Source organism: Diadema antillarum, unplaced genomic scaffold (genome assembly GCF_040938485.1).
Source record: "Diadema antillarum isolate AM-2024a unplaced genomic scaffold, OU_Dant_1.0 scf00000122, whole genome shotgun sequence".
NCBI lineage: Eukaryota > Metazoa > Echinodermata > Echinoidea > Diadematoida > Diadematidae > Diadema > Diadema antillarum.
Window position 1 is genome coordinate 416068 of NW_027271011.1, and position 135804 is coordinate 551871.

The following is a 135804-nucleotide window of genomic DNA, read 5'->3' on the forward strand; positions in this document are numbered from 1 at the left end:
TCGACCAGAGTTAGGTCGACGAACGACGCAAACAATTTATGTATTGTTGTCGTATGAGGGCGACACTGCAAGTTTACTTCTGACCGCATTTATTTGATAATGCAGTCCCAATACTTTAAAGTGTAAATTTAGTTAAACGGGCAGTCAACAAGTTTCAAGATTATCATATTGATTTGCCATGTTACATCTAGACGGAAGGAAAAAAAAAGCCAAAGAAAACTGAGGATTTACCAGGCCGCGGTAAATAAATTTAAAAAAAAATCATTGTTACCTTCATGAGAATTAAGCTATGGCCACATTTACATACATACATACATCTACATTCACATTTGCTGCATGGTAAACAAGGAAATGCTTAAGTCCATATATAACTCAAATTATTTCGATTTTCAAAGTCCCTAAAACCTCTAATGCGGTGGCATGAACAATTGACTGTGCCTCAGTTATTTCTGTCATGTAGTACTAAAATTGGTCTGCAATCAAACTGAATTATTTGTGTATCTACCGAAACAAACCAAAAGTTGGTATAAGCACTTTTACCCCCCATCCCCCCCCCCCCCCAACACTCCTTATGTAGACAGGTAATAAGAGTTCCTATGTTTGCTCGAGGGAAGCCGACGCTGGCAAAGACATGACGTAGATGGGGCTATTTCAGTTATGCAGTAAGAGCATAAAAATGATCGAGCCATGTTCTTTCGTGGCAAGGACCGCATTGGGGATTCTCTTTCAGATAATGCACGGACATTTTTTTTCGACTATTGCAGATGTGATGTGACAGTGTGATAGACTATATCACTTGCGAAACTTAGGTAAGCGCTACACCTTATGGGTTTCTTGCAAGGCCGGTGGAACATTTTAGTGATAATACATAGGAATAAGATCTAACCACTTGGGGCCCCCTCCCACCTTTTTTTTTAACCCTGGAAGTGGAACCAGAAAAAAAAAATATATATAAGACGTAGTTAAGCTTTTTTTTTTTTTTTTTTTTTAGTATCAGAAGCCTTAGAGGTGCGGGTAATTGGCTTTTTTTGTTTGTTTGTTTGTTTGTTTGTTTATTTGTTTGTTTGTTTTTGCATGTCAGCTGGAGAAACCCGGAGGTGGCACCAAAAATTAATATAAACTGCCCCCAAAACACACACACACACACACACACTTTTAAAAGTGTGGCATCGGCCATGTCTTGTTATTTGGGTTTGTTTGTTTGTTTTTTGTTTGTTTGTTTGTTTGTTTGTTTGTTTGCTTGCTTGTTTGTTTGTTTGTTTGTTTGTTTGTTTGTTTGTTTGTTTGTTTGTTTGTTTGTTTGTTTGTTTGTTTGTTTGTTTGTTCGGTTGGTTGGTTGGTTGGTTGGTTGGTTGGTTGGTTGGTAGGTTGGTTAGTTGTTTTGTCTTTTCTGAGATATTTCATAAAGGTTGGATTACTGTAGTCTTTGCTTAATTGTGGCACTGCTTATTGGGAAATAGAGGTGTTAGCATTATCAGTTTCAGAGACTGTCAGATGTCAACCTTTGTCTACGTAGCTACTGTTCTGAACATAACCCCCCAAAAGTGTTTCCATTATATTTAAAGTTTTCTTCCTGTTTGTTTTACTCCGATCAGGAGATTCGCTTAGAATTTAACTTGTTCATAGGGACGAGATTATAATAGACTAGCAGTCAGTTCCATTTAATATATCATTGATTTGTCGGTGTATGTCACACTGTAAATATGTCGTCAACAAAAAGTTACGTAAGCAATGGATGATCTAATTCGATACATATCTTTTCATGGGCATCAACCAAATTCTTAACCCTCAGGCATTGAATGAAGGTTTACCACCCTGTCGAGGAGTAACGTTCGATTTTTATTTCGATGTTGTCTTTGACGTTGTGTACGCGGTAAGAGACCTGAACAGCTCTCATTTCATTTCATTTCATTTCATTTCATTTCATTTCATTTCAGCTTTCATCTTTCTCTTTTTCCCCATTGCATTGTTATGAACATGGAAGTTTTAATTGCACACACCAATGATACCATGAAAGAAGTGGGGTGCTGCATAGAAAGGGAATTCCAAAACATATTGAAATAATCTACGATATAAAAAAAAATAGATTTGAAAACAAAATCAATGCATGACTTATTTACGTCTATGTTCATTATTGATGTATTTTAAGACAGTGAATAGTAAAGGAATTGGACCTGAGGCTACCTAAGTAATTTTCAAGAATGAGCACAAGAGAGAACAAAGATACATTTATCTAATGAATAAAAAAGAACCAAACAAACAAACAAACAAACGAAGAACTGTAAATCCCCACTAGAAGGGAAGAGAAATGGGTGGACAGGTCCCTGCAGCGATGATATAGTTTGGGACATGCAAAAAATCTTATTTGTGTTTTTCACAATGAATGTTTTCTTCATACGTTCAAACCAATGGTTTATACATATATCATATATGTATATATATTGAAACAAGAAAGGGAAAACTGACCAGAAACAAATAATGATAAATAGTGAGAACTTTCTTTGCTCAAAGTTCTCACTATATATATACATATATACATATATAAAGTATATGACCATGCACATCACAAAACGAACAAAAAGTCGCACCCCTTGATTTTATGTGAGGACTTAAAAAAAAAAAGGAGAAACGGGTCAACTAGGTCATCAATATTGGGTTTTTCATATTTTCAGATAAAGCGACCCTTCTTCTACATTATTCTGAAGTTTAGGATCATAAAATGAATGGGAAATTGAATTTTTAGTAGTTTTCTACGACCCTTCTCTTGTAGAGTTGTGGGATAAGGTATGTCTTAGAGGCTTCTTTTCATTTCTTGGTAACCTTTTGCACACTCTTGACTTTCAAGTCTAGTAATTTTTGAAGGAATAATGCTACTGCTTTCAAAGTTGGTATTAATCATGGAGAGAATGTGTTAATAGAGCATATTTAATTTCAGCCTAATCTGATAATCTCTTCACTATTGTTGCTCCGGTGGTTTACGCCCTGATTTTGTCCCACGTTTGGTGAAGATTAAGCGCTTTAATACACCTTGCACTTCAGAACCTCTTTTCTCGGTTCACACTTTCCCCGAGTGTGTGCTTTCTTTCCAATATTCAAATAGGTTAGGAGATTCCACTTCAATTGAGTAATACATCATTTTAAAGCTTAGAGTCTGCTCTTTTAGAATCTGCCCATGATCAAATATCTGTGTCTGGCGACTTTTTGTTGGTTTTGTGATGCAGGGTCATATATATATATATATATATATATATATATATATATACATATAAGATTTTAAACAAGCCTTTTTTTCTGCACTCAAACTTTCAAGCGATCTGCTCTTTCTCAAGTCAAAGAATGTCTTAAAAGTCTTGAGACATATACACGTATATATATATATATATATAATATATATATATATCTGTAGTGTATACAGTATGTGTGTATATATATAGTATATACATATATACATATATATCTATGCAGTGTATACAGTGTGTGTATATATATATATGCATACACGTGTATATATATATATATATATATATATATATATATATATATGAATGAATGAAATGAATATATATATATACATATATATATATATACATATATATATATATATATATATATATATATATATATATATATATTCTCATATCTTACATATTCTCATATCTTACATGTGCAAAATTATTCACGAGAAGCCAAAAAGCTGTTGTAGTGGTGACTTCTTTCGCAAAAACATTATCCCAATTCACCGCTACGTGAATCTCATTGCAGATCCAGCTGAGGCACGCGGCTGGTTGTTATTCATAACTCTCTGCTCCAAAAAGGAGCGTGCGCATAAAGAGTTGAAAGGTTGGTCCGTCGGGTATTCGAGCTTGGGTCTGCCTGAATCGCTATGACGTCTCCGTGGCCGAGCGGTTAAGGCGTTGGTGTTCCATGCCAAAGACCTGGGTTTGATCCCCGGCGGAGACCAATTTTTCAACTCTTGCGCTTTTCCAAAAAAGGAGGAACAGTAAGAGGAATAATGATGTCAAAGCTACGCACCGATTTCTCCTTCCTTTCTCATATCTTATATATATATATATATATATATATATATATATATATATATATATATAAATATTATATATATATAGAGAGAGATATTTCAACATCTTTAAAAGCAACTATAAATACATGAATGATTCTGCTGGGCATTGCCTATAAGTATATTCAAGATTATTTCACGTACAGCGTACAAACATTACACAAGCAAGCACATATGCACAGACCAACTTTGCTTACTTCCATCTTTTTATTCATATTTTTGTCATGTGAAAAAATATAGATTTTTTTTTTACAGATGTCACTTAACAACATTTCTGTAAAACATTCAAACACTAGTACTGATGAAATGATAAGATTACATTGAGTTTAGATATTCAAGCTTAGTAAGTCACTAAACATCTAAAGTATCTTAAACATTTACAGACAAAATGACTGATAACTTGATGTGATAGCAGCATTATCAAAAACTCTGGGTGTCTATTCCCCTTTTTATAAGATATAAGAAGACACTGCATAAGAAACTGTATTACACTAGCCACACTTTGTCTCTGCTGTGTAAAATGATTATACTGATAAAATACAGTTAGAGCACATAATAAGGTACAGCGTACTGTATAAGCTGTTATTTTCGCGAGGGTTTAATTTTTGCAAATTTCTCCAATCACAGTTGGATCGCGAATTTAACAACACGCAAAAATGTCTCCATGCGCCCTGTTGATAGTGCATTAACGTAAACGTTGGCATCAATTCGCGAAAACAACATCTCGCGAAAATGTCTATGGCCTCGTCATTAGCGAAAATATCTGTACGCGAAAAATAACAGCGTATACAGTAATTGATCATTGCTAAAAGCTATATAGGAATAGAGTTCAAAATAAGCTTCCCAACAAATGGTACGATATTTTTTTCAATTTGTCTTCCTTTTTCTGACATGTTTGTTATATTACATATTAGTAGTTGTGATCTTAAAAATTTTATTTGTTAGAGGGAAACAAATTGAAGAAAATCCACACTTCCGCTTTCACCCCCCTACTTAATACTCTCTTGCTTATATTATATATTGATCAAAATATCTATACACTGTCTTTGAATGATTCCTGATACAGGGGCGGATCCAGGGAGGACCGCAACCGGCGCACGCCCCCCTTTATTTTTTGTTGAAACAAAAGAAACAAAAAGAAAAAATGGGGGGAGGGGTGCGTGCGCCCCCCATTTAATTTTGTAAACGCGCCCCCTCTTTACGGAATTCCTGGATCCGCCCCTGTGATAAGTATCACATAAAAAAAGATGCAGGGATCATAGTGAATGCATTGTAATAACTACTTATGATCTACTGGAAATGTTAACAAATATTTCCGAAATGCATAAGCAAAACATTTCATAACAATGTTGCATCTTTTGATGTGCACCTAATCAGTCAATAAACTCTGATTTTACAATCCAAAGTCTTATTTTCCATGCGAATACTGTATACACCATACATTTAGCGAGTCTTAATCTTTTTGCGATTTGGGACTTACTGACAATTTTGCAAGACATTAAATTCGCAACTAAGCAATACAGTATGGAACTCAGAAATGCATGCGTGCACTTTACATTAAACATGTCGGGATCTGAGATGATATTTTTGTATATCTTTAAATTAATGAATAGCAACTGACTTGCAAAAATTTGCAAAAATGAAACCTTGCCAACTATTCGGCACATGCAGTAACTGATATCAACTTACTCACGACTTATGACCTGGCACACTACTTGTTAAAGACCAATTCAGTTTGGGTTCTGTTTTTTTTTTCCAATATCTACCTGGGGACTTCAAGAATACCTAACAAGTGATAATTTATTCACTGACATAGCAATGGACATGGCTCATTGCATAACCCATTGAAAGTGATTTTGTTCTTTGGAAGCTCCCCAGTTATGGCCCCAATAAGTTACAATGCCCTGTAGATGGATTCATCGATACTAACACTGAAGAGTTTGTGGTATTATCTTGCTCAAATTACATACAAGCTCTTCCTTTTATGACCTAGGGAAAAGATGCCTTTGCTGTAAAAGAGATCCCTGAGCTTTTGAACACAAATTACAGGCACATGGTCTGTCAGAGAATGCTGTCTTCATGACAGATCTTGATACATGAAATATGGGGGGAAAGGACATCTGAAGAACTGTGAAACAAAAAAAATGGGATTTAAGATTATATATCTCTATCAATATTCCATAATGAACTAGAGCCAAAGAAAGAAAAAAAAATGCAACAAGATGATCGTACAAACATCTGGCAACTACATACCAGTATTCACTTTCCTAACTTTCATTAACAGAAACATTTGAATCTAAACTGAAAGCTTGCTTTCACAATCTCTCACAACTACAGCATTTTTGCAGGTTTGTTTTCTTTTCTTGTTGAGAGAAGTTGCAAGCTACACTGATAGTTTACAGTAGAAGTAGCAACTTCTCATTCTGAAAGGAGTACATTTCTGAACAGTCAACAATATGTGTATTATCCAGTCAACCTTGCCCAAGTCGAATTCATCTGAAATGAAGAAATAGCTTCGACTTGGAGAAAATTTGACTTATGAGGAATTATTAAAATCAATAGAATATAAAGAAAGGAGACCTTGCAAAGACCTTCAACTTTGTGATTATTCAACTTATGTGAGGTTGACTTAAGCAAGGTTGACTGTACTTTTTATGTAAACACATTAGAGAGATGTTGCCTTTCGTGAATTCCACACTATATACATTTAATGTCTTCAAGTTTATACAAGTTAATATTTGCAAGTCAAAATAAAAAAGAACAATCAAAGCAAGTAAATGGTAAACACATGCATAGCTCTAAATGTAAATGTATCGTACAGTCAAAACAATAATTAGGCAATCTTATCCAAGATTATTGCAATTTTGCAGAGCACATTTTGCAGTATTTCAGATTATTCTTAAGATTGTAACTAAGACTATATACAACCAAAGAGGCATCATAACTCCTTTTGTAACTATTGCCTATTCATGATTGAAGAAAGCACTTTGCAAAAGAATTGGCAGTAACAAGACCCAATTATCACTGGATTATTTAGGTCTTGGATGATTAAGTTTAACTATGTCATAAAAAAAGCTAATGTGGTGCAGACATGGTTTATCAATATTGATGATATATGTATGTATATACAGCAAGACTTGACTTAAATGGCAGCCAGGTGGTGCGGGGCCACCAGAAATAGATCCTGGGCCACCATTTTAAATAATGTATTGGTGGCCCAGACAGGGCTACCAAACAATGTTTGAGTGTGTACATTATATCATTCCATTTGTTCTTCTCATCCTTAAAAAGAGAAGAATAACTTGCAGCTTGGTGCTTGATAACTGCATGCATTTCAGCTGACTGACTTCACAAGCGTTGCAAAAGTGTCACCATTCCAGCCAAACTAACTTCCAATCTGCCAAGTTATTTTATCTCTCTGCCAAATTTCACAACCATTTTTTTTCAACCTAAACATGGAAGTAGATACACCCTAATGTAAAACATACTTATATGAATATGATATGTTTATTATATTATTACCTGACACCACATTTTGGTGTCAGGTAAAGAGTAATATTCATGGCTTAATTTACCTTCAAATATGTTAGACTTGGTGGACTTAGAACAGTCCATGGTTTTTGCAGCCCTTCATCATTTTTGTCAATTTCATACAGTTGTCATCGTGGTTTATGATTGATTTAGTGTTTTATTAAAATAACTTTATTGTCACATGTTTTACTTTCTTACTCCTTGGTAACAGTGTGTTGTATTTGAACCACTTTATTGTACCTGCCAATTCTCACATAATCACTATAGTGGTTTAATTTATCATTTCAACATCTAATCAAATTATTTATTTTCATGTTTGTCATTATCTTTTCTGGTCAATGAATTCATTGTCAGGCCACCCAAACATTAAATTTGATGATTTTGATGCCCAATTTGGGCCACCACATACAGAATTTAATGTTGCGCCTTGTTTACAATACATATACAGCTTCAGAGAATGCACATAAGACTGTTCTATTCATCTCTAAAATGGGCATTCCTTGAGCCCTAGATTCAGAAAGATTTCCTTTAAGAATTGCACCTTTATCTTTGAGGTTAAACAGTCAGGGTGAGGAACACACCACACAACAGCTAGACCGGCACAAATTTCTGACACGTTTGGGAGCCCAGCTCGCCGACGTAGAAAGCCCCACTCTGCTGGCTGACTGCCACAAGATGAGGTTTGGTGTCGTTCCCCGTGGGGATGGTGTCCAGTCTCAGGCATTCACCAATGGGGCCTGCCTTAGGTGGGGCCTTGACCAGGGCGATCTGATTGGACTGTAGCTGGGTCACTATGAAATGACCCTTGTCCTTACTAAGCCTGTAGAGACAGTGAGAACACAACAATCAGTGCAGAGAAGTCTCGGTCATTGTGAGCATCTGCACCCGCATGTTTTACTCTATGTGTATGTAACATTATTCACTTGCCTAAGGGCTGTCAAACTCTGCAGATCAAAAAACATATTGATGCACAGTAAAAAACAAAACAAACAAAACAAAAACAAAAAAATAGAACAACAACATATCTTCAAGGTACAGATCACGTTCTGGTATAAGAATAGAAATATTGCAAACAATAAAGTTTAATATATCAAATTAAAAAAAAATAAAAAAGAACACTTTTCATTCAAAAAATATTTTCTTCACATTTTCATAAAGAAGAAACATTTAAAGCATAACAGATATCAGCTCTGCTATGTGTCGTTATTGATTTAAAATACAGAAAACATAATACATTGTACCTCCAGTGTCCAGCAGAACAATGGACTGGAGTACCAGATTTCTGGGCCAACACTTGAGGACTTCTTTGTAATATTCTGCAGTGTTGCCCCCAGTCGCCCCCCCCCCCAAAAAAAAAAAAATATATATATACATATATATATATATATATATATATATACATACATATATATATATATATATATATATATATATATATATATATATATATATATATATACATATATATATATATATATATATATATATATATATATATATATATATATATAAGAAGAGCAATCGTGGACGTAGCTAGATTGCCCTTCAGAGGACTGAATATAAATAATGAAGGAGCTACACTGGTGCTGTAAATGGTCAAGACCCCTTCTCGCTCTCTCTCTCTCTATATATATATATATATATATATTAAAAAAAGCAGAAGAAAACCCAAATGAAAACTTGGAAGATAACAATTAAAAAGACACTTATCATCCTGGTAAAAGGTGGGCAGAAAAAAAAAATGAACCAATGGTATTACGAGTATTAAACAGGTATAACATAAGGATTTCAAAGCCTCATACTTTGTATTGCGGTTTGAGGGTCACTTGTGCAGTCTCACCTTACTGAGTAGGGTTGACCATCTTTGAAACAGGAAGACCATTCCCCCAGAAGTTCCCCCGTCTTCGAGTCAAATGCCTGCAGCCGGCCGTTCATGCGGTCGGCCACCCACATGCGTCCTCCTTCATCAAGCTCCACACTGTGTGGGATGCGGAACTGGCCGGGGTTTGTTCCGTTTCTACCAACACTCCAGATCGCCATGCCACCAGAATTCCCTATCATCAGATATCACACTTTATTATGAAAAGGTGTTCACTCTGAGTAGTCATGTCAATAAGATATAGGCCTATACAATACAAATGTATACGAACTTGAATGCATCTTCCAAGGAGTGAATATGCATGACATGATCATTATTTTGTTTTTAAAAAGCAAAGTTTTAGTTTACCATAGCCAACATACTGCATGTGGGTTTAATACTCAATTAGAGCATACAGCCCTAATCATCACAGAACATACACCTTCTGGGATATATGTAAAGGGTGTTCATAAATAACATTAATTCCACTTTCATGAATTTGTCGTTTAATCACATGACCATGTAATGAAATGAAAGCAAAGAATATTACATGTTTCTAATTTCAAAATCATACTATGAATACAGTTATTGTAACATTATGATACTGAACCATGCAAATAAATACTTGTAGGTCATCACATCAGAAGTGATGAATCAGTGTATAAAGGGTGAATTTCTTTTCCAGACAGGTTTTGGCACTTCCATTATTTCACTCTCTAAGCACTGAATGAGACCACCCGCCCCCAATCAGTCTACCAGTAACTAATAATTGCATACATGTGTAGATGGAAAAACAAAACATATATTTCACATCACCTGTATGCATTGCTTCTTTGTGCCTATGACCATATCAATAATAAAAAAACACTGCGCATAAGGTTTATCCTCCACATCATGAGCAATTCACATAATTGCCAATCCCGAAATCCACAAATAATAGGGATACATGAGAAAATGAATTGCAAAGATAGCAATTTCCATCTATATCTCATACATCACTATTAGCAAGTTTTTGACACACACACACACCAAAAAAAAACCAAAAAAAAAACATACCTTTGAACAAAAGTTTCATTCTTGTTGAAAAATCAAGAAAATTCCTATCAAGTAAGAGAAGTTGGTAGGTATGCATCAATGTCCTCTATAGTTATTCTCAATTTACGATGCAACACTTTTCAAATGTGGGGGTGGAGAAGGTGGGAGTGCAAAAGCCCCAAGCATATTCAAGTACTGTAAAAACAGAAATACAGTCTATATTTGTATTTGTGAAAGTTACAACCGAGTGCCAATTTCTCAAGGAGCCAAGATTCACAAAAATAAAATACAAATGAAAGTTTTTGTCTATAAGACGCATTGAATGCCTGAAGCAATTTGCGAGACTTTCATGAAATGAAAAAGGTTGTCAGCTTCAAAAGCCTCATGACACCAATATTTCTGGTTTTACAGCAATGCATCAAAAGAAATGGTGGCTGCCTCCTGAAACATACTCAGCGCCACTTTGACCACTCTGTTGTTGACTCCGCCGTCCCCATCAGCGATGTACAGTGTGCCTTCCTCATTGAATGCTAGGTCAGCAACATTGCCAAACTGGAGTGGTTGAAGGGACGTCCCTGCCTTCCCAGCCACACCAAGCATCATGTCCAGGGCACCGTCTGTGCGCAGACGCTTCACAGTGTAGCCATAGGGACCTGACAAGTAAACAACAAAAATAATAATTTCTTAATGTTTGGTTATTGTGGTGTAATAATTTTCTGACTGAGACATGTTCCCCAGGTTTACAGTAAATGTCTCATCCCAAACTGCTCTATGTTAACATTTAATGATTTATAAGGCATGAATTTGTGCAAACTTTACAATGTACTTTTCTTATCAAACAAATCTAAACAGGGTATGAAACTAAACAGCACAATTAAGAAAAGAAAAATCCATCCTTACTGCATCACTGCACTTTGAAGAGCCAACATGCTACATACAGCATATATTGGCAAGAACAAGTGTTACTGTAAGTACCACAAAATAGCACAAACACACAGAACATACTTGTGCCCCCCCCCCCAAAAAAAAACAACAACAAACAAACAAACAAAACAAAACAAAACAAATAAATAAAATTGTTAGGAACTAGTCATGTTTCTTTCTAGAAGCAATGTCTTTGTTTTGTTTTGAGGATAATTTCTGATCATATATCATAATGGCATTAATATGTCCTAATGCACGAGGGATACAGGGTGGACATCAAACTGAATATTGCAACAATATCTACAGGATTTAAATTTTGATATTTCACTTTACGTGATGGATGCATCTCCATGAGATGATTTTTGGTGCAAAATCTAAGGATGCAGTTAAATACCTATAATAAAGGCAAAACTACTAATCAAAAAATAAGCTGAAATGTGATGTAAGCACATGTGAAACTTGATGTCCAAAGAAATCTAGGCAATTTGTACTTGGATGACAACGAAGAAAACAGGATAAGTTTAAGCCCAATTTTACGTATACTTTCCATTCCACATATGAAAGACTTCATGAAAATAATACCACATCCCTGTTATGAAACAATCAAAAGATGACACTTTCAATCTTCTGTGCTAAAATATCTCCAGTATGAAAATAAAAAGTATCCACAAAATATGTTATTTGTCACATAGACCACCTACTATGACACACCTTGAGACTTTAGTTTAGTAAACACACACAATCACCTTGGCTTGATGACCACTTTTGTGGTAAAATGGATCCTATGTAATCATAAAGGATATCGTCGCTGGGGCGACAAGACCTCGTATCTATAAATGTCAAATGTTCAGGAGAGCCAAACAACATGGCGGCCAAAGCACTATGGCGAATGGGATAGCCTTTCCTTTGACATACCATGGTGGCTCCATTTTGGGGGAAAGACAGTTGGGAGTTGGACAGGACATCACTTAAAGGGGATGGCTAGTAACTGATCAGTGGAAATCAGTGGGAATGCTGGGGGATGGTTGTTCCAATCATTGTGGGATTCATCCCCTTTCACTAATTATTTGACCATTAATCCAAAAAAAAAAAGTCATTTTCACCTAATTTGCAGATACAAGGTCTTGTCACCCCAGTGACGATATGTAATTGTAACTTTAATAAACATGCAGTGAACACAAAAAGTATGGATTTGGGTGAAGTTATCACACTACCTTTTAACAGCTCAGCCCTTATTGTAATCCTTACCATCACCAACATCCGTCACCCACACGTATCCTATCTGGTTTGTCTGGTTGTATTGATATCTCATGCCGTGAAGGTCCTGTAGAACGCTGCTGTTACTGTACGTGAAGTTTCTGAGGAGTTTGCCAGTCTCCTCTTCAAATACCAGGATGTGTGGAATCCCATCTCCTCTCTGTGTAGAAATAATATTAAAACAAATTTTCAGTACTCTGTAAAGAAAAAAAAAAGACACTGCATTTTTAACTACAATCCATTTTCCAAATTAAGCATAATGCCTTAAGTCACGTTCACAAAAGCTCAAACTCTACGAAAATGGACAAATAGAAATGACTTAACTGTAACATTAGACATCATTTTTACTTTATCAATAAAAGCAAAATTGACAAATGTAAATAAAATTCAAGATGCATAGAAGGCATAGCTAAAGTTATCATTACCTCTGCAAAGGAAGGAGATTACATTTCATTGGCATTGGTTTGCGTTTTTCTGTGTGTGTGTGTGTGTGTGTGTGTGTGTGCAAAATAACTCAAAAAGCTGTGAACAAATTAGAATGAAACTTGCAGGAAAACAGAAAACACAAGGAACAGATGAGTATACTCTGGTAGAGATCCCTGAATTGTTATGGATTTTTATCTTTTTGCAGATAGGCCTAATGACGTAATATAATGAACTTGGGAGTTCAAGATGCGTGCATTTGAGGTTTGCAAACGTGCTCTAAAGCGTGTGCTCAGGTAGGATGATGCGCCGCTGTGCCGCGCAGCTGTAAGCTGACAAAAAAAGGCTTCTAATTGGGAAATTGGACAATTTTCAGCATGTGAGTATGGGTGGAAATCAGCTGCTTGGCGGAGGTCTCTGCACACTCTGAGTAATTTTCTACTAGTTTATGATTAAAGAGTCAGGACTTCTAGATCTATTCATTTATTTATTGTTTCATGTATTGGAATTTTTCCCCCTTTTTTTTTGGGGGGGGGGTACTTTTAGGTCTAGTTTCTGCTTCATTCATCTCCTGTCTCGTCTCTTGCTATTGAAGTCTCAAATGAATAGCATTTGAATGCAGTTCCAAAAAAATGTTTTTTCATGATCATCATCACACACATAATTTTAAAGAATCGTGTGATAGTAAACACAATGTCATCTCATTATATGTCAGGGTCGTCACCACTGGTCAAAGAATTGCACAATGCGTTCGTCAGAAGTACCTCACAGAACTAGTAGTAGCAGTCTAGAGTGTAGTAGCTTCGCGTTTGGGCTGTTGTGCGCAGTAAGCAAATCCGAGTTTACAAACAAGAAACGCGTATAATATAGCATACACAAACCACAATAGGTGGGACGGTGACTAATACGAAAACTTAACCCTACCTGAGAGACGAAGACTTCGCCATTTCTGTCATCTACAGCAGCGCTGTAAACTGGTCCCTGGAATGCATCAGAATCTACTGGCCACTGTGGGTCAAGTTTATAGTAAGTACTGCCGTCAGTATGTAGGCAAAGGAAGAATAAAAGCGCCAAATGCTTCATTGTAAAGTTCCACTGGCAACGAGTATCCAGAGTGCCAGGAAGGTGTGAGCAGTCACGTGTGTAGTCAGGTGAGCTCGAAGTCACATGATCTGTCAACTTGAGTCTATGCATTTGTTTTGATTTTCAGCACTTGGTCTCGGAACACTTGACATCGTGCACGATCTCAGTCCAAGTGAGATGATCGGACGAATTAATCACACTGATAATCAAACTTTCAATCACACATCTCAAATACTAGTAAGTGTTTCTTCAGGTTTTTCTTATAGGCGCTACTCATAAAAAAAAAGTGTAATTATGAAGAGAATTCTACACCTATTTATATTTCATTTTGAAAACTCATTTTTGCAATATTAAAACACACAACTTTGGAACTGATTTTCCAATTTTCCTCAAAATTCACTGATTTTTTTTACCACAAAAATGCTGCATTCAGTTTATCCACGTGTATATGTGAACGTGGTTTCATTCTCTTTGGCAACGGTCACGAAATTTTGCATGGTTGAAGGATAACGTCTCCCAACATGGTGTATGAAATCATACCGTAATACACCTCGTATCATGCAGCGTTAAACAAAAAAAAAGTAAAACTAACCCCGAGTCACTTGAGAACACACTGGAACCGTCTTGTACAGAGAATAACGAATTAAATTTTCGGAGTTCGAATGAATTCACAGGAAAATTAAAGTGGGTTAACCCTCAATCATTTTTGGGGTTTTGTTTATTTCATGTTTTTAGTTTCAAGCTTTAGCATTCTGAGCAAAGATCTGAATTACTCACTTGTACAATTATTATGAACCAGCTTTTAAGAAAAAATAATAATTTTCAGGGTTGCAAAAGGGTGGCATGAACTTAACTTTGGATTGCAATGTATGATACCAGCTAAGATTCACCCTTGGTGGTAGGGGGAGGAGAAGAAAGAGATGGAGGAGGAGGGTGATGGGTACATTGCCGTACCTTACAGTGAAGCAACACGTAGAGCATAGATGAGTTTTTAGAGATCATCTTGGGTGTCAGATCTTCAAGACAAGTATGGAGTTGTACATTTACAAGTTCGTATAAAATTTTACTCTTATACCTAAGCGTTTCAGAGCATGGGTAATGTGCTGGAAATCACAAATTGTCCATCGCCATAATAAGGAAACGGCCTTTTCGCGACATGATTTATATAGAAATTATGGTCAGGTATGTCGTATGGCACAGAGATATGGACAATTAACAATCGACGAAACACATGATATTATTGAGTTGAGCTATTATATATATATATATATATATATATATATATATATATATATATATATATATATATATATATATTGTAGCCTTCTCTCCTTCTGTCGCTAGTGTATAATGTTGTTATACGCTGTGTGCCATCCGGCCCCGGCAACTAGCTGGAGAAGGGTCAGGATGGTCCGAGCTAGGCTGGGGTCCGTTTGGTTGAAATATACAACCAGGCGTGGAGAACGGCGTTGAAATGTACCCTATTGCTTGGTTACTTACTACCAGTCTATTCCCATTACTTGCTTACTACCAGAATACTACCAGTCACAATTCATCCAACGAAGATACCAGTACCAGAGCAGCTCATCCAATCGCAGATACCAATACCAGTGCAGCTCATCCAATCGCAGATACCAATACCAGTTCACTCGCATATCATTTCATCAGTTCCGTAATTGCACTGCACTACTCACCAATACTTGTGTTATACTGCAGCAGACTTCAAATGAAACGGTCCAGGCAGTAGTATCCACTTCAATCAACGCTTTATTGACACTACTCATCCACACTTTGGCCTGTATCCAGGCCCACCCAGCTCTCTCGGCCTGTATCCAGGCTCACCCAGCTGGCTTATCCACACTTTGGCCCGTATCTAGGCCCACCCAGCTGGCTTATCCACACTTTGGCCCGTATCTAGGCCCATCCAGCTCTATCGGCCTGTATTTAGGCCCACCCAGCTGTTTGGAAACATATTCAACCTCTTATTATTCTCCAACCGCTATATTTTCGAAACGGTTACGCATTTTACTTACTGACCTTTTCCTCACATACTAACGCTTATTAACCTTCCTCATCATACGGAAATGATTAGATAACAAAGCAATAATTATATGAAAAATTATTACTGAACATAATCGCATCTCCAACAATTATTACCCCTCTAAAATTCCTAACAAAACAATCCATAAACGTCAGTTTCCTTGAAACTGATCGATTCATGATCGATTGTTAAAATAATCGATCGATTATATATTCGACCACGGAACTCTCAATATTTGACTAATTTTCACCGTTTTCTTACTAATACACTAATCTACCAATTCTTCATTGGTTACAATATATATAATATATATATATATATATATATATATATATATATATATATATATATATATATAGAAGAATAATGAGCATACCATGGACTCAAAGAAAATCTAACGCAGAAGTAGTGATGGCTAGAGATGGTATCGGCGGAACGTGAGCTGCTCTCAACAGTCAGGAAACGACAGCTGATGCAGGCTTGATGGGGTCATGTCACGCGGATGAGGCAATAGTCCTGACGGAATTTGTAAACTGCAAATGAACAGTACGCAGCCAAGAACAGTTCACTTCCCTTTCCATAATGTCTGGGATAACTGGCGAAAGAATCACATCGCTATTCGTTCTTTCTGAGACCACTATAAGAAGCTGAAATTCCCTGTCCTCGGAAAGTGCTGCAGGGCCATCTGTGTGAGCATTCTGTAACCGACTAACGGTTGATCACAGTGGCCAGTCTTTGTTCTTCATAATTATTTGTTATGTGCTTGTAAATATCTGTAAATAAAATGTATTATAATGTAAATGACATAGTCTGCAAGAAACTTCAGCTTGTTGAAGAAGGCAGACTTAACCAGGGGACCGTTTCATGAAACTTTTTGTCAGTGATTTACACTGACAACTGTTAAAATCTACTGAAATCCTTGCGTCTGATTGGCTGATAGCGAATTTGTCGGTGAAAATCACTGACAAGTTGCTTCATGAAAAGCTCCCAAGAAGAAGAAGAAGACCATCCACATTGTTGCACTCGTCACCTCTACTTTGAGTCTCGTTCTACTCCAGGGGGGCATTTCATGAAGCATTTTGTCCGACAAAGTTGTCGGACAAATTTGCTCTCAGCCAATCAGATGCACGGATTTCTGTAGATTGTAACAGTTTGTCAGAAAAATACCCGACCAAAACGCTTCATGAGATGCCCTCCAGTAATAAAAATATGACGTCATAATCAAAGCGCATCTAAAAACATGACCTGCGCGCCTCATGCAAGAAATTTTGCGTGGTAACCAAAGTTACTAGAACGCGCGCTTGCTCATCTTTGGCACTTGGGGGATGGTAATAAACAGAGAGGGATTTCTCAAGATTGCTCCAAAACAATAATTCATCAGTAGGCCATCATAATCCCTTCAAGCACAATTTGAAGAGATTCCAATGTATCATTTCCCGACTCTGTGGGAAGAGGATCCTCTTCTGTTCGATGATTCATCGGAAAGAGCCATGTTGATTCGAGAGTTCGATGAAATGTTTGTGAGTATTGATATTTCACTTCAGTTAGCTAATGTTGACAGTTTGGCATGCCGACAGTTGTGTATCTCTTACACACTGACTTCGTTCAGTTTGTCGTTTGTGTTTGGAATTATTGTATTTTTGTTTTTGATGATGCTGGTGCATTGGTTCCCCTTCAAGAACACCTCAAACTCATACGTGTCATACACGTATATGGGCATCTGACATACAATTTACCATTATATACCGTCCACGTGATCCCTAGTCATGGAAGAACATGAAGCACAAGATTGGATACGGGGCTCTTGAGTGCGTGGAAGTGTGTTTGTATGTGCGAGTGATCGAAAGAATACACGTCGTACGGGTAAAGATCGATAAGTTATTTATTGGAAAGATAATGTTATCAAAAGCTATTTGAATGTCATCATGACAACTCAGAGGCTGTGGCCGGGAAGGGGGAAGTAAGAAGACTATAGACCCACAAAAAAAAAAAATAGACCTCTAGATCGAGAACAACGCACGGAAATTCTGCCCGTCAAAGCGCTGGGGAAAGGGAGGAATTCTTGAATTAAATTAGATTCGTATTATTGAATTAAGTTACCCAGAATAAGGTTTCCCATTAATCCTTGACCCCCGCATCTATCATGGAGGCCTGAATTGCTTGTAAAATATAACGTTTTATTCAGTATTTACTCGCATCCATCACCATTTCAATTGCTTTTCTTTTTATTTCAAGTGGAGGTCTTCATGGTCATTCTTTGGTTATTGTGATAGTTATTGTGTTATTTCGTCAGCAGGGGAAACAACAACCAAACCTCTCGATAGACATCGCTCATCCAAGCGGCCGAAATGAAAGCAACTCTTTTGCAAACATTTTCACCTGTGACATGGCTGGTAAGTGAGTAGGAAACAAAATGCACTTGAATTTTTAGACAAAATACTTATCCCTTTTCCAAATTTTGCTTTTGCTTGAAGTCACTCTACCGAATAGTTACGTCAAATCACATACTGAGACAATCGTCCATAAGTACAGTATTGCTCATCCATTATTCGCGGTTAGTTTGAGCTTTGGGGAAAGTTGTGGTTTATTCATCAAAATAACATGTTTCAGGTTAAATGTTAACAAAGTTTAGATTGTAAATTCTTTCAACATACAGCTTTTGACTTTTGATGATTGCAGCCATACTGGAGATCAAAAAAAGTTCCCCAGATTTAACAATATAGAAGAAGTTCGCCAAAAACGTGTAAAAGATGTAGCACCCTTCTTTATGGGTATAAGTTTTAGCCTATGGTATGATGGTGGTGATCAGTCAAGTTCTGTGAACGTCGAACACGCATACCCAGTTCCATTCGGTCAAAATTTCTTTATGAATGGAGTGTGCTATTGGTTTTTTTTTAAATCCTTTTAAACATTGATTTACACCAGGATACCACGGGGAGGATGGAAACAAGATGACCCAGACAAATCCAAACTTGTTCCTGTCCATTGGGGACACAGTCTCTGCTTCGTCTCTAACCAGCGGATGGTGTGACAGAAAGCCATCCAATGATGACAGTAGTTGCATCTCCTCGAGGTTCACGCCGCATCAGAAAGAACCCCCTCTACAAAACCACCTGCCGGTAAATTCCAGTTCAAAGGTCATAACGATCATCAAGCTGCCGGATGGAAATCTCTACATGTCGCCAGGGCCGGAGGATTTGAACGAGCATCAGTCAGTCGGGGAGGATTCCACGACTCTTCAGCCACCTCGAGAGCCATCTTCTAGCAGGAAACTACCCTGCAATATTGGCACCTGTGCTCCCTCAAATACCTCATCCTCGTCTGTACAACAATCTCCAGAAAGAAAGATGAACCAGCGACGCGGAGGTCTGACTCCTAGGCGACTCTTTCCTCCGGACGAGCCGAGTACGTGGCAACAAACAAATTCTACAACACCCTCGAAAGTAGGATACATAATTCAAACACCTCGTGGTAAACCGGATTTGAGCAATCTACCAGCGAATATCTTCAAAAATCTGGAAGTCATACGAACCCATCGTCGAAGCTCGTATGCCGATGGCGATTCGCTTGTCGAGGTCCAACCGACAACTCTTCCTGGATCTCCAACAATGTTCGCATACCAAGACGCTGAGGGCGCCATCCGTGTGCCCATGGACATACAGAGCAATCAGAAAGCGCTTGCTGTCTACCGTAGCATGACCCCAACGACAACGCCCCTAAAGAAGTGCGTTCGGACTTCGATCGGCAGTCCATGTGTTGTCAGTAAGCCAGCTGGTGTCATCCCAAATGGCACATTCCCGCCTAAGTATTCCTACACGAAGTCGACCGAAGATGGCACGAAATCACATTCGCCAAAAGCCAGCAAGAACACAATTTGTGAATTGCGAGAAAATCATGTCAAAACTGAGAAGGCCAACGATCGCATCAAAGCGATTATCGACGAGTGGAAACGACTGCAAGAGACTCTGTGAAGTATCAACGTTAATTACAGGAGAGGATTGTTTCATCAATTGCACTTTGCCAAAACACTATCAGATTAAACAATGTCATGTAAGGACATTTGCGAAGAAGGAATCTCAGCCAGCTTCCATGAAATGGAAAAAACTACATCCTGTAGTACCGAAATGTGTTCAGCAAGTGTGAAATGAGACATCCCTGCTTTTCGAGCCCTGTGCAGGCTGGCTCCTCCTATACCCTGGGTTGCGTGCACATCCAATTCATATCATGAAATGTGATTATTTCCCACTTTCTGACAGACGCAGCTATACGGGAAAATCCGCGAAATTCCCTTGCAAATTCAGCTCACCTGAGCCAAGAGCTCAAGTTAGTAAGCTATTGCAATCATTCATCGTTCGGCGCCCGCCGTCCGTCACGCGTCGTGCGTCGTGTGTCGTATGTTGCTCGTAGTGCGTAAACATTTCTACATTTTCAGCTTTTTTTTTTTTTTTTTTTTTTTTTGGGGGGGGGGGGGGGGGGCAAATCTCATCAGCCCATGGCTGATTCTCACCAATCTTATCAAGTGTCAATCCCAGGGTGATAGGAACTGAATCCCTCTCCTGAGGGAGGGGGTGGAGGAAGGAGCTTCCCAAAGGCTTTAAAAATCTCCTTTTCTATAGACACAGAAGTTAGCATGGTTAGTGCCATGAGTAAGTTCATTGATGAGTACAGTTTCGGGTTTGTTAAAGGGGGAGGGGAGGGCGGATCACAGCCAGGACCAATTTCAACATTTCAGCTTCTTGATTTTTTTTTTCAATTTGCAATGGGAGGTATGATTGCCATAGGGTGATAAAATGTATTGCACAATGGACACCCTATACCTTACTCGGGGACACCAATAGATTGTCAACAACCCAAGTATGAGAAAATCTTTAAAAAGAAATCTTGTACTATAAAAGTCGAAATCATAGAACTAAATTGTATAAGTATAAAACGTTTGTGAGTGCAGTTTCATTTGTGTTGAATGTCAGATCTAGGGGTATCAATATATCATTTGTATCAATATTCATTTTACATCTTCACCTGATAACGCATGATCAAATTTGTCAGCAAACCTCGCATGCATTATCGCTACCGTCATAACATAGGCCTACCATGCACCCCTCTGGTAGTCCCCGTAGGACCTCAGAGCCCCCCCGAATAAAGAAGAAGAAGAAGAAAAAAAGAAATCTTCAACTTAAAAGCAGAAGCGTTCACAGTAAATCATATTTGTGATTTTACTTTCACGTTTGCTTCTGGTAGATCCAGGATGCCCTCCCATCGAGGGGCGAGACTAAATTGGAGGCCAGTATACGGCCAGTTTACACATTTTTATTTATTTTATTTTGGAAAAAGCATAGCCATTTTTTTCTAAAAACAAACTTTGCAGGTACTATGGCTATTGTGGTAGAAAATGCAAACAAGGCAAATGGACACCACCCCCGCCCTAATCTCCCCCCTCCCCCGAGCTTCCAGGTGTGCTCTGTTCTCCTTAGGCAGAATTCTGTAGGAATGCGTGGAAGGTGAAACTTGCGATTCTCAGAAGAGATGATGATCTGTATCTGGCTCTGTAATTTTGTCTATGTCATACCATTTCTATGTCGGTTGCAAAATCATCAAAGCCTGTAAACTGCTAATCTATGATTTATTTCATAATGGCAACACAATCTCAGAAGATGGATTTCCCCCTAATTTTGTACATTTGATGTAATTAATCATAATTTATCCCAATCTTTCTCTATAATACAGAGTCCGCAGTAAACTTTAGAGCTGCCAATTTACAGATTGAATTACATGATTATAATACCTGCAGCAAATTTTTTCCCGGACTTCGAGGGTTAAGGCCTCGGCACACTGAGCACCGTAACGGGAACGGTCCGGTTTTTTGCTATGGTGCGCCAAAAGGAACCATGTCTGGTTCTGGTCCTATTGCAATGTCACTTCCACGCTAATAATTTTGTTACAAAATGTTCAACTGATGATTATGTTGCTCTTGATTTTGACATATGAATTGAAGTTTGTGTGGTTTTATACCGAATTATTGATTCTTTTAAACAGAATCATGGACATGGCTCCTTTTGGCGCACCATAGCAAAAACCCCGGACAGTTGCCGTTATCGTGTACGGTGTGCCGAGGCAATTATAAATACATCGCAGCCCTTACTAGTATTGTCTCGAAACGTGAAATAAAATCTGAACTTGCAATGATTATTAGAACCCTTATAGCCCAAGTCGAAATAGAAGGTAGAAATCACCATCAGGCAGTTCATAAGACATGTTTTCGGATACACTGTATTGACACACTCACAGTTCAATCATATAGTATAGTTTGCACTGCATGGATGTAGCGACATTTCGTCCGCGGAAACATTTCTGTGGTATCGTCTCCCTTCCTATAGGAAATGTTAATCATGATACTGATTTTATTGAAAGCTGACTATGTATTTTAATCAGCTGTTGATCGTGCAATGAATAATGTGGTTTGATCGACAATTGAGTGCAATCATGTTAAACAAACACCTTATGCAATTATGAATAACAACTGAAATAGAGCCCACAATCAGGGAAAGTGACGATTATGTCCATTGAAACTGGAATGAAAACTTCATTAAAGAGAATGCGAATAAGTTATGACTCATCGCGTGGTTAATCATACGTGCTGATTTACTACGTACACCTATTTGCCATCCCAACAATAACATTGTTATGAAATATGGTAACTATGGAATTAGGCCTAAAGCCACTCTGCTTCGCCTCGTGGGTTTAGCATTCCATATAGTTACCTTATGCACACAATTCCTACTGACACTCAGACCAGTGCATCATGGTATACTGATGCACAAAAATATTGTATTCACCCCCTGCAAAAAGTACTGCTTTATCATTATATTCACTATCGAAGCAGGGGCTGGTAATATATGCTTTACAATATTATATGCTTCCACTATACCGCTGCGTTTGCTTGAATTGTCATAATATAACACTAACTTTTTTTTTTCATGCGAAAAATTATTACCAGTTACTAGACTCCATACAGTCATCGACTGCACATCACTATTCTAGACCATATACAATCACCATGCATCAAGTATGCTATAAATGCTACAGTCGAGAGTAAGACGTTGCAACAGTTCTGTAACATATAACCCATAGTTGTAGTAGTAGTAGTAGTAGTAGTAGTAGTAGTAGTGTAGTAGTAATAGTGTAGTAGTTGTATAGTAGTAGTAGTAGTAGTAGTAGTAGTAGTAGCAGCAGTATAGAAGTAGTAGTAGTAGTATAGTGGTAGTAGTAGTAGTAGTAGTATAGTAGTAGTAGTAGTAGTAGTATAGTAATGATAGTAATAGTAGTAGTATAATAGTATCTATAGTAATAAATAAGCGTACTACTACAATACTACTATGATAATACTATACTACTACTATGATTACTGCCACTATTACTTCTATACTACTACTATTACAACTGTGTGGATTGTTATATACCACTTTTGCAACTTCTTACTCTCGACTCTTACTTTCTTGCTTTTACACTCACCTGCACAGTTCCCATTTTCAGAGATGCCAAGTTCAAAAAACTTTTATGAGTGAGATTTTCATGACTCGGCGTCTCGGCGCTCGCGCGCATGCGCGCGCGAACGAGGGGGGTGTCCCCCCTCCCATGGTAGGGAGCTTTTTAAAATTATTAGCTCTTCATGATGCGATCTGGTGCATACTCAAGTGACTATTTTTTACTAATTTTGAAAGACAAAAGGGAAATATACCTTCAATTGCAACTATCACTTAATCTTTTGAGCTATGCTCCTTATTTTTGGCCCACATTGCAGACTTCACCCGATGCGTGAGATCGTGAGACAGACCCTAAATGCTTGAGTCTCACGCAGAATGCGTGAGACTTGGTAGCTCTGCATTTTATCTCTTCAAGAACGTTGCGTTAGCTCGTAATTTTGTCACATGAGTGAAATTTAAAGGGATCGTATAGTTTTGGTTGAGCCTTAACTTCAGGTTTTTATCATTTTTGGTGAGATAGTGAGAAACGTCTTATGAAATACGAAAGAGGATGTAATTCCAAGAGGGATTTAATGTTTATTTGATGAATATTATGGCAGAGATATCCAAAACGGAGCAATCCTAATAAAGTGTGGGACCCACATTTTATAACGATCGTTTTGTTTTACTTTGTTTTTGGATGTTTCAGCTCTTCCACACCTGATTTTTATCAAATAAACTTTGAATTCCTCTTAAAATGGTATGCTCTGTACTATTTCATAAGTGTTTTCTTGGTATCTTGCAAAAACGTTAAAGCCCAATTTTCATCTCCACCAATACTGTATCATCCCTTTAACTTTTTCTTTCATCATTAATCTCTCAAGGAGCGCTTTTGATTTTGTTCTTGAGGTCTCTTATATTTACGTCGGGGTTAGGATTCTTTTCAACTTTTAAACCAACACAATCCTCATGTTTCTTTCTCTTTAAAAAGAAAAAAAAATAATAATGTTCCTTGCATCCCATCTGAATGCTTGTTTGCTTATTCATATTTACGGGCAGAACTGATCTCATTCTCATAAGAGAAGAAGATCCATTTCATCTGTAGTAGGTCATATTTATCATTACACGATATCTTCACACTATACACTCGCAAATTGCATAACCCGAAATTTTTCATGAGAGAAATTAACCAGATTGCATTTTGTGGAAATATTAGATGCAGCATCCGTCGGATACATTAATCTTAAGCATTTACACATGGACACTTTGCTATGGCATGTTTATCGCCTATACCCGTGTGCATAAATTATGGACGCGTTAGCTCTGATAAGAAATGTAGGAGGTTAGAAAAAAAATAAGTAGAAAAGGACAAACAATGCATAGTAGTGAGTAGTCGATAGCGAGAGGTTTTCATAGCCAGGGGAAAAGAATGCAAGTACATAAAGCAAGAGATGCGATTAAGTATACAGAGAGTGGAAGCAAAATTGGTAGAATCTAACAATGACCTATGAGTCTAAACTACAGAGACAAGTGTGCAACGGGATGAGCAAGAGAAACCTCGACATTTCGAACCGGTGAAAAACAGCTGTAGTTATGAATATAGTTGCCAGTGCCCGGAAATAAACCATAACAAAACCCAACGCGGACTTTGGATTGTGCAACCGTGCTGATGAATAACATAATTCAAGTATCCTAATGTTTGTGAAGTGCACCCCTGATGCGTAATGCGTACAACGTGCGTTTTTGTTTGTGAGGTGCGTCTACGTTTACCTATACTACACACGAAATTCATTGTTTACTTTTTGGGGGTCAGTCTTTCCAAAGTACAAGAACAGAGCAAAACGAACCTCGGTTAGCAGCTGAACACATTACTTTGCCTCTATTGGAGCTGGTATTAAGCGTGCACATTAGTTATAGCATACGTTTGTAGCCTTCTTCCAGCAAGCTTTGTTCCCAAGCTGAAATTGCGCACACCTCTCCAAGCTTTTGGCTTCATTTTCGTCTATACGGACCAAAGAGTGACATTTCAAAGGGACAAACTGGGGGAGTTTATGGGCCTGTAGCCCTGGCTGTGACGCCTATCTGGCAGAACTGTCAGGAGATATACACTATCAAAACCGTTGGGTAGTAATGTGTATACCCGTGGTAAGTCTGAATAGTAGGTTCCCCTGTATTTTATTTAACAGAGTTTAAGCGTGAATTCGATCTACAGTTCGTCCAATTTACTCTAGACTGATACGGTCCAGGCAACTTAAAAACAAGATACAGTGCTCTGTATGTATAAGATTTAGAATTATTTCATCGTTGTCCTTCCACTTCTTCAACTCTAATATACATAATTTCGTATTTAGGTAACTTGACATGTTGGACGTTGACTTATTACAGTGAGACATCTGGATAGAAACATACAGGGAAGAGTATTATATGATTACACTATACATAGATTTACACAACTCATATATAAATACACTGATATATAGCATTATGCAGATACAGAAAAACAGAGAGAGAGAGAGAGAGAGAGAGAAAGAAAGAGAAAGAGAGAGAGGACAGTTACAATAATGACCATGGCCGTTGTTTCAAACGCCGGTTAGAATAGAGCAACTATATAACGTCATTACATTCTATTTAGTATGCACCCATGTATCAAACACTGTAAGGAGTTGCCACATCTGAATTGTAATCAAATTTGTCCATATTAGTAATCAGTGGGAAATGTGTAATCCCATAATCCCATAGTTGTAATGCAACCATTTTAAGAGCTCTCGCCAGAAACAACCAATTAGATTCAGGCAGAAGCATAAATTCGAATTGATTATAACGAGCAGATATATCAGACTTAAAAAATATAATGATAATGTTTTGTTATCATTACCTCTCTAAGAAAAATCGAGTGAAATTATTCACTCCTAAAAGAGTGAATGCAAAAAAGAATGGATTTAGAGTGAAATTGGAGTGAATTTTGAGTGGAAATGTTCATTTTCACTCGTTTTAGGGTGACCTCAGGGATCACTCCAAAATCTTCGAGTGATCCCTGAGGTCACTCCAAAATGAGTATTTCGATTAAACTTATTTCAACTTTGCACTCTTGTCTTCTCTGTACACCTTCTAATATCATTTGTTGTCCGCAGGATAAGATATCAAAATGTCAGGGAAACAGCTTATCAACATTGACGTAATAAGTGACATCATCTGTCCTTTCTGCTACATCGGGAAGCGTAAACTTGAAGAAGCGATGAGGCGTATGTCTGGTAAAGAATCGGATGATTTCGAAATACAGAAATAGCAGTAACAATGTTACGTTCTTAAAGCGTATACAATAGAAATACTTCAAGAGTTCTTGGTGTACTTGGGGTTCTACACCTCAAACAATTTCAAAGATATCATGCCTTTGATCTCAATTTAGAAGTGTTTTAAATTTAAAAGCGTTCTAGCAATATTTCATTTCCGATTCAGAATGTGATTTGCTCCACTTTTTTAATGACGCTTCGTATTACGCAAGAATGGATATCCTTTTGTAAAATTTAATGATTACAGTGTATTTGTTTGCTCCATGCAACTGCCATGTGCTGGGATTTGTGGGGGTAGTGTACGCGTAACTTAAATTGGGAGATATAAGAAGGTGGCATGTATACGTTTATTATCCCCAAATTCAAGCTTAAGCCTATACTTAAGGTCTCTATAATGCCACCATATTGGAAATGAGACTTTTATAGGCTCAATATTGGTCGATGTGATAGGTAGGGAATTTGTAAATCAGTTGCATGAAACCTCTCGACGGTCCACGAATTTCATGAATTTGAACATTAATCCTGTTGAGGGAAATATTATATACGCACGCATGTCACTATTTCTTACAGAAAAATACTCGTTTACCGTGCGGTGGGAGCCCTTTCTTCTTCGCCCAAACACACCGGAAGACGGAACACCTCTACCGGTCGAAGCCGGCAAAATCATGTAACTACCTTCCTATTTTAGATGGTGATTACATCTAAAATCTATAGCTTCAATGGTGGACTCACGCTGTCTAAATTATTATGAGAATGGCTGACAAGACAAGACCGTCCAGGATCCACATGGTAATACACGGCGATTGGGTCAATAGCGACATGAACAAGGACTGATTAAAGAATGACTGTAACTTTCTAAAATATCCTGTGAGAGAAATGTTACAACTTACATGAATTACCAAAGTACTCTTTCCTGTTTTTTTTCTGATTTAGACAATATCAAATGTGTATATAGCAGGTTGTATTCAAGTATAAATTAGATAATATCTTTAATGTCTGCTAAGTGCTGACGTGTCAAATGTTCCTCCAATAATAAAAACAATACATGTATGTATGTCAGATTGTATAAAAAAAGTGAAGACAAGTTTGGTGAAATTTGATTCATCTAGTCTTGAGTTATCGCGTAAACAGAGAAATTTTAGGATTTGACCGTGACCTTTGACCTTTGACCGCCGGCCGATTTTACTCAAAAACTAATCAAGTAATTGCCTCATCTTACGTCATCCTTGCACAAAGTTTGGTGAAATTTGCTTAATCCAGTCTGGAGTTATAACGTAAACGGATACAATTTCATGATTTGACCTTGACCTTTGACCTGTGACCTCTGGCCGATTTCACCCGAAATCTAATCAAGTGATTACCCTATCGTACTTTATACTTAGACCAAGTTTGCTAAATTTCACTCAATATTACTCAAGTTATCGCGGAAACGAATGGGGACGGACGGACGAACTGACGGACGGACAGACGACCTGAAAACATAATGCCTCCGGCACCCTTCGGGTGGAGACATAAAAATGGAGATTAAACTTTGGAAGTGACTCTTTACAGTTTACCCCCGCATATCGTGACGGCGGCGAAGTCTGTGGGGATCGATGTTGGAGGAGGCCGTAGCGTCGCATCGGTCATTCCGAACACTGTCAAGGCACACACTCTTCTAGAGTACGCTAAGAGTCTGGAGACAGCTCCTGGGAGAGAAGATGTGCAGAGCGAAATCCAGGAGAGATTGTTCCACGTGAGTGCCGCAGGTGTTTTTTTTTTCAGCACTTCATTTACTACCGTTCATTTCGTCACCTTAAGTGATGAATGCATAGTAACATTACATCCCCCTGGTTCCATTGACCCTATGATACCAGCATGGTTAGGAAGATGGAGAGACGGGTGTGGAAAGACGAGATCCGGAGGTGAATGACGTGTTTATTATTCCCTCTAAAACAGGCAAGGGGACTGAGGTGGGAACGCGTTCGATGTCCTCTTACGCCATGGAAGTATAGAGAATAAAACGATTGCCATAGTCCTGCGTGCCTATGTATACGGCACTGCTGATGGAGAGGATCCCCATTCCTCTGCTACTGTATATAAAGAGGAAAACAGTCTCTTAATGTGTGAATCTGAATGGTTTCGGCAAAATTGGTATTCTATTATTCGATTACATGTATTAATAAATTGCCAGTCAGATTTTTAGGTAAGTAGAGAGGGGAAAAGAGAAGAGAAGAAATAATCTTTATTTCTAACCTATCACAAACCATTCTCGGTCTTGTTGAAAACACTTACAAATTTTCGTGATTTGACCCTGAACCAAAAAACACGCCATTTATATATTTGCGAGAAAAGTTTAGTGGTGTGTGTGTGTGTGTGTGTGTGTGTAGGTATTAGTATGTAGGCCTATATGTTTTGAAACCCTAGCTGTAGACTTTGCAAACTATGCCAGGCGAAGAATGCAATCCTGACGAATTTGTCTCTCTCGATCATTCTCCCCACGTTTGTGAACAGGCTCTATTCGTCGATGGCCTCCCCCTAACTCTGGATGAGGTTGTTGCCATAGCAACAGATGCTGGTCTTGACGGGGAGGCAGCCCGTGCCTTCATCCAGGACTCCACAAACATCGAGAAAACCAAAGCCACCGCCAAGAAGTGGGTCGAGAGCGGGGTAACAGGTGAAGAGAATAAAATGCATATATACGAGTGTGACATTGATTGTGCTCTAATGTGCAGATGGAAAGCTAAATAACGGTCATGACGGCAGACCTAATGGAATTATGAACATGGTGGGCAAAATATCTCGTCCAAGGGTGAACCATGCAAGGAGGTATTGGGTGAACACACAGGGCTGACTCGAACCCCCTGACCATGGGTCTATTATGTGTGATTAATGTATGTATGCATGTACGTTTGTCTGGTTTGTGCGTACGTATGTTTGTATGTAAGTATGTAGGGCGTATTGTATAGGCCAATTTATGTAGGTCCTATGACTGTATATTCATCTATCTATCTATCTATCTATCTATCTATCTATCTATCTTTATATCTATCTATCTAGGTATCTATTCAATTATTCATCTATATCCTGTAGGGTTGGCCTATTCAGCTGTACAAACTGCTTTCAAAGAGGGCTGTGCAGTTTTACAAGAATTTATATGTCATTAAAATACATGGAACATAATTATGTAACGACAGTGAATTACATAAACATCATATCCAGTTATCTTAAGCATCAACCGTGCTGAAGTACAAGTTATTATTCAAAGCTTGACAGCAAACGCGTTTGTTTTGTACAATGAACGGGCGAATAACTTTTATCAATTGGGCTGGTCTGGTGCTTCACGGAGAAATTGCATTGTAAATATTGCGGCCTTATCGCTTGACTATTATTTCTATCAGAAGAATATACTGTACAGACATCGTATACTTTCGCCAAGATTTGAGCTGTACGGGACAGTATTTACAATGCCTCAGATTAAAAGGCTGAGAAGAAATGCAAGAATTAACTAAATTAATGACTGACGAGGGCATGTTTTCTCAACAAATCGAAGACGTTTATTATCTTACTTACGAGCTTGTTGGGTACCGCAAGGCCCATTTCTCAAAAAACAAAACAGAACAAGACAAATAAATGAAATAGACGGTTGATGATAGCATTATGAGGACCATGATTCTGAGTTACCATGTGTATATCCCAATAATTTCACATCTTCTATACAGGCGTGCCAACTTTCTATATGAATGGAAGATTCGCCTTTTCCGGCGCGCAGGAACCCGAGATCTTCATCGACGCTTTCCGATGGGCAGCCGAAAAGCATCCGAATGGCCGACTCGACAAACCGAAATTATAGCATGTTGGATCCAAAATCCACCGCCCATTTATGGCACCAAGAAGCTTATCTGACACTACGCAGATAAGGACAGTTGCCGGGCAGGCAAGAGGATGGAAAATCTACCTGGACGAATCCATACTACGTGACATCACGCTGGAACGAAGTTTATCTTTAAGTTTAATTTCTTTTGGGTACTAAGGGCGCTGTAACCACTGCCACAAAATAAAACTTTCAGCTTTCCGGGAGAATTGAAACCATATCATATCGACATCAGTGCCATCTTTCGTCAAGGCAATGGTTTATTTATCATGAATAAGCATAATAATAATTTATTATGATGTCCATGATCCATTCGCGTCTTTTTTTCCTTGTGCCAGACAAGGTAAAAGATCCTGCAATCCTTAAATCGGACTGTGAGGTGTTAACTTAGGGCCTCTACGATAGTATTTTGTTCATGTTCGGATGATATTCATAGGTGTATTATGGTTGATTATTGTGCACACACGCACACACGCACTTACCATGCTTACACACACACAATGAACGAGCACATATTCACAAATAGTCACGCATCCATGCCCAGTGTAAATCATGTTAATACTAGAAGGGTCTTTGTGTCCACTTCCTTTCATTATGTTAATTGTTAATGTAATGTATACTTGAATAATAAAACCCCATGGGTTTCAGGCAGAAACCCAGAGGCAGTCGGTGTAAAGATGTGTTCTATCCTGTCAACCTCTTGAATCTTACACGAACCTCGCCCTTAGAATAATGTATACAGAGTCAACTTATAACTACTATACAGGCCTATACATTGTGTATAGGCCTATCAGAAGCAGAATATCACGGAACAGATGTGTGGTGCAACCCTAACATTTCTGCATAGTATGTTGATGTAATGTTAATACTTTCTTTCTCTTTTTCAGCAGGGCCATTTTTCATGACATCCACAAAAAGAGAAAAAGAATAAGCTTGTTATCATCAAATTCACGCAGTCACATCCATTCACAGTCAACTCCGATTCATTATATGTGCCAGACAAATAACATTTTGCGACACTTGAAAAAAAAATCATTTTATTACGAAGGTAATAATCAACAATTGATCAAAAAGAGAGAAAAAAAGATGATTAATAAAATCCTGGAGCCAATGAAATATTCACGAATTCAATATCAAATATCATTAACCCTTTTGGTGGTATAGAAGAAAACGAAACATGGAAAAGGGGTCGGTAAAGTACGTACAAAAGAATAGTACATTGTATGCATATATACTCCCAAAATACATACCCCGTTCAAAGAGCTTAAATCGACATGATTAAACTATGTGGAAGACGTTTCTATGTATGGTATTTAGTTTAAGCTGAGGTACGTTCACATACCCTGAGAATCACGTTGATTTTTGGTTTTCCTCTATACCAAGGCGACCCAGCCGCGTGTATAGCAGAATAACACGAATGTGAAAAAAATCTGACAATCTTTGCATATTTTGGCGTGGAAGTAAATGTATCCTAAATCATATTTTGGAGGCATGGGAAGTGCACACCACGAGTATAGAGCAAAAACATGATTTTGAACCCATCTTCAGACCTGAATCTAGCAAATCAAGATTCTAGAATCGCGCAAACAATAATTTGCTTTGAAACGAGAGAAATATCTTCATTAGAATCATGATTCTTGAGAGAGAGATCAAATAATGATTAGAAGAGAGATTTTCAACATCTGAGAGAAACTTCATGAAAGCATTACAGTAATGCTCTCATTATTGTGATGGATCGTTATTCCACCTGCAACTAAAATACCAGCAAATATATTCAAACATTTTGAATAGTTTAGCTGTTTTGGTCACAAACACATTCTTGCATTTCATAATCCTTCCTGGATCATTTCAGGAACTCATATGAAAAGCTTTTCAACTACCCTCCAAACGCATAGCATCCTTTAACACGTGTCGTGATCAAGTCTATCATTATTATCATGGACTTTAACGTTTACTCATATTGTATAAAAGCAATTTACTGCGATTTTAATTACTAAAACACTATCAGTATCGGATAAATAAAATACTACTAGAGAAGACATGAAACGTTCGGTCAGCAGCTTGTTCATCAAGTGCAATTTAAAACGTAATTTGATTCTGTAGTAAATTGTCATCAATCTCTGGCCATATGTTGTGTAATTTGGATATCAATCCCTATTTGGCCACCTTGGTAAAACAATGTTTACACAAATATGCGTCTTGCACCGATCTTAACATCATTATTTTCAAAGTTAAAATACATGCTGCATGTAGCAAGTATTTATTTCATTAAAAAGAACGAGTTTTTAATAGAAAATGGAGAGAGAGAAAAAAAATGATATCAATAATCTGTTGAGGCGCAGCCACAGGTCATTCAGTTATATTCTCCACTTCATAGACCGCGTGAAAACCTTGTCCCTTGACAGTGGCGTCGGACCTGAAGATCAGCCAGAGCTCTCCCGTCGCGGGCTTGATCTCCCTCGGAGGAGGCGCCGACCCGCAGAACCTGGATGTTTTTGTTGTTTGCAAAAGAAGGTCCAAATATCATCAAGATTATAGAGTGATCTCAATGAACAGGGATTCACTACATTTGAGCATGTATAGCACTGATATGATTATTCTTCATTATTAGGAAATATGACAATTACTGATAATGGCGGGCATTTTGTCAAAGGGCGGAGGGAACATGTCTAATTATTGTATTAAATACTCTTTGTCCTTTGTTTACTCTACATAATGCATCAATTATGTCAATGCACTGATTGGTTGCAACAGCTCAAACGACGATCAAAACAAGCGCTTTCCGAAGTATCCGTGTTGGAGTAGACCTATGATATCTTGCCCTTTTCATGAATTTGTTAGTGGACGAAAATATGTTTAATGTCTTCTTTTGGCGGCAATTTTCTGCACTTTGACTTGGACATCCAGCTGGCTAAATACCTACCTTCCTATATGCTTGCTTTCCACATCGTTCTCCGGTCCGTCATGAAGTTCGAGGTAATCGAAGAGACAGCTTGACTCCTGCTCCACATCGAACTTTTGGTAGTGGAAGCGGATAACCGAACCGTTAATCCGCCACACACATTCCAGACTATTCGGATAGGGGTGGGGGAAATCCGGCGTCTCGATTATTCCTGTGCCTGCAACGATATGATGCCATACGAGAATTATGCGAAAGAATTACGTATTTCAACTCAACTCAAAGCGATATTTAGTTCACTGGAAGAAGAAGAAGAAGAAGAAGAAGAAGAAGAAGAAGAAGAAGAAGAAGAAGACTGGCTAATGTAAGTTTAAGGATGAACGAAGAAAGCACACATACTATAATGTATTAACGGAATAATGAAACCACAAGTTCGTCTTCAAAATTAACAAAAGTGTATTTTCGGGTTTGTGTTTATTTTTTCATAAGGCCACTCATGGCAAAAAAAAATGCAAGATGTAGTAAGTTGCAGTGCTGTAATTCATCTTCTGTAATGCTTTTCGTACAGACATGTTTTACTTATATATTCTGGTATTTCTGGAGGGTTATGCAGTCTTGAAATGTTCATGCCATGCGCACTCATGATGGGACATAATTTGCGTTTGACAAAACAGATTTAGTTTACCCGAAGGAATTCATGGATAAGCCTACATACATGTAATAACAAAACTATGTAAACTAATTATTAAGTTTATTCTCATATGCCAAGTTGTACATGTACATCATTCAAATGCAATTAATTTTGTACTGCGTATCACCAGTATCAATTTTTTTTCAGCTGATTTGGAACTTTATTTTGCAGGGGAATACAGTTCTTTCTTCTCTTGCAATGTTGTGTGTGGATATGGTATGCGAAGTTTCTTTTCTGAGGTGATACAATCACACTTTTGAATTATATAGGTAAGTTTGACTTTGAGACAGTTGACTAACAACCCATTACTGGATGTCACCATTTAACATTTCATTTTTATCATTTCCTATTGCTTCCTTTCATATATGATATTCGTTCTTGAAAAAAAGAAAATGTATGTAAGATCCAAACGTTACGAATATTAGATGTGTAAATGACTATGTAAGTATTTTGTTGATTTGTTGATTTGTATTGATTTTGAAATGCAGAAATAAAAACTGAACTGAACTGAACTGAACAATCAATCATCCAGACTTTAAATTCATTGTAGTAAACAAGAATACTGGATAAACTGCATGTGCTCCATAGATTTTCATGTAACACATCCAACAAATTGGCATATATATTCCTCTTCAGAGGAATATGTATCTCTCATATTTTGAGATAAATGAGCATTACGTACCATTTAGGACACCACCACACTTTTTGCCTGTACCGCGCGACGTCTCCGCCGCGCGGTACTCGATGACGAAACCGCCCTCATGCGGCCAATCCGAGTTGTAATGAATCATCATGCGATTGGACGTTGTGTTATAGACGCGTTCATTTTCGCCCTCCCCGCATATCCGAGAGAGGTGTCCGGATACAGCGTTCTCTCCTCGGATAGCCAGATAATCCGGGCAGTCACTGTTGGCCGGCCAGTCATAAATGTCAAGTCTGAGTCAAAATGATAGAAAAAATAATTTCATATACTCATCCATATCACAGATTCATAATAACGCACTATATAATGGGGTCGGCTTGATTGTAGCATGCATTGTTTATGTCTTTGTTTCTTACTTTTTCTTTTCGTTTGGTGTTCATCTCAAACGTGGCCCCAACTTGTAAACTGCAAACGGTTATTAATCATGTTACATAATAAGTGACATAACAACCGAATATACAACAGAACATAACAACTGCCTGGTCGATATAAATCTAGAAACAAAAAGTCGACATTCAAGCTTTTGAGTGAATTTCTAATAGACTGCTTATTCATGATTTGAAGTGTGGATGTGCTTTGCTAACTATTGACATACCAGCTGATCCCAGTGGCATACAGTAGAAGGCAAAATATCTCATTCTTTTGGATGAACTGGAAGTCAAGTGACTCTGAGATGTTCTTTGCAAAGGGAGCCGATTATTTCTGTCAAATTAAACTAATATGGTATCATCTTGAAGTATAGTTCTTTATAAACAATGTCAGATTTGTGTACAGACAAAGGCCTATACATAATAGCCGAGTAATTCTGACTTCTATTTCATCAATTTGGGGGCAATTTTTATTTGCATATCCCTGTGTCTGTACCTGTATGTGCCGCTCATGTTTTATAAGAAGTGACGGCAAAAAATAATTACCATCATAAAGACATATAGACCTATCTTAATTAGATAGTGACTAGTCATAATGCAATGACACATGAATCAATTGTCTTCCTATCTGTGGGGCAGCTCCAGTTTAGCACATAATTTCTTCAAATATTTTTAAGTTGCGGCATTAAACATGGGATCAAAGGTAATAAGGCTGTTGTTACTCCATCTCTTGACTTCCATCGTATTATACACGAATACACAATATGTACACACCATCATACCATAACCAGTGGCGGATCCAGGGGGAGCGCACCTGGCGCCCCCCCCCCCCCCTTTGTTTGTTAAAACAAAAGAAATAGAAAGAAAAAATGGGGGCGCGTGAGCCCGCCCCCCCCCCCCCTTTTTTTAATTTTGTAAAGGCGCCCCGTCTGTATACGGAATTCTGGATCTGCCCTCGATAACACTATACACTGTGCACACACACACACACAGCACTTGCCTGAACGTGATCCCTGAAGTGCTTTGCAGGTTGATGAACCAGATGCAGTCTACAGAGTGTGTATTGTTGGCGGGAATATCTGGTCTGGTTATGACACCCTCTTCGTCGTGCAGGTGACCCCCACATCCGGGTATTTCTGCCAACGCGCGGAAGTGTCAAAAGTAATCAATGAAACACTAAATCTAAAGATACAGTTCAGCTTGTTAATGCACCTTTCTTCTCTGTCATTTCCTCTCTTTCTCTCACTCTCCTTCTCTCCCACCATCTTCCCTTAAATTTCTGACTAAATACGTTTTAAGTATATTATACAGAGTGTTTTGCTGTTCTCTATGTGACAGAGGCTGATTTACATTATTGGTTCTGCATGTTTGTTTTCTTTACAACAGAGAGTTGCGAGCAGATTAAGTTGTAGCCTTGGTTTCTATACTCCCCTTCTGGTTACATATTCGGATAATAACTTTTCAGTCAGTCATCAGTAGAATGTAAAGTAAACTCTTGCACTTATACGTTTTGATGGAAACAGGAATAATTGTACGATTTCAAATATCAGATGTTAACTATCAACCAAATTTATCATAAAAAGCGAGGGACCTATCCAATCTCGATTCTTTTACTACGAAGTAAGCAAATAAATTCTGAATGGGATTAACTCTATAAAAAGATAGCAATGGGCATTGGTACATTCGTCATCATATAAAAAGGGAAAATCTAGAATTCTATCAAGTGGTTCTTTTATCGGTAATGTCAACTTTTCGAAGATAAACAATGAGAAACAGCGAGAGACTTAACCGAGAGACCAATATCCAATCAAACAAAATGGCATATTGTTTTATTATGATCTACAATAGTGCAATCAATTAGAATATCTAAAGTGACATGTTTTAATAGATAAGGGGGTGCGGAAACAAAGTATGACGCTATGTATAGAGGAATATGAAGCGATATTCAACTAATACATGTAGACATGTCGCTTATCATGATGTTGGCGGGAAAACGATCCCCTACCCTTATAACCCACATGACACAGACCCGAGTGAAGATTCTTACCTTGACAGTGTTGCCCGTCTTCGTGGAGAACATACCCGGGTTCGCAGGAACACATGAACGACCCCACGATATTATGACAGTGTTGCTCACAAACGTCCATGCCTCGATACTCGCATTCGTTTGTGTCTGCAAGGTAATAAAAAGGGTTAGCGATTTGAGGAGAAAAGTACGGCGGCCTATCTTTAATTTCAAGTATTAAAGATAAAACATAGTCCTCAAAAGGATTAGAAATATATCTTCCAGCATTTGGAATTTGCTTGCATTATATCTGTATTATCGAAAGGGTCTAGAGAAACTTTTCTGGCTGACGCGATTTACCAGACATAACCTGAGTTGCTTTTTTGTCATTCTGAGATGAAAATTTTAAAATAATTTCGATTGTATAATACACACCCTTTATTCCACAGCAACCCTTCCCATTCAGTATTGTGGGTATATAGGTAGAACGTTACGTGACAACCGATTGTACCCTTGCAATCGTATTTTTTCCAACAAGATCCATGAGTTTCAATCATGATAATTGTTCCTACAACCAAACACGCAGGATACGGACCAAGAAATACGTGCTTGGCCATATGAATTATTAACGGCAGTTTAATGAGAGTCTGACCTGAACGTATTCTAGGATTCCCGAGAGAAAACAGCTGCACATTATAAATGAGGCAACTGCCCGTTTCCTTTTCGTATTTTTAATCTTATTTTCTTTTATGTGCACCCTTTGTGTATTGTGTGATGTGATTCGGAAAATACCAACTCACAAAATAACATAGTATCAAACAAACAAAGCATAGAGATTCTTCCCACATAAAATATCTTTTCATAGTCCGAAAAAAAATTGCCAAAGTTTATCTTGTGCAAATTCGTCATAATACTATAGTTTCAATAGTACCGATTTCAAACTTACAACAGGTTTGAACCAGCGGACACCTATGGCATAACATCGAGGTTTAAAAAATAAAAATTTTATACTTGAATGTTATCTTAAAAGCAATATAAAAAGAAACTAAGCAAGAAAAGGGAGAATAATACTCAACATAGGATAACATCGTTATGGAATACGCAGATTTTAATTGAGACTACGATGATATATTTTCTTTTACAAAGCCATTAGGAACACTATTTTGTTAAGCTTACACACAAAAAAAGAAAGATAGCGGCTTGATTTAAGGCTGGCAGTCAAGAGAGATTTTGTCTTTTGTCAGGGTTGTGTACAATGGAGTCAATTTCAAGAGCAGGGTGGGGCAGAAGCTTGCGCGATTGTGATGTCATCCCCTTCCTGGCTAATGAGAACATGTTATTGATTGCATGTGCGCGCGGCGTCCCGTACGCATGGCAACCAAAACGGCATTATAATATCCGGAAGCCTAAATCATCAATACCAGTAACCTTATATACGTGAAAATAATATTAGTGGTGTATACTACCAACGATACACTCCCAGCAAACGTGTTACCTGTGTGCAACTTGATCTGCAGTAACATTTCACGTCCATTTTTAGTACGTGGACGTTTCCATAGACAAGAAAGCGAATTCAATGGGATCCAACCTGTGGCGTAGGCAGTGAGTTTTATTTGGTATTTAATGCGTATATTAATTGATAACAATGATTGGAGTTTCTTATAAGCTTTGAATTACCTTTCAAATTAACGTCGTTCACTACTCATAACACTAGGTAAAATGCTACGTAAGTTATGTCAGGGATATTTCCTATAGATCAAAACCCAACCCAAAGCAATTTGAAGGAAAGATAGGTGAGGTCCACAATGGCACTGTAAACTGGAATTGATATATGACATATGCAACAACGCATGTGGAATGATATAGGAAGGGATTTAAAAAGACGGTTGCGTTGACTGGATAATCCGTCGATGATAATTTATGTAATGATTATTATGTTCAACTTCAAAGAAGTGTGCTCATGTGGCAACAAGATGGGCCTAAAAGACAACAATCCTAGCTGGTAGTTCATAACTTCTGAAGGGTATTGATAAATAACATGATTATATAGAATATGAGTCATTGCTATTCACATCAGTCACAGTTGACATTGTGGTTGTGTACAGTTACTGTCCCATTCGTGAGAATGTAGAAGTTGTAGGTTGATGTATGTTATCATTGCTCGACCCTCATTGTTTGGCTTTCGTTATGTACTCTAACCGGCTATCTACAGTAGATATGAAAGTGGCAACATGCCGTTTGCCATCATAACGCAATATAATCATGCTATAGCGAGCAACTACATTGATAGAAACGTCTAAAATCACTATGACTGATTATATATTGTGCTGTCTGCTTTTCACGCGTTCAATCCAAACAGTATTGCATGATGAAGTTCACCGACTTGACTCAGCGTGCACTGAAAGACCTGGAAGACCGCTCCAAAGAGAGGGAGGCAAAGTTCAACAACGTCCAGGCAGAGTTTGACCAAGTGCAAGATCAAATCCACGAGCAGTTCAATTATATGAACACTCGTCTCTTGAGGGTAAGAGCTTGAGCTTCTGGAAATTTTTAAATCCATTATAATTATTTCAACCCTAACGCGGCCGGGGAGGGGTTGTATCAACCCCCCTCCCCCCGACATTTTCCACAACCATTCCGCCACACGACAATTTTTGACCGCGCGCTCGCTGACTTTTTACATTCAATTCTCGCACATCTTGTGACACCCGGTTTCGCGAAAATCGGGCATACCGTTACGACGCTGCACGACCTTTTATACATGCCCGTCAGACTGAGAATGGCTCAAAAACGTGATTTTGTATACAAAGTCTAGCAACTGGAGTTTTCTCACCTTACTCAGAAAGATATGATTATTTTCATTTTCATTGGTTGAAGTCAATTCATTTTAGCGTAAATGGAAGCCTATACTTGAAAAGGGGAAATTTTGGCATAAAAACAACAACAAAAATATAAGGTTGAAAAAATACATAATAAATTCATAAAACAGTAAAATATATAAGAAATTAATTTTGCCGGCAGTTTTTTTTTTTCTTTTCAAATTCATTGTTAGGAATACTACAGCCTGTACAAAGAATATTTACTTTACTTTTTTTCAGTAATTTGGTAGATGACGCGACAGGTAACGTCGAATTGCGCAATCGACGGCCGAGATGTTTGATTCAACCCACTTCCCAACGCCCCCACCCCCCCCCCCCCACCCCGGCCACTGAACAGCCCGGCCTGGTTAAGGTTAATATATTTATCAATAAGTTGGGCTATTTCATTTTTTTAACCATAAAGATAATAGGGGTTATCAACATCATCCTTGTCATACTGATAATTCTCGTTTTTGCATCTTTTGGCAAGCACTTTCGGTGTTTACACCGCTTTTCACTTCTACCATTTCCTGATTCAGTTGGTTACCACGGAGCTCCAGCTGGACGTCATGCGGCACAAGGCAGAAGAGATCAAAGCAAGACTGGATGAACTGAAGGAGGAGGCAAGGAAACCCGTCAAACCTCTGGAGAGGGACCTCTTCTACCCCAAGAGCTGGATTACGATGTAGCTATGGCAACGACCAGCTTGCCACACCAACGTCGATCAATGATACGTCATCATTACCTTTTACGGACTTGACCCTCATTGTGACGTTCTTATGACAAAGTGCAATTCATATTATTGGCGGAACATCACTGAACCAATGAAATGATGTATTCTTAGCCATTCATCATAGTTCTTCTATTTGCTTCTATGCAGTGTACAGTACGTAGTGACAGTAAAGTGCTGACCCCATAGACAGACGAAAACTTAATTATTCTTTCCTTTTCGTTTTTTCTTCCATTATGAATATGATTTTAAAGAAGATAAGTCAAGATAAAGAATTGATAGTAAATAAGGTGAAATTTGACTGGTAGATTTAAATACGATGGGACAGACTTTGCTACATCCCTTCCTCAATGCGATGTAAAGAATTGGCAAAAAAAAAATGCTTTGGAACAGAAATCTCAATTTTGCAAACAACAGTGTTCCTATGTTTGCCCCCCACCTTTCTGCATTTCGAATCATAATGAATGACGCCATTCATGCATTAGTTTTCTCCTTAAAAACAGAAATCAAGAAATTCCTTATAAGTGTACCTTGCTTACTGTCGATTACTATAGGGCGCCTTGTATAATGGGAACAAAAGAACGTGTTTTTATTCTACATGCAACGTTGGGTTCTCCTGTGAAGGAGAAACACCTACATTTTTTAAAATATTTGTTTTTAAAAAGAGAAGAGCTAAAGCTATGATCAAATATTCGCCTTTGATTGTGTCCCTCATAGCTTTAGCTCTTCTCTTTTTTAAAACAAATATTTTTAAAAATGTAGGTGTTTCTCCTTCACAGGAGAACCCAACGTTGCATGTAGAATAAAAACGTCAATAAAATCCCGCATGCAATTGTATACAATTGTCTGTTGCTTTGTGGTTTATACAAAGTGAAGAGATGAGAGACAATCTCCTTCCCCGCATTTTCCAAAATTCTAATGCCTATTTACATCATATCACTGTATTTTCACACAAACTTGGATGATGTGCGGCTTTGGCAATGATTTGAAGGCATCCCGGCAAGTGTGCCTATTTTTTCTTTCTTCTGGTTAAGTCTACCTCCTGCAATATTAGCTGAAGATTCTTGCCGACTGTGTGTGTTTACCGTCATTACGTCTATTCGAATGTTATTTAGTCTACATTATGATGCAATTTATTTACAGATATTTACACGCACATATTTCATGTATTCCATATTTAATATGAAGTAAGGAAGAAAGAGTGAGAAAGAAAAAAAAAAGGGCAAGAGCAAAGCAACCAAGGGAAAAAAACAGGAGGGGTGTAATAGCAGAGAGAAGAGGGGAAAAACATTAAGAGATAGACAGGTGGAAAAGAATGAGGACAAAGGGGAATATATAGGAAAGGAAGAGAGAGAGAGACTGTATGTGTGACAGAGAGACTGTGTTTGTCTCTCACTCTGGATGTGCGTGTGTGTGTGTGTGTGTGTGTGTGCGTGTGTATGAGTGTTTACGTATGAGGAAAGAATAAAGGAGAGACAGAGGGATGGAGAGAGCAAGAGAGACAAGAGAGAGAGAGATATATATAGTTGAGATGGAGAAAGAGATAAACATTACTCGAGTGAGGCAGGTGTTTCACTGAAAACAAACCATTCAAGACAGGAAGTTGTGTGCCATGGCTCCAGCTAGCAAGCATTCATCTGACGCACACACTTACTGCTTGCGCACATAGGCGTACAGGCGCTGAGGGAGGCGCGCGCCATGCCATGAAAAATGAAACAGGCAGTAGTAGTAAACTGCATTTGCATGCCAATTGCGTTTGCATGAACTATTAACCAGAGGCCAGTTAGTCTGCATGTCGAGATGGAGCGACAGCTGCTTCTAAAATTCATCGTGAGATTGCATTCCCGAGGATGTATGCTGTGTTTGCAGACTTACAGCGACAACTAATGAAGCAGGTCAACGAAGATGAGTTCGCTTGCCGAATCTAACTCGGAGTCGGTTTTCAGCGGCTTCGGGTTGGACGAGATCCCTCTTCAGGAGAGAATGCTGATCATCAGCGACTGGATGCAGCTCAAGAAGAACTACAAGCGCCTCGAACACCGCCTCGACTCGATGCAGAGCGACCTATCGGCCATTCGGCGACGGACATCGGAGCTGACGTCGCATCTCGACGATCACGTCGAGCAGTGCTGTCGCGTCGAACGACGTCTGGCGAATCTCCACGACGACTTCAATCACCTCAGCGACAGCGTGTGCGGGCTGCGGCAGCAATACCTGGACAGCCCAACGGGCTCGTCTCGGCCATCATCGCACACCGATGGATATCAGATGGAGTTCGTCGCGTCATCTTCAGGGACGGGTGTGAGAAAATATGAGAGCAGAACCACGACTACTGAAACACGGGATCATAACTATGAGCTCGACTGCGAGGCACAAACTTTAGCCGGAGAGGAAGAAGCAACAGAACATGAATATGAGTTCTCTGCAGATGACACCGGATGTGAAACGCAAAATACTTCGGGGCAGGAGAAGAGGCCGTCTGCTAGCTCTCTTACAGACGAACAACGCGTGACTACGGTGCAATCTCTTTCTGCGAACGATACCTTTGCTACAGAAGCTGACAAAAGCAATGAATCTACAAGCACCATCTACGAATCAATGTCATGCACTAAAAGAAGTAACTTCCTTCGAACATCTACCAATGCCGCTAAAAGCACAAACGTAACTGCAATGGCGCAATACGGAGATTCGTTTAATCAGTCTGTTGTGCTTCCATCGAGGCTTGGAAATAAAGAAGTCTTGTCAACATACACGTGGCAGTTTTTCCAAATCTACGACAGGCTCGTTGATCGTCGAGTGAACAGAAAGTGTCAATCGACGCGGCGACGACTCAACGACACCTCGTCGACCGAATCGACGAAAGAGAGCGGCCCGAGCGATTCCGACTTCGACGCGGCAGGGTCGCTGAGCAACTTGAGGCAGAGGGCAAGGAAAGCCATACTGCGGAGACTCGCCCTGAGCGAATCGATGTTCGGCGAACTCCAGGAGTTCAGCGATGCCCTTGGTCACGGACTCGGAGACAACTTCGACACGGCGAACGTCACCTACGATGACGTCAAGGGTCTGTTGTCATGGTTACAGGCCGTTGATGCTGATGTCTTCCGGCGTGTTGTTAAACGAGATGGAGCAGTGGCGTTACGAGATAGCCTGAGGGAGGCATTGCGCGTTGCCGTCGCGACGGTCCACGCAACTTTGCACCCATCAAAGGACAGCGAAGACACGGACATGGATTCCTCGGTAGATCTTCAGTACTGATGTGCGGATGGACCAGCATGGGATTTTTTAAAGTCTTCTGGCTAGTGTTGTAGCTGAATGTTTCGCAATTATGTACAATGCATAGAGGATGTGCTACGGGCAGAAGGAGCTGTAAAGTCGCATATAAGTATGCGTCATCTTAAACATGATGTACAATTGTTCGTGTATTAGATCCATGTTGTAAATTTAGGGTACGTTTACGCAACTTCATTAGGCAGCAATTGTAATATGTTGACACTGAATTTGGGTGTTCGAACGTATTTCTTTATTCATCTTCATTATGTTATCTATCAGTGTGCATGTGCGCGTGTGTGTGTGTTAAGCGATGTTGTGTTCTGCTTTGTTTTTCGTGCACCTCAACGAGCTACTCTTTCCACTTACCTACACACTGGGTCGAACTTTCGGGCGATATGTGGTAGCCTATAGGGCATGCGCAGTGAAAGCTACCGACTGTGTTCACGCATGTATGAGAACATCCTCCGTTTTCACGTTGGCATTCATCCACATCTAAAAGGGAATAGACAAGAGATAGGATGTATTACTAGTATATGGAAGCTTTGAATTCTCTCAGAACAACAAATGAGCAATATTGTAGAACTCATTAAAGCTTGTTGTTTGTTTAATGTTTGTTTGCTTGTTTGTTATTGGTCAGAGCTCAATTTTTGTTAATTTCATGCTAATAAGAATTTGTCATCATAATTCATCTCAACAATCATGAAATATTCAGTGTACAGGCCTCCGGTCAGTGTGTTGCATTTATGTCAATGTACATAAATGTTTACGTGTGTATAGTTTACAACTCTAATGTCGTATGCAGTGATGCACTTTCAATGTGGAAGAGATACGGATATTATGAAAAAATACATAAAAAGATATTATTCATTTTCGTGGATTTTAAACATTTCAATTGACTTTGTCTTGTTACTTTAAAACATATTCTAAGTGTATGTATTGAGTTCATCACAGCATTGATACACCCGTCTGTTGTCCAGATACAATGTGATTTTCAAGTGACACAGCATCTGGTCCTGTGACAATCATGATGTTCCGGTCTCATTTTCTCCAAGTATTTAGGGCTGCGGTTAGGTTTGTGATGGGGTTTTAAGTTTAGTTTGATGTGAGGATTAGGACTGTGGTAAGGATGTATGTCTGTCTTGGCGTGCAGATATTTCACGGGAGCAATTGTCGCCGGAGCAAATGTCATGGAACCGATTTTTATGATTGAATGTAGTATAAGTTAACATTTTATAATAATTGACTAATTTGCACACCATTCCGCGCCGATGCCGATGGTCTTTATCTCTCCTGTGTTGTGCTGGTTTTTGTACAAAGCCTATATGACGATCAGATGACACTTTTGGGAGAAGTGGCAATTAAAAAAAAAAGAATTGAAGCACATATCTACGCGGTGATTCTCCAGACATGTAGCTTGAATTTGTGTATTTAAATGAGAATGCTTTTGAACTTGCGACTTGGAGTCGATTACCCATTTAGACTGTCCATGCATGTATATTGTATACTCCTTGTCCACGTGGATGCCATATCAAACAATCATGACTTAATGCACCAAGACACTATCAAACTACATATTAGAACTTTGGAATTCTGTAACGTTTTGTTTCACTTTTGGTGAATTCATAGATAGAGTCACTTCAGCTTGTTTGCTATTTTCTCTATTTCAGTCAACTCGAGCCGAGTGACAAGAGTGCAGCTATTCTCTTCTTCTTTTTCTTTAAATTTAAAGATAACACAGCAAATTTAACAGTAAAAAATGTGCAATAACATGTAATCATAACCGTGTAAACACTTCACATGGACAGGCATGAACGCACAGCAGCGCAGACCAATATTCTGCAGTTGGTGAGTCTGATGAAATTGCAATGTAAGTTACTGTGCATGACAAATTTTAAATGTGTTTAGAAACACATCACCACGATCATTGGCATTGGTCCTTAAAAATGTGCATCAACATAACATAAATATGATGATATCAACGTGGCTGCCAATATCGCTTTCACGAAGGCTGCAAGGAGAGTGTATTCAAGGAGGCAATTGTATATGCCTCTCAATAGGTGATGTTGTTTCCCACAAATCAGGAAGGCTTTCATATTACATCGTATTTATAGACAGGACATGAAAGAAAAGCTCCTTTTTAGCATGGAGCCTCCTGCATAATCGAGGAGTTTGGCAAATCAATCAGTTGTGATTCCCGTGTAAAACAATCAAATTCATTTTTAAAAGTCCCCATACTGAAGATTAACGTACACAATAATGGCCTACATGAATAGTAATGCAGCACATGCCGATCGTAGGTAATTTGGCGTGAAGCGCACGCTCTAAATACTACTCTCATCTGTAGCCTTTGTCAAACGGCCCTCTCGCTGTAATAATTGTGAGAGAGAGCGAGCAGAGAGTCGTCATGCGAGCCAGAGCCACGGCCACTATAGCGAGAGGCGCCAGAGGGTACGCCTCTCTTTATTCATAACTGTCAGACTGAATAAAGTGAGGGTCTTTGACAAAGACTAATCTTCATAACGCAGCTAAGAGTAGTCATGAAACCCGATCCCATCAAACATGTGTGTCTATGCATGAGTGTGTAGATTTGTGTGTGAATAATTTATCATGCTGATAATAACGTGTTGCATCAAAAGGGCTTTGAACTTTTCAAGTGACACCTTTGGTCTCAACAACGAGTTATGACGAAGACGGTGATGGCGATGACGATGACGATGATAACGATCATCATCATCATCATCATTATAATTATAATCAAAATCATAATCATGATAAACAGTAACACCGGTCACAATATCAATTAAGAATTACATCTCACCAATCTGCCATAGGTAGCTCACAACTACCTGCGTGTGATATTCACAGGCATAAATAGATAAAGATAGCCATAATGCACAAATCAAAGATGAATAAACGGAGAATAATAGAAACGAAAGAGACGTTAAAAACATTGTTACATCTTGTATAATGGGTAGGGCTGTAATATGACCCGGGAAATGCACCTAGACTTTGAGGTTCTTCGATCAGTACCTGTACAGTTATGGTAGTTGGGTGCTATGTTATAGCCGTGTTGACAGCCACACACGTAGTTCCCTATGAGGTTCAGGCAGACCTGTTGACAACCGCCGTTATTCGTCCGGCATTCGTCCACATCTATTGGAGAAGGAAGAAGAGTTCGAAAGAAAGAGATAGTAGATAGATAGATAGATAGATAGATAAATAGATAGATAGACAGCGAGAGAAATAGATATATAGATAGATAGATAGATATAGATAGGATAGACAACGAGAGAAATAGTTAGATAAATAGATAGATAGATAGATAGATAGATAGACAGATAGGCAGACAGAAAGATAGACAGCGAGAGAAAGAAAGGGAGATGATTGAGCATACAATGACGAATATAATATCTCATTCATATACATTGTGGCGAACAGAATTTATAGCACATACACACTCTCTATCACACACTCTTAGCACACACACACGATATGTTCATTGCTTCTTAATGACCTTTACATGGCATACTATAAGTTGAGATGGGAATCAGTGATGAATTATGAGAAAATATGACGAGTAAAATAAAGAACGATCAAGATTGTAGAGATAGAATGATTTGCAAAGAGAGAGAGAAAAAAAGACAGCATATAATCATAAGATATACGAATAAATGAAAACGAAAATAAAACAAGTCAATGACAGACAGAGTTGTACAGAGAGGGGAAAAGGCAGACAAAGTGTAAGACAGACGGAATCAGAGTACAGGTCAGATCTGTAATGTCGCTGAGGTGACCTCAAAAAATGTGAAATTTGATAACAGACATCTGTTGAACTCGCCTCGAGCCGCGTACTTGGCGTAGAATCTGGTTACGGTCCAACTTTCGGGGGACTCTTTCTCCCTCTTGGCAGAGTGGAGCTCGATCCTCAGCGCCGGTCCCTTGGAGGCCACTCCGACCCTCTTCTGGGACCGACACAGCTTGGTGATGAGTTTCGATTGACTGTCGGCACCATCGTACAGGATGAGGTAGTCGCCATGGCAACCCGTATGCTTGATGAAGGGTATGAGCAGCTCGTTGATCCGCAGAGTGACTATGAAGCCGTATTTTACGGTGATTTGCCACATGCTGTCCGCATCGGGCGGGAAAGACAGTGGGTAATTCAGACTTTTAATCGTACCGCTGGTATCCGTTATGAATTTGTGGAAGGCTGGAATGAGAAAAAAAAAGAAGAAAAAAGAAGAGAGGGTCAAAGTTCAGTGCTTGCGTTACTAACACAACACGCAGAACATTAAGAGATTTGCAAACACAAGTGAAAATGTGACCATCATAATTTATACAACTTTTTTATTTCAGTTATAGTGAAAATGCATGTGCGTTTGCGTAGGTGTGTGTCTCATGACTTCTTTTTTGATGACCTACCCCAGCTGCTTTTCTGTAAGTTCCTCTACATGTTATTTTAATTCCAAATATGAACATGACATCCTGTATAGATTGATTCAAGTGCGTCCTGTAACTTGACTTATGATATTCATTCAAAGTGCATTCTTTATTCATCATGTTCATGGAATCTCCATTAACTACTGTTATACTATTGTATCATCCATAGATGTATGTTATGTCATGAATGTTATTTGTTCAAAAAAAACAAACAAACAAACAAACAAACAAACTCGAATACATGAAATGAAAGAAAAAAACTTCTGGCCATTTCTAAACTTTCATGGAATAAGAATATAAGCAACAAAGTCCACTAAGATAATGATGGTAAGATACTTCAAAATACGGGTAACTCGAAGCTTTCTGTTTTAATAGTGTATGAGAAATATTTGGCAAGTGTTGTAGATACAGGGCAGAGCCAAGATCAAATACACACGCGTAATTGCCCGACAATGTTGATTATCTCTGGACGTCTTCAAAACTGTCTTTCATTATTAAAAAAAGAGAAGAAAATTGAAGCATCGCGGTTATACGTGAAAACAACCAGGGGGTGTTTCATAAAGCTGTTCTTAAAGTTACGAACGACTTACGAGCGACTGGTGATCAGTTGTGATGTGCTATACTTATTAGAATTTCAATAATTCAGCTCAAGAACTGATTACCAGTCGCTTGTAAGTCGTTCGTAACTTTAAGAACAGCTTTATGAAACACCCCCTGGTCAGAGAAACTGACTACTGACTGAGTTGATGCTTTTGAGATCTTACTGATCAATATAATAAGACGTCACTAATTTGACTCCTACGAGGCCAACTTCGGACCTACCCCAGCTGCTTTTCTGTAAGTTCCTCTACATGTTATTTTAATTCCAAATATGAACATGACATCCTGTATAGATTGATTCAAGTGCGTCCTGTAACTTGACTTATGATATTCATTCAAAGTGCATTCTTTATTCATCATGTTCATGGAATCTCCATTAACTACTGTTATACTATTGTATCATCCATAGATGTATGTTATGTCATGAATGTTATTTGTTCAAAAAAAACAAACAAACAAACAAACAAACTCGAATACATGAAATGAAAGAAAAAAACTTCTGGCCATTTCTAAACTTTCATGGAATAAGAATATAAGCAACAAAGTCCACTAAGATAATGATGGTAAGATACTTCAAAATACGGGTAACTCGAAGCTTTCTGTTTTAATAGTGTATGAGAAATATTTGGCAAGTGTTGTAGATACAGGGCAGAGCCAAGATCAAATACACACGCGTAATTGCCCGACAATGTTGATTATCTCTGGACGTCTTCAAAACTGTCTTTCATTATTAAAAAAAGAGAAGAAAATTGAAGCATCGCGGTTATACGTGAAAACAACCAGGGGGTGTTTCATAAAGCTGTTCTTAAAGTTACGAACGACTTACGAGCGACTGGTGATCAGTTGTGATGTGCTATACTTATTAGAATTTCAATAATTCAGCTCAAGAACTGATTACCAGTCGCTTGTAAGTCGTTCGTAACTTTAAGAACAGCTTTATGAAACACCCCCTGGTCAGAGAAACTGACTACTGACTGAGTTGATGCTTTTGAGATCTTACTGATCAATATAATAAGACGTCACTAATTTGACTCCTACGAGGCCAACTTCGGATATTACTTACACACCGACTGATATCTCGCAGCGAAGCCAGAAGCACCGCGGTACCGCCTCCTGCCCGACTTAAACCGCACCCAAATTGCGCCCCCATCGATGAAGATGGTGTCAGGCTTGGTGTTGCCGCAAAATCGACCAATCAGAGGGGCGAGTTCACCAAGGCCTTCACGCAGCTCCACGTAGGAGTCATCGCACTTTCCATCGTCTGGCTCTGGGAACAGAATCAAACTGATGAATTATGATTACTTTAAGTCTCGTGTGGTTGACATCTGTCAAAATCTGAGAATGTTGTTGATGACAACAACGACGACGACAAAAAAAAATCAACAAAAACAACTACTACTTCTTCTACTACTACTACTACTACTACTGCTACTACTACTACTAATAATAATGATAATAATACAACTACAACAACAATCCATCATCTTGAATAATCTACGAGGAGTAGTCTCTTTTCAACACTTCTGACCCTACTATTTCCCCTACAAATAACAATTCCTTTTAGGACGACAACGTACTACAATATTTACTCATTCACCATCAATTATATGATACTCGTTGTAATGGTGAGCTTTCATGACGAGTTGCAACCGTAACAATAGAAATCCCTTCATTTCGCTCTCAAAAACAACTTCAAGAAGCAAAGGTATTTGCACAGTGCTACCGTTTACTGCTTTTGAACTGACTGATTTTGAGGACACCCTCTCAGAATGTTTTAATACTTTTTTAAAAAAATACTCACTATGAGATAATAAATACACGTAGTTTCATTTTGAAAACCGAAGATGTTTAATGTGAAAGTCCAAGCAGAAGGAAGGCGAAATATGGGAGAAAAAAAAAAGCATACAAAAACAAGCATGAAATCACTGCGTCAGAGGGAGGTTTATCGCAAAGCGTATGCCTTCAGTTGGCCTTCTCTTAATTTCTTTTTTACATCACAAACTAACTTGAAAAACTCGAATGGCAGAATTATTGCAAAGTCTTTGTTTTCAGTTGGTCTTTTCTTAGTAGTTTTGCCACGTTACGTAATAACTTGACGAACTCTTCTGTCACCTGCAAGGTCGATATCAAGAAATTCGAATTTCAAAGCAGATTTCCCGGGAACAGCAAGGGACCAATCGCAGGTGAAGTTAGGGATCACGTGCTGAGGGTAGCTAGGCGACGAGATGAACCCTTTGGGTTCAAATAACGTGCCTCCGCAGACTGCAGAGGTTGAAAGGAGGGAAACGACGAAACTTGACTGTTACCATGAAATACAAAATGCTATGAATTATAAGGGGACGTTAATCAAAAATGACAAAAACTGCTCAATGCTCAATGCTTTCATTTCATACTTTTTGGCCCGGCAGCTATTACCTAAACGGGACATGGTGGAGGGTACTAGTAGCTCGTTCAGGACTCTACCAAAAGTTCAAAACTTCTTAGCTTTTGAAAGGATCGCCAGATTCTCTTCAAACCTCATTGATGTGCTGTACTAGTATTTCTGCATTTAACCAATCCGCATGTGGAGTTCATTCCCTTCCGTGCTTCTGTAATGGAATAAACCATAGTACTCACACACACACAAACACACACACACACACAGAAGGCACTGTACAAAGGCACTGGACGCTGAGCAGCAGATCCTTGTAGTGTCGAAACCTGCTCAAGGCTTACATCCTTTTATACAAGATGTGTGTTTGTTGTTGTTTTTTCCAGCTTGTCCCACTAGACACAGTTGTACAAACGGGTATCTTGCCAGTACTGGTGTATAATAACGGCAGGGCCCTCAACGGCAGGGCCCTCAGGTATAGAGAACACTGCTACTACTGAACGGGCTACCCTGGGCAACAATTTCTTATTATATCGGGACAAAAATTAAACTTGAGGAACAGGCGACAATAAATATGGACAAAAGCCATCGTGTATCTGATGTCTGAGTGTGTGATTTATTACCTCCTGCGTCAGAACATTTATACAGCAGCTTCGTCTGCAGTATGTCGCCAGCGCTCAACCCAAGCCGCTGCCCGATAGGGCCGCCTTTCGAGATGATGGTGTCTTTATTGTTCAGGGTGAAGTAGCGGGGACCGTAGTGCATCACAGAATCGTAATCATACGGCTGGTGCATGGAGTCTACCTACAAGACGGCGATAAAAAAGAAGAAGAAAAGAAAAGCATGAGAGTCACAGCGTCAATGGTGTAGTCTTTCTTCGCACGTGACTTTTAGAGACTTCGTGCTGAGGGTGCACGTTTTGAGAGGATAACATATTGACAGTGTTTACTCACAAAGTTGGATTTTTGATGTCAAATGAGCAGTAGGTCCCCCTAATTTATTTTGCCTGGTATAAAGCAGAATATTAAACACATACTAACTGATTTTTTTTTTAACATGTAGGCCTACTGCTCTGGGAACACAACGAAACGTCGAAAATGATATGGGGGCCATCATTGTACACCATTTCATCTACATTCAAAGGATTCGATTTGGAAACATTTTTTTTTTTCCAGGGAAATATGTCACGGCAGATAGCACCATACATTACATGTGATGTGAATCTCTGACGTATGGAAAATAACATCAGTAGTGAGACGGACGTTTTAATTTTTTACGCTAATCATGTTAAAGAATTTCAACCGCCACTTTATATTCAATTCACTTTGATTTCCAGTACTCTCATCAAAATTCCAAGTCATTTCCTTTCCAAGCTGTTTCAAAAAGTGAAGGAGTTGTCCCGTTAACAACTGCGTAGGGAGAGAAAACTGTACATTAGTAGAGATGAATCAACACAGTGGCTTGCCTACAGAATTGTCCTTAGAAAGACACCATTCAATGCCATTGAAAGAGACAGACTATAATTACATAGTACAGAAAAGTTGGTCATGTTATATGCTTACAGGAGACCAATACTGCAGTATGTACATGACGACACACATACTCCCGTTAAAGTAGGCCATCATGTCGCTTCCATTATGATATCATTATTCAGAGTCTGAAAAGTTTACCTGATTGATTTCATTTACAATCTTCGAATAATAACAGGAAAACGTTCAGATATAATGTATACACGTACATTAGTTTATTCATATACCTATTATGTTACAAATTAATGAATCTATTCATTTACTCATTCATTCAATTATTCATACGTCGGCGGTATCGAGCCCAAACTAAAGATTCGATGATGAAATTATCCCGGTAACGTTTTTCGTTAGATAGTCTGTTCTAGTCATATACATTGCAGAAAAACTCATCTACCAATCTACCTACTGTCTTCTCACTCAGCTTATGGAAGTTGTGGCGCTCGATGCCGACGATGTTTTCCTCGACCACCGTGACGTGGTCGTCGCGGTCAGGCCGACTCTGCTCGTGCCAGAAACCGACCACGTGGCCGATCTCGTGGATGATGGTGCCGAAGTTCAGGCAGCCGTGACCGAGCGAGACGTTCTGGGGGCCTCCTTGACGACCTACACTGGAGCAGCACCTGTGTATGGATAAAGTACATGTATTTTGATGCATAGGAAGATGCTACATAAAAAATATACAAAATAAATGAGAGAAAATGATATATGGCAATAAACTGATACTGATCGTAACATTTCTTCACTGTTATTCATCGTGCACAGCTTTAACTGTTTATAACAATTTGCATACGTATTGGTACGATTATTATCATTACAATATTGAGGTGTGTGTAGATTAATGGAGATGTATACTAGATGGTTATGCAAAATAAAGCAATCCCACAAATACATGTATTTCTTTCTACTTATCTGCTATCGTGACAGAACCAGTTGTTAAATTTCTATCTAAAGGAGGCGACACATCAAATTTCGCAACTTTAAGCATATATAAAAGGCATTTAAGCTGTTGAACAAACTTTGCGATATTCCTTAGGAGAAAAAACAAACAAACAAACGCATACACATATTATTTCATGAATCCCTGTGCATTCTCTAAATCCATGTTTGTTCATGTTTGGAGGTATCTTCCCCTTAAAGAGTCCTACAGGAAGAATTAGGGAGCTGGTATCTACTCAAAGCCCCCATGAGAATAAGCGAAAACCCCATATTCGGATATACAAGATATTCATAAAGGGATAGGGGTTGTTTTTGAGGTTTTGAAGGGCCGACAATAATGAAATAGCGCTCTGAAACTGTCTGCATTATTATTATGATAGATGGTTTTCAGGCGTGAGGGAATACGGCGTGGTTTTGACACGAAACTGACCTACCCGCGACCCTGCAGGAAGCGGACGTAGTCTGTGTGGTTGGTCCGCGGTACGAATTGGAGACAGGTGTGTTCCATCCAGTGCCGCATACACTTCACAATCAGGTCCCGTGTGCTGTCTTTTAACAGAAACCGGAAATGAAATCACAATGGTAATACAAGTGTGCATAGTAGCCATGGTGTTGCTTGTAGTTTATAATACAATGCATTCAGCATCTCCGCTTTGAGTGCGATCATCATTTAAACACAATTATAATGACTAACCCTGAATCATAAACCTCTTAAAATTCTTGGTTATGATCCTTGTAACTATAGAAGGTCTGTTAGGTAGTGATGTTAATTGGAAAGTGCCCTAGAATGAGAATGAGAATGAAAGCCTAAAAAAACCATTCTATCTTTGACATGAAGTACCAGAAAAATTAAGATGTTTCAGATGTTTTCAGTTGACAAGTAAAACTACAGAAACAATACAACTCAGCAAGAATGAGTCTTTTACTATGTCTGGAAAATCACCTGGCAATCATTGCATTTATGACCTGCCACCCCCCCCCCCCCCCCCCCATTCTCGCATTGCCATTAGAAAGTAACAGCCTTATGAATTTAAAAAAAATCTTAATAAGCCTCGAATATTTTCAGGTGGCATATCTCCTAAAGCTTATAAGTGACATCGATAAGACGAGATAACTTCTCACCTTCTCGACCTTTTTTTCGGGTTCGAGAAGGTCAAAAAGACAAGACCCAATATTTGTAGTCATATCTGGCCTTGTCGACCTTCAGGACCTGAAAATAAAAAAAAAAAAATAATAAGATCTCGACATCTCAGACCACGAAGAAAAAAAAATAAGCAGGAAGACAAGGATTTTTATTTCTCTTTATGTCGGCGATCATAAAATTCTGTACATTTTACTTTGCAAGCGCTGTCCATCTTTTTGCTAAAGAGTTTCGGTTAGAGTGGCATTTCAGTAGCTTTTCACAGCCCAGTCAGAGAGTCTCTTCGCATGTAGCAAGCGCTGACTTCTATTTTGCGATTATATAGTCATTGGATATTAAAGAGGTCACATTTTTTCCCACGTTCGACGTCGTCAGCCTTACTCTCGAAGTCCTTGTCGATCTCGTAAGGGATCACGGCATCGGGCCACACGTTGTACACGTAATTCGTCACACTCCTTTTTCTTCGTCTTCGACTGCGATGTTCCCTTTCCATCATCAGCCACTGGACTCTCTTTGACCTGCATCATGGCGGGGGGGGGGGGGGGAGGAGAGAAAAACAAAACATGAAAATTTGATTGACCAAGTATCGAAAATTTCGTCAAATTAAACAGTACAATGTGTCAGTGTCATCATAATCGTGGTTAGAAATGGTGCAGTAGACAGTGAGCGTGCTTTTTACCCCGCAAACACAAGTTCATGAGCTTGATTGCTTTCTAGTGCACCCGTCCTTGATCAAGGTGTTTTTCTCAGGTGCATCCCTCGATCCAGAAGTTAAACTGGGAACACGAATGTTTGTCAATTTTGGGATAATGATTATAACACACTTATGACAAAACAGTCTGGAGCAGCACCGTTTAACATTGACGAGAGTACATCAACCTATGTATCTGAGACTAAGGGGCACATAGTGCGTAAACCTTGTCAATGAGTTTTATTAAACGATGGGTTATACATAGCAAATTGGTTGCACGCGATGATTTTGTAAACTAGACTTTCCTCATGTGACTGTTTGATTACGAATCATTCATTTTCATAAGGACTACTCGAGTATGTATAGGGATGCTTCATATACACATCCTGCCGTGTGGCTGGTCTGATAGTGTTACACGGAGGGTTCCCAAACGGCTCTGCCAACTGCTACTCTCGTGTCAAAAATGTACTCAATTTACCCAAATACATCGATACTCTTAGATCAGGGTTCAGTCAAAGTTCATAGACGTAGTTGGAAAGTTTCTTTATTTGGAAGGTTGCCTTATATCAATTTGTCCTATATGCATATAATTATAATATATATATCTAAAAAAAAATACAATTATGTTTTCTTCATTTTGCTACTCATTATTACATGAATTTTGTTAATTCACGTTTTTGCAATTATTACAAATATGTTCTGCTCATACATTGTATATAATTTTCTCTGTTTATTAACTTTATTCTTGAGGTATCGCGTTGACGGAGAATTATTGCTAGATTATACATTCATGGATCTGTCAAAGACCTCAATTTGAACTTTGAAGAGCATTTCTGTCATGTCTGTTGTTGATGATGACCTGAAACCATAATGAATCAAAGCAGAATATTATCTTTGACAGCTCCAGAGTAGACATCACCTGTCAGATTCTCTATCATTTATTCCCTTTGAATCGAAGTGAGCTTTTAAAACACGTGGTAATAATGTTCTAAGGCTAATAATAGTCTGAATGAATTGAGAAGGTAACAGACACGAATAGAAAGAGAGAGAAAGAGTACGTGTACATGTATATGTGTATGTATAAATGCACGTATGCACAAATTTTCGAGCGTCTCGCCGCCCTTTCTCAACACTTGAGAAAGGACGGCGAGACGCTCGAAAATTTGTGTGAAGAAATGAACCGTTGGTGAATACAGCATGAACTTTGTTGCAGTTTTGTTACTTATCTTTTTATCTTGCCAACACGTGGACTACCTTATCAACATATATATACATATATATATATATATATATATATATATGTGTGTGTGTGTGTGTGTGTGTGTGTGTGTGTGTGTGTGTGTATAGTGAAAACTTTGAGCAAAGAAAATGGGTTTTCATCGGGATTCGAACCCGAGACCTCCGGATTACTAGACCGGTGCTCTACCGACTGAGCTATTGAAAGCCCTAGATCGGTGTTCGTCCCAAACCCTTAATTCTCTTTGCTCGTGTGTTTCTGTTCTTGTTTCTGGTCAGTTTTCCTTGCAAGAAAAAAACAACATCAGTAGAATCGAGTAACAAAATGGTGCGGAGAGTGAGAACAGTGGAGAACGACAGTTAAGAAGAAAGTGATGCGGGGATTCGGTGTTATCCAGATTACAGAAAACGAAAGAAACAGCAAGATTTCGAAAACTGTGTGGTGACCTGTAAGCGGGCTGCTGGAGCTGGCCTGCCTGTTGAGAGTCGCGGCGGGAACGGCCGTGATCTGGGTCAGTACGAGACGACCGAGGGGATGACCACAGTCCAGCAGGGCTTTCGCCACCGTCCGGCAGCATTATGTCCAGCTGATACACACCTGTCGAAATCAGAACGGCAGGAGATGAAAGCAATGAAAGTGGTCCTCATTTTGACAGTAAGAATCTGTAAAATCAACCCTGCAGTGAGAATATAGGGCATCACTTCAGAAGAGTATTGTGTGTGGCTATTGGCGAGTTTTATTAGAGCATCACGTACGATTGATTCTGACCTGGACAAGGTGTCCTTGGTCTAACAACTGGTATCTTCATAGAAAATAAGCGCGGACGTATATAGTAAAAGAGTTATCACCATGTATGACCACTTTAACTACAAAATGGTGCTTGACAAGAAAAGAAAAATAAGATTAAACAAAACGACTACGTTCATATAACAACTGCTGCTTTGTACTTTGTTGACAATATTTAATGAAAAGGAAAGCGAATGAAGGTTGACTGAGTATCAAGCTGCGAACTGTTGGTAGAAAATTATGTTCTTCATGATGATACGCAATACTACCATGACTACTGTAAGGGGAATGATGATGATGATGACGATGATGATGATGATGATGATGATGATGATGATGATGAAGATGATGATGATGACGATGATGACGATGATAATGATAATGATGATGATGATGATGATGATGATGACAATGATAATGATGATGATGATGATGATGATGGTGATGATGATGATAATGACGACGAGAGGACAATGATGATGACAGTTGTATCAATCCCGACACCAAGCAAACTTACAAGTACGTAGCAACGGGAGCAGCGGCCAAAATAACTGTAGATTTACAGTAATAAAAACCAATCGCTCCCCTTTGCTCTTCCGCGAGTTTTCGCGCCCTCGCTCTGGCGTTCACGCACGTTTTACCTCCAGAAAACGAAATACGGCTGTAAAGTCTAATTTTTGTGACCGAAGTACCCGCACTCAGTGGTCAACATGCACTAAGGTCATGAATGATCTATATGATTTACGAGTGAGCATTCAGCGTCGATGGAAACTCGAGCCTCTACCACACCTCTGGATGGGACTGTAAAAATAACATCATCCTAATAAGACTTGACAAAAAATAATAAATTTTATGATGCCCGTGCGTGTCTTAACTTTGAATATTCACGTGTAGTGGATATGGCGTTCACGACATACGAAACAAAATGCAAATTTTTCATAAACAAAGTCCATTCGATGTGGATCCAGTTTAACTTTTTCTATATTTCGATAAAATAATCTTTTACTGAATATTAGACCAGATGTTTCATTTTACGCCAATAAGAGTTGCAGCAGACATCCATTACATTAAAAAAAGTAGCCTATACTTCGCATTATCACATAATTGTTGACAAAACATTCCGGTCTAGGATATCGAACAAAATCGCGATTCTGCTCAGAGGGAACTGTTTCATGTTAAGGAATGATTTTGTTTATTTTGTTTCTGTTTGTGTGTATGTGTGTGTTTGTGTTTGTATGAAATATACACGAGTGTGTGTGTGTGTGTGTCTGTGTGTGTGTGTGTGTGTGTAGCAAGTGTTTTGCGTGTTTGTCACAATGTACTGTATGTAGCGTGGCAAAGAGTGAAACTCGGCTCCATTTTCAAGTTCACCTATATACAGAGTGAGGTCAGACAAATAGAACATTAAAGGTTTCATTAAAACCTAACAAAACGTAAAAGTCATAGAAATATTTTGAGGTTTAAATGTTTCTGCGGAAGAGTGATATAAAGAACAATCACAACTGTAAGCAAATTAAACCATGATCTCGATGACAAAATTATCTGCAGCTGGGTTGCCAACACATCTTCATCAAAATGTTTTCATTAATTCGAAAATAAGAACACACTTCTCAATACACTACTCAACATTAAGTAGAGTTCCCTTGGGCTTACAGTCCTCGCCAATCAGAATAAATGATATCGGGCTTAAAACTTTGTGCAAGTAACGTACAGGTCTTCCGAACTGTAATACAATCTTCGACAAAAGAGTATAATTTGTTATGAACGAGTAGCACTGTGTAACCAGTTTTCCAGGAGCTGTTTTGTCTGCAAAGTAACTTAAGCATTGAAAAGTCGTCTAGCTTCTTTGTAACATTCTACGCCCGACCCCTCACGGCTTTTCAACAACCACTTTTACATCATAAGCTTCTTTTTTCTGTTTCCTACCTGAACCTCATCGGAATTTCAAAACACATTTTCGTTTACACTGTCAACCCATAATCTTCCCTGGCGACTGAAATCATTTTCAAAGATTACACGCCGGGAGGCAATTGCTATAATTCCAAATCCACAAAACTTTCATTTACGTCTTTCCTTCAAGAATGCAGATTCGGAAGCAAGTAAGTCCTATTCCGAGCGCAGAATATTCCGGTAAGCGTTTTTCCGTCACCACAGCCTCAAGGAATCCCCAGAATTATACCCAGTGAAATTCTGTCTACTTCAGTTTATTCTAGATCGGAATAATCTATCAAAGAGCATTCGTTAAACCTCTCTGGACCGATTCGTTAGAGTATACCGCTGACATTTAAAAAAAAAAATCAGGAATACCACGGACATTGTAAACGGTAGTTGTCAATGACGCAGAAAGAGTTCGTGATTGCCAAAGTCGCCGTGGGCCCCATTTCCAAGTGTTGATCGATGGCATGTCGTTGTTGTTGCTGTATACGGCCTAAAAAGTGGCTCAGTAAAATTTTGGAATGAAGCTCGATCACAGACTGTGACAGTACTAGAGGCAGTTTAGAGTAGGTACTGCGGGTAACAAATTCCTCGTGCATGATTTTCCTACATTATTATTCTCAGTGTTCCATTATACGTGGGTGGTAGGAGATCAACATGCTTGCTTGTTCCCGTAAACACTACGGGGCTCTTATCAAATTTTACAACATGACGAGTGCATTGAAACGAGGATTCCAGAGATGGATATCTTATATAGTCATATTTTAAGTTGAAACCATATGAGTTGCTATTTCTGTTTGATCTCATACACTTGCCATAAAATTCAAATCCTTTGATTTCTTTCTTAAAGTTATTAGAATATGTTTTTTCTACTACATATACTACATGCGGCATTGGTTGTGCAACTTATTTAACTACTCGAGTATGATTACCCAGGCAGACCATACAAATGAAATCGGGCGTACTTGTTAATTTGAGTGCATTGTTCTTGAAGAGCCAAACCACAAAACAGTGGTCATAACAACCAAAATAAAAACAAAACATACCACACTACATTTTCAGATTTAAGCCCACAATTTACGTGGCCAATGCGTCTTCTTTATACCTAAACTAGATACTTTTACGATTAAAGCAAGGTTAGTGTGAGCTAGGAAGCTTGGTTTAGCTCAGAGCATGATAACCAAGCAGTTTTTCGTTAGTCTATGACAAATAAGGTGCTCTGTTAAACATTTAAATCATGCATATGCCATATGGCGTATCAATCAAATTCTCAGCCAGTCTGTCCAAAGCCATCACATAATCTAACAAAATCAATACACCGCATGTGACAAGATAACATTAGGAGGTAAAGTTAACCCTTGACCCCCAAAATTCGGATTTAATGCTAATCATACTTATTCATTTTTTTTTCAGCGCACGTCTCATCCATTATCTGCATTCTTACCTCAAATTATTGTGACAGCACTAACCCCTGGCCATAAAGTAACCTTGATGGGTGACCTTGACGTCTATACCTTGTCTGCATTGACATCAGCCTGCCTGGCATGATAGGAATTTGTCAATTTTCATCAAAGTGCAATTTCACTGCACCTTGTTCATGTTACGGTGTCTTTAAATTAGAATCTTCATCGCTTGTCGTTATGTGACATGAAATTAGAAATAAGAATAAGTTGCATCCTTTGCATTTCCTCATGAGGGCCGTATAAGAAGTAAAATTCATTGTCATTGTCATCGTCATTATTGTAGTCTTGTAATAAAATCTCGCACAACTGACTTATAAAGAGGAAATAGGTTGCAGGTGCTACAAAGTAGATACAGAATTATGAATTGATTGATTTTCATAATATTTCTGTGTATAAACGATGGGAGGTTTGTGAAGTCATGACGTCATTCCCTCTTCTATTTTGAGTTGCAGTTGCAAACATTATCCCTCGTCATTAACAGCATAGGAAACGTTGAGGGATGCTAGGCCTACAGTTTTGGTTGAGATGGGGGATTCAGATTTTAACTTCTTGCGAGATGAGTGGAAACCACATAAAATATTAAGGAGCATACAATTTTAAGAGGAATCTAAAGTTTATTTGATGAAAATTGGTTTTGAAATGGCTGCGATGTATCCAAAAACAAAGTAAAACAAAGTGGTCCTAATGACAGGTGGGTCCCACCTTTTATTAGAACCTCTTTGTTTTGTTTTGGGGTTTTTTGGGGGTGGGGGTTATCTCTGACATTTCAAAACAAATTTTTCACCAGATTAACTTTGAATTCCTCTTAGATCATTGTATGCTCGTTCATATTCCATAAGAGGTTTCTTATTATCTCACAAAAAAAAGTTGAAACCTGAAGCCCCACCTCAACGAAAACTATCATCCCTGGAAAGTTTCAAAACTTATTTTTAGCTTATATATGATGTATGATGTATAACTTCTACCATTCTGTTCGTCTGATTTCACTCTGTCAATCAAGGTCGATTTAACGGTGATGGGGAATTAAACCTTAATAAGTTGAATAAACTTTACAAGTCCATTCAATTTATGGTAATACTGAGAAATTAACTTTAATAAGTTTAATAAACTTTACAAGTCCATTCAAGTTATGGTCATACTGAGTAATTAACTTTAATAAGTGTATAAACTTTACAAATCCATTCAAGTTATGGTAATACTGAGAAATTAACTTTGATAAGTTTAATAAACTTTACAAGTCCATTCAAGTTATGGTCATACTAAGAAATTAACTTTAATAAGTTTAATTAACTTTACTTTACAAGTCCATTCAAGTTATGGTCATACTAAGTAATTAACTTTAATAAGTGTATAAACTTTACAAATCCATTCAAGTTATGGTCATACTGAGAAATTAACTTTGATAAGTTTAATTAACTTTACACGTCCATTCAAGTTATGGTCATACTGAGTAATTAACTTTGATAAGTGTATAAACTTTACAAATCCATTCAAGTTATGGTAATACTGAGAAATTAACTTTGATAAGTTTAATTAACTTTACAAGTCCATTCAAGTTATGGTCATACTGATTGCAAGACCCCTTTTTGCAAGAATGACCCTTGACCTGCAATAAAGAGCATGACATCCATTCACATGGCGAAACTCTTCAAACATCCTCAAGATATCATAACCTCTCGTAAAGTGTCAGAGCGGAGAGGTGGGGTGGAAGGGAGAACCTGTCCACCTAACTGGTTGGTGCATGCAGTTCATGTGCTGTCATAAATTGAGCGACATATATACCAACGCCAACGCAGAGACTTTACCCCCCTTTTTGGGACGATTTTGGCTTTTATACTACTGATTTTCAAACGGATGGATTTCCAGAGATCTGTTTCCTATATAGAAGATGACAGTTACTGCACAGACATGACTACTATCATGGTAATATTATCTTTTTTCCTTTTTTGTCGTCCTTGAGAGACATAAGTCATCACTTCCATCATTATCAATGTCCCGAGACGTTTTTTTGATACGGCTATTTACCATCGATCATCACAAATGTCCCTCGAGCGCTATGGATGTTTACTGTCTCCATATTCTAGAAGAACCGAATCATTGTCTGGTTTAAATTTTGCCTATGCTAAGGTAGTCTGCACGGAAAGTCTTTTCCTCGTTTTATAACTGCAATAAATAGATAGACACATGAAGAGATAAACAAACATAAGATTATAATTATTCAATATATACCTTATACATCACATTTTTATGCGTGGATGGGTTTTTGTAAGTCTTAAAGTCATTTATGAAATTTACTCACGAAATACAGTTCAAGTATATCCAACTTTTATGTATATGTATGATAACAGTTTACTGCCACCTATCTTTGGTTCTATGTTCCAAAAAAATCAATCATTCCATAATTACCCCACCCGACACTCTAACTAGTTTCATTTACCACTTATTTAACACTTATTTACACTGGACCTAATTATTGGAATTCCCTGAACCACGATATAAAATCTGCTCCTTCTATATACTCCTTTAAAAGGAGATTGAAGTTTTTTCTTTTGCAATCCTATAATGACGACCCCAGAATCAGATTAGTTCATAGGCTTATTTTGTTACCCGTTCGCAAAATCTTTTTTGCCGTTCTTTTTATTATTGTTACTTTTGCCTAAGCTTTGATTATGATAAGATCTTCTTTAACTTATACCTCGCAGTTGAAGGGTTTGTTGTATATTCTTCTTTTCTTCTTCTCTTTCTTCCTCAAACCTCCGAGGATCGTTGTCTCTGTAGCATATTCCTGTCTATTTTGTTACCTCTTCGTCGCACTATAGTCTTGTTTCCTGTCGTGTCGTCAAGTCAGTTTTCTTTCCTATAAGTAGTCTTGTTGCTGTCCCAGTCTTGTCTCATGCTCATTATTTTGTTTGTTATTGTTTTGTGTGTAACTGTTTGTCCGTCTGTCTATTAGTGGGCTGCTAAACTTTTTATGCCAAACTCTTCATGTTGCTTTGTTGCTATATTCAGTCAAATTTTGCATCGAGTTTTTAATACAAGAGGGGCCCACACTCTACAAGCTTTGTCTTATTAGTGGGTCCCTCCGTTTTTTCGCACAGTGCATATTGACAATTCTTTCATTTTCGTTACCTCTGTAACAATTGCAATGTACTGATACTGTTAGTTTTTCCCATTATTGTTTTCTTTGTACAAATTTACATGCATTGTTTCTGTCACTCAAGAAAGTGAGATTTATGTTCATACTACTTTATTGTGGAAAAACGAATAAATTCGAACTTGAACTTGAACTTGAACTTGTAATATATATACAAGAAACAGAGTAATATAATACAATAAACTCTAGTAATCATAAGACTAGTATAGCATTGGTTGAATAAATGATTACTGAACACAAGACACAGTGAATCATGCAACTAATTCTAGTAACTATAATACTATCATTCTTTGTGTATGGTAAAGTGAACATGACAAACAAAGACAAGCCAAGAGAAAATACAGAGGAAGGGATGGCGAATCAGAATAAGAAAATAGAAGAACAAGAAGAAGTTGGAGGAGAAGGAAGAAGAGGAGGAGAAGTTTAGTACAGAAGAAGAAAGTCAAGGTGAAAGAAGAAGTAGAGGTAATCAGAGCGTTGAAGCAGACAGACAAACAGACATTACCACGCATGGATTATGTGAGAGACCTAGTGCTGACAGACATGGGAAAAAGGAAACACAACAAAGAATATTTAGTTCTGGGGGAGGTTTCGCGGCTTGGAGAGTTACATGACCCCGCAGAGACCCCGTCAAGCCGCTGCAGTGTACCTCCAAACCACCGCGAGATGGGCGTGGTCGGATGGAAGACAAGACCACATGGAGGAAACCACAGGGACATTCTCCCTCCTGCGCTCTATTATTATCCGACTATACTGACTGCTTTCGTCTAGACACATCACAGTCTATTCAAGTCCTCGGTACTCTCGCAGATGGTAATCTTGGGTTACAGCTCGTTATTCCGAAGGTTCGATATTCCGAAGTTCCGCTGTTGCGAATTTCATTTTCGGATTGACCAATCTTCGGAATAACGAACCTTTGGAATAACGCCACAAATTTTCGGATTAACGAACCCGTTTTCATTTTCGGATTAACGAACCTGTAGGTATAGGGAATTTGCTTGTTTCGGATTAACGACCCTTCGGAAAAACGAACCTTCGGAATAGCGAAACTTCGTAATAACGAACAGCACCCGTAATGGTGACACAATCTTGTGACTAGGTATACTACGTCACTTCATATTCACTTTGCTTGTAGCATAATGTTTGGATGCCCACCGTGAGTATATAAGGCAAACAGAATTCACTAAACCAAGGAGCTCCACGACTAAACGTATAGGCCTGTATATCGTCATGCGGATGACCAGAAACTATTGTAATACGTCAGTTTGATTGAAATGGATATTTCCGATCTTATATTTCAATAGGAGGTTTTAAAAAATCCATATTCCTTTGCAATGCTTCCAAATCGTGGTCTTGCAAATTGTCCAAAGTTTCGATCGTAATAATGATAAGATTTATAAAAGATCATGACCTTTACCCAGGGTACAGCCTTGTCAGTGTCAGCGCTGATTTTCTTGCTGTGGTTGCTGATGTTGTTGTTGTTTTGTTGCGCCATTTTTGAATGCTTTTGTCTTTAGTATTGCCTCAGTATTGCCAAGCATAAAGGTGACCTATACACCTACGTTAAGAAGGACTACGAAATACGAAAAAGGGGAGGGGGAATTGGTCCTTTTGCTCCACAGCTCTTTCCTTGTGCTCTGTATTATGGCCTATATACTCACAACGTAGGCTGGAATTGTCCCAAATTCATCCCAATATCTTTAGTCAAGGCGAATCGAAATGGATCGGGAAAATTCATATTATTATATTTTGAAAATTCCTATTATCATAGTTTAAAACTCAGAGTATTACGGCGTATGCTGAACCGAGGAACATATTCCAAAGTGCAACAAAGCTGAAGACTTTCAGTGTAGCATGTTTAATCAAGTCAATTGGATTTTAAGCTGATGGTAACTAGCGGATTAGTACTGTTCGTCGATTACTAGCGATTGTGCTACCACCCTATTCCCTTGGTAGAAAGAAAAATGAATACGTGGAGCTGTTTCAATTTCTGACGCCGTCATGGTAACTAATTATCTCCCCGCGTCTCACGGCCGAGGAGGTGTTCATGACCCATGAAATAGTGCGAGGCGGTAATAAGTTTCATCCACTCGGCGCGGAACGCCGATGCGATTGACCTTTACCCTCATAGCAACTAACCCTCTCCCCGCCCCCCCCCCCCCCCCCCTCCTTCATTCATCCTCTGTTTTGACTCATGAACTCACTTGTCAGCGCCTGGTCGAGAAAATATTCACCAGGATACAGATTGCGGTCAAAAACTCCATAAAGCTGTCAAGTCATATATGTGAGAGTATATAGGAAGATATGCACCGATGCAAGGGGAGTATTTCATCAGCTTTTCCGCGGACCAGTTTCGATCAGGTTTGGCAGGGCAGATAGATTCTGGTTGAAACCAGGGAGGTGAGAGGAAAGGAGTGATACCTCCTTGGTGAAACCAAGGGATGTAAACAATCTTGTCATAATATCGAATCATACCACCTCGTTTCCATGTATTACATCTGTATTTCATCTTTTTCTGTGTTTGGATGTAATGCACTCCGTTTAACTATTCTTTCCGTTCCATTCTATTCTTCTCTATTAATTTTGTTGTCATGCCATTTGTATATTATTATTCTTCTCATGCCCCATCAATTTTACGTGTTAGTCTTTTCATCTAAAATGTTGACGAGACTGTATTATGTCCGGCACCATTGGACAGGACATTTCTAGAAATTATATGAGAAAAATGAAAGATAGCGGGTCTTTCATGGCCGCAAGAAAGTTTTAGTGGAGAGAAGAAAACGTAGCTAATTACACAACGCACTTTTATCTGATGGTCTCAACGGGAACATCCATCTTTTCTTCACGAGGCTGGAAAATTACCAAGGAGGTACTAGCTCGCCTATAGTACCTCCTTGGTAATACCTTGGAGTTTCTACCTCCATGGAGCAGAGGTCCCGTGCGAATCGATGTATTTTCCAGGTGGCTTTCCGAATTTTGATTACCGACGTCTGACCACGTATACGACCGTAAAATTTAAACTATATCAGGCTACCTTACATTCCACTGCATACATTACAAGCCAATGTCTTGTCACCTTACAAAAAAAAAAGAAAAAAGAAAAGAACATGAACTCCAGAATATTGTGAGTGCGAAAGTATTGGTCAGTAAGCACGCACACTTCGCGGCTTCATGTTCTACGAAAATACACATCATAAAGAAATATGTTTCACTTGAACTTAATAAGTAGAGAAAAGTTGAATAAACACCAAAAATAAGTTTCACCATCCTTTCAAGTTTGGCTGGTTTATAAAGAAAGCAGCATAAAATCGGTCATTACTATCATTCTGGCAAATCTTAGCTGAGAATATAACGTTATCTCTTCCGTTTCCCACAGGTTTGTCATTAAACAGATAAAAGATCATACCAGTAATTTTTTGATCAAAGGTAATTTTGATTTTATTGTTCTCAAAGCTTCATAATTCTGAATCAGTTAGGCCTACAAGTCTGGAAGGGATATAGTTCTTCTGATGTAAGTGAAGTTAGAAATTAGACATCTTTGTTTACAGATTTCTGTTCTAACGTATTTGATGACTTTTAAGCTTTCAGCTTTCTTACTCCATCTGCTCTGGATTGATTTTTTTTTAATTCCCATAGACTTAAATGTCATCAAATTTTTCGGAGCACTCAAGCCTTCTTCTTCAAAAAGTAAGAACATAATGGACCTAATGTGTAACTGCTCGGGCATAAGTAGGCCTATAAAGGACTGAAGACTACCTATTTTTATTTTGTTTTTTGATAGAAAATACGACATTAGCCTGGAGTACTTGAATTTCTAATGAGGCACCGAAGTTCTCAGAAGATTTGAGTTAAGCTTCACTTTCATAAATCCTTTACATTGAAGGTTTTTTCTTTATGTCGTTTCTGAACTCGATATATAAGTATAAGTACAGTGTATTATACAAACCGTGACAAATATAGCATTGCGCTTACACATGCAAACTTTCCATGACTTGCACAACCTGCTCTAGTAGTATAAGTAGACTGGCGCACAGAATAAGAAATATACAGAAAATGATAAATATTGACCGACTGAAAATAAACTAGCCTGACCATCATCGCGCCACGAAATAATGCTAAGGGAGGCAGGTTGAACCATTTAGCGATTCCAGTTCTCATGCTTGAACCACAGCTTTGCCTGAACTTTCACGAGGGTTCGTGTCCTCTCTGTTACCTCTGGCGGTTGACTTAGTCTGGGTTAAGTCGTCGCAATAAAGTTCAGTTGGTTAACGTGTTAAGCAAACACTTATAATGCAGAAGTGTCATCTACTGAATCTGTTAGACACAAACAAAGCGTGCGCGAATATCTGTGAACTTCAAAGTATAATGCACGTATTCATACTCAGTCTTGCCAGTACATGAGGTATAAAGTACAAAGCACTAAATACATCAAGGGCTAAAATAATAGCTTCCGAGAAGCGAAAGCTTTGATCTACAGAAGATATTGTGGGGAAAAAAAAAAAAAACACTTTCTTTTCGTCGCACGGAAAGTTACGGTATGTCGTCAGTCCTCAATTTTGCACTATTCACTTTATGGAAAAACAAAGAGCATCACAACCCCGTGCCTTCAAAACGTTGCGTTTGCTTTATTGCATGATTATACAATAATTCATAACTTTCTCAAACAGCCATTTCTATAAACTATAAACATCATGGAGTCAACTGCCAGTGATTAACCTCCTCAATACCAAAATCTTTCACTATTAATGACATCTTCAGCACTTTACATATATATATATAATTATATATGTATATATATATATATATATATATATATATATGTATATGTATATATATATACATATATGTATATATATATATATATGTATATATATATATATATATATATATATATATATATATACATGTGTGTGTGTATATATATATATATATACATATATGTCACCAATAGTGATGAAAGACTTAATTTCCGCCATTCCCTAAGAGCTATACGCGTTTCCCGTGCTTAACCTTGGCCTGATTTTGAGGGTAACATGATTGAGATAGCATGTGACAAGTTATACGGTCTCCATCTGATGGTTATTACGGGTTTTCACACCTGCAAAAGTCATGCAATGCAGAGTTTAAAGGCACCATTTAAAAATATTTCGAGATTTTATAAACCCTTGAGTGTATGATTTTGCATATTAAAGTGAACATGAGGGTATGAAAGAAGGGTGAAAAACGCTAAATGCTTCAATGAAATAAACATCTTTGAGTGAAGGCATAAGTAATATTGATATTTCTAATAGAAAGTATTGCTTGAATAAACCACTTAAAAACAGTTTAATAGCTTGGTTGATATAACACTCCTTGAAAACCTTTTTAAGGCACAGCGAGAATACCTTTCCTCCCAGGTTAAGCGAAAGAAGTGATAATCGAAGTCAATAGCTGCAGAGCACTATAAGCAGAGTCAAAGTCACGTACGTCACATTTGAATGAATTAGGATCTGATTTTGATTTTTTTCATGCTCAGAGAAGCAATTAAAGAACAAGTTCACCTTCACATACATGTGGATTGAGTGAATTCAGCGATATTAGTAGAACACATCAGTGAAAGTTTGAGGAAAATCAGACAATCTGTTCAAAAGTTATTGATTTTTAAAGTTTCTGTGCAATCAAGACTGGATAAGAAGACTACTACAGCTTATGATATCATGCACGTAGAAAGATTTAACGAAAATAAAAAGGGAATTTCACAAAATCTCCATTTTCGATAAAGTAGGGCCTACACATTCCTTTCGACTTGTCACTGACATATATCATTCCCCCTGCCTTCTAAAAGAGTCAAGTCAAGTGCTCTTTTGTTACTCGAGAAAAGTGAACATAATACGTTAAATTTTCTTTATACAGGGGGCCTATATCGTTCTACTCATGTGACATCACAAGCTGTAGTAGTCTTTTCATCTAGCGATGGTGGCACTGAAACTTCAACAATTCATAACTTTTGAACGGATTATCGGATTTTCCTAAAACTTTCACCAATGTGTTCTATTAATATTGCTGCATTCTCTCAAAGCACATGTATATGAAGGTGGTCTTGTTCTTTTGTTTTAAACTTTTAAAATGCACCACAGAGCCCTCCACTGTTTTTCGTACTGTATATAGTTTGTCTCGTCTTTTGTTGTTGTTGTCGCCGTTGTCGTTGACTAAACAGCTGAATCCAGTCATCAACCTGTTACACTCTTCCAACCGGTCTTAACTCTGAATATTTTGAGTCATCCATGATAATATAATGATAATGCACTTTAGACCGCTGCCTGCTGTCGCTGGACATTTCTTTCGTTTCTTCTACTGTCACTACCACCGGCTGTTATTTTGCATCCCGTCTCAACGGTGATCGAAAGTAAGAGATCCCACGAGGGTTAATAAAATGTGCCACATGCGCTGCTATTCTCAACACCAGTCCCAAGCTTTCCACTCCTGTACACAATAATCATCAAACAGCTCGCGATCTTGACACCGGCAGATTCTGTCCCCCAACTCGAAATCTGACGTCTTGATTTCGGATTAGATGGCAAAAGCATCTTATTGTAACAGCATAAGTATTAAACGAAAGCAAAATATTGAAGCAGGGGGTAAGATGATTATGTGCTATGAAAGATTTTTCATTGATGATCTTGTCAGTTGGAACACAAAGACTTTGACAACCGTCACCACATTACCGACTTTTTCAATCGGGTTGAAGTCATCATGTCGACAATTTCCTTGAACTTTATGATATTGAAACGATACCTTTCATATGTGACAATTATTGTAATCATTGGTAGGTCCCACGTAAAGAAAAGCTAGAGTAGAACAATGACTGTACATTGAACAATTCGGTACAGATCTATGCCGACAGAATCGTTTGCAATCATTCTAACAGAAAAAAATGAACTTGTTGTGTTGCTGTGGTTTCTAAGAGAATATGCCAACATCACTTTGACTTGAATAAGATCAACCGTTGTTGTCTACAGTAGTACAGTACTATTACTTCTATCTTGAATACCTGGAGTGAAAGTTTTACTGCGTGACCATGGATGGCATTTGGGCTCCTAATATATAATTGCTATCCAAGTATTAGGGCCTATAGGAGATCTTCATGTAGACCAAACATTAATATTCTTAGCCCAATCTTGAAATACTGAAAGGACACTCAAACCCATCTCAGTCGTTACATTACCACTACATTTTACCTGTCGCCTTGACTTACCTCCGTCATCAAAACATGAAGTTTTGTACGTGAACCCGGAGAGCGTGTTCCGTTCCCCCGCAACACCCTGGACACCTGACCCCGCGCCTGCATCGTCCGCCTCCGCTCCCGTCGATTGTCTCGACGCCCGAGATGCTGATGTAGCAGAGTTTTCGGACACATGCCCCTCGCCTGACCCGAGCTCCCTCGCCCGCAGACCTTCCTCATCACCTCGCCCGGGCGGTGAAGCCCATGCCGAATGGCCGCCTACAATCAGCCCGAGAAACAGCGCGAGCGGAAGGACACGAATGCGACATGTTGCCAAATCGTCACGTCTCCGTCCACACTTCGCCATGACTGAAATTTCCCGCCAAAAATGCTGCGAAATCTGAGATATTTCACATAAGCAGAGCATTGACTGGGAACATTTTCTATTGCGGGCTCCGCAGGCCAGCAAGGAGATGGAGAGTGCCAGCAGACGGTACGTCGAGTTGACTTCCCGGTCACGGTACGGGTTGACTTATAAATGCAGACGTCGTCTGGTATGCGCCACAGAGGGATACCCTACGAATTTTGTCGCCAGAAAAAAAAACTAATACAGTAGCCAATGGCAAGGTGCCTTCTATGACTCATGCTTTAAGTACGTCCAAGGGAAGCGTGCATAGTCACGTGACGCTGTTCAAAGTTTTCAACCAATACGATGTGCTTTCAACTTTCACGGAAAGTCTCCCTCTCTTTATTTCAGAAGAGTAACTCCCCTCTATATTCAAGCTAACTGATTACATTGGGTAGCCTATACAGTAAGATCGGGGGGGGGGGGGCATTTCATGAAGCAGTTTGGTCGCATATTTTTCTGACAAACTGTTACAAGCTACTGAAAACCTTGCATCTGATTGGCTGAGAGCAAATTTGTCCGACAACTTTGTCGGACAAAATCAATGCTTCATGAAATGCCCCCAGGACAGTTTTCATCACTATACAGGATAACGATGTATACGTAGGCTTTGAAACTGTGTTCTAAATGACTGTGTTGACATGACACAATTTCTTAATTTGAACTCCTTATGCAAATCAGATAGATGGCAACAACGATGGATGACTGAGTTCATCAATACAAATTTAATGCTATTGCCGTATTTTTTTTAATGAAAAAGAAATTGCAACTGCAACAAATTAATCCTACAAAATTTTTCTTTTTTTTCCCTTTCGAACACGAGATTTACCCTCAGTGAACTTTGCGTGTATGTTAATGATAATTATAGTTTTACAAGGGGGTCACCTCCTTGGTTTTATCAAGTGATAACACTTTTACCATATTGAGAATCCATAATTATGCAGCATGACCACAAGTAGGCCCTACTGTGTAATGAGAAGCTGTGAAATATATATGTATAAATAACTATATATATAACTATATATATATATATATATATATATATATATATATATATATATATATATATATATATATATATATATATATATATATCGAGAAGCGGGCTTGGCCTCGTACGTGGTGGGTGCTGCATTATTGGGTATATGTGTGACGGAGGAATGACTTGCAGTATAGACGTTGCAGTGATGTTCACTATGGCCTTTATTTCCCCAGCTTTCGACTGTGTAACCAGCCTTTTTCAAGGGCTTTTGCCATGTTTTTTGCCTTATGTTGTTTTTTGCCTAATTCTGTTGAAAAGTATGCAAATTGGTGTGAATGTCTTGTGACTGTCTATATTCCGTTTGATTGGCTTCATATCATTATTATTCTCTATTTCTGTTCAAATGCATGCAAATTGGTTGCTATTTTGCTTTTATGTTTATGTCTCATCATGCCCTTGAATAAGGCTGTTTTTTATACACAGTCGAAAGCTTGGGAAATAAAGGCCATAGTGAACATCACTGCAACGTCTATACTGCAAGTCATTCCTCCGTCACACACACACACACACACACACACACACACACACACACATATATATATATATATATATATATATATATATTTAATGTATACGTAGAAGAAATCTGTAATTGTTATTGTTATTATTGTTATCATTATTATTTACACATCAAAGTTTCTATTTAGTTAATGGAATTCCTTAAACCTTAACGGGACGTTGCTCTCATTGGAGATCACCCTAATGCTAAGCCAATTTAACGGAAACTACCATATCACTTTTAAGAATGAATCAGTAAGGACGGCTGCTATAGATTAAAGGAGACCTCCGCATGATTTTCAGATTTTTACATTTGAACAACTATAAATTGATATTGCTGAAGACAGAGTTTCAGAATTTATGATAATTGGAATGAAGAATAAGAATATTTTCAAAATTTAGAACAAGTTGAAATGAACAAGGATGATGACATGGCAGAGTCACCATAAGAATGCATGAGTTGGGGCTCGAGGAAGCAGAACAAAAGAAGAAGGCATGCATAGATTATAAACAGGTGAACTTGCAAGCAAGCGGTATTTTAATGGACTTACGCTGCAACATTTCTGAAATATGTTCCTATGTCATCATCCTTGTTCAGTGTAATTTGTTTAAGGTTTTTCAAAGTATTGTTTCTCTGCTCGAGAACCACAATAAATTCTACAAATCTATACATGGAGTTTTCGATTTATGTACTACATGATGATGATGTGAAATTATAAAAATCGTCTGGAATGCCCCTTTAATCTCTTTTCGCCCGCACTTTATTCCCAATGAATGTATACGTGCGAGCATTAATGTTTTACTGTGTAGATCATGTCATGACCGAACCACCTGCTGGCAACACGTTCAGTATCATTTCTGTCATATAATTATAAAGCAGGCCTAAATTCGGGGTCCGAGGAATGTGTCTTCAGGCATGTCAGGAGCGGTCTAAGAGGCCAAAGGGGAGGGGTGTGTGTGTGTGTGGGGGGGGGGGGGGTTAAGTCTAAGACAAAACCCCGAAAATTATTCGGGGTTAGTGTGATTTTGTTTTTCAAATTCTAATGGTATTCTTTTAATCACAATTCAAAAAATCTCTAATTGTCGCATCATTCAAATTAAGACGTGGAGGGATGGTATAGTTTTGGCTGAGATGGGGCTTCAGGTTTCCAACCTTTTAGTGAGATATTGAGAAACCTCTTATGAAATATGAAAGAGCGTGTAATTCTAAGAGGGATTCAAAGTTGTTTTTTTTGTGTAAAAATTTGTTTTATAATGAATGAGCCATCCAAAACAAAGCGACCCTAATAAAAGGTGGGACACACCTTTTATCAGAATCGCTTTATTTTACTTTGTTTTGGATATCTGCATATCTCAGCCATTTCAAAACCGATTTTCATCAAATAAACTTTGAATTCCTCTTTGTATGCTCTGTAACATTTCATAAGTGGTTTCCTGGTATCTCGCAAAAAGTTAAAAGCTAAATCCCCATTTCAAGTAATGCTATATCATTCTTTTAAAACACATTTCTTCATTTAAGTGTTCATTATTGATCAATCTTATAAGAGACTTTTGCCGTGCATATAGCAAGAAAAAAAAAACGCAGCAGTTGTTGTCTGGCACTGTTCGTTCTTGCATGAATCACGATATTGAACGAGACGTTCTAGAAAACAAAACTCCATCTTGAACCTTTCCCCTCCCATATGTTCCTGCCTTGTCAAACCACAAACTATACTCGACATTTAATCACGCACACGAGGCGCATTCTAAACTAGCGTTGTTGGAAAACATAATAGACATGCTTGGAATAGTGTGATTTTCTTTTTATTACAGGAATAAAAACCAATGACGCCTATGATTATATTCAAGGTCAAACCCTCTTTGTAAAGACCTTAGCTCTGGCATGCCATCTCGTGACCTTTGACTTCAGCGGATTAACATTCATAAGGGATTACATCTTCATCATCTCACCGAGAAAGCAACCTGCATTTTACAAGAAAATATACAATATTTCTTACAAGACTATTCTTCATGGAACAGGAGAGGGCGCAAGTAAATGTTTGTCTCTTCTTTGCCGCCCCCTTTTTTTAAGGCAGAGAAGAACAAACAAACATACAAACACTGTGCCCTAAATATAGCCTTGGGCTATTTTGAAACAGCATAATGTACACGGTTTGTGGCGTGTCGGTGTCCCATCACGCACTTTCCAAGAATTGAAAAATTGAAAATTGAAGAAAGGTGATGTTTGGTGTAGGCCTATGTGTTGACAATACATAATTGAAAAGTAGGAAATGTTTATGCAAATTAGAGCCGGACAAAACAAATATTTATCAGCAACGAGAAAGATGAATGTTTTTTTCTTTCTCATTGTTTCCCAATTCTTATGATTTTTTTTAAATATTTTGTTTATTTTATATGTCATTGTTTAATCTGGAAGCTTTTATGGAAACCAAAAGAGATATTATCTCAGGAATGGCAGAAAAAAAAAATCTTTTGACTCTAAAACCCTACATTGTACACACAAAATCCTAGGAAACCGTGCTATATCTGCTATATGTGCTATATCTCCGCAACCGTACAACTTATTTTCCCCAAATAGGGTCTTAATTCTGTGCGCTAGAGGAAATGTCGTGTCATCGCGCGAGACATGAAAGAACAAGCAGTGTCAAGGGGAGGGGAGAATTCAGCTCCCCCCCCCCCCCACCCCCGGTTATTGAGGGTTAATCTTTTCATAATAGCGTGACCATGACATCACTTCCAGAAGAGTTATTGTTCATTTTCAGTTTGTAATTGACTTGACTTCTGGTGGTCACCAAAGAAGTCCTTTTCAAGCAAGGAACCCGCGACTAGTCAATGAGTATAATTACGGTGCCTCCTTGTCAATAAAAGACTGCCGCCTTGTGTAAAGAGACACACATCATCAGACACAATATGAGCGCGGGTCCGTGGTCAAATCCACGGACCCGCGCTCATTTTGATCACGGTATTCATAACTACTACAACCTTTGTTTTTATTATGTTAATAAGCATGCAGTTTCCAAACATCATAAATTGTCTCAAGTCTGGAAGAAGATAGAACATTAGTTTTCTCTGTCGGGAAAATTCCTCTTCCAACACCATTTCAAGGGTCGGGAATCAGAGACGACTTGAAGGGGTCTTGAACCACACTTTAATAAACCTCTTACGGTCCACTGGTTCTGTTCACGCCATCACACAACCCCAACCCTACAATAACCCCTTCAGGTGGTGCATTGAAGTGTCTTCAGTCACAAGATTCTGTACTAAAACACGTCATAACACATTACTGATCTACTGCATAGCGCTGTTCTTTGTCAGTTCATTCAGTTGTGCACTGTATAATGAAGACTGTGATCAAGGCTGTTCAATTATTTATCCGTATTAAATCAATTAATCTATAACTTGTTTGCAGATGTAATCACACCAAATCATGTACAACATAAGTCTATCTTCAGAATCAAGCAAATACATGTAGGCCTACAGTGTACAGCTTAGCATACTTCACAAGATGCAATGACTATACATGTTTTTGTTGGCCACACGTGTTGGTTCCAAGTCACTGCAGACATTAGAAAGAGAGTACCATGGTACTAGCACCTAATTTCAAACATCTGTGTCTGTTTGTATGCTACAATGCTGAATCTTATTACATGTATAGGATTCTTTTATCTGTCTGATGATGTTCACATACAAGTTCGTACTTCCTTCTGGCAAATTAAAGTTTAATCAATGCTACTTTGGAGATGAATTGGACATTTCGCTTATTTTTTTAAAAATTTCATTTGATGATTGTGTTTCTTTTTCATGTACAAGTGCAATAATATCAAATGTAATATATTGTATTTCGGCATACATCATTCACACTTAAAGCATACTTCACTCATACAACCACATACATGAAATATTGACGTCACAATTCTGCTTCAACTTACACTTTATTCTGTTGAACAGTAAAACTTTGACACAAAAGATATTCAAAGTGAGATACTTTGGCAAACGAGATGAAATTCGCATCATGCAGATAAATAGATCATATTTTCATATGTACTTAAAATCAAAACTGTTACAATCTGTTGCCCCATAAACAAACCATGCATTGTTTGGGGCATTCATAGTGGTTATAACTACCATCACAAGCCTTCATAGAAAGCTAAGTAGATATATTATGTAGCGAGGGGTGAGAGGAGCACACGAAAAGAATCTAGAAGGAGACGGCTGTGCCATACATGTATTTGTATACAACTGTACTCGTCGTTTGTGCATGGATTTCATTAAAATTGCTCAGCCTTTCCATACATACATCACTCTACATATTTGTATAAACTTATTCTTTGCAGATTTGTGGCAAATATTGATGAGGCCAGATAAACTTTTTGCTGAGACAGCAAATCAACGCAAAAATCAACCAAAAAAAGGGGGCCTGCTCTTTAATTAGTAGGACTTCTCAGGTATCACATTAGACTGTTTCTGCAATGTATCAAGAATCTATGGATGTTTCTTTTCCTACAGCCTTGTAACGAAGCATTTCATTCACCTGCTCCCTCCCATTAAGTTCAATAGGCAGGAATTCACTAAGTTGTTGCTACATAGGGCAAGCCTCCAGCCAGCTTTGTGGTTGTTAAGGGCAACTTTTGAACAAAGCATGCATAAAATCTAAACACATTATAGATCTGGTCATTCTGAAACTACCTCTCCTTTTCAGTACAATTGTCCATTTCACTTAAGAGTGATCATTTGTAGTTTTGGTTGAGACCTAACTTCAGGTTTATAACATTTTGGGGTGAGATAATGAAAAACCTCCTATGAAATATGAAAGATCATGTAATTGCAAGTGCAACTCAACGTTTATTTCATGACAATGGTCTTGAAATGGCTGAGATACCCAAAACAGTGTAATCCTAATAAAAGGCGGGATCCACCTTTTATTACGATCGCTTTATTTTACTTTGTTTTTGGATATCTCGGCCATTCCAAAACCGATTTTCATCAAATAAACTTTGAATTTTTCTTAGAATGGTATGCTCTGTACATTTCATAATTGGTTTCTTGAAATCTTGCAAAAGTTAAAAGCCAAATCCTCGCCTCCACCAATACTGTATCACCCCTTTAAGTATACATGTATTTGAAAAGAGGAACAAGCCTTGTGGTTAAAATGTGTAAAATTAGAGACTGTTATCATCTTTACAAGATTGCTCTCCCTCCTGGGGGATGTTTCATTAATTTAGTCAGTGCTGACAAGTTATGAGTCTCTGACAATTTCAGTAAAATCTGTGGATTTGATTGGCTGAGAAGCTCTGGTCACTGACTGTTACCATGGTGATTGTCAGAGACTGACAACTTGTCAGGGCTGACAACTTTCATGAAACGGTCCCCAGATGTTCAAAGCCCTGACTGCTTTAAAAATGAAATGGCAAGAGCCACATTCTACCCTCATTATCATTTGTGATCCCCTGACAAGGCAGAGTAAACATTAATTTGTAATTTTGTTAGCATAATCAAGTCATGTACATTTACATGTGTAAATAATTTTGCTCATACTGTAAAGCAAGATATTTTTGCGGCATGAAATTTTTGCGAATTGCAACTGGTATTCAATGCACATAGTAAAGACAAGAACTTTTGCATGTAATTCAATTTCGTGAATCGTGGCTCTCGCGAAATCAAAAAGCACGCAACATTTCTGGTTTTACAGCATAAGCGGCACAACAATCACTTTAAAAGCCAAAATGTACTTCATTGAATATGGCATCGTAAAAGAAGTGATACACTGGAAACTCAGTATAACGAGATCCTTGGGACCAAGACAATTTGTTCTTTATATCAGATATTTTGTTATATCAGTATTCAATAAACAATACAAACCAATGGAATAAACTCATGGGGATCGCAGAAATTAGTTTGTTACATCAGGTATTTTGTTGTATCAGATCTCTTTATACTGTACTGAGTTTCCACTGTAACTGCAAGTTATTATTCATGGTTGAGTGAGGATTCCTTTATCTCCAAACCATATCGGTGCCTCTAACTCACAACTTGAGTATCAGCAATAAATCATATCATCACTGGCCATGCCACTTTTGATATAAGATATCCGGTCATTACTGGTAGTCTCTCTCCACTTGAAAATACAAACACAAGTGACAACTCACAATGTTCCATGCTTTGTGTGTGCAGAAGTGGATTTTGTAGCAATATTTCCTGCCAACATCTGATTTATATCCTTGAAACTATTACTCATGTATTAAAAACAAGCAAACAAAGAAAATTCACATGCAACTCTTACATGAGAGGATATGACTAAACTGGAGCATAAGGCTGTGTGCTTGTGCTTGGGGGAATACATATGACAGAGGTTTGCATTTCTCAATACATGAGCTGTACTAATCAGGCAGGATTATGTGTCCCTTCTTCTGATGTTTGCACCCCTCCTCTACTTGTTGGGTACAGTGATAGATCATGTTCTTATTCCTCTTTTTTGGCACCTCCCTCTCTCTTCCTGTCCTTGGGTCTATCTTCTGTATACCTCTTACCCCCACCCCCACCACCACCACTACCACCTCCTCCGCCTCCTTTACCAGTGTTTCTGTCTCGATCTCGATCTCGATCACGGTCTCTGTCTCTGTCTCGAGGCTTATCACTTCCTCTACCACCACCACCACCACCACCTGCACCTCCTCCCCCACTGCCCCCTCCTCTTCCTCCTCCTCCTCCTCCTCCTCCTCCTCCACCACCTCCTCCCCTGTCCCTGCCTCGATCCCTACCGCCATCTCTCTCTTTATCTCCTCTTCTACTTCCATCTTTGCCCTGATCTCTCTTACCCCTGTCTCTACCCCCTCCTCCACCACCACCTCCCCCTCCTCCTCCACCTCCTCCTACCCCTCCTCTCCCGGAGTCCGACCTATCACTCTTCTCTCCTCCTGTGAGGGAGGAGCTGCTACTTCTCCTCAGTAACTCTGGCCTGTCCTCCTTCCCGTCACTAGACTTGGATGAGTCAGCTTCTCGTCCCTCCTCCCTCTTCCGGCCAGCTGACCGCTGACCCGGTTGGTAAAGTGCCATTGCTGGACGATCCTGTACAAAATAGGCCAGGGTGGGGGGGGGGGGAGATAATGGAAATAAAAAGATAATGGTTTACTCAAGCTTTTATCCTTCAGATTTATACATTTATTCACATGGCAATTTCTGCTTGGTTGATGCCATTTGGAGACAACTGCTAATGGACTACTGCTAGTTTCCTTGGATGAACCACCAGGGGTTGGTATTATTTGTTCATATTCCAAAATGTTTGGATAGGGCTTCTTCACCATATTCGCTCTCTCCTCTTAGTGAGGTATGGAGTATGAGAATTTACATGTGTGAGATCTGATTCTTACACACATGCTGGACTTTCACTTTATGTCCCATCAGATGACCTAATTTCTTTGCCTCCTACAAGGAGGGAGGGTATGATAACAACAATGCAACATTGCTATCAAAGCTGGTCTCAATGGGCATTAAACCTGAGCCCCTTGAGTATAAGGGAAGCATGCTACCAAATTGGCCTTATCATTTCAAAATACATCTGTAGCAAGGAAAAAAATATCAATCTTTGGGACAAATGAAAGTATTTTTCACAAGTCCTTTCTCATCAGTCATTCCATAATGAAAGCCTACTAACATGTACATTCATCATTAATATGCATTTATATAACAAGCCTGTAACAGTTACAGAGATTAACATATTCTTTTAATGAAGCAACTGCAGTGGACTCCCATTATAAACAAAGACCTTGGGACCGGCAGTTTTTTTTTTTTGTTATATCGAATTTTCATTATAACCAATCAAATAAACAATAAAAATACATACAGCTGATAATGCTGCGGCCTGAATTTTCATTTCATTCAAACCAGAATTTCGTTATAACCATGTTCGTTACAACGGGAGTGCACTGCATGAATAAAGTTTGAATGTAGGTAGTATCATCCTACCTTGTTCCTGATTCGCTGTGGCCTTTTGTCATCCCCTTTATCTCCCATTTCCTTCCTCCCCGCATCCCGCGACTGTGATGTCGACGACGTTGTTGAGGAAGAGGAGTCGTCCCTCTTGGCGTCATCCCTCCTGTCTCTGGTGCCGGCGCCTCTCCCCTCCCCCTGTCTACCGCCCTGTCTGTCACCGTGTTTGTCGGCCTCTCTCTCTCCCTGCCTGCCATCCCTCTTGGCACTCCCTTCCCCACGCTGGTCTCTGCTGCCGGAGTCTCTCTTCTCCCTCCTGCTGGAGCTGCTGGTATCTTGCCTGTCATCTGCCCCCCTCCTGTCCCTCCCCTTGCCCCCGTCCTGGTTCCTCTCCCTCCCGTGGTCTGAGTCGCGGCGCGTTCTTCCGCTGTCGCCTCTCTTGTCATCCCGGCTCCCTTGTGACCTCGCAGCAGCACTGATGATGTAAGACAGGAACAAATTTGACTCATGAATACACGGAAAGAAATTTACCATGAAACACTACTCAATTCAGCACATATGAGACAAAAATATTACATAATGCCACATATATGGTTAAGAAAATCTGAACTTTGACCCTATGTTTCAGTATACAAATGATGCACAGGACAGAGTGGATCGGTGAGAATTGCATGCATGAGTTTAACTTTGTAACTGTTTAAACCCACGAGTGCAGCGAGTGGGTTTTAGACTGTTCCAAAGTTAAACGAGAACATCCAATTCTCACTGATCCACGAAATAGGCCTGTGCATCATTTGTGTTATAAAATGGGCCCGTAAATTCATGAAATGCAACCATTTTCCCCGTCATGCGTCCGGTACACCTACAACACTATACAAGACTTGAGCCATGCGTTCAGATTTTACCGGACGCATGGCTCAGTGTGGATCAGTAAAAATCAAAGCATGACAATTGACCAATCAGGTTGCAGAGATTCTAAAGCCCATTTTATAAAAGGAATTAATGCATAAGTCACATTAGGTGACCAAATTTGATGAATGTGATAAAGGTATATCCTGATTGACTTTATGATTTCCTTTAACGAAGGCTCTACCAAACATGCATTCTCACTTCTCATTCTTGGCTCTGTCTCTTGCTCTGTTGTCCTCCTGCTGTGATCCCCTGTTCCTATCTCTGTCCCGGTCCCTGTCCCGGTCCCGGTCCCGATCTCTCCTCCCGCCTCTAGAGTCTTCATGCTTTCCTCCACTCTTCTCATAGTCCCTGGAACTGTCAGTCCTCCCAGCATCACTTCTTCCTCTGAAGGAGGCAAGACAGATGCCACATTGCTTAGTCAGTATGTCATGCAAGCTGTCTGTCCCAGACAAGTTGTGGTTTTCACACTTCCTAAAGATTATTGTATTCCTAAGGGGCATTGTGTGTATATCTGGGTAACTTGACACTGTCAAGCTAGTATCTCCCCCAAGCACTACACATGAAGTCTCTCTAGTTATGAGCTAATCTTATACTGAAATGTAAAAAGTACAATTCTGCAGTATTTTACAGGAATTATAATTCCTTATAATTATATCTTCACAGTGATATTGAACATGTAGTTTTCTCTGAAAGTATGAGATTTGCAATGTAACATGACAAGAAAGTTCATGTGTAAACTTAATCACTCTTTCTTCACTGCAATAGACTTTACATAAGGATGCATTGAATACTGCTTGTCAATGCCAATACATTCAACCTGGCCTAGGTCTAATCTATTTGGACTGAAGAAATAGCTTTGATGTAGAGAAAATTCAACTATCAAGGGATTGAAATCAATAGAAATAAAGAGAACCTGAAAAAAAACCTCGACTTTGGCAATTATTTGTCTTATGCGAGGTCAACCTAAGCAAGGTTGACTGTACCTTTTCATCAATGTTCAGAATACACCAGAGCCAACATAAAATGAGTTCTAATCTACTTATGGTGTTACAAAGGACACAGAGCAGCCTACCTTGAGTCTCTGTCACTTTGATTCTTATTTGACTGGGCACTCTGGGCTTGATCCCTCTTCTTGTCACGGCCCGCATCCCGATTCTTGTCCCTCTCCCGTTCCCGGTTTCTTTCCCGATCTCTGTCCCTCTCCCGGTTCTTCTCTTTCTCCCAGTCCCGGTCCCGGTCCTTTTCTCGCTCTCTGGGCTTGTCGTGATCTCTGTCTCTGCCCCTCTCTTTCTCTTGTCGAGCTTCACTACCTTTTGCAGGACTGGCATCTGGCTTACTCTCTGTCACTGGTTTCTTCAGTAGCTTCATGGTTTACATGAATTAGAAAGACAATAAACAAGGTCAACTGTCACTGAATAATGCCACTCGTAAACTCTTCAGTGCACCCACAGAGTGTAGGTACATTTATTACAAAGAACTAATGATGTCAGAGATTCAGTTAAAAATGTGGAGGAGGGAACATAAAGCAAACTATGCCCAAGAAACTTAATGCAGATTCCACAGCGAAACCTGGAATAGATGGGATGCTGGTCAAAACTGTCTGTACAAAACTTTCCCACCATTAGCAGTGTATTGCTTGTTGATATTTAGACAGGCAGGAAGAACACTGACTTTACACTTACTTCATACTAACGCCCTCAGTACAGTGGAAACTCAGTACAACGATATCCCTGGGACCAAAAGAATTTGTTCTTTATATCAGATCTTTTGTTATATAACTAGTCAATAAACAATACAAAACAAAGGAAATACATTCACTGGGATTGGAGAAATTTGTTATATCAGGTATTTTCTTATAGCAGATCTCTTTATATTGAGTTTCCACTGTACTCTTCTACCATATTCCATGAATCAGTCTCTGCACTGAGTTATGGTGGAACATAACTGCAAATCAAAAAGAAGGACACTTATTTCAATCAATGCAGTAAAAAAGCAGCAAAAGGTTAGTTAAAGAACTAAGAGAAGTTGGACAAATAAAACTGGCTATGTATTTCAGCAATTGGCTAACTGGCAGGATGACATTACCTTCACATTTCCAAAGGGATACAGTAGTCATGTGATCTAGGTGTCACCTGATAAGTTACTCTCACCGTTATCTTCGGCTCTGACTTCACTTGCCCCTTGTCGCCGTCCTCCTTGCCCTTCCCAGACTTCTCCTTCTCCTTTTCCCGTCTCTCCCTCTCCTTCTCTCGCTCCCTGCGCCTCTTCTCTTCCTCCTTCTTCCTCCTCTTCTCCTCTTCCACCTTCAGACGTCGCTCCTTCTCCTTGCGTTTTCGCTCCTCTCTGGCCTCCTCCCTTGCTTTCTGACGGAGGCAAGGAACATTTGGGAAGAGCAGATGTTTCAATAAGCCAGTTCGTAAGTACCTCATGTACACATTGGTACAAATGACCTTTCTTTTTCTCAGTTGGTTAGGCACTTCACTCGTTTTTAAAGCAGCATAATGCATAAGCTTGCCCGACATAACAATTTATGGAATTCACGTTCAAACAAAGAATAAGCTTCCGTTTAGAGCAGGTGATCAGAATGCTCCATCAGTTGACAACTTAGCAGACATCCATTTCATTGTTTTGTATTGAATGCAATAACAGCCTATTTTCTGTTATATTGCAAAATGTTATTCTTGCTGTCTGGTGGATGTGCTGGCAAGCACCATTTAGATAAGGATAACCTAAATAATCATCGCATCACAGATGCTTATCTGAGTGAATTTACCAACCAAAATGCCTGTTGGTACAAATGACGTTTTTCTGCTCATGCGCAAAGTGGAGTTACGAACTGGTCTATATGACTGAACTGGTAATGGCACTCAGATCAAAGGAATTATTTACCATTTGCAGATTAAACAAAAACCGAGCCTTAGTGCTTAAAAATAGTTCTACAATGTGAGTTCAGGATGGAAATAACCAAAGTAAATATATTGATCAGTATAATCAATGTTAAGTATTGTTAAATATGCAAAATGAGAAAAATAGTAATAATAGAATTGTTTCTAGACTAAACAGTTTACAGTTGTGAATCATTGGAAAAAAATATATATATCTCCCTACATTTAAGGTTTTAGTGCGAAATTTCTATTCGGTGGAATGTTTTGTGATACAACAGACCTACACATATGCGATATGTGTGATAACTTGAATATATATATATATTTTTTTTATTACTGCTCCCAATAGTAAATAGTACCTTTAAGGCATGGAAATGCCAAAGGAGTCAGCAACAACAACAAAATCTCTCAATGAAAGCTGATGAAAAAATACCAAAATATCTAGAATTGGCCAAAGCCTTGACATTTGTCACTCAAATGTTGTTTACTTGTTACAACTGCAACTCATTATATGACATTATATATTTGCACTGCAAACTGTGTTTCCATCTCCCTCTTTGAACAAAATTACAGATTATACTTTTTGTACGATTTAAATTAAATTCACTTTATTGATAATCATAAAACAGAGAAGAAGACAACGAAAGATTGAAATGTAAATACCTAAGAGACTCTAATGAATAGTGTATGAAGACCCATTTACATTGGCAAAAGCCTAATATAATGAAATAAAAAGACAAAACAAAAACAGAGGTGTTTGAATTGATCGTTTACACTGGAAGAGAAACCATATAAGAGCTTCAGACTCTGCTTGCCATTGGGGTTTTTGGAAGAAAGTGCAGATATGGGATTTAACATTGCAACATGAATTAGCGCACAGAAGCTCCTAACAGACATTGAGTGTAAACAAAAGCAGCTATGGATGCTTGCACAAAATACACACATAGTAGGGGAAAATCATGACAAAAAACAAAGAAAACAACAACAAAAAACTATTCACAGAATCAGATGTTTCATTGTTGTGCACTGAGCTAGCATTTACACTGGCAAAAAAGGCCAATGGAGTCATAGAAAAAAAAATCACATAACAACAACAGATTTTCCAATATGGATCTTTCACAAAACTTTCAGGTAGTTGATAAGCAATTTCTTTCGAAAAACAAACTAGAATATGAATACGAAACTGTTTATCATTAACCATGTAAGTACCATTACATGGCATTAAAGTCAATTTCATTTCAAATTAGCTCACAAGAAAATTACTCATTTAACATACAAAGCATAAATGGAACTAGCAAAAATTTACATTAACATAATTCCCTACATTGAATTGAATTCCAGAAGAACAAGGAAAAGTAGAAATTACGCGGTGCGTAATATATGTCCCCGCCGGAAGTAGCATTTAGTAGCAAAATGTACAATATAGGTAAAAAGATCAAGGTCAAAGGTCAAAGAAGTAAAAGGTCAAAATTCTATGTAGAAGTTTTGAAGCCCTCACCTAGTGCCATCACATAAAGCAAACGGAATCGAAATCGGGTTACAAATGGCGAAGGAGTAGCATTTTGTAGCCAATGTACAATATAGGTAAAAAATCAAGGTCAAAGGTCAAAGAAGTCAAAGGTCAAAATTCTGTTTAGAAGTTTTGAAGCCCTCACCTAGTGCCATCACATAAAGCAAACGGAATCGAAATCGGGTTAGAAATGGCGAAGGAGTAGCATTTGGTAGCAAAATGTACAATACAGGTCAAAAATCAAGGTCAGAGGTCAAAGAAGTCCAAGGTCAAAATTCTGTGTAGAAGTTTTGAAGCCCTCACCTAGTGCCATCACTTAAAGCAAACGGAATTGAAATCGGGTTACAAATGGCGAAGGAGTAGCATTTTGTAGCAAAATGTACAATATAGGTCAAAAATCAAGGTCAAAGGTCAAAGAAGTCAAAGGTCAAAATTCTGTTTAGAAGTTTTGAAGCCCTCACCTAGTGCCATCCCATAAAGCAAACGGAATCGAAATCGGGTTAGAAATGGCGAAGGAGTAGCATTTTGTAGGCAATGTACAATATAGGTCAAAAATCAAGGTCAAAGGTCAAAGAAGTCAAAGGTCAAAATTCTGTGTAGTAGTTTTGAAGCCCTCACCTAGTGCCATCATATAAAGCAAACGGAATCAAAATCGGGTTAGAAGTGGCGAAGGAGTAGCATTTTGAAGCAAAATGTACAATATAGGTCAAAGGTTAAGGTCAAAGGTCACAACTGAAATTCTGTATAGAAGTTTCAAGGCTCCCATGTAGTGCTATCATATAAAGCAAACAGAATCAAAATCAGGTTAGAAATGGCGAAGGAGTAGCATTTTGAACATTTTGATCACACACGGACGCACGGACGGACAGACGGACACACGGACACACACACGTACGGAGCCCGTTTCATAGTCCCCTGCTCGAACTCGTTCGGCGGGGACAATTATTGTTCGTGATGTAAGGAATAAATGTTTGAAAACACTTACTATTTTTTCAAGCCTCTTCTGCTTCAGATACTCAATTAGAGGTGTGATGACTTTTCCTGCACGAGAGAAACAAAGGCAGCACATCAGGAGACAAAAACAAGAATAACATTGCAATATCCAATAATACGCACGGTGAGATGTCATGTTGAAAGATGCCTTTTCATGATTTTCTCTATAAAGTCCATTTTTTTCACCAGTCTGACCTGTCTGTTGGACCAGCAGGTACCCAGTTTTACCATGTTTTACTGGTCCATTCAAGAAAAAGTAGCTGGTCCGACAGTGATTTTTTCTGGTCAGGGACTGTCGGACCAGTGCCAGTGTGCAGCCTTGATTTATGGACATGAGCTCACTTTCTAAATCTACCACAATGTTGGAGTATCATGAATGCACAATATGCTGAATTTGACAGTTCCTCACACTGTGCAATATCAAGAGAATTAATGCAAAAGAGAGAGAGAGAGAGAGAGAGAGAGAGGGAGAGATAGAGAAAATAACACTGTAATAGGGGTAGTCAGCTGTTAATGATTTGCCCCCAAAAAGTAAAACTATGTCCAGATCTCTTTTAACATGTAATTTGTGAAGTGAATATTCCTTGAATTAAAAAGAAAAAAAAATGCAATGGCTTTCACAACAATGCCATATCTCACCTTCACTTTTGTTCTTGGACTCTATTTCTTCTAAGAGTGTCTCAGCACTTGGAAGTTGCTCAACCTCAGCAGACAAGGTCTCTAAAAACTTCTTGTAGTCAGCATCTGTGAGAACATACAAAAACAACCTTAAGAGAAATTGTACATACTTACAGAGGAATCTAATAACTCTTTAAACTTGTAATTTCCAACCATCTGAGTCATATCTGTGCAATATTAGAAAAAAAAGGAAAATGCCTAGAAAATAAAAAGAAGCTCTGATAAGAAATAGCAAATGGCACCACATTACCTTACTAACAAGCTGCAATGTGTTAAAGATCACACACTCACTAGGAACAGATGTAGACAAGTATTTACAAGCAATGAAGTAATTTCATTATAACAATCTCTGTTTGCTTGTTTGCTCATCTTTTACACCACAAAATCGACCACAATAAACATTACAGCCAAGCTAACAAGGAGGCTATTCCAGGGTCATTAGAGGATACCACCATCATGACATAACATACCGGTATCAATATGCAAACATTTGTCACTTTCATTGTGTGCAAAGTTTGCTCGCATCTCTGCTAGTTTGTTGATCATTCATGTGATTGCATGAAAATATGTAAGACCAATTTGCATCTTGTATTTCTATTTTTGTTTTCTTTTCAAATTGTCAATATCAAAAGCATAAATTGGAATTGAAATCTGTGCAACTTAACATATAGATATCATAATACAATTGATGACATCATGATATCAAAATATCAAAGGTTTATCACCAATTCATCAGAATTAAGTCAACTGTCTAACTGAAACCAGACAATCTGTTATTACCTTCTTCCAATGTACCACAGCGGGCATCTGGCTTCCTTCCAGAAGTCTTTGGTGTCTTTTGGTAAGGTGCAAACTCCACAACGGCTGGATAACTTGTATCTGCATGAATGGGATATATGGACACTATGAATGGAGGTACAGCTGTATGAACATTTCATCAGTGATTAACATACTATTCTGTCTGTCTAGACAGTGATTGCTAGAATGTGCAGTGAGGGAAAAGGAAGAATTAACTTGCTACAACGTGACCACACATGTCTCAAGGTTGCGACTGAAATTAATCCCCCCCCCAAAAAAAAAAAAACAACAACAACAACAACCACACATTTTAAGCTCTAGATGAATGTAACTTGCATAAATGCTCTACATTCCTTTGCTCTGTTAAAAGATCTCATTTGAAAAAATCATTTTAAGAGAGGCTAATTTTCACATTATAGCTTCATCATGGTCTTTAAACTTGTATGCAAAATTCAACTCCTCTTTATTACTCCAAGAAATGAGATCCATGTTCAGAAGTCATATATACCGCAATGGACACATACACTCACACACACACACACACACACAAAAAATGTCCATGAATCTTATCAACAAGTACATATCTTGTAAGCATACTGTAAAAGTATAAATTTTTGCACATTTTGCGCAATTATAAACTAGTGCAAAAATAAAAGCCCATAAACTAGTGCCAAAATAAAAGCATATAAATATTTTTCCTTGCCATATGTTTCAGTGCTTGATGTCTTGATTCCATGGAATTAAAATCGCATGAAACTCTTCTTACCCGGCCAAGCGCAAAAAAATGAATAAAAATAAAATAAAAATAAGTAACACAAAAATATTCACTTTTACAGTATCCCACAACCTCCATTCTGACCTCAATCTTAGTAACTCACCTTTGGTATCAGTGAACTCATATCCATCCCACAGGTCTCTGAAGGGTATAATGTCTTCTTCCTTGCTGAAATTGATATATGCTCTACAGTAAGCATGTTGGCCTAGACTGTTGTCATAGCAGAGAGGAGGAAAACAAAAAGAAGATCAACTTAGCATTAGCAAAAAGAGAGCTCGCAGTCATTTATTATCACTTATCTGAGGTAAAGTCCGACCCCTCCTATCCGCCCTCCCTTTATCCAGATGCGATCTTGGCATGATTTTTTTTTTTCAATCTAATAATTACTGGGAAATGGGAGATTTCAAATTTAAACAAAATTCCTACACAAACTCAAATGAATAACATATCATACCCAACATAATCAACATACATCCACATATAATTTTCATCTGAATAACATGCATTCAGACATTTACAACCCCCAAATCAATGCAAGAACGTGGACAGAAAACTTTTCATGAAATCTCACATTGAGCAATTAATTGTCAGAGAATTCTGAATGAAGACCAGCTGGACATGTTCACATGAAATTGATACACTGAACAGCTACATCACATATTATACATTAATATACACGTTTTACCTCCTATCAGCCTTGACATAGTAGAAATATTCATTGTCTGGGAATGGCGTTACAATTTCCTTGAACTCATCCTCAGTCAGGGTGGGTGGTAAACATCGTACAACAACCTGCAACAACAAAAACAAAAACAAAAAAACAGACATAAGCATAATTACCATTCCCAAGACCAGATCAAATACTTGCATGTCAATTACAAGTACAATATTAGAAAGCATAGAAAACAAATTAGAAATTTACTAGTCACTAGAAATACTATCAGTCAGTGTCAGTGAGGGATTTAAATTTAGATTGTATCATATTTAAGTGTCCTTTGATGCATGTATCTACTAAAGATTACAAAGGGTATTTGTTTTCATTAAACTGGGGTAAACAAACTGGGGATGTTGACTATCTACATTGTCATACCAGTTTCTCTTTTTTTTTTCACTGTTTGAGAACTGCTTGCTCTCACATCATTTGTTTGTTTATTTGTTTGTTTTTGTTTGTTTGTTTATTTGTTCATTTCCATCTGAGAGATGGCTGGATAGCCCATATTCAGCTACGCTAAGCTGGTCTTCCATGGGGTCCAGTTGGATGTGAGGTGGGACCACTTCACCAGGTTAAACACCCTGCTCTTTGCGATGAATGAATGAAGCGGGATCTTTAACGTGCATGAGTTGTTACTCTCTCGTACATGGGACCTCCATTTAATGTCCTGGGACATAAAATTGATTTTGAATGGAAGGTTTATTTCATACATAATTGATGAAAATTTGATATTTGTAAATCATCTAGGGTCTATACGTGTTCCTAGTCAATCACCAAAGATTATAAATCGGAATATGTGTGAATCACAAATTTGAAGAAACAGAAAGAGTTCCTTATGTCCCCCCCCAAAAAAATAAAAATAAAATAAAAAAAAGAAGAAAATATATTTAGTCACAAAACACATTTATATCTATCTATATAGGTAGATATAGTGGCAGAAATTAATAAAAACCTACAAAAATGTAATAATAGTGAAAATTTACTCACCAACTTAATTTCACATAGGTGGGACTAACATTACGCTGCTAGCGATTAATCCTAACTTTAGTGTGCACTTTACAGCCAATTGGTTGTCGTGATCAAGTTTAAGAGATAATGCCACGTCATTTCCTTTTGAATTAAGCTTCTGGTGGACAGTAGTTGTAAAAAAGATGAATTCTGATGTTAAACCAGATCGTATTGCTAGTGAAATGTAACTTACTATTTAAAGACTGATGCGATGGATGGACACTGTGCCTACTGCTAGCATGCTGCATACTGTGTGTACGCGTTGCACGTACGTATGACGTACGTCGCTCGGTTGAAGGTAACTCGCCCTTATATTAACTCGCTACATATATTAGACAACTGGGCCGTGACCATGTACAGGTTGACAGTCAGGATGTAAAATTTTATTTCGATGGTTTATTTATGTTAACATTAGAGCTAATGATTAGGGTTAAGGTATAGGGTTACGGTCTGGGTTAGTGTTAGGGTAACATTGATCCCAGAGTCCTAAGGTGACGCAGACCCCGGTGTCCAAGGGTTACGCGGACCCCGGTGTCCTAGGGTGACGCGGACCCCGGTGTCCTAGGGTGACGCAGACTCCTGGGTTAAGCGATTCGCTGTGACATAGTCTCTTATCCACCTATAAACCTTCTATGGCTTTCATTTTACGCATATGACGCTTCAATTGCCTGAAAAACTGTCAAAACTAGAAGAAGTCTGAGGTCGGTTTGTACTGAGGTGAAACTTCAATTGCCGAGACTGCACCTATTATGCAAAGCAATACAAGGCAGACGACTCAGAAGAAAGTCAGAGCCTTTCAAAGGCTCTGAAGAAAGTATGTAAGTAGCGCCCTCTACGAAGAGCATAGTACAGTTGATGCATTGTATATTTGCCACGAATTACCTCTGCCTTGCAACTCATCGTGCAGCACGATTGTGAACGCACTGGGCTCAGATATTCATGTTAGTGAGTTCGAGTCCCAGACCTGTCAGTAAGTTCAGTAAGTGTTTTCTCCATCTATTATGTCATGTTTATCATTACAGGCCCATGCAAGAAGTCAATTGGAGATGGCGATCGTCAAATGGAGAGACAGAAAGAACAAAGAAGGAGAAGGGCACCCGGGCAAGGGGAAAAGAGAGGGAAGAGAGAGAAGAAGGGAGACATGCACATGTGAGAGGAGAGAAAACATTTTTCAACATTTTTTTTTTTTTTAGTGATGACCCCCCAAAAAATACCACGCCCCATTTTATACTCAACCCCCATCAAAATATCGCCCTCTTTTGGAATGTGAACCTAGAGCTGTTAGTGTTATATCAGTTCGGGAAACCCACTCACAAGGGGGGCCCCTCCTTATAAGTAACCCGTCCCCCTTATAAGTAACCCCGTCCCCCTTATAAGTAACCCCCGGGGCACCCCTTATAAGGAGTCTCCACGCTTTTTTGCAATGTAACGCGAAAATGAAAGGACTGCAGCAATTCGCTTGATTATGTCCATAAAGCTTCACAAGTTTCCTAGTTACTCACGAAATTTGAGCAAAATCGGTTTGAGGCATCATATCTAAAATCATGGATTTAAATGCGATGTCAAACGACCCATGCGAATGCTGGACCCATGCGACTGAGTACATGTACTCAGTCGCCACGTCTGCACTCAAGCATTGCCGCGCCGCCGCTCCTGGCGACACTCACGCCAGTAATCGCTCGCATTTCAGCATTCGCATGGGTCGTTTGACATCGCATTTAAATCCATGATTTTAGATATGATGCCTCAAACCGATTTTGCTCAAATTTCGTGAGTAACTAGGAAACTTGTGAAGCTTTATGGACATAATCAAGCGAATTGCCGCAGTCCTTTCATTTTCGCGTTGCATTGCAAAAAAGCGTGGAGACTCCTTAAAAGGGGTGCCCCGGGGGTTACTTATAAGGGGGACGGGGTTACTTATAAGGGGGACGGGTTACTTATAAGGGGGACGGGTTACTTATAAGGAGGGGCCCCCCTTGTGAGTGGGTTTCCCGAACTGATATCACGCAATTTTAGCGGGGGTACATATCGAACACTGAGCGGGGGGAAATAAGGAACTCTTTCCGAAGAAACACTTACCAGATCTCTCCCCAACCATATCATTTGAGTCAAAACCCATAAATGAGGAAGACTGTTGTGTTGTTTGTCGTTGCTGTTGTTTGTCTGTCAAAACACCTAGCAAGCGTAGTCCTAGGCCTACAGCTTACACGTATCACAGTACGCGGGACCGTTCATTGACATAATCTACACACTTTCCACTGCTTTACTAAGCAGTTCTAAATTTTATTTAGGTGGCTACTTGCCTTTGTTGTACGTGCTTCTTTGGGCTTTGAAGTCTTCTCTTTCGTCATGTCAGGATAATTCTTGCCAGCTTCTCATCTCTGATATATATTATAACTTTAAATCATTATCAAACAGACGCTAGACAGATGTTAGTTGACTGACCCGACGCCGACGAACCACACAGACAGATTGTTTTTGTATGGTGGCGTTTAATGCTAACTCTCGAGGTTGTGCATGAAATGCAGTAGGAAGGAAATTGGAATTCTCGGAACGGTACTGAAGGCCTAAACTGTGGGGGGGGGGGGGGGGTCTTCTAAGTTTGTTAAAAAAGTTAAGTAAAGCTTTGACTGGAAGAACGTTATTATTTCTCACCACCACAGCTCAATCAAAAGAATTAAACAGTTACTCTTGGCGATGCAAAACTGTGAGACACTCCAGTTTGGGGAGGGGGGGGGGGGGTTGCAATTCCTGTTGGACTTAAAATCATTCTGGAAGTTCGACCACTGGAAAATGTCACCACTGAAGGAGATCCGCCGGAGATCCGGGAGTCATTATTGATGGGGAACTTACTTTTCAGAGACGTATCGAAGCTGTAATACCAGGCCTTTTGGGAGGTGGCCACCTCCCTGGTAATATCAAAATCTACCAGATGTTTGGTCTCATCAAGCGAACCTGCCGGCGGAATTACGTGGGGGGGGGGGGGGGGGGGGGTGTGGGTGGAACGGGAGGGCCGAGGCCCTCCCCCTCCCCTTACTTTGTTTTGTTTTGCTTTGTTTTGTTTGTGTGTTTGTTTGTTGTTGTTGTTGTTGTTGTTGTTGTTGTTGTTGTTTTGCTTGTTTGTTTGTTTTTTGATAATAGGAAAAGGCCTTCGAGATACTTTACTGGTATAACCACTTAAATGGGGGCCACCAGAAAACAAAGGTTGCGCTGAAGGCTCCCCCCCCCCCTTGTTAGCTGATGAAACCCAAAAGTGGCGCCAGACGGTCCTACTAATTGACGCAAACTAATGCAAACTAATACAAACTGACGCAAACTCAATGCAAACTCAATGCAAACTACTAATCAATGCAAACTAATGCAAAATACTAATTAATGCAAACTAATACAAACCATTAGCGGTGAAAATTAGGGTGAATTACAGCACTGGACCTGGCTCTTCCGAGGTCACTCGAACACGCTAGTCCTCTCGAAACAGATACTATTATCGATCAAGTAAATCGATTCTATCGAAGACTGACTAAAGCTACGGTCACAAAGGTCAGGGTACGAACGATGCGTTCGTACGAATAGTGTTCGTACGAATTCTAAAGTTCGTAGAGATTCGTAGATGGGGCACAGATTCTTACGGCCTTCTTACGAATTTCGTACGAACGCTGTTTAATTCGCAAGAACAAATTGTGTACCTACGCCTTACGAGTCCCTTACGAACGCCTTACAAACTCGAAGAGTTGTTCGTAAGAACGCCGTACGAATCTCTGTTCGTAAGGCATTCTTACGAAAGACGTAAGAGTCCTCTATGAACAACTTAAGGCGTTCTTACAATCATCGTAAAAATTTAAGGCTTCAAGAATTGTCTCTCGACCCTGCAAAATCTTGCGTAGTTGTTACGATGTTTGTACGACGCCTTTCGAAGAGAGAGTTTCGTACGAAGTTAAAAAAAAAAAAAAAAAATCTTGGACAAGTCCATCGACCAGGCTACGAACTTACGAACGGTCTACGAACGGTCTACGAACGCTGGTTTCGTACGGCCTTCTTAAGAAGATCTTACGAAATTGTCTACAAATCGTTCGTACGGCGTTCGTAGCAGTTCTTAATGGTATTATTGTGACCGAGCCTTAACGTCACGTTTACTTCAGTACTTAATTGCTACTTCAAGCATCTCACCTCAACAGTCAGCAAAAACTTGGAAAAATCATTTTATGGAAATATCATTAAATTCATATTTTTTGACCAAAGAGATGTCGTTTGCATTTTATTTTGCTTTCAAAAATTCAGAAAATGTACAACAGAATGAGGCACAGAAATACGGATTTTAATGATCGATCATTAAAAGCCGAAATACTAATCAATGCAAACTCAACGCAAACTCCAAGACATAACACTATCCTATGTAAAAACCACGTATATCGATTACAAATATTGGAAAATGACACCCCTTAATCTGTTAATATCAGGTGTTACAAAAAAACAATTCCCACTTTGATCCTTAATAGTTCAAAAACCATAGGCCTATATCAGGATAACGCTGGCATTGACACTGATTGATATGAGCAATAAAAGTAATTAACATACAAAGGCAACTATTAATATAGCTAATGTGGATTTGATTGTTTCGGTACAGTAATCGTCAGTAATTTGTGGGGAAACAGATTAATTTTACGACCAACTGCGCTCAGGAGTTTGCATTTCAGAACCTGTTAATCGATAGACACCTTCCTTTCACAAGTTTGCAGTACTGTGATTAGTGGAAAGTTAGATTTTATTTCCTTCACTATACAGACCGTATTAAAAAAAGGTAATCCAACTTCGGAGGGCTGTAAATTCTTTATTGTCAGTTATGAAGAGCACAATGTTGGTTGTAAGGAAAGGGGGACTCTTCCTCTTTCCATTGATACCTAATTATGTTGACAATATTGTCATGCATGACTGAGCACATGGACTTTAAAGACAACAATGACAAATTGCACTTTTTCCAAGTTTGCGTGCTATTGTGAAGGAACAATGCATGTCTCAACATAATTAGGTATCACTGGAAAGAAGACGAGTTTCTCTTTCCTCACAACTAACATTGTGCTCTTCATAACTGACAATTAAGAAATGGCAGCCCTCCAAAGTTGGATTACTACCCTTTTTTTTTTTTGATACGCTCTGTATAACCCGTATTCTCGGTATCGGAGTCCAATGTAAAGTCATATTTCAATTCAATAATACAAATAGAGTTGCAAGTAACTTTGGAAATATACAAAATAACTATAATTAAGTAAATCAGAGCGAATTACGATGAACAGAACCAAGGAAATGTACAGTAATATGTAATATAGGCCTATATTACAATATAACGAGAGAGAGAGGCGGTGGGAGAGAAAAAGAGGGGAAGGGGAAGAGTGAGAAGGACCCAAAACTGATGACATGAGCACAGCTGTACAAAGTTAGAATGAAAGAAATGCGAGTCACGTATAGTTAAGAAAAACAAAAAGGGGAAACAAAAAAACCCAAAGACGTACGGAAATATATTCATATGCAGTAGCGTACCTAGGTGGGGGGGGGGGGGGGCAAGGGGGGCACGTGCCCCGGGCGCCACTCCTTGGGGGCGCCAAAAACGAAAAAACGGGAAAAAAAAGAAGAAAGAAAAGAAACGAAGAAGAAGAAGGAGAGAAAAAGAAAAAACCTCGCCCGGACGTGGGGAGGGAGAATGGGGGGGGGGGGGGGGGCAGAAAACCAAATCCAACAAGATAAAAACAAAACATGAAGATGACGCGGACAAAATGACAATGTTAATTGTGTTCACACAAGAATTCCATGTTTTGTAAGCTGAAATACAAAAATTTTCGGCTCGCTCGCTGCGCTCGCTCGCCAAAATTTATATATCAAAAAAGAAGATAAGAACAAATCGTAATGATGACGCGGACAAAATGACAATGCCTATTGTGTTTACACATGTCATTTCATATTTAGCAGGCAAAATGTTACACGGAGCAGCGGCTGCAATTTCTTTCGTTCTGAAGCGATCGCCGATTGGATCAAAAGAGGGCGCCAACGGTTTCGAACATAAAGGGGGGGGGGGGCGCAAAAAACAAACATATCAAACAAGATAAGAACAGAACGTAATGATGACGCGGAAATATACAAATTTCGGCTCACTCGCTCGTACTAATTTAGAGTATTTTTTCAAGTCCTCAGTTTGTTGGTATAAATCGTTATCTACAAGGCCGTCACTATATCTTGATTAGAATTGTAAGATTTGATAAGCAAAAAACTGACAAGAATTCCATGTTTTGTAAGCTGAAATACACAAATTTTCGGCTCGCTCGCTGCGCTCGATCGCCAAAATTTATAAAAAAAGAAAAGAAGGTAAGAACAAAACGTGATGATGACGAGGACAAAATGACAGTGTCTATTGTGTTCACACATGTCATTTTATATTTAGCAGGCAAAATATTACACGGAGCAGCGGCTAGCTGCAATTTCTTTCGTTCTGAAGCGATCGCCGATTGGATCAAAAGAGGGCGCCAACGGTTTCGAACATACGGGGGGGGGGCGCAAAAAAACAAATCAAACAAGATAAGAACAAAACGTAATGATGACGCGGAAATACAAAATATCGTTAACTATATAAGGCCGTCACTATATCTTGATGAGAATTGTAAAATTTAATAACCAAAAAATGACAAGAATTCCATATTTTGTAAGCTAAAATACAAAAATTTTCGGCTCGCTCGCTGCGCTCGCTCGCCAAAATTTATCGAAATTTATTACATTTAAATCACCCTCAAAAGACCCCTTTTAACTGTTTAAGTGCTTGAAAAAGCATATCATGTAGACCTTTTTTTAAGTCCCTACCGGGATGGGGTTGGAGTTGAACACTTTTTCAGAAATTAGGGGCGCAATTTTCGCGCTTGCCCCGGGCGCCATTTTCCCTAGATACCCCACTGACTTTACGTGCCGGGATTACTCGCCATTGATAGTATAGCATGGGGGTGTCAGAGAAGGAGAAGAAACGAGAATCTTTTCTTTTGCCCATGCTCCATGCCGCCGAGAAGTTATGCAATCTACCACAGGTGTTGATAAATTGCTTTGACCTAAGACAGCACTTCTGTTTAAGTATGCATCAATCCTAAAACACAACATACCTAGCCAGCAGCAATGCGCTGCCCCTCCAATATTTTCATCAGCAATATTATACGTACAATCAAGGAGGTTTAAGAGTTGGAGTTCCAACTGGCTGTAATTATAATTATAAACAGTTGTCAGATTTCTATTGATGTACAAAAGAATTTCACAGGTGCATTCTTGTGCCATTGATGATCGATGTTCGAAGCCGCCGTCTTGCTGAGCAATCTGAAGATTCATTTTGAACGTTAACATAATATTGGTCATATTTTACTTATTTATTTATGAAATGAAATGAAATTTCACTAAATGATAAAGCATGTAAAACAAAAGTCAATCCCGTGCAGAAATTTGTGCAAAAGTGTAAATCAGAGCTGTATCATGTGAAAATGTTTAAAACTGTACCATCCTGGAAAGCCGGTTTTATCACTTTTCCGCTTAATTCCGACAAATAAAACTAACATGGAATAATCTTCAAATATAATTCTTTATTCATAGATAATATATCAGATTAGTGCCCGGGTATGCCCAGTCGAGTAATTTTCATCTTTATTTCAGCATTTTTTGCGCAATTTCTATTCGCACATCCTCGTGTCTGTACCACCTACCTTTTATAAGAAGGGATAGCGGAAAGTAATTACCAGCACAAAGACATATCTTCCTTAGAAAGTGGCTGGTGATTATGCAATGAGACACGAGTCATATTAGGCGTTTTCACATCAGCCCGATAAAAATCCAAGCTCGAGATATTTTTCGCGATTGCGAATTAGCGCGCTATTTCGTTTCTTATTCACATCAGCCCGAAGAGAATTAGCCCGAAATTTTTTCGAGCTAAGTCGACAGCTGAGCATGTGCAAACCCCGCAGTATACTAGCATGTGCACTTTCAAAAATTTCTCATGCTTTGTGTGCAGTTTGCCTCAATCGATCAGGTCACACATGCTAGGCATGATGGGATGCATCGCGCTAATTTCTTGAGACGTTTTCACACTAGGCGTTTTGACATCAGCCCGATGTTTCGAAATAGCGCGCTATTTTTTGACTTGGGAAATTAACCCGATAACGAAATATCGCGCTATTTGATAATGTGAACACAAATTATCGGGCTAATTGTATCACTCTGTTGGAGAAAATTTCTCGAGTCCAACTCGGGAAATTTCTGAAATATAGCGGGATAGTAACGCGCTATTTGATAATAGGCGTTTTCACCGCAGCCCGATAAAAATCCAAGCTCGAGATATTTTTCGCAGAAAATAGTCAGCAAAATAGCGCGCTATTTCGAAACAACGGGCTGATGTGAAAACGACTCAAGAAATTAGCACGATGCATCCCATCATGCCTAGCGTGTGTGACCCGATCGATCGAGGCAAACTGCACACAAATCATGAGGAATTTTTGAGAGGGGAAACACATTACTGATGCTGTTTGCACATACTCAGCTGTCGAATTAGCTCGACAAAAATTCGGGCTAATTCTCTTCGGGCTGATGTGAATAAGACATGAAATAGCGCGCTAATTCGCAATCGCGAAAAATATCTCGAGCTTGGATTTTTATCGGGCTGATATGAAAACGCCTATTATGAAATAGCGCGCTAGTTCGCCAATTATCCCGCTATTTCAGAAATTTCCGGAGTTGGACTCGAGAAATTTTCTCGACCAGAGCGACACAATTAGCGCGCTAATTTGTGTTCACATTATCAAATAGCGCGCTATTTCGTGATCGGGTTAATTTCCCAAGTCAGAAAATAGCGCGCTATTTCGAAACATCGGGCTGATGTGAAAACGCCTATTTGTCTTCCTATCTGCGTGACAGATCCTGTTTGGCACATGCTTCAAATATTTTTGAGCGGCGGCATCGAACATCTAGCAAAGGAAATAAGACAGTTGTGACTCCATTCTCTTGAACCTTCTTGGTACAATCAAGGAGGTTCTTAAACCTCCTTGGTGCAACGTGCAAAGAATATAAATTTATATAGGACAAACGAAGGAATGTGGTAAAAAAAATGTACTTCTTTAACTGTAAAACTGACTAAACAGGCAGAAACACGCAATTACCAATACTAAATTCGAAAGATTTGATAATTGAGTGTTAAACCCGGCAAACAATATTATGCACTAAATATACTCAAGATTGTTAAATATTACCTTTTTTATGAGATACAGTCCGTAGGTATCAATAACAAAGAGATTTGAAGAAGAAAAAAAAAGTATTATTCCATACACGATTACCACCAAGTTGCATACAAGATTTCAAAATTTCCTCTGAAATACAGTTCAAAATTCTTAAAATCAAGAACCTCTTCTTTGTCTCCATATCCAAACCCTATGGAAGAGCGGCGTGGAGCATGGAACATCAGAGCCAGTGGAATGCTAAGGGTTAGCATTAGGGTTTGTCTTGATAGGAACCCATATGCTATTCGCACAAATTGTGAAGAGACTCCACTTCATCTCAAACACTTCTTCTTCTTCTTTTTTTTTGGTATAGTAGTGGAGAGCATTAGCTGTTATTTTAGACGCGATCGCTATAACAGTGACGTTTTGGTTACGAAACTGTTGTATACAGTACATTTATGTACCTTTGTTTTCTCAGCCCCCCCCCCCCCAACATTCACAAATCTCCCAAAATTCAGGAACTACTTGATTAACAAAAGTCATTGGAATGCACCTAAAAAAAAATGCAGGATCCAAGAGACATGACCACTGGGTCGGCCGCCATCCTGAATTCCAATATCATGGCCGCCATGAAGAAACAATTAGGGCTTAAAAATTCTTGTCTTGGCACCGCTTCTAAATGACTTGTGGCATTAATATCTCGTACACAAGGGCTTTTGGACATGCTAAATTCAAATTTACGTGACGGATGGATTTGAAAATGTCTGACAAACGTATCGAATGGCCGCCATTTTGAATTTCAGTATGCCGTATGTGAAACTGGTTGCACATAAATAATTTATTATAACACGCTTGGTTAGGAAATGGAATAATGACCGTGATCTGTCTGACGAACGGTTTGCCCGCCATTTTGAATTCCAATATGGCTGCTAAGACTAATATTACGACTAATTACATGAAATACAATAGGAGGGGGGCTGCTGATTCAATTTGCATTGGTGAAGAAAAGGATTTTGTCATGAGGGCACTCAGGGAATAGGTCTACACATCTTGCTCCTTTGGTTATGTCTACAGAAGTTGGTCTCAAAGGCAACAGGCGCAGATAATTGCTTGAGTAATCATAGAATTCAATTTCTCACAGTTTGCAGGATTCATATGACAGGCCCCATGTAAAGCACAAGCTGTTTTAATTGCGTAATATAGTGTATGAAATCTGCTGAATCTCTGGTTGTTATAGCACTGAAGACGACAAGGAATTTGTCTTGAAGGAAGAGACTTGTTTGTTTTCCTCCTTTGTAATGCTCGCCGTTGCTTGCCTCACATTGCAACAGGCAGTCAGAGTTTTCATGCATTTGAATAAAATTCAGCTTTTGAAAGCATTCACTTAACTAGAAAATGTTATCTGCACTCACGTGGCAGGTGGTTACTAGAAAAGAAGTGATATCTCTGCGCTCTTTTGCAAATTTATGCGTAGGCCCTATAGCATGATAATTGAAAAAGTAGCATTTCTTCTGGCTTTGGTGTTCCATGTTCCAAACCGCTCTATAACGCCTCCTTGTTTTTATCCAGGCAGGCTGTCATGATAGGATCCAAGTAGAAAGCATGTTTAAGATGTTATTGCAATGCTTTTGACAGAAACTGTATTAACGGGTGATGAATGTCCATGGTCAAAGCAATTCAGATAAGACCTGCGATAGAGCGTGTAACTTCTAAGCGACACGGAGCAATCTGGGGGTATAAAAAAAGAAAGGAAAGATTGTTTAAATGATTGGGGTTTTTTTCTGTAACACCTCTCAGACGTCGTGATAGGCATCTTTCAAGAACGGCCGATTTCGATGGCACCAATGAAGACACGGGGAATTGTCCATATTGGGCACCCAGTGGACATCTTGTTCCTTTTGTAGTGTTGATAGTGGCTTGCCTCACATAGCATCAGGTGGTGGGAGTTTGCTGCGTTTGAATACAATTCAGATTTTGAAAGGAATCACTTGACTAGAAATGATAACTTCGCCCAGTTTGGATCCTTGGGTGACTTTAAGAAAGTGCTGATTTCGATAGCACTAATGAAGACACGGTATTTTGTCACTAGGGCAGCGAATGATAAGGTTGCCCCTTTTGTAATGTTCGTGGTAGCTTGCCTCACATAGCACCAGGTGGTGGGAGTTTGCATGAATTTGAATAGGATTCAGGTTTTGAAAGGGATCATGATTAGAAATGTTAACCGCACGCAGTTTGGATTCTTGGGCGACTTTGAAAAACTGTTGATTTCGATAGCACTAATGAAGACACTGTATTTTTTTTTTTTTGTCATTAGGGCAGCGAGTGATCAGATTGCCCCTTTGTACCGTCCGTAGATAGGAGCCTGCCTCACTTAGCATCAGGCGGCGGGAGTTTGCATGTATTTGAATACGATTCAGGTTTTGGAAGCAAGCACATTACTGTTAACATCCCCCAGTTTGGATCCTTGGGCGATTTTTTTTTTTTTTTTTTTTTTTTTTTTTAGAAACTGCGTGATTGCGATAGCACCAATGAAGACACGTTATTTTGTGAACAGGGCAGGGAGTGGTCACGTTGCCCCTTTTGTAATGTTAGTAGTAGCTTGCCTCACATAACACCAGGTGGTGGGAGTTTGCATGCATTTGAATACGATTCAGGTTTTGAAAGGAATCAACTGACTAAGAATGTTAACCGTACCCAGTTTGGGTCGTGTGATAGGCTACGCCTACTTTGAGAAACTGCTGATTTTGTTGGCACCAATGAAAACACGGCATTTTCTCGATAAGGCATCGATCGAGTGGTCAGATTGCCTATTTTGTAATGTTCGTCATAGTTTGCCTCACACAGCATCAATTATCGAGAATTCGCATGCATTCGATATTTCAGCTTTTGAAAGGAATCATTTGACTAAGAATGTTCACCGCACCCAGTTTGGTTCGTGTGATAGGCCAGGCCTACTCTGAGACTGGGTTCACATAGGAGTATACATGTATTACTATTCGGGTATACGATGCACGTTTTCGAGGGCACTCGAATAGCTTGAATCAAACGATTGGATTTCCTAATACCGGGTCACATAAGAGGGCACTATTCGAAAATGCCGTATAGCTGCGTATAGTATAGTATAGTATAGTATAGTGGGAATCGTGCTTGTTCGATTTTCGTGCAGTGTATGCCATCTCTCGTTTATGAAAATAATGATTAAAATTTTGGTCTGGATTTGCCCTTTAGCAAAAATAAGAATGTAGACTGATATTTGATGCAGTGTTGTGTATCATGATCAAATATAATGTTATTAAAGAAATTAAAAATAATAAGTTTTAATTGATTTACCCAAGACGACCCCCAGTGGAGTTGGGTCAGTTTTTTATTCATATACTCAATTCATAGCTTTCTTGTAACAAAAATGGTACGTTCCAATGTAATCTCAGTTTAGAAACTCTTAATAAGATTGCTAGGATGGTTGTGTGGGAGGAAGAAATCCTCTGTGCATGGGATAGGGAGTTGATGGTGCGGATGATGGTGTACTGGGTCGACTTGACGGCGCCAAAAGAATACTAAAGTAGGAAACGCGTGCTACCTACAGCATGTATTATGTGACCCGCCACGCCCGAATAGCGTATAGCGAATAGCGAATACCGTATACCGTATACTTCTTTGTGAACCCAGCCTAAGAAACAGCTGATTTTGTTCGTAGCACCAATGAAGGCACGGTATTTTGTCAACAGGGCAGTCAGTGGACATTTTGCCCCTTTTGTATTGTTCCTAGTACAGTTCTCACCGCGTAATCGGGTATCGCTTAAACGGGTACTCCGTTTAATTGAGTAGTGTTGTCAGAGTCAGTTCCACTGCACATCAAAATTACCTGATAATCGGGTGGCCTCTCCGCATAAACGGGTAAACAATTTTCTTCTAATCTAATTTCTACCCACATTTTATCGCAGATATAACACTTCAAGAAATCATGCATGTCAAATTTTTCACGGCTAATCACATTTTCTGCTTAATTTGCAAAGACGACCGCGTCATTTTGGGAGTGATTAAGCATGCAAACACTAACTTGTGCACATACCGACTTGCCACACAAAAACGAACATTACAAATGTAGCTGGCACTCACAACTGCATAGGCAGACAGGAGTTGAACTCATTTGTGCTCCTGCCTTGCTCCGCAACAACATTCACAATACGAGAAGCTTGCAACGAAAATCAGGCCATGCACCATCTGGCCAGCTCCATTTAATTTTGCTGTTCCCCAGTCACTTCTCGAAAAGTAACCCGACTTTCAACGTGACTTGTGCACGCAAAGAGACGTGTTCATTTCGGAAAACGTCTGCGTGTTAGCGAGGAGTCTATAGTCAAACGACAAAGTGTTCTGAAGACATATTTGTCCGTAAAAAAGAGTGTAAATTATATTGCTCGTGACTGAGCAAGTGTAAGGTATTTATAATGTGCCGTGCAAGCACGGGTGTCAAGCATATAGTGTAGGTGTTTCGTGCAGTATACAATGCATGTAAATACACATTCTGTGTGTCAGTGAATGAATAGGGTTCTTCTGTTAATCGGGTACTCCGCTTAATCGGGTAAGAAACGCTCTGCCCGAGCCTACCCGATTGTGCGGAGAGTACTGTATAGTTTGCCCCACATAACATCAGTTGGCGGGAATTCGCATGCATTTTGAATAAAATTAGACGAATGATTGGAATCCCTTGACTAGGAATGTTAACCGCACCCACTTTAGGTCGCGTGACAGATTATATTGAGAAACTGCTGATTTTGTGAGAACCAATGAAAACGAGGGATTTTCACTTATGGGCGTTGAAGAGAGTTTTTACTCCTGTCATTGGCTAGGGGGTAGATTCAGTGAAAACAGGGAGGTGGGACCACCTCCCTGGTGAAAAGTATTAAAGGGGACAGCGTGGATAGAGACCAGCCTGTATCACTGCTGGAGAAGAATCTTTGCTTCATGGAGGAGTCGTGCATGCTGAGGAACGAGTCATTTTACCCTGCAACAAGGCATCCGACATCATGCCGGTGAGGAGCGGGGAGGACTACACGGCCGTTTCGTGGACATCATCTCTCCCGGGAGATTGGGCTGCTGTCTACTTTGGCTCCTTGGTACCGGCATTCAAGGCAAATACTGTATAAGTAAAACACATTTAGCCCTCTATTTATTTATGTATCTATTTATTTGCTTCATGAAATATCTGTATAGACTATATAGATGTATGGTCTTAATTAGGAAAAAAACTACACACAATGTGTGCATTCAATGCTTTTTTATGTTTACAAGTTATGTAACATTGTTTGTGTGGTAACTGTATTAACTGGTTACTTTTATTTTTATGTCTGTCAAAGGTGAATGCTGTCGACAACCCCACCATGCCCAGTGTCCCAACAGCCTTTATGGGGGACGTGCAGCCAGTGAGACCAATCTAAGCTCGGACACCTGCTGGACCGACCACGGAGCCATCCCCGGCAGCAGACACCTGTCCACCTGTACCCGCCACGAATGGGCCATTAGAAGTTTAGTCTGTGTCTTTTAAATCTATGCTTGCAATATGATATAGTGTCACTTGTGTTACGGTATAGGGCGTGTCCAATTGGCCATTTTATCTCTTTTATCTCTTGTACAGGTTCCATAACCATTTATAGAATCTAGCAGTTAGCTCAAGTGGACATTTTAGCAGAATACGGTTTTAAGCGGTGATAATGTACTAGTATTGGCTGTAAGCTCTCATTGCCTTGGTTTTTGAATTCCAAATTTGGGACAGAAATTATAGAAATTCGCTATGCTACTACATGCCATGTGCCACCATATCATCTATATCCTAGACTTCCGTTTGGTTTTCTTTTTATTTGAAAAAGTAAAACTGAAAATAACAAGTGCGAAAAGTAATACCGACTCCCTGATCAGTATAGTGAGATGTAGATTGCAGAAAAGTTTTATGATCAATGTTTTTATGTTAATAAAGACTTCTACAGGTTACTTGTCCAGTCTACGATCCAGAATGCCGAGCATCCTATTGCCTTAGTGGGGCATACAACCAACGAGACTAATCCACGCTCAACAACCCATTACTAGAGCTGACCATAGAGCCATCTTAGACGGCCGGGGCCTCCCCTCCCGTACTTCACATTGGTCATCACGGTAGGGACGACTTTTACGATCCCGGGTAATGCATCTTAAGTCTTTATTAAGTGACTTGGCTGTCTTTTTGGGGACTGGCTGATTCTTTGCTTCATCCCAGGAAACTTTATTCCTTACTTTATTCCTTTATGATAAAATCTGAATGATCTTAGAAGGCAAATAACTGCGCAAGTTTCGCTTTTAAATATACTATCGGGTGGAACTAATGTTAAAACCATTTGTACATCAAGTAAGGTTTGATAATATTTAGATCAGATCCACAATCCATTTTGGTATTTCCTGACAGACGATATAAATCTACTAATATCTTAAACCATAAGACTGAATGGAGGCTCTCCAATGAATGAATTTAGACCCTCCTTCCGGTTTTATTCTCTTCCCAAGAAACCAACAAAATAGCTGGCGACGTGCTTTGTGATGCATGTCGTATGTACAACAGTATTCACTGTTGCCTTGAGACATTTAGCTGAATAACATGACTTACCCTCTAATAACGACAGCTTTATCTTAAGACTTGAAAATCGCTCAAAGACCTGGTCAAGCATCAAATCTTTAGTATAAATACAGATTGATGGACTTCCTGTAGATATCTTGTACATGTACAGTTGATTTGCAAGTGCAAGAAAGAAGAAATCATGTTACGAAATCAAAATAAAAGTATTTTCAGAACCGGTTTTTGTCTTTATTTTCAGAGTGCCTAGATTGAAATGTGACACCTATTTCATTTTGTATGCAGAGTATATCAGATAAAATATGTCAAAGTGCAGAATGTACAGACCCAAGGGGGTGTGCTATCACGGTGCCCACCCAGTCAGCACTGTGACAGCACACCCCCTGGGGTCTGTACACTCTGCACTTTTTGACATATTTATCTTATATACTGTAGCATACAAAACGAAAATTCATTTATTCATCCTTGTAATTTCAGGTATGGTGTAAAATGTGACATCCACTTCACTTTGTATACATCACAGTATACAAAATAATTTCAAAATAAAGCGCGTGTGTGTGTGTGTGTGCGTGCTTTGGTGTGACTGCGTGGCGTGTCCTATATCAAGTAGTAAACAAGAGTATACAAAACGATAAAGAAAAATATTAATTTTTTAAAAGACACAAACTCTCAACCGGACAAGACACAGTACCATGTGCCAGACCCAGGGGGTGGGGTTCAGAGCCAGAGTGCACAGACCCAGGGGGTGGGGTTCAGAGCCAGAGTGCACAGACCCAGGGGGTGGGGTTCAGAGCCAGAGTGCACAGACCCAGGGGGTGGGGTTCAGAGCCAGAGTGCACAGACCCAGGGGGTGGGGTTCAGAGCCAGAGTGCACAGACCCAGGGGGTGGGGTTCAGAGCCAGAGTGCACAGACCCAGGGGGTGGGGTTCAGAGCCAGAGTGCACAGACCCAGGGGGTGGGGTTCAGAGCCAGAGTGCACAGACCCAGGGGGTGGGGTTCAGAGCCAGAGTGCACAGACCCAGGGGGTGGGGTTCAGAGCCAGAGTGCACAGACCCAGGGGGTGGGGTTCAGAGCCAGAGTGCACAGACCCAGGGGGTGGGGTTCAGAGCCAGAGTGCACAGACCCAGGGGGTGGGGTTCAGAGCCAGAGTGCACAGACCCAGGGGGTGGGGTTCAGAGCCAGAGTGCACAGACCCAGGGGGTGGGGTTCAGAGCCAGAGTGCACAGACCCAGGGGGTGGGGTTCAGAGCCAGAGTGCACAGACCCAGGGGGTGGGGTTCAGAGCCAGAGTGCACAGACCCAGGGGGTGGGGTTCAGAGCCAGAGTGCACAGACCCAGGGGGTGGGGTTCAGAGCCAGAGTGCACAGACCCAGGGGGTGGGGTTCAGAGCCAGAGTGCACAGACCCAGGGGGTGGGGTTCAGAGCCAGAGTGCACAGACCCAGGGGGTGGGGTTCAGAGCCAGAGTGCACAGACCCAGGGGGTGGGGTTCAGAGCCAGAGTGCACAGACCCAGGGGGTGGGGTTCAGAGCCAGAGTGCACAGACCCAGGGGTGGGGTTCAGAGCCAGAGTGCACAGACCCAGGGGGTGGGGTTCAGAGCCAGAGTGCACAGACCCAGGGGGTGGGGTTCAGAGCCAGAGTGCACAGACCCAGGGGTGGGGTTCAGAGCCAGAGTGCACAGACCCAGGGGGTGGGGTTCAGAGCCAGAGTGCACAGACCCAGGGGGTGGGGTTCAGAGCCAGAGTGCACAGACCCAGGGGGTGGGGTTCAGAGCCAGAGTGCACAGACCCAGGGGGTGGGGTTCAGAGCCAGAGTGCACAGACCCAGGGGGTGGGGTTCAGAGCCAGAGTGCACAGACCCAGGGGGTGGGGTTCAGAGCCAGAGTGCACAGACCCAGGGGGTGGGGTTCAGAGCCAGAGTGCACAGACCCAGGGGTGGGGTTCAGAGCCAGAGTGCACAGACCCAGGGGGTGGGGTTCAGAGCCAGAGTGCACAGACCCAGGGGGTGGGGTTCAGAGCCAGAGTGCACAGACCCAGGGGGTGGGGTTCAGAGCCAGAGTGCACAGACCCAGGGGTGGGGTTCAGAGCCAGAGTGCACAGACCCAGGGGTGGGGTTCAGAGCCAGAGTGCACAGACCCAGGGGGTGGGGTTCAGAGCCAGAGTGCACAGACCCAGGGGGTGGGGTTCAGAGCCAGAGTGCACAGACCCAGGGGGTGGGGTTCAGAGCCAGAGTGCACAGACCCAGGGGGTGGGGTTCAGAGCCAGAGTGCACAGACCCAGGGGGTGGGGTTCAGAGCCAGAGTGCACAGACCCAGGGGGTGGGGTTCAGAGCCAGAGTGCACAGACCCAGGGGGTGGGGTTCAGAGCCAGAGTGCACAGACCCAGGGGGTGGGGTTCAGAGCCAGAGTGCACAGACCCAGGGGGTGGGGTTCAGAGCCAGAGTGCACAGACCCAGGGGGTGGGGTTCAGAGCCAGAGTGCACAGACCCAGGGGGTGCGTCTAATTCACGGCCCTAGGTCGGCAAATTTAAGCTTGAATAGTTAAATCAACTATTCAAGAATAGACTACACTCACCAGATTAATGAATAATCCAATATTTTAGTAGAATTTTTCAACGTAAAACACAGCCTGTCGCGTCGTCACGTTCAAACTGCAGAAACACACACTATGAATCTCTTAGCCAATCACATGCGAGGTAGCTTCTACGTGTTTGTTTTACTAAAACACGTACCTCGCATGTGATTGGCTTTCAATGGCTTACAGATTAAAAATGGCGACTTACTGCTTGCGAACGGCGATGTTGCGATATCGATAAAATTTCTGCGTTATAACCGAGTAACTGTGAGTATTTCGATTGCACAATGTGAGAAATTAACCCCAAATATTGCTGCATAATGTGTCATGTCATGTCAAACTTGTTTGAATGTAAAATAGCTGCCTGAAATTTGGTTAATCGTAACGTTTGATCTGTGCGCTATTGCCACACAGGAGCTGGCATCATTGACTTCGGTCTGTATACGGAGGGGATCCGTGAAGCCAGACGTAGTCTCCGCGGAACATTCCCCGACGGACAGATACAGACCGATCTTTCGGTCAAGGACCTAGCAAAAACTTTTTGCTAGGTCCATGCTACTACTAACCTAAACAGATATGTTCACTCTTCAATCTGTGTTAGTAGGTCCTACAACCATAAAATACAATAGTATATCCAGCTAGCTACCGACGATTGGCTACGTGTGTTTCAATATCCAAGGACTAACTTTACTTACGAGAGATCTTGCCAGTGTTTGGAGCCGTCGAACGCTCTGGCGGCTGCTCATCGCAATACAGCCAATCCTAAACATATGAGTGGGCGAGCTCAGCTTCAAATGCCACCAAACCGTACAATACGTCATGGCAATGGGGAAATCACAGCACCAACAATGTGAGACACCGTAATTATGTTCCCACTCCTCCCGTATGAGCCACTGCGTTATACAACCAAGAACACCGAACACGCAAGCGCAAGCGAGCTACAAAAAAACCACGTGGGTGAATGCTAGACACTGCTTATTTCAAGGATCAGTGAACACTACACAAAAGAGCTATCAAAGTTAAACAAGGTCAAGGAGCTTCAATCATTGCTTTACCACAATGTGCAGGTAGTGAAGAAATAAATTGACAAACACGACTGTTAGTGTCCCCGGATCATCGGAAAGCTGTTTCAAATCCACAGACCATTGTAGGTTTACCCCACAGCTTAGCTAGCCTGACCAGACCGCTGTGCTTCAAGCGGCTGCGTGTAGTTACCCACAGCTAGGCCAGGTAGTGTATTAGGATCTTTCGATTGGTGGTGTGGTGGGGATCCAGGCCAGGGTGCACATCACAGAACTCTTATGTTCTGTGGTGCACATACACAATACATGTGTGCGTGTCGATTATTATGGAGGGTAAATCCATTGCCATTGTAGTTGGGTACCTAAGGGGGGGGGGGGGGGTCACCGTGCACCCCCCCCCCCGGGGGGTGTTTCATAAAGCTGTTCGTAAAGTTACGAACAACTTACGAGCAACTGGTGATCAGTTCTTGTGCTGAATTATGGAAATTCTGATAAGTATAGCACATCAGAACTGATCACCAGTCGCTCGTAAGTTGTTCGTAACTTTACGAACAGCTTTATGAAACAGGGCCCCGGACTCCTCGACACTTACATGTTCAGGATCCTCATGACGTACCAAAACATAATCAAGATGTTAACAGGAACGAAAAGTGGCTGTTCTAGGTGAAATTTAATGTATTCTATTGTTTTTCATAATTTCTTATGTATTTCTTTGTTTTTCAACTTTTTCAACTTTTGTTTTTTCTTTGTTTTTCTATTGGAAATTGTCACTGACCACTTTTCTACCATAATTAGCACAAAACTAATCAATGAAAGTGGTTAATTGTAAAAATAATCAGGTTTTCATGACCTTCATGACAGAGCGGGCTTCTGCACAATACACAAGCTGTAACTCAGAGAAATAAAGGCGAAATGAAAACAGCTAGAAATTAAGACTAGGGTCGGTAACGCTTGTCGCTATTGGGGCACTGAAAATGACAAAATTATCACAGTTTTTGCATTTATTTCACGAAGGATTCATCGAAACGCCTTAAAACTATATATGTGCATGTTGCTAGAGATGTCAGCAATACAATGGGATACATTGTAAGGTATAATATTGTGCATGGTTACCATGGTAACCGGATGCCTACAGGTGATTGGTAACTCCCAAAACTATCTGGAATTTAGACAGGTTTGTTTCTTTTGCCTTTCGTGCACATCACTCATTGTAGATGAGTTCTACACTGTAAAATTAGTCTGGATAAAAAGGGAAAAGACGCCCAAGATTTTTCCCTCATTCTCTCCTCAGCATTAATTCATTACTGCACGTTTTGAATAAAATTTACATATCATGATATTTCATTTTATTCTATATATATGTATATATATATATATATATACATATATATATTACAATAGTTAACAAACACAAAAGTACACTTAATTCTTTGATGGATAATCCAGCGCACGTGTATATTCCTTCTTTAGAAAGGAATTTATCGGTATTCTTGAATAAACTTCCTTTAAGAACGTAAACAAATCAATTGCTTTCCTCTGCTCTTTTCCAGGATTGTTTTGAATAACCATCGCTCTGTAAATACTCGAAAGAGCTACTATAGAATATTGGCTTTGCTTTCTGTATTCATCTTATTTTTAAGGGAAATTTGTGTCCATACATTATTAAAAACTATATACATTTGCCTATGCTTTGAAGTCAAATTTGTGTTGAAAGTACGACGGATGCAACTTTTTCATGTATTTTGCTATTCGAAAATGATATCTTTCTTTCAATGGCCGTTTATTATGCCTTTGCTTGCAAATTTTGCTGTAACTTGAGAATGCTTCAAAATATTCTTCACATATACCTGATGTCGTACACTTTATGCAGAAGGAAGGACATGCTTATTGAGCTTTTTGAAATTATGGGCTTTAGTTTTCGAGTTATTGACAACTAAATTCTGATTGGATAATACTGGTTGCCATGGCAACAGGAAAACTTTTTTAACGAAAATCAATAAAAAATTGTGTTTCTTTTATTGCATCTATAAGATTAAAAAACACAACAATGTTTGCAGCAGCAGGAGGCATTTTGGGGGTTACCAGTCACCTTTAGGCATCCGGTTACCATGGTAACCATGCACAATATTATAACTTACAATGAATCCCACTGTATGGATGACATCTCTAGCAACATATACATATATAGTTTTATGCAGTTTTGATGAATTCTTCATGAAATAAATGCAAAAACTGTGTGAGTTTGTCGTTTTCAGTGCCCCAAATAGCGACAAGTGTTTACCGACCCTAGTCTTAATTTCTAGCCGTTTTTTCGTCTTTATTTCTCTGAGTTGCAGTTTGTGTATTATGCAGAAGCCCGCTGTATATATTGCGCTAAGTGGAGTGAGAGCACACACCCAGTGATTGCGATTCGGTCGTCACAATCACCGGGTATGCGCTCTCACTCGGCTTGCTTGAACTCTTGAAATAAAGACGAAATAAAAACGGCTAGAAACTACACTACACCGAACCCAGCTTGGCGTGAAAAGTTAGTTTGCTGGCAAAACCCTTGTTTATCGAAGAAAAAGTATATGCGCGCTAAGACTACTACACGCAGCACTGGCACTGGCGCCTGTAGCAGTCATCGAACTAATCGATCAGGTGACTGATTCATCAGGCGAATGACAACAATCTGAGACAGCAGCAGCAACAGTAAAGCTCCAAATAAGATGAATCCTTCATGTCCACATCCTGAAGCTGACACAAAGTTATCAGGGCAAGCATCTTTTGATGGCATACAGGAAGGCGTCTCCGTGCTGCAACTAAACGTAGAAGGCCTAACCAAAGCCAAGATCAATGTTATTGAACAGTTACTTCAGACACATAAAGCAACAGTAGTTCTTCTACAGGAAACTCATGCTAAGGACAGCTCTTATCTCAATATCCCTGGTTTCACTCTGGCCGCACATACAGTAAGCGAAATTCATGGGATTGCAACTTTTGTCAAGAGTACTCACAGTTGGAAAGCATTGGATTCATGTCCATCAGACTCACCAGTGGAGTGGACGGCAACGTTAGTTGAAGAGGTTACCATTATAAATATCTACAAGCCACCCTCATTTCGACTCCAGCCAAATACCCTTCCTATCTTCAGTGCTCCTTGCATCTATGCTGGAGATTTCAACAGTCACAGTACTTCATGGGGCTACTCATCCACTAATCCAGATGGTTTTGCACTAGAAGATTGGCCCTCAACAGCTGGTGTCCAATTACTGTTTGACCCAAAACAGCCAGACAGCTTCCACTCTTGCAGATGGAATACAACGTCAAATCCTGACTTAGCCTTTGTCAACTTTCAAGGCCCATCACCTCACCGGATTATCTTAGACCCCTTTCCCAAGTCACAACACAGGCCATCACTGCTCATACCAGTAAACCCAGTCCGACCAGTCACAACGAAGCCTGTTAAGCGTTGGAATTTCCGCAAGGCTGACTGGAAAAAATTCTCGAACTTGGTAGATGAAGCCGTATGCAATCTCCCTCCACCAACTCCCCGTGGCACCGACCAAGCCTACTCAGACTTCTGCAATATACTTATCAAGGCAGCAACGAATTCCATCCCGCGCGGTTTTCGCCGACACTACATCCCCACCTGGGACGAAGAATGTGATGCTATCTACAACCAGTTCTTGCGATCTGAACCTGGAGACTTGGCTTCCACCAAAGCCTCAGAACTGACTGATTGTCTAGACAGGAAGCGTCGTAAACGTTGGGAAGAAACCGTGCAAGGGATAGACTTCACTCACTCTAGCAGAGTTGCTTGGAAGACTCTCAAACGCCTCACTGGAAACAGTACCAAACCTAGAACATGTCCTGTGTCAGCCAACTCCATCGCGGAACAACTTGTTAGCAATGGGCGATTCAAGGACTGTGACAAGGCCCACACTCGATCTGTGAAACAGGAGACTACCAACCTATGGCAGGCCCCGGGAGTGGATGGATGGTTGTCGGCCCCTTCTCTCAGGAGGAGTTAGCTAATGCTTTAGCCCTACTTAGGAGTGGAAAGGCCCAAGGTCCGGACAACATCCCACCGGAATTCCTTATTCATTGCGGGGTCAAATGTCAGAAGTGGTTAACAGATTTCTATTCTTGCTGTTTCACCAACCAAGTCATCCCTAAGATATGGAGAAAAGCCACTGTAATTGCTCTCCCAAAACCAAACAAACCAGTTGATGACCCCAAGAGCTACAGACCAATCTCCCTTCTCTGTGTCCCTTACAAGCTTCTGGAACGTCTCCTTCTGGCGAGGATAGAACCTGTGATTGACCCACAATTACCAGATGAACAAGCGGGCTTCCGCCATGGTCGGAGTACAGTCCACCAAATTGTCAAGCTGACCAATGACATCGAAGACAGCTTTGAGAAGAATCACAAAGCTGGCGCCATCTTTGTCGACCTCACTGCAGCCTACGACACTGTGTGGCACCAGGGTCTGACTCTGAAATTATTAAAGACAATCCCTGATCGCCACATGGTGAGGTTCCTCTGCAACATTCTAGCCAACAGGAGGTTCGTTCTGAAGACTAGTGATGGACAGTCCAGCAGACCACGCCAACTGCGGAATGGAGTTCCTCAAGGCTCTGTACTATCCCCCTTGCTCTTCAACATATACATCAGTGACATCCCCTTCACAACCTCACGACAGTATGGCTATGCAGATGACCTTGCCCTTCTTCACTCTGACAGAGCCTGGTCAAATGTAGGGAATACCCTCACTGCAGATATGTCGCAAATCGCGAAGTACTTCAGGATCTGGAGACTCAAGATTAGCATGTCCAAGACAACGGTAACAGCCTTCCACCTGAACACCAAGGAGGCTAATCGGCAACTCAGTGTCATTCTTGATGGAACACCTCTTCCATACAATGCTACACCAACCTACCTTGGAGTGAAGTTGGATAGGCAGCTGACCTACAAGGAACAACTCAAGGCCATAAGTGCAAAAGTGTCTTCAAGGAACAACCTCCTTCACCGACTTGCAGGCTCAAAATGGGGTGCCAGTGCAACCACTCTCCGCACTAGTGCGCTAGCACTGGTATACAGTGCCGCGGAATACGCCTCCCCTGCGTGGTGTAGGAGCTCTCACACCAAGAAACTTGACTCAGTTCTGAATGACACCATGAGATTAATAACAGGATGTCTCCGGCCTACACCAACAGAATTCCTACCTGTTCTCTCAGGCATCGCTCCTGCCCCCATGCGCCGAGAACATCACACACATAGACTGGTAACCAAGGCCTCCAGCAACCCGGACGACCTCCTCCACGACGTAGTTGAGGGCTCTGTAACTCTGGGTCAGCGGCATCAGCGACTGAAGTCTCGCCGCCCTTTCTCCCGCCATGCAGCAACGCTGAGAGGATCAGACTTCAACATCTGTCAGAGACTTGTCAGACATGGAGAACAAGCTGGGAAGACACCCAACGACCTGCCCAACTCGTTGTCACGCCCGATACATCTGTCCCCCCAGGAGCAAACCTCCCAAGGAGTGAGTGGGTGTCTCTAAATCGGATTCGAACGGGAGTTGGGCGTTTCAATGCAGCCATGCATCGTTGGGGGCTACGCCCGTCAGCAGCTTGCCAGTGTGGTGCACCAGAACAGACTGCTCAACACATCTTGAGTGAGTGCCCTGATCTCCGACCTCCTGACAACATGGACCTGACACACCCTACTCCACAGACTGTAATTTGGCTACAACAACTGAAGGACATTACTTAGATGCTGCTGCCTCATAAGCAAGAAGATCGAACTAAAACATAGCAGTGCTAGTGGTGCGTGTAATAGTCTTGGCGTGCGCAGACTCTTTTACGTTTGTTCCAACAAATCATGATGAAAAGTGGCCAGTAAAATTCTACTGACACCACAATTTGGAACCACATAGTACCTGGGGATGTTCATAGAGGTCCCATCTACCACCTTGTCTGGTCAAACCTTTTCTGCGGGGTGGGTTGAACGAACTCCTTGATTAAGCCTCTTACAGGAATTAGCGCCTTGACTAGAACAAACAAAGTCAAGAAGCCTCGCGACAGATTTATAGCGCGAAACTTCGAGGGGGGGGGGGGCGGATCCCCCCCCCCCCCGTCCTTAAAGGGTTAATGTTGCATGAAAAAAAAAATCAATTTTCACATAATCTCATTTTTAAGGAGGTGGTATTACTAAGTATCCATATCTTTCTTTTTGATAAACCGAAAGTTACTGAACTTCGTGGGTGCGTTCGACATAAATGTATTTCTTCTGTTTCCACGACAACACGGTGTGCTATATGTATGTATGTAATCAGGCGCGCCGGAAGCAGTTTTGGATTTGGGGGGGGGGGGGGGGCAAACATTGGAGGGGGCTCAAGATTAGACCATGCATATGTTACACAATATACACATACACATACACACACACACACACACACGCACACACATCTATGATATACTCGTATATATAGATATATATATGTAAAGTGGGGGAACCATAAAGTAATTTTGACGGTCTGTATGCTTGTGCGTGTGTGCGTGAGCAATAATGGGACTACAATACATTACGGAATGTGATACATTCAACAACGCAGTCATTGAGGAACATTGTAAGTTTTCCTTACATGAATCAGGGAGGTGTCTCTCTTCCATCTCCCTGCATGAATTATGGAATGACGGTGTGAAACGATCGACAAATTATATACTGTCAGCAACATAAGGTGAATGGCATAACAATAAAATGCGAGCGAGCGAAGCGAGCGAGCTTGAAAATTTTGATATTCTATGTGACAGTTCCAAAACTGGAGTTTTAATCGTAGCTATATATTTCGCTTTGGAAATACATGGGGGCGCATCGGGCGCAACTGCTGGCAATTATTGACAGCAACATTAGGAAAATGGCATAACGATTCAATGCGAGCGAGCGAAGCGAGCAGCTTGAAAATTTTGACATTCTACAGTCCCAAAACTGGGGTTTGTAGCTGTATCTTTCACTTTGGAAATTAATGGGGCGGCGCATCGGGCGCAACTGCTGGCAATTACTGGCAGCAACTTGAACGTTAGGAGAGTGGCATAACGATTCAATGCGAGCGAGCGAAGCGAGCGAGCTTGAAAATTTTGACATGTTACAGTCCAAAAACTCCCGTTCGTAGCTATATCTTTCGCTTTGGAAATTAAGGGGGGGGGGGGCATCGGGCGCAACTGCTGGCAATTACTGGCAGCAACATCAGGAGAGTGGCATAACGATTCAATGCGAGCGAGCGAAGCGAGCGAGCTTGAAAATTTTGACATGTTACAGTCCCCAAACTCCCGTTTGTAGCTACATTTATCTTTCGCTTTGGAAATTAAGGGGTGGGGGCATCGGGCGCAACTACTGGCAATTACTGTCAGCAACATTAGGAGAATGGCATAACGATCCAATGCGAGCGAGCGAAGCGAGCGAGCTTGAAAATTTTGACATGTTACAGTCCAAAAACTCCCGTTTGTAGCTACATTTATCTTTCGCTTTGGAAATTAAGGGGTGGGGGCATCGGGCGCAACTACTGGCAATTACTGTCAGCAACATTAGGAGAATGGCATAACGATTCAATGCGAGCGAGCGAAGCGAGCGAGCTTGAAAATATTGACATTCTAGAGTCCAACAACTGCCGTCGTAGCTATGTTTTTCGCTTTAGAAATTAAGGGGGAGGCGCACCGGGCTCAACTGCTGGATGCGAGCGAGCGAAGCGAGCGAGCTTGAAAATTTTGACATTTTACAGTCCAAAAGCTGCCGTTTGTAGCCATATTTTTTCCCTTTTATTCATATATATATATATATATACATATTTATTTTATTTTCTTCGTTTATTCATTTATTTTTGTTATCATTATTATTATTATTATTATTTTTTTTTTTTTGGGGGGGGGGCTTTATTTGGGGGGCAAAAATGCGTTTTGCCCCCCCCCCCCCCCACTTCCGGCGCCTATAGATGTATGTAATATATATGTGCTTACATGTAGGGCCTACATAGTAGGGTACTTAAAGGACGAGTTCACCTTCATAAACATAAGGATTGAGAGAATGCAGCAATATTAGTAGAACACATCAGTGAAAGTTTGAGGAAAATAGGACAATCGATGCAAAAGTTATGAATTTTTAAAATTTTTGTGTTGAGCCGCTGGGTGAGGAGACTACTACAGCTTGTAATAACATATGCGTACAACCGTATAAAGAAAATGTAAAGAAAATTCAACGTATTTTCACTTTTTTCGCATAATAAAAGAGCACTTGACTTGCCGCTTTCTAAAGGCAGGGGGAATAATATTACCCATAACAGTATGTCGGTAACGAGTCAAGGGAATGTGTACTTTTTTCAAAAGATGATATTTTGTGAAATTCTCTTTATATTTTCCTTATATTGTTGTACGCATGTGATATTACACACTGCAGTAGTCTTCTCATCCAGCGGTTACTGCACAAAAACTTCAAAAATTCATAACTTTTGAACGGATTGTCCGATTTTCCTCAAACTTTCAATGATGTGTTCTACTAATATTGCTACATTCTCTCAATCCTTGTGTTTATGAAGGTGAACTTGTCCTTTAAGTCTTGTTTGTTCAAGTCTCGGTCACCGTGCACCCCCCCCCCCCCAGGACTCCTCGAAACTTACGTGACTTTGTTTCGTTCAAGTCTCACGCAACTTTCGAGACCAAATTTGCAACTTCCCCGCATACTTGTGCAAAGTCACGCCCATTTTTGTAACGGAATGTCGTCCCAAAACGGGCACAATTTTGTGCTTTTGTGTACATTTCCTATGGAAAACAGGTGCTCTGTCATGAAAGTCATGAAAACCTGATTATTTTTACAATTAATCACTTTCATTGATTAGTTTTGTGCTAATTATGGCAGAAAAGTGGTCAGTGACAATTTCCAATAGAAAAACAAAGAAAAAAACAAAAGTTGAAAAAGTTGAAAAACGAGGAAATACATAAGAAATTATGAAAAACAATAGAATACATTAAATTTCACCTAGAACAGCCACTTTTCGTTCCTGTTAACATCTTGATTATGTTTTGGTATGTCATGAGGATCCTGAAAATGTAAGTGTCGAGGAGTCCTGGGGGGGGTGCACGGTGACCCCCCCCCCCCCTCCCCTTAGGTACCCAACTATTGGGAGTTTACCGTAGAGGTCGATCACTTGCACTGCGCGTAACTTTAACCTGTCGAGCGACCCACCGCGGTTGTGGTCTTATTTTGCAAACATGAGTTACGATATCATTAATCAATCCCCATTAGTGGCGTATCTAGGGGAAACGGCGCCCGGGGCAAGCGCGAAAATTGCGCCCCTAATTTCTGAAAAAGTGTTCAACCCCAACCCCATCCCGGTAGGGACTTTAAACAAAGTCTACATGATATGCTTTTTTTCAAGCACTTAAAATGGGTCTTTTTTGAGGGTGATTTAAATGTAGCGAATTTTGATAAATTTTGGCGAGCGAGCGCAGCGAGCGAGCCGAAAATTTTTGTATTTCAGCTTACAAAACATGGAATTCTTGCCATTTATGCTTATCAAATCTTACAATTCTAATCAAGATATAGTGACGGCCTTATAGATAACGATTTATACCAATAATTTGAGGACTTTAAAAAAAATACTCTAAATTAGTGCGCGCGAGTGAGCCGAAATTTGTATATTTTTAAGTCTGCGTCATCATCACGTTTTGTTCTTATCTCTCTCTTTTAAATATATATATAAATTTTGGCGAGCGAGCGCAGCGAGCGAGCCGAAACTTTTTGTATTTCAGCTTACAAAACATGGAATTCTTGCCATTTTTTGCTTATCAAATCTTACAATTCTAATCAAGATATAGTGACGACCGTATAGATAACAATTTATACTAACAAACTGAGGACTTTAAAAAATACTCTAAATTAGTGCGCGCGAGTGAGCCGAAATTTGTATATTTTTAAGTCTGCGTCATCATCACGTTTTGTTCTTATCTCTCTTTTTTAAATATATATATAAATTTTGGCGAGCGAGCGCAGCGAGCGAGCCGAAACTTTTTGTATTTCAGCTTACAAAACATGGAATTCTTGCCATTTTTTGCTTATCAAATCTTACAATTCTAATCAAGATATAGTGACGACCGTATAGATAACAATTTATACCAACAAACTGAGGACTTTAAAAAATACTCTAAATTAGTGCGCGTGAGTGAGCCGAAATTTGTATATTTTTAAGTCTGCGTCATCATCACCTCTTGTTCTTATCTCTCTTTTTTAAATATATATATAAATTTTGGCGAGCGAGCGCAGCGAGCGAGCCGAAACTTTTTGTATTTCAGCTTTCAAAACATGGAATTCTTGCCATTTTTTGCTTATCAAATCTTACAATTCTAATCAAGATATAGTGACGACCGTATAGATAACAATTTATACCAACAAACTGAGGACTTTAAAAAATACTCTAAATTAGTGCGCGCGAGTGAGCCGAAATTTGTATATTTCTGTGTCATCACGTTTTGTTCTTATCTCTCTTTTTTTATAATAATATATATAAATTTTGGCGAGCGAGCGCAGCGAGCGAGCCGAAACTTTTTGTATTTCAGCTTACAAAACATGGAATTTTTGTCACTTTTTGCTTATTAAATCTTACAATTCTAATCAAGATATAGTGACGACCTTATAGATAACGATTTATACCAACAAACTGAAGCCGAAATTTGTATATTTCCGCGTCATCATTACGTTCTGTTCTTATCTTTTTTTTATTTTTTTTGCGCCCCCCCCGTATGTTCGAAACCGTTGATGCCTTTTGATCCAATTGGCGATCGCTTCAGAACGAAAGAAATTGCAGCCGCTGCTCAGTGAAACATTTTGCCTGCTGAATATTAAATGACATGTGTGAACACAATAGACATTGTCATTTTGTCCGCGTCATCATCAAGTTTTGTTCTTACCTTCTTTTTTATATATATTTGGCGAGCGAGCGCAGCGAGAAAATTTTTGTATTTCAGCTTACGGAACATGGAATTTTTGTGTGAACACAATAAACATTGTCATTTTGTCCGCGTCATCATCATGTTTTGTTTTTATCTTGTTTGATTTGGTTTTTGTATTTCAGCTTACGGAACATGGAATTCTTGTGTGAACACAATAAACATTGTCATTTTGTCCGCGTCATCATCATGTTTTGTTTTTATCTTGTTTGATTTGGTTTTCTGTCCCCCCCCCCCCCATCATTCTCCCTCCCCCCTTTTTTTTTTTTTCTTCTTCTTCTTCGTTTTTTTTTTCTTTTCTTCGCTTTTTTTTTCGTTTTCTGCGCCCCCAAGGAGTGGCGCCCGGGGCACGTGCCCCCCTTGCCCCCCCCCCCCCCCCCCAGATACGCCACTGATCCCCATACTTCTTTGATTTATGTTTCATGTTTTTTTTATCTGTAAGCCTTGGCGGGGAAAGGCACGCGGCATCACCAAGACAAATCCAACCTGGTTGTGTGCTTTTTCATTTTGGTAGGCATGTGAACTTGGCGGCCACTGTCACTGGAAGCATGGACATGTCTACATGTGTAAGCAGCCTATGCCAGCATCTACCCCCCCCCCCCCCCAAAAAAAAAAAAAAAAAAAAATCCAAACCAAACAAACTCAAAATTTCAGCGTATATAATGAAAGTGGTTAAATCAAAACCAACAAACGGCAAAAAAACAAAACAAACAAACAACAGGTTATAAACAACAACAACACATGCACACACACACACTCAGAACAAAACAAAACAACACATCGGTATATACACAGAACAAAACAAAACAGCTAGGACATTCACCTTGATCCCAAAAATGGTTTTTCTTTTTTTTTCCACAAAAATTATAGGCTATAGGTCCTTAATTCCCTATCACATGAATTTTGAGGTGCAAGGCGTAATTCACTTGAGCTCATTTTCTCTTCAAAACTTGCTTGCTATGGGCCCTAAGCCTATTTCCATTAACATTTTGTTGAGAAGTTTCTTTTCATTTGGTAATTTAATTACACTATGTATGACTTTATTGTGACAAGAACCAATTAATATCGTAAAAACCTAATCGACATGAGGGAGATATTATAGCCACCCATAAATCATTATAATGAATTAATGAAAGATAGGACCATAAAAGAACCATATGATAGTACTGTAAAACACAATATTATCGCTGCAGAAATTATCGGTATTTTAATTGGAGCTGATGGCCTTTTTCACGGCATGAAATTTTCGTGAGTTTCCTCTAACATTCAATATGAATATATAGTGTAGACAAGAACTTTTAATTTCGCGAATCTTGGGCACCTATATGGCTATCTCGAAATTCACAAAATTAAAATGCACGTGAACATTTCTCGTTTTACAGTAACTGCATGTCCCATATATTCAACCACATTGACATCACTATGGATTAACCATACAAAGAATCAGTGCCATCAATATAATGTGACCGTGAATCACAAAATGAACAAAAGTCGCAGCCCTTGATTTTGCGTGAAGACCTCAATAGGGTGAAACAGGTCAGCCTAGTCAATCTTGAGTTTTTCATACTTTCTGAAAGAGCTATCCTTCGTCTGCACTATTCATAGGTTTGGGGTCATCAAAGCGAACAGGAAAGTGTGTTTTCAACAGTTTTTCTACAACACTTTTTTTTTTGTAGAGTAGTGCGATTAGGTACGTCTTCAGAGGTCCCTTTTCATTTCTTTAAAATCCTTTACAAACCCTTCAGTTTCAACTCTAATAACTTTTGAATAGACATAGATAGCGCTACCACCTTGAAAGTTGGCATTTATTATGGACAGAATGTGTTTATTGAGCATGCTCAATTTCAGCTTAAACTGATAATCCCTTTATTGTTGTTGCTGAGGAGGTTTACATCCTGTTTTTGTTTTTGTTTTTGTTTTTGTTTTTGTCCGATTCATCGCACAGCCAGCACGGTTTCTAAAGATTAAGCACTTGAATAGACTCTTTACTTCAGAGCTCCTTTTCTCAGTTCACACCTTTTCATAGTGTGTGCTTTCTTTCCAATATTTAGATAGGTTAAAGGACAAGTTCACCTTCATAGACATGCGTGGGTTGAGTGAATGCAGCAGTATTAGTAGAACACATCAGTGAGAGTTTGAGCAAAATCAGACAATCCGTTAAACAGTTATGAATTTTTGAAGTTTCTGCTCAGTCACGGCTGGATGAAAAGACTACTATAGCTTGTGATGTCACATGAGTACAACGATATAAAAAAAGAATAAAGAAAATTCAACATATTTCCATTTTTCTTGCATAACAAAAGTACACTCGACTCCTCTCTTTCAGAAGGCAGGGGGAATAATATTACCCTTAACATACGTCAGTAGCAAGTCGAATCAATGTGCCCTTTAAAGTAAAGTTTTGTGAAATTCTTTTTTTATTTTCCTTTGAGATAGTTGTACGCATGTAGTAGTAGTACGCTTGTAGTAGTCTTCCCTTCCAGCAGTGACTGCGCAGATACTTAAAATGATATTAGTAACTTTTGAACGGATTGTCCAATTTTCCTCAAACTTTCACTGATGTGTTCTATTAATATTGCTGCATTCATTGAAGGTGGACTTGTCCTTTAAGAGAGTCAATTTGAATTGAGTTATACATTAATGATTATTTTAAAGTTTAGAATCTGCTCTTTCAATATCTGCCCTTAACTAAAAATCCATGTTTGGCAACTTTTTGTTGGTTTTGTGATGCAGGGTCACATATCATATCAAAATAATTGTGTACTGTCAAGATATCAGAGATGTTCATGTGCATCGTAATTTTGCAAATCTTGTGAGCCCAGATTCGTGAAATTAAAATGCATGTGAAGGTTCTTGTCTAACCTACAGTGTATGCATTGAATGCTAGTGGCAATTCGTCAAAATATGCTTCAAAAATATCTTGCTTTAAAGTATGCAACTTCCTCATTAATATGAAATCCTGCATGTATGATTATACATACATGCACAAACACAATATATATAGCAATGATAAAGTCACAACAGAGGAATGCAGGGAATGTATTAATGGCCAATCTTGATTTAATGAATAATCTGAATTTTCGAGGATCCTTCCTCTTCTTCAGGGATGACAGTGCAAATATTCACAATGATTATTAAGAGTGAGGTGTTACTACCCTGCTAGCGCGCGCAATATGTGTAACCAAAACAAAAAATAATAGATAACAAGGAAAAGTAGAAATTACGCGGTGTGTAATATATGTCCCCGCCGGAAGTAGCATTTAGTAGCAAAATGTACAATATAGGTAAAAAGATGAAGGTCAAAGGTCAAAGAAGTCAAAGGTCAAAATTCTATGTAGAAGTTTTGAAGCCCTCACCTGGTGCCATCACATAAAGCAAACGGAATCGAAATCGGGTTAGAAATGGCGAAGGAGTAGCATTTTGTAGCAAAATGTACAATATAGGTCAAAAATCAAGGTCAAAGGTCAAAGAAGTCAAAGGTCAAAATTCTGTGTAGAAGTTTTGAAGCCCTCACCTAGTGCCATCACATAAAGCAAACGGAATCAAAATCGGGTTAGAAATGGCGAAGGAGTAGCATTTTGTAGGCAATGTACAATATAGGTCAAAAATCAAGGTCAAAGGTCAAAGAAGTCAAAGGTCAAAATTCTGTGTAGAAGTTTTGAAGCCCTCACCTAGTGCCATCACTTAAAGCAAACGGAATTGAAATCGGGTTACAAATGGCGAAGGAGTAGCATTTTGTAGCAAAATGTACAATATAGGTCAAAATCAAGGTCAAAGGTCAAAGAAGTCAAAGGTCAAAATTCTGTGTAGAAGTTTTGAAGCCCTCACCTAGTGCCATCATATAAAGCAAACGGAATCAAAATCGGGTTAGAAATGGCGAAGGAGTAGCATTTTGAAGCAAAATGTACAATATAGGTCAAAGGTCAAGGTCAAAGGTCACAATTGAAATTCTGTATAGAAGTTTCAAAGCTCCCATGTAGTGCTATCATATAAAGCAAACAGAATCAAAATCGGGTTAGAAATGGCGAAGGAGTAGCATTTTGAACATTTTGATCACACACGGACGCACACACGGACGGACACACGGACGGACACACACACGTACGGAGCCCGTTTCATAGTCCCCTGCTCGAACTCGTTCGGCGGGGACAAATAACAACAAACGCATGTTGTGCACTTATGAGTATCATACTCTACGTCATAATAGAGAAGACGTGACACTAGGATTGTGCGCGCTGCACAAAAAGATCATGAGACAATAATAGCAATAATAAAATAAAGGCAATGAAGTTAACATGATACAATGAAAGTTCCAATGTTGTGACTTTATTATTGCTATTTCTAGTACTGCCAATACGCGGAACAACTACAATATATATATATATATATATATATATATATATATATATATATATATATGTACATATATATATATAGAGAGAGAGAGAGAGACAGACAGACAGACAGACAAAGGAAGAAAAAGAAAGATAGAGAGAGAGAGAGAGAGAGAGAGAGTAACATCTACCCGTACTATGAGCCCCAGTGCAGAGTTGCCAACTTTTGTAAATGCCTTTCAGTACTTTGATGGCTAAAAAATCAGTAATTTGCACCTTTTTTGAGTGAAAATCAGTAAAAGAATATACCACTATATCACAGGCAACAATTTCTAAAATCAGTAATTTCCTTATAACCTTCAGTATTCTTCTCCAATTTCAGAAGAAATTACTAAAAATCAGTAATAGTTGGCAGCTCAGCTAGTGGTCATCCAAACTATTGAAGGAATTGAAATGCACTTGTCAAAGTTTATTTACAAGATGACCTGCTAAGACACTTCCCCCCCCCCTCTCTCCCAACAAAAAAGAATTATAATTGCAGCAACCACCAAACTACAAGCACATCACACAAACAGGTCACTTTGAATGAAAACATGATGAGAAACGCTGAAATCGAACTGAGTTTCATATTTATGAGTTGAAAAAAGGGAAACACCATTTAATATCTCCATATCCTTATCAATTATTGCAAACTACCGGACATGTACGTGATCCTATGTACACAAATGACGTTCATAAATACACATACCGAAACTACGTTACAATGTACAATAAATGTTATGTCTACAATCCAAGTTCGGCTATCCAAAAGTATAAAAGGCACTGGTAACTCAAACCGAACACTATAAAAAGTTGTTTTTAACAAAACAATATGAAAACACAGGACAGTATAGAATATGTCAACTAAGTATCAAAATATGCATCCATCCAGTCATTGTTTCAAGACTCTTTCTTTTTCCCTTTTCACTTTCTGTTTTTCGCCCAATGAAAGTGTCACAGCAAAAAAGGGCAATAACGCAAGTACATGTATGAAACCAGCGCAACATGCAGTGCTTTCAAAAATAGAAAGAAATGTTCACATAATTAACAGTCACAATCTACAAACGTAGATAGAAATTGTACAGCAAAGCACATATCATGTAACAATCTACACTATAATATTGATTTCATAACTCAATGAAATAAGAGGGTAAAGACATAAGTTGCTCTGTATGTCCATCAATGTAAGTACAACCTTGTATGTACTCACCATTTTGAACAGGACTTAAAGGCTACGAAGTCCATAATATCTGCTGTCAATATTGCACTTGTCATATCATCTCTACAAATTATACTTCAACTGCCAATATCATGGCATGATGATGTTTTCAAGCTTACTTAGAGCCAAATATATCACATATATTTTTGAGGGATACTGTATGTATACATTTTCAAATGTACTTTTCTGGCGAGTTCACAACAGGATTCATGTGAAACACATTTAACATAAATGGCATCTTGAAAAAAACAAACACCCTCTTTAATACAGCTTTAAGGTATCTGTCACGCTAACCAAATCATAATGAAACTAGACAGACAAGAAAACACCACACAATTATATATAAGCAGGCTCTGTTAAATGGAGTGCTGAGAGTTACATCCTATAAGATTCATAAATCCTGAGTTCTGACACATGACACTACAGCTGTAGACACTCTGCTGTCATAAAAATGGGTTGGGGACGTGGAAAAAAGTCATGTTTCCCACATAATCCCTCCATTCTCTTCTTCTTATGCATTTTAGAATAGGCTGCAAAGGTGCTAGCAATTTTACCTCATATACAGTGCATCATATTAAAGCATTAAGAACTGATTTTATGAGAAAGTTGCCACTCCAGATAAACTTAATAGAACACTGTAACAGAAGTAGTTGCCTTTAGGAAATAGCACAGTATACCGTACAGGTGAATGGTTTACAAGCAACACTGAACATAACCAGGTCACTGCCTCCAACCTCATCCCCCCCCCCCCAAAAAAAAAAATACATACATGTTTTGAAGCGACATCGTAGCTCACAAGGAGGCACCATCTTTCCTGTGTTTAAGTTGTAATGCTGAGAAAAGTATGTCATTTGTCACAAATTCACCCGCACACACGCTTTAAAACTTACAATTCCTTCAAGCAGTTCATTCAATACAACATGCCCGAGGGCCAATGACTGATTGAACCCTTTGCATTTTTTTTTTTTACCTCCGGCAAAAAAATAATACAGCCATCGGCAGAGCCACAGAACATGCCGAAACAATGCCAATACCATTGCATCTTGCAACAACGAATCAAATGACCAACCCACTGCTTGTCTGTTATCAAGCAGAAAAACAAACAAAAGAAACTGACAAAAAAAAAACAAAACAAAACAAATTTGCAAAATCTCTCCTGCATCCACAGAAAAAAGAAGAGACAAAGAAGTAACATTTTACTGATGCTATACTTCAAGCATCTGTGGAGCATAGGTACAAAACATAACAAAACTGAAAACAAACTTGGCTAACATGATGAGGTAACAAAAGTGATTGTACATGTGCTAAAGGCTGAATTATATTTACACGCACTACGGCAGTTAATAAGCTTGTGACAGGTAGAAATAAAGGTAGTGACAACACTTTGCCTTCCTAAGAATCAAAGTTAAAAAAAAAAAAAAATCATATTAGGGTGTGTGCTTGGATGTGGTAGGCAAACGGATTTTCGTTGATTTTTTGTTTGTTGGTAATTTACAAAAAATAAAAAAGATGATACATTGCCAAATGCCAGAATAAAGCTGGGTTAATCCCTTTGGCTTTCTGCATGACCGAAATGCAATAAAATTCAACTAGAAATAAGCCACAAATTTGTATGAACGACATTTTGCCCAAGCAGATAGACTAGAGGAAACACAAAATGGACAAAAAACAATGGAAAAAAGCACTGAATAGAGAAACCCCCTTTTGAGTCACCTGAAACCTTATTGAATTCTACTTTTCTTTTCCGCAGTTTTTACTGTTTTCATCGAAAACACTTTCTGAGGGTCTATCTACAGTGTACCCCCTCTCAGTTTTTACTGTTTTCAGCAACAAACACTTTTTCTACGGGCCTATCTTTTTTGAAGCAACATAGTAGTGTCCGATGGAAAAATATAGCAACTCCAGTTCAGTTTTGGCAAATAATCAAACAAACTTGCACGAAAGTGAATATCGTTCAAAGTGATTAACCACACCAACATGTCAATGTGTACTGGATTGGGTTGAGAAGCAACATTCTTCTTTTTTTTTGGGGGGGGGGGGCCGAACTATGAAAATCAATGCTAAACACTTCAATCAATGCTGAACACTGTAAACATCGAAGAGCGTTGAGATGGATATAAACATCTGGGGTAATAGCTTTCATTTTCATTTGAAAAAAAAAAGAGAACAAATTTTCCAGCTTGTTTACTTAAAAACTGTGTACAAAATATCGGTACTTCTGGGGTTTTTTTTGCCATCAGAAATGTTCCTGCCCGAAAATAATTTGCTTTAATCACTATAATCACTATGAGCACAACAGAATAAAAGCAAATGGGGTATGGCTTCAGTGCTTCTCTTGATTTCTCAAAGCTAACTGAGGCTTTAGTAGTGAGTTCACATATGGTACTTGAATTATGCAAAACACACAAACAAAATTGCATCAAATTTCTCAGCAATCTGGACTGTAGAGGGCGTCCTTGCTAATCTTAGATGGATTACACAGTAATATTGCCGTATGTAACTGGAAAGACATCTGAAGCTGGAAGTCTTTCTGGCGCTAAGAGCTGGGTGCGACCATGCCTAATTTGATTACTGTTCGAGACAATAGCCGGGTTCACACGTACACCAATTAGCGGGATACAAATCTCGAGATTTGCATCGCGATCGTCATCCCGAGTTTTTTGCACGTGTGGACAGAAAAAACCCGAAAATTAGCGGGATAAGCATCGCGATGCTAATCCCAAGAAATCTTGCGCTGGTTCGTCAATTAGCGGGATAATTGGCCGCGCGCTGGTACGTGTGAACGGTCGGGATTACAATCTCGAGTTTTTACATCCCATCATGCAATGCGCACATCACAACAGCGAGGCCTCCGTGAAGAGGTCCTTCACCTCTTTGGAGCACAACAACAACAGCGCGCGAACCACACCACTGACGCGTAAAAGACAATGGACAAAGGTAAGTGCGCGCAAGCAGTGATAGAGAAGGGCGCTGTGTGACCCAGTTTGCAGGCTTTGTTGTTGTCTCTATCGGCAATTAGCGGGATAATTCGGTACGTGTGGACGCTCGCCAAATTAGCGGGATACCGATCGCGATCGCCATCCCGCTAATTTGGTACGTGTGGACGCTCGCCAAAAAACTCGGGATGAGCATCGCGATCGTCATCCCGCTAATTTGTACGTGTGAACCCGGCTATAAGGAAAAAGATTCATTCCTACTATTGTATCCTTGGTCATTACCAAGGATTTACAATCAATCATGTAAATGTAAAAAGATTTAAATAAACAACAAAATAATCATGACAGCAATAATAATAATCAATGTCAATAATAAAGAAAAGTAAATAATCTAGAAACAATTATAATGAAAACATCATAAACACTACTAGTAGCAGTATTTATGACAGACTGATATCTGCATACAAAAACAGATCACACCATGACACTAAATGTAATAGGAACCATAGCAAATGAGAAATCCTTGATAAGATTTTACAAGAGCTAGGTCTGTCGGGAAGATTTGCCATGGCAAATAATCATAGCAAAGTCAACTGAACAAAACTGAGAAAAATCTGTTCATTGACACCAAAGGACACACAGATATGGTGTCTACAAGTCACCAAATTGATGTGACATACAATTAAATATTAAGTACTTGAGTCGAGACCAGAGCAACATATGCATGACATAACACAGCAGGAATTCAGATACACAGATGGTAGATAAACAGATTCTGTCACCCACTAGAAGAATATTTTTATTCAAGGTTATACCTCTGAAACGCTATCCGTACCAATTCTGCCCATGATAATATCCCAAAATAGTACATCTGATGTGCTGTTCTTACACAGACACAATGCCACTTGTTGTGACAATGGGCAGCTCAAAAGTCTTGACTGCAAAGAAACGTATGAGTCTGCAGCTCAGAAATACACACAAAGATCATGGCTGGTATTAAAGGATCAAGGAGTAATACTAAGAGATCAGCAAAAAATCTGTCACATCGCTTTTCCCTATCTTTCAGATATAAACCCGAAAAGGATCAGCATGTAACATAGACATAGTAGTATGATGAATGGAGCAGAGTTTTAGCTCCGTAACACATGGACATGGCAGTACTTCAATAATTCAATTTTCAATTCTCCCTGAAATTATTAGTTTTCCCTGCTATTTGTTATCAGCTCTCTCCCAACTTACACACACTCAACTGGAAATGGATGTAATTCATCCTTTTATATCAAGCAAAGGGGACATAAAAAATAACACTGACTTTGGGGATTTGCACTGCAGTGCAATTTGCAGTTAGGTCTCACTCATTTGGGGAATTTATTTGAAAATTTGCCAAATGCAGTGTGTCAGAACCAAACTGAGAACTGCAAATAAAATTTTTGGACCTCAAAATAAAAGCATTGCTCATAAGCGCTTGCTTGAGCTCGATCAGGTTACTTTTTTGTTGTTGTTGTTGCTCTGTTGCATTGCTATTCTGAACAAGTGCATACTGGTACACATATGATTCTTGGACTTGCTGCATGTTGCTGCTTAATGCTAGCCTTTGACAAGATACTTCAATACTATGTGTGTTTTTAGGCTTGCTTATATAACTATGGCTGAAGAATCAAGTGTATGTAGTACAAAGTGGAAAGACACTGAACTAAAGGAACATGACAATAAAGATATGAAATGGGGAGATCTCCCGAGGATCTGAAAATGTGGAGAAAGAAGCAGCAAGTCTATGGACTCATACACAAAAATAAATGACCTGTCAATCCTGAACTAGTAAATTTTAAAATTAGTTCTCTAAAATCCTCCTTGGAAAAACAAACTGAAACACAACTCATTACAGACATGGACTGAAAAAAAAATGTATTGCATTTATAAACTTGTTGACAAACACAGACCATTATGTTTACAGGACAGGGTCACACGCCACAGTCAGACGCCGGACACTGCCTATTCATGCACAGTTGGGGCATAAGAGGAACTGCGCTTGTAAATTCAGCACAAAAACCTTACCATGAGTACACAGGCGTGCAAGAAACTAGTTTTGGCAATTGAATTTTTCTTAAAGGCAAATTTTATTCTTAATTGTAAATAGACGTTTCTTTGATATTACAAGCATGGACCTTGCATGGATGGGACCATGGGGTACAAACACAATGACATGAAACAAACACAGAAGAGAAATAAAATGTAGTTGGAGCAAGTATGCTACCACTTCTCTGGGCAGTTAAAGGGCATCATGCTAGAGGCAAGCATTCACCGGAAGGCAAGAACTGAACATATACAATGTAGTACACTCAAGTGTGCATGGCATCTCATATTCAGGGGGGCATTTCACGAAGCATTTTTATCCGACAACTTGTCGGACAAATTTGCTCTCAGCCAATCAGATGCAAGGATTTCAGTAGCTTTTAACATTTTGTCAGACGAAATATCTGACAAAACGCTTCATGAAACACCCCCCTGGTCTCACACGTTTCCATGGCAACAACAAGAACCTGCTGGGTGGAAAACAGTGGAGCGAATGCACTGATAAGTTGGGGGGGGGGGGGGAAGGAATTATACAAAAATATCTTTACCACGTCATTTTATTAATTCCTTGAGTCTTTTTATGCAGACACCAAAATGTGACAGAAGTATGCCCTACAGGAAAACTTCTTATACAGACAAGCACACAAAGGCAAACAGGATTTAGGATGTTGACAATTTGATAGTCAGCCAGTTGATACGTAGGTCAGCCTCATGCCGGTCCATCAATACCTCAGAGGACAACAATTTTCATCAATCTGATAAGTGATTGGCTTGTACAGAAAGGTTGAAAAAAAATATAGGAAAGAGCAGTAATATCATCTATTGCCTAGCTGTAAAATATGCAAAATTTGACCATAGGCTCCCAAAGATTCTATGGATGTCATACGCACTTTGTGGGAGAAGTTTGAAAGTGTGAATCTACTTCAACTGACACAAACATTAATCAAGTACCAGGGGCTCATGAGTGCCGCTAATCACACACACACACACACAAATGCAAACTTGTACTGTGACTAGGTGTGTGACGTTCTTCTGTACAAGACACACACTCATCCTTCTACTTTCAAGGCTAGCACTGCATCCAACATTGATGACTGCAGAAGTAAATGCAAGCACATTCTAGCATGCAAGAAAAGGCTATACAACAGAAAAGGCATTTCTTTGCTGGTAGAACTGACGCAATTTGAAAGCAGAAAAACTTCATTTTCCCCTGTTTACTGCTAGTGTTCGACTTACAATCACTCGTTCAGTTGTGAGGCAAGCCATTTGTAACACACCACATGAGGTGGCAGGCTGTAAGTACGAAAACTTAGAAATTCAGAAACAGACCAAAGCAAAGAACCGAGACAAAAGCAGTTCAGACAATTGAAAAGCGCACACAATCTCTTCTTGCATGCAAACTCCACATCACATCACACTTCATTGAGAAAGTCAAAGCTTATCAATAAAATCATACAATCCTGACACATTCTGTCACAGCACGTTGATAGGGCAACATGAACCCCACGCTTGCTCAAAAGTTCCCCACAGAGTGGATCGATTCCATTATTTTCTCACAACAGAAACAGAATATGCAACTACTTATAACATATGAAATGAAAAATGAGGAAAATGAATGGGCAAAAGCAACGAAGCAAGGAACTAAAGTAAAACCATAGCAAAGAAACATGAAGAAATTTGATTCTGAGTAAGATTACAAGAAACTTCAATCTTGTCTCCGTTCTAGAATCTACTCAGCCTTGACCAGCTCAACACATTTTAACCTCAAATTAATGGTTATGACTTTTAAAGGACTAAATTCCATCTTTGAACCCTACAAACTAATTTGTTGTGTGCCTGGCAGAAGGGCCTTAGCATAATGTTAAAGACTGTTACCATGCTAGGACCCTTCTGCCAGGCACATGACGCATAAAACAAATCACTGACAAGCATTAACACATTCATTTGTCACATAATCCTGTAAATCAACTTCTTGATACTTCTTCGTATAATTAGCATGTACAGGATGCAATTCTTAAAACTGGATTTTGCCTTCATAAACCTGACCTTGACATACATTGTATGACAGGAGACACACAAAGCAAGAATGCTTGTATCTTTGTGGACAAACCAAAGGTGCCTTAAGACTATGCATGCCGAATGCATTCTGTAAGAGATCTTATTCTTTTCACATTATTGCTTCAAAAGAGAAATGTCAGACCTGTCTTTGGCTTTAAAATCCCCCAAATCTGCTGAGGTTATTAGCACAATGTCAATGACAAAGTCCCATGATGTCGCAGAGACTCCAACTCTCCCGCTTTCGACGGGAGATCTCCCGCCGAAAGCCCATTTTTGAAAAATCTCCTGTTCTCCCACTTGAGATTTAATAACTCCCGCTTGAAATGATTTCTTACTTAGTGCCATCGTATGTTGAAAAATAAGCCTTAAATAGCATGAGATAACATCTAGAACCCTAGAGCTGGACCCTGGCCACAAGGAACTTCGCGCACATCAAGTTGGAGTCTCCCGTTTGCTAGGGGTTTCAGGCGGGAGAATCTCCAGATCAGAAGGTGCTTGGGGTTGGAGTCTCTGATGTCGAGGTGCCTTCAGTAGTTTCTTCATCGAATTATCACATGAACATTATGATAACCAACTACAGATGAATAAACTACCAAAGAGAACATAATCATCTATTTAAAGCAGGAGGTTGCGGGGTCCCACATACAGTCAAACCTGCCTTAGCGGCCACCTGCTGCATGTGGCCACTAAGATATTGCCCAAAAGAAGAGTCATATTAAAGACCCTGTGTACAGTGGCCACCTGTCTAATGTGGCCTGTGGTCATCAATTTTGTGT

General features: G+C 39.5%; 4 protein-coding genes across 4 annotated transcripts; 1 reads left to right on the forward strand and 3 right to left on the reverse strand.

Annotated features, from left to right (window-relative positions):
• Nucleotides 1-7633: 7633 nt before the first annotated feature.
• Nucleotides 7634-14186, reverse strand: LOC139720123 (NHL repeat-containing protein 3-like). The gene is made up of 5 exons (XM_071631495.1): nucleotides 14028-14186; nucleotides 12672-12840; nucleotides 10952-11152; nucleotides 9447-9660; nucleotides 7634-8426 (listed from the first exon to the last, which is right to left on the reverse strand). Exons 1-5 carry the CDS (start codon nucleotides 14184-14186, stop codon nucleotides 8198-8200), a joined length of 972 nt encoding a protein of 323 aa, XP_071487596.1. The 3' UTR covers nucleotides 7634-8197.
• A 12646-nt stretch (nucleotides 14187-26832) lies between these two features.
• LOC139720124 (uncharacterized protein YwbO-like) lies at nucleotides 26833-30941 on the forward strand. The gene is made up of 5 exons (XM_071631496.1): nucleotides 26833-26938; nucleotides 27548-27644; nucleotides 28529-28712; nucleotides 29471-29633; nucleotides 30679-30941. The coding sequence occupies exons 1-5, from the start codon at nucleotides 26833-26835 to the stop codon at nucleotides 30807-30809; spliced, it is 681 nt and encodes a 226-aa protein (XP_071487597.1). The 3' UTR covers nucleotides 30810-30941.
• Nucleotides 30942-33000: 2059 nt separating this feature from the next.
• LOC139720125 (dorsal-ventral patterning tolloid-like protein 1) lies at nucleotides 33001-72202 on the reverse strand. Its single transcript, XM_071631497.1, has 16 exons — nucleotides 71869-72202; nucleotides 57743-57893; nucleotides 55750-55886; nucleotides 54662-54776; nucleotides 53698-53911; nucleotides 52386-52566; nucleotides 51504-51653; nucleotides 50455-50658; nucleotides 48193-48561; nucleotides 47385-47507; nucleotides 44721-44846; nucleotides 37539-37664; nucleotides 36492-36627; nucleotides 35103-35356; nucleotides 33754-33949; nucleotides 33001-33315 (listed from the first exon to the last, which is right to left on the reverse strand). The coding sequence occupies exons 1-16, from the start codon at nucleotides 72200-72202 to the stop codon at nucleotides 33180-33182; spliced, it is 2952 nt and encodes a 983-aa protein (XP_071487598.1). The 3' UTR covers nucleotides 33001-33179.
• An 8038-nt stretch (nucleotides 72203-80240) lies between these two features.
• LOC139720126 (uncharacterized) lies at nucleotides 80241-94408 on the reverse strand. Its single transcript, XM_071631498.1, has 11 exons — nucleotides 94282-94408; nucleotides 90944-91050; nucleotides 90362-90468; nucleotides 89466-89564; nucleotides 88647-88751; nucleotides 88000-88055; nucleotides 84770-84982; nucleotides 83692-83981; nucleotides 82818-83003; nucleotides 81744-82170; nucleotides 80241-80846 (listed from the first exon to the last, which is right to left on the reverse strand). The coding sequence occupies exons 1-11, from the start codon at nucleotides 94327-94329 to the stop codon at nucleotides 80241-80243; spliced, it is 2244 nt and encodes a 747-aa protein (XP_071487599.1). The 5' UTR covers nucleotides 94330-94408.
• Between the last annotated feature and the right edge of the window lie 41396 nt (nucleotides 94409-135804).

What these genes read in the sequence shown, in the direction of transcription:
- LOC139720123 (XM_071631495.1), bottom strand. Translation starts at nt 14,186, where the DNA reads ATGAAGCATTTGGCGCTTTTATTCTTCCTTTGCCTACATACTGACGGC. An exon ending in GCGAAGTCTTCGTCTCTCAG is followed by an intron (nt 12,841 to 14,027) that starts GTAGGGTTAAGT and finishes ATTTCTACACAG; the next exon opens with AGAGGAGATGGGATTCCACA. An exon ending in AGTGGTCAAAGTGGCGCTGA is followed by an intron (nt 9,661 to 10,951) that starts GTATGTTTCAGG and finishes ATCTGATGATAG; the next exon opens with GGAATTCTGGTGGCATGGCG.
- LOC139720124 (XM_071631496.1), top strand. Translation starts at nt 26,833, where the DNA reads ATGTCAGGGAAACAGCTTATCAACATTGACGTAATAAGTGACATCATC. An exon ending in GTCGAAGCCGGCAAAATCAT is followed by an intron (nt 27,645 to 28,528) that starts GTAACTACCTTC and finishes GACTCTTTACAG; the next exon opens with TTTACCCCCGCATATCGTGA. An exon ending in TCCAGGAGAGATTGTTCCAC is followed by an intron (nt 28,713 to 29,470) that starts GTGAGTGCCGCA and finishes GTTTGTGAACAG; the next exon opens with GCTCTATTCGTCGATGGCCT.
- LOC139720125 (XM_071631497.1), bottom strand. Translation starts at nt 72,202, where the DNA reads ATGGCGAAGTGTGGACGGAGACGTGACGATTTGGCAACATGTCGCATT. An exon ending in ATAAGCTGAGTGAGAAGACA is followed by an intron (nt 52,567 to 53,697) that starts GTAGGTAGATTG and finishes GCCGTCTTGTAG; the next exon opens with GTAGACTCCATGCACCAGCC. An exon ending in CAACTACCATAACTGTACAG is followed by an intron (nt 44,847 to 47,384) that starts GTACTGATCGAA and finishes ATTCCCTTTTAG; the next exon opens with ATGTGGATGAATGCCAACGT.
- LOC139720126 (XM_071631498.1), bottom strand. Translation starts at nt 94,329, where the DNA reads ATGACGAAAGAGAAGACTTCAAAGCCCAAAGAAGCACGTACAACAAAG. An exon ending in AAGAAGCACGTACAACAAAG is followed by an intron (nt 91,051 to 94,281) that starts GCAAGTAGCCAC and finishes TTGTTGTTGCAG; the next exon opens with GTTGTTGTACGATGTTTACC. An exon ending in TGAGTTCACTGATACCAAAG is followed by an intron (nt 89,565 to 90,361) that starts GTGAGTTACTAA and finishes CCATTCATGCAG; the next exon opens with ATACAAGTTATCCAGCCGTT.